This window comes from Lynx canadensis, chromosome D2, assembly GCF_007474595.2.
Source record: "Lynx canadensis isolate LIC74 chromosome D2, mLynCan4.pri.v2, whole genome shotgun sequence".
Lineage (NCBI taxonomy): Eukaryota > Metazoa > Chordata > Mammalia > Carnivora > Felidae > Lynx > Lynx canadensis.
Window position 1 is genome coordinate 47730211 of NC_044313.2, and position 142601 is coordinate 47872811.

Consider the following 142601-nt stretch of genomic DNA (forward strand, 5'->3'; position numbering starts at 1 on the left):
TAAATGAGTTCAAGCAAGTGAAGTGTTCAGGAAAGAGCTTGGCATCTGTGTCCACCAAGAGTAAGTCTCAGTAAACTCACCGTTACCACACTCTTAAACCGTGCACGGAACTGCTTGCAAACTGGTCCGTAACTTCCACTAGGTTTTACATCCAGCACAGGTTGCCCAGGACTGGCACAATGGCACTCGTAGGCAAGGCCAAATAGAAAATAAGTCCAATCTCTGAGCACATGGTGACCCAAGTGAGGCCTTAGATAATGTTTCTGGAAGCCCAGAACTCCCTGGCTTCCACTATCACCATGATTTGCAGGGCGGCAGTCCCCCTCCCCTCCAACACAGGGCATGCCCTTTGTCCTCCATCCTCAAATATGGGAGGGAGGCACCCTCACCTGTCCTCAGAGATGAGCACAGCTGCCCAGTTGGTAAAGGAGGGAACTTCCCTGGGCAGCCCACCCTCTGCAGCCCCTTCCCCCCCATGCCTTTTCTTCCTAAAGGAGCCACCCTCCAGAAGCACCAGTGGGCTTGCACTCCCGCTTTGCCTGAATAATAATGCTGCCTAGGGGGAGACCAAGTGCAAATCAATAAAGCACCACTGAGCACTGACCACCTATGTCCAGGCTGGGCTGTAAGACCCACACAGGGCCTACGGTCTCTCAGGGAGTTGTGAGCCTGGAACAGTGCCTTGCAAACAGCACCTGGCACGTCTGGCACCCCCACAGACTCTCCATCCTGCTTTATTAAATGACCTGAAAGTCACATTGATGGTCTCAAGCGGAGCAGTTCAAAGATGTGGGGATGGAGAGAGCAAGAAATTTCTCCAGCTGAAGGTGGGAACAAAGCGCGATGCCGCAGGAGAGGAGGGGGAAATCCCTCTGGTGGCCTGTCTCCCAGACCCTAGGATCATCGGACTGGGACAAAGTTTGGAGACAGCTGAGAGAGGAGATAGGAGGGTACATGGGGCCAAGAAGGAAGAGTCTGTGCTGCATTCTGAGGTTCCCAGGAGGATCTCTGGAAGGAAGGAAGGGTGCCTCTGCCAACCACTGGGCTAGTTGAATATCGAAGGGATAAAGGGGTGCTGGGTGGGCTTGTGGCCTAGACCCCAGGTTTCCCCTTCACAAATAGGGAAGGGTGGCCCAAGCACTCAGCAGACACTAACTTCCCCTTCTTTGAGGTCAAAGGGTAGTTGGAAGGCTACTTTTGAGGCTTTGGCAGGCAGCTACACCCACTCCTATCAGCCCCAGCCACCCCCATCCGGGAAGGAAGACCTCTAGGGAGCAGATCACTGGAGTGAGCACACCAGCAGAGGCTCCAGTGTAACGCCCTGCACTGGTGTCTCAGCATGACTGATACCCCCCAGACACCAGCACCCCCGGGACAGTCGCTCAGCTTGTACACACACACAGCCGCACTCATCGCCGCTGGCAGCCAGAGGCCACCTGCCAGTACTGGGGCCATCGCCTTCCCCCTGACTCCCCACAGCAGGGAGCGCTTCTAGCAGACAACTTCACACGTGTGCCGGAGGTTCCCCTCCCAACACACACACAACACACACACACACACACACACACACACACACACTTCCTACCCAGCCGCATAATCACCCCTACACACACATACACACTTTCCACCCACCCGCACCACCACCCCTCCCCAGCAGGAGGAGCGGCGCGAGACCAGCCAACTCCACGAAGCTCCAGTTAGGTCAGGAGTTCGGCTCTGCTCCCAAGCACAACCTCCAACGACGAACGCGGAGAAGCTGGGTCACCACCTACTCAACTCGGGCCGCCCCAAACCCGTGCAGGGCAGAGTGAGGCGCACCGCCCGGGTGAGCGACTCGGTACACACCACCGCGGGGCAGGGGAGGGGACGGCCCTCCCGGGTCTGCACCCATCCTCTACCCTCGGCCCGAGCCGAAGGGAGTGCCCCTCCCTGGGTTCGTTACAGGGGACAGGAGGCAGAGCCCCTAAAGGCGGCGGTCCAGCCCCCCTCTCCCAGAGCTCTGCCACCCCCGCGCGACTCCGGCGCGCACCCGTCCGGGAACGCGGACAGGGCGACGGCTATTGAAGCCCCAGCGCCAGGCTGGTCGCCCGCTGAGGCTCTCACTCCGCCCGGGGCCGGAGTTCGGCTTAGCGGGGTCCGGGCCAAGGCCTCCAGCCCCTCGCGGGCGATCTGGGCAGACAAAGCCAGCGCCCGCCCCGTGGGGCCGCCTCCGGGGACAAGGGCGAGGAAGCCGGAGGGGCCGAGCCCGAACCTGGGGATCAGTCCCAGTCCCCAGAGGGCCCTCGGGGGGAGGGAGGGGGGGATCGGCCTCAGACAATGAGCGGGGCAGGGCCGACGCTCTAGCGGGGGGGGGCTCCGCGCCTCCACTCACCCGGGCGCGGCGGCGGCGGCGGGCGGCAGGTGGCGGCGGCGGCGGCTGGCGGCAGCGGCGGCGGCGGCGGCGGCGGCAGGGGCAGCCGGCTCGGCCGGGCTCGGCCGAGGAAGTTAGAGCAAGTTCGGAGGCGCGGGGTGGGAGGGCGCGACTCGGGCCGTCCGAGCGATGGGGCGGGGCGCGGAGGGGCGGGGCCGGGGGCGCGGCGCCGGGCGGCAGCAGAGAAAAAAGCGCCGCTTCCCTGCGCGGTGCAGTGCCGCCCGCGCTCCTCGGGCCCGCCCCGGCTCCGCCCCGGCCCCCGGAGGGCCCCGCCCACAGCCCCGCCCCACCCGGCCCCCCGCTCGCCCCTCCCCCAGGCCGCCCGGCCTTTCCGCCCGCGCTGCCCGAGCGGTGGTGGGGCCTGGTCACCCGACTTCCCATTGTCCCATTTTGGGGCCACCGCGAGCGCCCCACCAAGGTGTGCTGCGTCGGCGCCCCCTGCCTTACCTCCTATTGGGCTGGCCCTGAGCTCGGGAGAAACCCGCGTGGTGGGGGCCGAGGGGAGGCAACATCTCTCAAGGGGGGTAGGGGGGTGACCGTGTAGGGGTGAGCGCAGGATTAAGAAAAATGGCCGTATTGAAATAGGCGGGGCGCCTGGCTGGCTCAGTCCGCAGAGCATGCGACTCTTGATCTTGGGGTCGTGACTTCAAGCCCCACGTTGTGCATAGAGCGTACTTAAAAGAAAGAAAGAAAATAGGAGGCGCTCCTGCTGGCTTGGGAGACTGCAGGGGGCGGGGAACTTGAAGAGAAGGGTAGTAAGTTAACATTTCGCATTTCTTTGCACACTGGGCAGCAAAGACCTGCTCCTTCTAGTCTTGGTGCTAAAATACCAAGCTTTCTTTGGACCGCTTGCTGAGATTTGTTACTAAGTTCTGTCCCGGGGAGATGGCTGAGCGCAGTCTTGAGGAAGGAGGCGGACTCCAGGGATGAATTGCAGGGGGTGGTACTAGAAAGGCTCTGCCCTCCATGGTCTCCTCCCACCTCTCTGAAATGAGGCACAGGCACGCTAGTGATTCTTAAAGTCATCCAAATGGAAGAGGGCTAGGTGGGCAACAGGAAAGTCACATCTCTCAAAACTGGGCCAGGGAACTAGGTAAACCACATTTTAATACAAGCAAATCAACAGGTTGAGTCCTATTTAAGGAGGAGATCTTGCAACGGAGACGGTTCAGTCCATTCCAGGTTTTTTTATCAAGGGGGAGACAAGCCTGCTTGTGACATCCCAGGCAGCTCAGGGACATCTTTGGGGAATCTGTCCATTCAGTCACCTTTAAGCAGATAGTGAGTGCCTAATCGAGTACCTGTGCAGGCCCTATTTTGATGCTGAGGGTACAGCAGTAAAGAGACAGCTGAGGCCTCCTGCTCCATAAAGCTTACTTTTAGTGGGAAGGACAATTGCAAGTTGAGATAAATGCTGAAACAAAAGCAAGGAGCTGGGATAGAGAATAGGAGTCACTTTGTGTCCTTGAGGAAGAGTTGTTGAAGTCAAATGAGTGAGGGGACAGCCTGGGGAAAAGCCAGGCTGACACATTCCAGGTTGAGAGCAGTATGTACTGAGGCCCTGAAAAAGGTAAACTGTGGACAAAAGTAAGCTCTGGACATGTGAAGGAACGGACAGAAAACCTCCTTCCCAGGCTTGCTATTCTGGCCATATGGTTTTCCTTCACCCCCAAGTCGGGAGGTGGGCAGGGCATGTGAGGCTGTGTCTAGGGATGGAGGCCTTTTATTAAACCATTGAAGGGTTTTATGCGGAAGACTAACACGTTCTGATTTACAGCTGCATGAAGAATACATTGGGTGGGTGGCAGGCAGAAATAAAAGCGCGGAGACAATGAGACTGTTGTGGCAGCCCAGGCCAAAGATAATGGTGGTTTGGACCGAATTGTGGCCACACTAAGATGAGTAGTTGAGAGAAGCTATTTTGGACGTGGACTCAACAGGATACGTTGGTAGGACTGATGGGGGCCGGGGGCAGGGGAGGAAAGGGAGAAACCAAAGATGACTTTTAAGTTTATGGCTGGAGTAAGCCAGTGGACAGTGTCTCATTGATTGGAGGTAGCCTGAAAGAAAGGACTACGGCTCAGGGAGAAGCATCAAGAATTCTGTTTTAGCCATGCTGGGTTTGAGATGCCGGTCAGAGATCAATTCACTGGTCAAGTCGTTCGGAGGGAGGCCTGGGCCGGAGGTGGGGTTTGGGAGGCATCATCTTAAAGTCGATAAAGGCTGTGGGATCTGAGGAAGTCACCTAGAGTGAACAGGTAGTTGCAGAAGAGAGGGTTCAAGAGGCACCCAGAAGAGTCGAAAGAGCCAGAGCAGGAAAGAAGACAAAGAGAGGCTGAGGAGGCCAGAGGAGAACCAGGAGACTGCTACAGCCCACAGACGAAGAAAGGAAAGAGTTTCTAGAACAGACTGGTCAGCTATGTTAGACGCTACCTAGAACTCAGATAAGATGAGGACAGGGAAGGATCCATTGACTCTGGCAACACAAAGGTTATTGGTAAATGTGATAAGGGGAGTGTTCATGGAATGGTGGGATGGGAGCCAAACCACTATCATGTTTGGGCAGCTTGTCTAACAGGGAACAAGAGACCCAGGAGGGGTCTCGAAACGGGTGTGGAATCACAGGAGGCTTTGGCAGAAATTGCTAGATGACCCGAAGAGCCATTCTCCCCCTGGCTACATGGCTCCCCAGAATAAAAGCAAGTTTCTCGGACTCCTTTGCAGCTAGGTATGGCCACATGACTTAGTTCCGGCCCACAGTCAGTGAGTGGAGGCATCCATATGCAACACCTGAGAACCGGCTTTAAAAGGAAGTCGTGCTCCCTCCTCAGCCCTTGTTCTTTCCTGCTCGGTGGAATATCTAAATATCCCGCTGGAGCTCAAGCAACCATGCCAGACTTTGGAGTGGAAGGCACGTGTCGAGGATGTTAGTGCAACAAGATAGAATAAATCTGGGTTCCTCATGTTTATGGAGCCACCCTACTTTCTCTGGAATACCTGCCTCTTGACTTTGTCTATCAAAGAAAGAAATTTCTGTCCTGCTTAATCCTGTGTTTCCGGATGCTTGTAGCCATGTCTGGTTTTAACTTTTATTAGAATACAGAGGGGTTTGTTGAAATGTAGAAGTTACCAGAGCACATTTACAGAGGGATAGGAGTGATCCAGGACAGAAGGCAGGCGCAAGGATTCTGAAGAAAGGGAGATGGGATGCGGGCACTGATGGAGAGGACACCCCTGATGGAGGGATACCTCCACCATTATTGAGTGGGGGCTGGAGTCAGAGATGTTTCCAGTAAAGTTGGTATTGGAAAGATAGTCATTCACACTGATGATACCTGCCGAGTTCTGGACGTGAAGGAGGCGTGAGCTTAGACCGAGGAGAAGGGGAGGGCAAAGCTACCATTATGTACCACGGACTGGTGGGGGTCCTGCCAGCCCAAGCAGCCTCCGGGAGACTGCTCTCTTGTGGACCAGTTGGTCACACTGCAGCAGGGTATGTATGAAGAGGGTGAAGGACATGTCCACAGAGCCACCGTGGCCTCCACCAACCCCCACTGGGCCTCGCTTGACAGTTACGTATGCCATTCCCAGCTGCCACGTGAGACCCACCGAGCTTTACCTGACCCATTTTTTTAGCAATATGGGTAGCTTCAGCGCATCAGGGATACTCAAAGCAGAGCAGGCCCATTTTATCGTCCTTTTTTTAAAAAATAAAAAGAAGGGGCACTTGGATGGTTCAGTCGGTTGAACGTCTGACTTCAGCTCAGGTCTTGATCTCACGGTTCATGAGTTCGAGCCCCTCATCGGACTTTCTGCTGTCAGCACAGAGCCCGCTTCGGATCCTCTGCCCCCTCTCTCTCTGCCCCTCCCCCACTTGCATTCTGCCGCTCAAAAATAAACATTTTTAAAAAGTCTTTAAAAAATAAAACAAAATAAAAAATAAAGAGATGGACAGCCCCAACTCGTAAAAGGACTGGCTGTATTGTAGCCAGTGACTTCGTTTCTAGGCCAATCCCTGCAGCTGTAATTACCAAGTATACAGCTGAATTATAGTGCAGACTGCAAGCCCGGGGTATGGATTATGGGAACAAAAACCAGTACGGGGCGAAGGGGGTGGTTAGAAAAAGAAGCTGAGAGTTTCTTCCCCTTTTCCTGGAGCTGTAGTTGGCTGTAAGTAAAATTTTCAATGGCAGAGCGTGGTCTCTATTGTCCTCTGATGTCTTCCTTACCCTTCTGTTTGGTCCAGTTCCGATTTCGGTCCCAGTGCTGCGTTTTTGCTCATCCTGGGCTCCACGCTGCCATACCTCTGTGTACGGGCCAAAGGGTGGGTAATAGGGAGGAAGGAAGGAGCTCGAATAGAAGAGGGACTTGGTGGGGCATCTGGATGGCTCAGTTGGTTAAAGGTCTGACTTTGGCTCAGGTGATGAGCCACGGTTTGTTGGTTTGAGCCCCATGTCAGGCTCTGAGCTGTCAGCCTGGAGCCTGCTTCAGATTCTGTGTCTTCCTCTCTCTCTCTCTCTGCCCCTCCCCTACGTAAGCTCACTCTCACTCTCTCTCTCTCTCAAAAATAAATAAACATTTAAACATTTTTTAAAACTTTAAAAAAAGAAGGGCTTGGTGTTTGAGCTCTCCCTATTCTCAGCCTCTTGATGTTGAGCAAAATGCATCTCCAAACCTTAGATTTCTTTTTTGTAAAGTCAAGAGAATTGTAAAACCCACCTCATGAGCTTATAGTAAGAATCAAGTGAAATAATGTTTATAAAACATCTGTCGGCTGTAAGGAACTCTGCTAGCTGAAAATGATGTGTTATTAAGGCCAGACTACTGAGAATCTTCACGTTAGCATGTTTTTGATGGAAAGAAGAAAATCCCACTCGAACTAGCTTAGGCCTAAGGAGGAGAGATTACTGGAAGGATACTCAGGTCGCTCACAGAATCAAAAACAGAACTTGAAACCAGAGTGACTCTGGAAACTGGAGGCTGATCCTGTGGGTTGTGCAGACTGGGAGCCCCTCCAACCCAGTCTGTTTCTCCTAGTGCTCAGTTTACACATCTCCGACACGACTCTACACCTAGAGGTTGGTATGAACTAATCCCAAGAAACTTTAACTAGTCCAGTTCTGGTCATATGCCCACTCCTGGACCCATCAGTGTAGTGAAGGAGGGAAGATTCCATACTTGGACCAGGTCTGGGTCAAATGCACATCCCTGTGGTCCGTGAAGCAACATCTATATGCCAAAGAAAAGATGGTGTGTGTGAGACGTACCTCACACAACGCCTGGCGGAGTTTTGTGTGGCTGGTATTCCTTAGGCCATAAGCAGTCCCCCCAGGTTTTACGCAGAATAGTAACATTGTTATATCTGAGCTTTAGGAGGGTCCCTCCGAAGGTAGGTGTTGGAAGAATGCATTGGAGAGAGCAAGATTGGAGCAAAGAACAGACAGGAAGGACACTATTACAGTGGTTCAGGAAGTTGACAATGTGGTAATGGGAAGAGGTGACCAGGTTGAAAGTACGTGCAGGAGGTAGAACTGAGGGGTGACTGGATGAGAAGATGAGAAACAGACATCGTCTTCTGGCTTCATAGATAGGCATGCTGTTCACTGAGAAGGAATCTGGGTGACCCTGCGTGTGTGTGGTGACAGGTGACGACCTGGACGTCTTCCCTTGAAGTGTCCCAGGACAGAGGCAAGAGGTCCAATTTGCTGTTTAGGGTTTAGGAGAGACATCTAAGCAGAAGCTGTAAATGTGGGCACTGTTTTGGGGTGTTTTTTGTTTTGTTTTGTTTTTAACGTTTTATTTATTTTTGAGACAGGGAGAGACAGAGCATGAATGGGGGAGGGTCAGAGAGAGAGGGAGACACAGAATCTGAAACAGGCTCCAGGTTCTGAGCAAGCACAGAGCCCGACGCGGGGCTCGAACTCACGGACAGTGAGATCGTGACCTGAGCCGAAGTCGGATGCTTAACCGACTGAGCCACCCAGGCGCCCCTTGGGGTGTTTTTTAACACTTTTTTTTTAATTGTTTATTTATTTTGAGAGAGAGAGAGAGAGAGAGAGCACACAAGCAGGAGAGGGGCAGAGAGAGAGAGAATCCCAAGCAGGCTTTGTGCCGTTAGTACAGAGCCCGATGCAGTGCTTGAACTCACGAACCACGGCTGATCTTATGACATGGGTCATGAGATCACGACCTGAGCTAAAAACCAAGAGCAAGACGCTCAACTGACTGAGCCACCCAGGCACCCCTTGGGCACTGTTTTAATTAGAGCCTGTGTTCAGCTCCTGTAACAGCAACCCAATTACATTGCTTTAACTGAGTGGGTTTTGTTGATGTTTGGTGCTGTACTTGTTGAAAAACGTAATGAAAAGTCTAAAGGGAAGCAGGGCGAGGCCGTTCAGAGTTCCACAGTGCCTTCAGGTCCCAGGTCCTCTCTGTAGGTCTGCGCTAGCTCGCCTTCCTGAGGAAGCCATCATCCGCAGCTTGTGGTCACGCGTTGGCTGTTCCAGCTCTACTCCCCACACGCATTCCAGACAGGCAGAAGTTACAGCACCTTGTTAGAAAAGCAAAACTTTCCCAGAAATCCCCACAGACCCCTGCTGATGTGATGGCTCCTTGACCGAGTCTGGTCACATGGCAAGCCTTAGCTCCAAGGGAGGCGGAGAAATGTAATTTTTAAAAATTAAGCTCCCAAGCCTGTTTGAAAGAAAGGAGAGGAGAATGGGTAGTGACAAAGCAGCACAGGGATGGTGGCTAAAACCATGGCGGTAGAGGAAATTATCCTGGGACTGGGAGATGAGAAGGGAAAAGACCAAGGCAGAATCCCCATGAACACAAACTTGGAAGAGATTAAGAGGAAGAGGACAGGGATCAAGGAGACTGAAAGAGCGGCCGGTGGGGAAAGAGCAGTGTCAGAAGGGTGGTGTGTGTATGGGGCGCCTGGGTGGCTCAGTCAGTCAAGTGCCAGACTTCAGCTCAGGTCATGATCTCACCGTCCCAGAGTCTGAGCGCCGCATCCAGCTCTGTGCCGACAGCTCAGAGCCTGGAGCCTGCTTCGGGTTCTGTGTCTCCCTCTCTCTCTGCCCCTCCCCTGCTTGCACTCTGTCTGTTTCTCTCAAAAATAAATAAACATTAAAAAAGTTAAAAAAAAAAAAAAAAAGAAGGGGTGGTGTGTGGAAGTCAAGGGAAACGAATGTTTCAGGAAGGAAGGAGGGATCCCCAGTTTCAAGTGGTTGGCCTGTCACCCAATGCCTGCTGTGTTGGTTCCAGAACAGTCTATTTTAAAGAATCTGCAAACTTCCAAGGGCCTCTTGCTTCTATTTGCATCTGCAGCCTCAGCCATGGGCCCCCTACCCTCCGATTGTGTCTCCTACAAGATTGTAGAGATTTGTGGTAGGAACTCACGTGTGAACATAAGGGTCTGACTTGTGTGGTGGAGCACACTTTAATGATTGAGGCTGAGGCCATGTTATCTGTGCTGGTGATTGGCTTTCTCACCTCGTTCATCCCATCCATAAACTGAGGGTAGGAAAGAGGGGAAGGTTGTTCAGTAGATGACCTCCCAGTGCCCTTCCAGCCCTGCCTGTGTGCCACCCATACTGTAATTACTTCAGATGGGAGAAGATAATTTTGCCAAAGAGGAAGTCCCCAGATGTGGCCAGATGAGACATCGGCGAGGCGGGGGGGGGGGGGGGGGGGGGAGACAGATCCGAGAGGTTAAGACAAGGACCCGTAAGACTGCCTTGGCTCAACCCGCAGCTCTGTCCCTGAAAGCATGGAAATAAGGGATAGACACAGAAGTGAAAGTCACCTGACGGTGTAGAAGCGTTCCTTCTGGAATAATCTCACGTGAACTGGGCTTCATGAAGGTGCACATTTATAAAACGAATGTGCAAAGTAGTCTCAGCGAGTCACTTCAGCCCGTAAGTGGTCGAACCAGAACCACTGGCTTTATGTCCAATCTTCCACCCAAGACTGTGCCCCTGGAGAGTCATAAACATGGGGATTTGGGGGGGGGGGGCTGTGCTCAGGCCCTGCCCACCCCGCTCCCCACAGAGGACAGGGAGAGAGAGGCACCCACACACACACACCTGCAGCAAAGCAGAGCATAGGTGGATGCAGCAAGCATCATGGGTGCCTCTCCTGGTCCCTCTCACAGCCCTGGTGAGCTTCTGCTGGTCCCATGGGAGACCCTTGCTGTCCCTGGGGAGTTTTGCTGGGCAGCTCCTGCTATGTGCGTACACTGCCATCTAGGGGCAGCCGGCTGAACTCAGTTTACCAAGCCACTGCTTGAGTGTGCATGTGTTGGGGGAGGAAAGGAGGGCTTTTCGGTCTGTGATGTCACCTTCCTCCCTGGAGCTTTCGTTCTCTTGGCTCTCCAATTTACCCACCCAGGAAAGACCATGTATTGCACTATTGCACACCCAACTCCTTGGAGTATCCTGATCTCCCCGCCCTGTAAGTGTCGCAGCTCTCCCCAGACTCTGTGCTAAGCTCCGCCCCCCCCCTTACCTCCCCAGGCTCTGTGAGGTCCTAGCCACTCCTGTGTCTTTAGACATCTTCTGTGCACTGGCCACACTTCATGTTTCTCATCAGTCTTGCTCTCTCTCCTGAGCTCCCACAGCAATCTAGAATGAAAATCTGATCCTGTCAGCTCTCTCCCCTAAACCATGAGAGGTTCTTTTCACTGAATGTTCTACAGAGGCTGGCCAGGTCTGGTCACTGACCAGACCACATCTCAGACCACAGGCCAACCTCACGCTCATTGACCAGCCTGCCACCTCTAGTATAATGGTGGCCACACAGGCCACCCTTCAGGATCAGGTGTTGAAATCTGAGAGCTCAGGAAGGAATTGCCCCTGGCACAAGGAAGCTGCCTCACGCGGGGATCTAGGACCCAAGGCTCTCCAAAGTCCCCTTGCCTCATTTCCGGACAACTGATGAGTGACTCCAGCCCCTGCCTCCCCATGGGGTCCATTGAGGCCTCCCTTGGAATGGCCTCACAGTTCGTTTTCTCCCGGCACCCCATCCTGCTTCCCCTCACTTTCTGCACACAAATCTCTGAATCCACTTCTGTGTCCTGTGTGCTTGGCCTCCACACATGCCATCACGTCAGCTCAGGAGATCTTCTGCCCATTCCCTTCACCTGTGTGAAGAACATGTGGGGGGGCGGGGGTGGGGGTGGGGGGAGGAGAAAACCACTCGGGCCAGTCCCCTAGCCAGGTTCTTCAGGACAGGCCTGAGGGTGTATCCACATCACCGACTCCCAGAGCATCATTCCCACTCTGACACTGCTGTCCCACCTTGTTTCCACTGCTGCAGCTGCTTCTGGCCAGCTGGTCCCCAACTTGCTCAGGGCTCCTGCCCGGCTTCTGCCCTCTGCCTCCTCTGTGAGTCTTTGGTGTTTGCCCCCACATTCGGGTGCCCCGGCGCGTTGCTGATCGCTTGGCTCAGATGCCACCACCCACAACCTTCCTTGGGCAGAACTTTTGTGCCTGGGGTAGATATGCCTGGCTGGCCCGTGAGGTCCTGACTTAGAGTCTGGGACCCACCCCAGGTCCAGTCAGTGTGCCCAGGATGGACGGTTTGTGGCACAGAGATGTGGCGAGGCGCCTCCCACGGGAGGGTAGCATGCCAGCTCTCTGAGATGCCCAGGAGAGGGCAGTGATGGGTGGCACACAGGATGTCTACTCCGTCTGCTGCTGGGAGTGCTGACTACAGATAATAAAGTAAAACAAATTTAGATCCGTGCATTAGCATTTTGTAACCAGTCTTAGTATGAGTATGCAGATCCGGTTTTTGTGACTGCTGTATCCTTACTCGTTGATATTTAAAGGCAGTTGAAACATTTATGAGACTCTGAATCGTTAGAATTAGGAAGGGTATATAATTGATTACATGCAATGTTTAAGTGTTCGGGGAAATCTATCTTGTTGAAGTGATAAAAATTCAGCGTATTAATTGTAGAGAGAATACAGGCATACCTCGGCTCGAGCTTTGCTCTGTGATGTTTTGTAGATGTCGCACTTTTTACAGACTGAAGGTTTGCATCAGCCCTGCACCGAGCAAGTCTGTCACTGCCATTTTCCGACAGCCTTTGTGCCCTCGGGTCTCTGTGTTACATTTGGTAATTCTCACAGTATTTCAGACTTTTCCATTATTATCCTATTTGTTATACGGGTCTGTGATCAGCGATCTTCGACATCCCAATGTAATTGTGTGGGGCGCCACGAAGCAAGCCCATACATGACCACGAAATCAGTTGATACATGTTGTGTGGCTTCTAACTGCTCCACTGACTGGACGTCCCCCCGTCTCTCTCCCTCTCCTCAGGTCTCCCTGTTCCCTGAGACACAACAATACTGAAATTAGGCCAATTAATAACCCTACAGTGGCCCCTACCTGTTCAAATGAAAGGAAGGGTTTGTCGATGCAACAAATTGCATTGTTGTCTTATTTTAAGAAATCGCCACAGGGGCACCTGGGTGGCTCAGTCAGTTAAGGGACTGACTTCGGCTCAGGTCATGATCTCACAGTTGGTGAGTTTGAGCCCTGCATCGGGCTCTGTCCTGAGAGTTCATAGTCTGGAGCCTGCTTCGGATTCTGTCTCTGGCTCTCTCTGCTCCTCCCCTACTCTCTCTCTCTCTCTCTCTCTCTCTCTCTCTCTTTCTCTCTCAAATATAAATAAACATTAAAAAAAAAAAAAGATTGGGGCAAAAAAAAAAAAAGAAATCGCCATCGCCCCAGGCTTCAGCAACCACCACCCTAATCAGCTGAGCCATTAACACAGAGGCGGCCCTCAACCAGCAAGATTACAACTAGCTGAAAGCTCAAATGATAATAAAGTATTTTTAAAAATAATTGTTTTAATTCTCAATAAAATGAGGATCTTTTCAATTCCATGCATTCTTTGTTTTTATGTTTATTTATTTATTTTGAGAGAGAGAGAGAGAGAGACAGTGCAAGTCGAAGAGGGACAGAGAGAGAGGAGAGAGAGAGAATCCCAAGCAGACTCCACCCTGTCAGTGCAGAGCCCAACGTGGGGCTCGAACCCACAAAGCCGTGAGATCATGACCCGAACTGAAACGAAGAGTCAGAAGCTTAACTGACTGAGCCACCCAGGCACACCATAAAGTATTTTTTGATTAAAGTACATACATTGTTTTTTTTAGACGTAATGTTATTACACCCCTAATAGACTTAAATAATAGACTATAGTGTAAATGTAACTTTTATATGGGAAACCAAAAAATTCTTTTGACTTGCTTTGTTGTGATGTTAGCTTTACTGCAGTAGTATGGAACCAAACCCACAGCATCTCCGAGCTGAGCCTACATGTGAGCATTTAGAGAAACGCTGTTGCAATTTTCCTACATTGCACATTAGACAGGTGTAGAGTTAGACATGTTTCTCTTTGTGCACAGAGCCCCTTGGGCATTAAAGAACCACTGTGGGGAGCCCCAGGGGGTGCTGGGACCCAGTCAAGGGAGCCAGACCTGCACTGTCTGTGCACCAGGGGATGGGAGGGTGTCTGTCCTGTGCTGTGCCACCTGGTCCAGCTGGGGCCAGTGGGAGGGGGTGGCCCCACGCACTTGGTGGAGGGGTTGACCGCCCCTGCAGCCCTCACCCCATGCAAGCCTGAAGTTTGCTCCAATGTTCTCTTGAGTCATGAAGGCTGAGAGGGAGATGAGAGCCAGATGAAGGCAGCTGTGACCTGTGCCTGGCAGAAGGTTCAAAAGCTCCTTGCTTCAAAGGGCAAGTGGCCCCGCCTACCCTAGAAGCTGGCTGTGTCTCTGGGCCCAGCTCCCCAACCCCTCCAGTTCAAAGGGTGCTTGTCTCCTTCTCCTTCTGTGTAAGAGCAGCTCTGGGGAAGAGCTTGGCAGCAGAATTGGCCTTCTCTCCCCCAAGCAAGCCTAGCAGCATCATAAGGAAGGCTTGATGCCAACTGGGTCTGCTGGTTCCAAAAGAGCAGCTCTCACACGTGTTTATCTGAATTTGCATTCCTCCCCAGGCCTCTGCCCATGCAAACCAATGGGCTTCCCCTGCTCCTCAAACCATACGAATTCTGTACAGTTTGACGTGGCCCGAGTTTCACACCACATCTAGAACCCTCTCTGAGTGGGTGAGGGTGAGGGTGCAAAAACTTCTGGTCACTGAGCCAGCTGTTGAGATTTACCAAGTACATAGGGTAGTGCTGTTTTGAGTACTTTGTTTAAAATGTTTACATGCATTTACATGGAACAAATCAGCGTTTAAAGGGGATATTTTCCTGCCATCTGTATCCCCAGCCACCAGTACCCTGTTCCTAGAGAAATACTCTTACCAGTTTTTCAAGTCTTTTCCTGTCAATATGTTACGGCAGACACTGCTAGTTGAACCCTCAAATCCATTACATCTTCTTTTTTTAGAGATAGAATCACCAATGTTTAACAGGGTATAAAGCCACCCATGAGAAAGGCTACATTTCCCAGCCACCCTTGTAGTTATGTGTGGCCCTAAGACCTGGCCAATGGGATGTAAGCAAAAGTGATGTGCAGGTTATATCTTTTTTTTTTTTAAGTTTTATGTATTTAAGTAATCTCTGTACCCAACATGGGGCTCGAACTCATGACCCCAAGGTCGAGATTTGCATGTTCCTCTGAATGAGCCAGCCAGGCGCCCCCTTCCAGATTATATCTTATTGGAAAGAAGTATGTTTAGCATTTGACAAAATTCAACATTCCTTCATGATAAAAACTCTCAACAAATTAGGTTTAGAAGGACTGTTCCTCAACGTAATAAAGGCCATATATGACAAGCTTACAGCTAACGTCATATTCAATGGTGTAAAGTTAAAGGCCTTTCCTCTAAGATCAGGAACAAGACAAGGATGCCACTCTCACCATTTTTTTTTTATTTATTTAAAATTTTTTTTTAACGTTTATTTATTTTTGAGACAGAGAGAGACAGAGCGTGAATGGGGGAGGGGCAGAGAGAGAGGGAGACACAGAATCGGAAGCAGGCTCCAGGCTCTGAGCCATCAGCCCAGAGCCTGACGCGGGGCTCGAACTCACGGACCGCGAGATCGTGACCTGAGCTGAAGTCGGAGGCTTAACCGACTGAGCCACCCAGGCGCCCCTGACCATTTCTATTCAGCATAGTACTGGAAGCCCTAGCCATAGCAATTAGGTAAGAAAAAGAAATAAAACACATCCAAATCAGAAAGGAAGAAGTAAAATTATCTTTGCAGATGACGTGATATAAAAAAACATGAAGACTCCACCAAAAACTACAAGGACTAATAAATGAATTTAGTAACACCGTAGATACAATATCATGCAGAAAAGGGGGAAAAAAACCACTCAGATTATCAGAATCATGAATAAAATAAGAGCCATTATTATAAACTTCTCAGACATAAAGGGATGATAATAGAAAAAAGAAAGCAATCCCATTTATAGTGGCATCAAAAAACAATAAAATATTTAAGAATAAATTTAACCAAGGAGGCAAAAGACCTGTACACTGAAAACTATAAGACACTGATGAAAGATTGAAGACACAAATAAATGGAAAGGTATCCCATGTTCTTATATTGGGAGAATAAATATTGTGAAAATGTCCATGCTACCCAAAGCGATCTACAGGTTCATCGAAATCCCTACCAAAACTCCAATGATATTTTTCACAGATATAGATAAAACTATCCTAAAACGTGTATGAAACCACAAAAGACCCTGAATAGCCAAAGCAATCCTAAGGAAAAAGAACAAAGCTGGAGGCATCACACTTCTTGATTTCAAGCTATATTACAAAGATATAGTGATCAAAATAGGATAGTACTGACATGAAAAACAGGCATATAGACAAGTATAACAGAATGGAGAGCATATGACATGCTGATCTATTTGGGAGTTTAATAGATTTTTTTTTTCCTGTCAAATTGAGGAAGTTCCCTTCTATGACTATTTACTGAGGGTTTTTATCATGAGTGGGTTTTGGATTTTGTTGAGTGCCTTTTCTCTATTGATGGGATTATGTAACTTTTTTTCTTTAACCTGTTGTGATGGATTACAGGAACTGATTTTTGAATGTTGAACCACCTTATATACCCAGGATAAATCCCACTTGTCTGTGGTGTATACTTCTTTGTATACATTGTTGGATTGAATTTGCTCATTTTTAAGCATTTTTGCATTTATGTTCATGAGAGATATTCATTTATCCTTTTCTTTTATTTATTTATTTATTTATTTATTTAACGTTTTATTTATTTTTGAGACAGAGAGAGACAGAGCATGAACGGGGGAGGGTCAGAGAGAGAGGGAGACACAGAAACTGAAACAGGCTCCAGGCTCTGAGCGGTCAGCACAGAGCCCGACGCGGGGCTCGAACTCACGGACCGCGAGACCATGACCTGAGCCAAAGTCGGCCGCTTAACCAACTGAGCCACCCAGGTGCCCCCATTTATCCTTTTCTTGTACTGTATTTACCTGGTTTTGGTATTCGGATAACGCTGGCCTCATAGAACGAGTTAGGAAGTATTCACTCTGTTTCTATCTTCTGAAAGAGATTTTAGAGTTGGTATATTTCTTCTTTAAATGTTTGGTAAAAATCACCAGTGAACCCATCTGAACCTTGTGTGTTTTAGAAGACTATTAACTATCAAATCAGTTTCTGTAATAGACATAGGCCTATTCAAATGGTCTATTTTTTTCTCGTGTGTCTCTTATGGAAATTGTTCATTTTGTGTAGGTTATCACATTTGCAGGTACAGAGTTGTTCACAGTATTCCCTTATTATCCTCTTCACGTCTGAGGGGCCAGTATTGATGTCCAGTCTTTCATTTCTGATGTTACTAATTTGTGTCCTCTCTCTTTTCTTCTTAGTTAGCCTGACTAGAAGCTTACCAGCTTTAGTGATTCACCTTGTTGGTTTAGTTGATTTTCTCTATTCATTTTCTGTTTTCAATTTCCTGATTTACACTCTAATTTTCATTTCTTTTCTTCTGCTTACTTTGGATTTAATTTGTTCTTCTTTTTCTAGTTTCCTAAAATAGAAGCTTGGATTATTGATTTTAGATCTTTCTTCTTTTCTAATATATGCATTCAATGCTAGAAATTTCCTCTAATCACTGCTTTCACTGCATCCCACTAATTTTGCTCAGTTTTGTTTTCACTTTCACTTAACTAAAAATATTTTCATATTTCTCTTGAGACTTCTTCGTTGACCCATATGTTAATTAGAAAAGCACTGTTTAATCTCCAAGCATTGTGGGATTTCCAGCTTTGTGTTGTTGATTTCTAGTTTAATTCCACTATGGTCTGAGGGCAGACATTGTATAATTTCTATTCTCTTAAATTTGTGAAGTTGTGTTTTATGCCCTTGGCTGTTTGTCTTGGTGACTGCTCTGTGTGAGCTGGGGGGAAATGTGTATTTGCTGCTGTTGGATGAAGCAGTCTATAGATGTCCATTGTATCCAGTTGATGGATCTCTGATAACTTTCCTTGCTCTGAGGTTGGCTCTGTCTGAAAGTAAACAGCTACTTTTGTTTTCTTTGGATTCATGTTAGCCTGGTATAGCTTTCTCCACCTATTTACTTTTAATGTATACATGTCTTTATATATAAAGTGGGTGTCTTGTAGGTAACATATGATTGGGTCTTGCCTTTTAATCCACTGTGACAATATCTGTTTAATTGTTTAAATTAAATTTTTGAGAGAGACAGAGACAGAGAGCGAGCTGGGGAGGGCCAGAGAGAGAGGGAGACACAGAATCAGAAGCAGGTTCCAGGCTCTGAGCTGTCAGCACAGAGCCCAACGTGGAGCTCAAACCCACAAACTGTGAGATCATGACCTGAGCCAAAGTTGGACGCCCAACCAACCGAGCCACCCAGGCGCCCCTGTGACAATATCTTTTCTTGGCGTATTTTGACCATTGTATTTAAAGTGGCTATTGATATGGTTGGATTAATATCTATTATATTTGTTGCCTTTTTTGTTATTGTTCCTATTTTTGTCTTCCACTTGTTTTTGTCTTTTGTGGTTTTAACTGAGCATTTTATGATTCCATTTTCTCTTTCTTAGTAGATGAGTTATCCTTCCTTTTTTACTTTTTTTAATGATTGTCTTAGAGTTTGAAGTATACAATTGCAACTAATACAAGTCCAGTTTCAAATAATTCTTTACTACTTCATGAGCAGCGTGAGTTCCTTATAATAACAAAATAATCCTAATTCTTCCCTCCCATCTACTACATGATTGGGGTCATTCATTTTACTTATACATGAGCATATATAACTGAATGTAATGTTACCATTTTTTTTTGAACAAACCTATCTATTAGACCAATTAAGAATAAGAAAAATGTTTTTATTTTAACTTCACTTATTCCTTTGATGTTCTTCCTTTCTTCATATAAATCTGGGTTTCTGATCTATATCATTTTCCTTCTCTCTAGAGCAGATATACTTGCGAAAAGTCCCTCAATTTATGTTTGTCTTAGAAAATCTTAATTTCTCCTTCATTTTTGAAGGATAATTCACAGGATCCAGAATTTTATGCTGGTGGTGGTTTTCTCCCCCCCAACACTTGAAAAACTATACTCCACTCTCTTGTTGCATGGTTTCTGAGGAGAAGTCAGGTGTAATTCTTATCTTTGGTCTTTGATAGGTAAGGTATTTTTCCTGTGATGTACCAAGATTTTTTTCTTTACTTTTCCCTTTCTGCAATTTTAATATGATATACCCAGGTATAGGGTTTTTATTGTTGTTGTTTTGTTGTGTGTGGTTTTTGTTTGTTTTTGTTTTCCATTTATCCTGCATGGTGTTCCCTGGGTTTCCTAGTTCTGTGGTTTGGTGCCTGACATTAATCTGGGGGAAATTCTCAGTCATTAGAGTTTCAAATATTCAGCTTGTTTCTTTCTTCTCCTTGTATTCGCATTATGCCTGTGTTATACCTCATTTTTTGTGGTCACACAGTTCGTGGATCTTCTGTTCCACTGTTTTCAGTCTCTTTTCTTTGCTTTTCAGTTTGGAAAGTTTCTCCTGAGGAATCTTCATGCTCAGAGGTTCTTTCCCCGGCTGTGTCCAGTCTCCCAGTGAGCTCATCAGAAGCAGTCTCCATTTCTATTACAATGTTTTTTCTCTCCAGTTTTCCTTTTTTATACTTTCCTAGAGTTTCTATTTCTCTGCTTCCACTGTCTGTCTGTTCTTGCATGCAGTCTACTTTATCCATTAGGGTCCTTAGCATATCAATCGTCGTCGTTTTAAATTCCCAATCTGATAATTCCAACATCCCTACCATATCTGAGTCTGATCCTCATGCTCATTTTGTCTCTTCAAACTTGGACTTTTCCCATTTAGCAGACCTTGTCATTTTTTCCTGATGGCTGGACATGATGTACTGGGTAAAAGGAATTGCTGGAACAGTCCTTTAGTAATATGGTGGTAGTAAAATTCAGTAAGTGTGTGTGTTGGCAGGGGACAGTGTTCTATAGTCCTATGATTAAGTATGATTCTTTTATTGAGCCTGTGCCTCTGGACTGTGGACTTCACACGTGCTTCTTAGCACATCCCAACCCTCCCCGACCCCTGTAGGTGGCACAGGATGGCGGCAGTGGGTCGCAGTGAGGCATTTCCCTTCTCCCACATGGCAACTTAGAGCCTGCTGGAGTTAGGTAAGGTAGTCCCTCCTTTTTGGCAGGAGATATGTTCCAAGACCCCTGGTGGATACCTGAAACCATGGGTAATACTGAACTCTATATATTCTGTGTTTTTTCCAACACATACATACTTATGATAAAGTCTAATTTATAAATTAGGCACTGTAAGAGATGAACAATAATGACTAATAACAAAATAGGATGATTATAACACCATACTGTAATAAAAATGCTATGAATGTGGTCTCTTTCTTTCAAAATATCTTACTGCACTGTACTCACCCTTCTGCTTCTGATGACGTAGGATGACAAAATACCTATGATGGGATGAAGTGAGGTCAGTGACGTAGCGTGAGGTTTTCTCTTGACTATCTGATGACATTTCAGGAGGATCATCCGCTCCTGGATTGTGGTTGACCATTGGTAAATGAAACTGCAGAAAGCAAAACCACAGATAAGGGGGACTACTGTATTTCTCTTCTCCTGTGTCAGTTAGGCTCTGATAAAACTGCATCGGGTTAGGCTCCCCAGTAGTTTGTTGGTCTTTTTTTTTTTTTTAATTTTTTTTTTAACGTTTATTTATCTTTGAGACAGAGAGAGACAGAGAATGAATGGGGGAGGGTCAGAGAGAGAGGGAGACACAGAATCTGAAACAGGCTCCAGGGTCTGAGCCATCAGCACAGAGCCTGACGCGGGGCTTGAACTCATGAACCGCGAGATCATGACCTGAGCCGAAGTTGGACGCTTAACTGACTGAGCCACCCAGGCACGCCAGTTTGTTGGTCTTTTAACTTTGCTTACAGTTGTCATGCCACCCAAGGTCTATTATTTTTTTTTAATTAAAAAAAAATATTTATTTTTGAGAGAGAGAGACAGAGTGTGAAATGGGGAAGAACAGAGAGAGGGAGACACAGAAGCCGAAGCAGGCTCTGAGATGTCAGCACAGAGCCTGACATGGGGCTCGAACTCATGAACCATGAGTTCATGACCTGAGCCGAAGTCAGATGTTCAACCGATTGAGCCACCCAGGTGCCCCAAGGTCTATTATTTTTGAGTGCCAGGCATTGTCCTAGCTGCTGAGGAAACCAGAGTGAATGAGACCAACGTTTCTCTGCTTTCCTGGAATGTGCAATTCATTGATCCGATGGAGGATGGAATAATACAGAGATCTGGGCAGTGGGTTTGGTCCTGATGATGGAGCTATAGGGCCTGTGGCTACCGAGTCTAGAATAGTCTCTACATGGTACAGTTGGAGAAACAGGCCCACAGAAGGAAGAGACCCGCCCAAGGTTTCGTGGCAAAGTAGTGGTCCAGCTCTGGAGGCTTAACTCAGAGCTCTTTTCTGTAAGAAAGCTGCCCCTGACCAGTGTTGAGTCTTGTATTACAATCTCCCAAGAACTCTGGTTTCCTCCTATAAAGTGAGGGGTAGGATCAAGAATTTAACTGATTTGATCTGTGCTAAGGAGCATTTGGAGTAGGAAGCAGAACCAGGACACCTTGCTGGATGAAGAGTGTGGGTAGAAGCATCGTGTGCTGGGGCAAAGCTCTGCAGACAGCTCTCCTACAGACACATCCAGAGAGGCCTTTCCAGGGACTTGGTCTCTCCCACTCCCATTCTAATTAGGGCTGGACCAGCCCTGAGCAAGTACTTCCAAAACGAGAAACATTTCTCATCAAAGCTTTGGTTACTTTTTTTTTTTTTTTAATTTTTTCTTAATGTTTATTTTGGAGAGAGAAAGAGAGAGAGAGAGAGAGTGTGTGTGTGTGTGTGTGTGAGTGGTGAAAAGGCAGAAAGAGAGGGAGACACGACACAGAATCCAAAGCAGGCCCCAGGCTCCCAGCTGTCAGCACACAGCCCAGCGCAGGGCTCGAACTCACAAACTGTGAGGTCATGACCTGAGCTGAAGTCAGACGCTCAACCGACTGAGCCACCCAGGCACTCCTAAACTTTTATAAAATGAAATAAAATAAAATAAAATAAAATAAAATAAATAAAATAAAATAAATAAAACAGATACTCTGTCCAAGGCTTAGGCATAAAAAAAGAAATTCCTTGTGCTTCTCAGATTTCACAATTGTTGCTCAGTTTAAGGCAGTGGTTTTCCACCTTACCACCACAGCGGAATCCCCAGGGAGCTTTAAAAAAAAAAAAAATGCCCTGGGTCCATCCCCAGAGATTCTGGTTTAACTGGCCGAGGATTGGTCCCGAGCAATAGGATTTTTTAAAGGGTAAAGCAACCAGATGGTGCTCAACCCTGACTGCACACTCTTTAATCATTCCATGTGTGTTTTCACACTTTACTACATATGTATGGAGCTCAAAACAATACTGTTGAACATGTCTTAAAAATTTATGAAAATTGCATCCTTTTGAGTGTACCATTTGGAAGCCTGGTTTTCACCCTAGCGTTGTTTTGATGCATCCCGAGTTGATTTATACCTCTGGTTCATTCACTGTAACTGTTGTAGCACATGAAAGCCTTTCCTCTACCCCATCATTTTCTGTCCCCTCTACTGCAAAATTCACATGCAGTTAGTTGTTCAGGCCCCACATCGTGGAGTCATCTTTGACTGTCTCTTCCATCCCACATCCAGGTGTTCCCGACATCCTCTGAGCTCTGCCTTCAAATATATCTGATGTGTGGCAATTTCTCACCCCTCTACGGCTACCACCTGGCTCTACCCACCATTATCTCGCCTGGATTTTTGTGAATAGCATCCCAGTCTCCCTGGTGGAACCTTGGGTCTTCTGCAACCTATTGTCTCAAAGCAGTCAGGACAATATAAATCAGATCATGTTACTCCACTTCTCAAAACCCTCCAATGGATTCCCATCTCTCTTGGTAGAATTCACAAATTCTCACCGTGACCTGCCAGAACGATATGGCGTGCATTTCTATCATCTCTCCGCCTACCTCTCCGCACTTACTCGTGTTGCTCTAGCCACACCTGCTTTCTTATTGTCCCTTGAACATAACAATCCCATCCCCACTGCTGGGCCTTTGTATGTAGTTGCTGTTTCCTCTGCCTGGAATGTCCTTCCTCCAATATTCATAAGACTGTGAAAATTAATAAAAGGAAACCTCACTAAGTAGAGTTAGCAGGCTAGAAGGAGGGGCGGACCGCTCAACATCAATTACAGGAAAAATGGTCAATTACAGACTCGCAACAGAATCCACAAGAGGAAAGAATCATCAATTTCAGTCCCCAACAGGAAAAGATGTATACTGCATCTCCTACAAGAAATTGACTACTTCTTGCAACTCAGCCAATGAGAAACATGGTCACTCTGAGCCCTTGCTTTTCTCCAAGGGATTTTACTTCAGAACAACCCCTCCTAACTTCCTCCTTCTTCTCCATAAAATAACATTCCTTTCTCTTGTTTGTTGGGCTTGCCTATGGCTTTGCCACCACTTGTGTGTCATGAGTTGCAAGTCTCTACTATTCCCGAATAAATCCATTTTTGCTGATAAAAACTTATTTTAAAGGTTAACAAGGCCTACTTTCTTACTTCTCCCAGGTGTCTGCCCAGATGTCACTTTATGAAAGAGGCCCTTCTGGCCAGCTGTCCCCAGTACTGCACCCACCCCACCACTCCTTGCGCTCATACTGAATTATGAGAACTGACTCATACTTTCAAGGAGTTTGTTGGGTTGCCCTGGACCATCATTACATAACCCAGGTATACCAGGGACAAAGCATGACCTTGAAAGGATTCCACCCCTCCCCCCCCACAAATCCAAGGATCCCTCCCACGATCATCCTTTATGGTCACTGCTTTAAATACAGACTAACCTCAAAAGAGACCCTTCTCATTTAAACCTAGAAAAAGATTTGAGGGATCAAACCAGAACAAGACAGGGGTGCCTGGGTGGCTCATTCAGTTAAACATCCGACTTCAGCTCATGTCATGATCTCACAGTTCATAAGTTTGAACCCTGCATCGGGCTCTGTGCTGACGGCTTAGACCCTGGAGCCTGCTTCGGATTCTGTGTCTCCTTCTCTCTCTCTACCTCTCCCCTGCTTCCACTCTGTCTCAAAAATAAACATTAAAAAAAAAAAAATCACACAGAACAAGACAACTTATCCTTCCCCTCCCCTCCCAAACATAAACTCACAAATATATACCTGCCTGCTTGCCCCATGGGACATAAGCAAATGAAAATGGAGGGAAGGTAGCCAGGGCTGAGGAGTGCTGTTCAGTCTGGACTTTCTGATTCAATCTACGCACTACACTCACAACCCCCTACAGCCTTTTCCTTGCAGCTCACCTTCCCTACCAGCCCCCCACCCCCCGAGCCGTCCATCATCCCAGTTATGCCTGGTTCTGGGAAAACAGGCACTGCTTTCCACGTGCCCCTCAACCCCCAGTGAAACAGTTTAATTTTAAAATAGTCATCCATGTAAAAAGAGCAGTGCTTTTGAGAAATCAGTGTATTGGGCAAGAAGACATTGAATCAGGTGAGCAAAACAGATCAGACGCCTCCCTGTCCTCCCACACCTACTACATTCACCTTTCCTCTGGTTACATCTTGGTTCAGAGACTTGATCCTCCCTGAAATGACCTCTTTATCCAAATTTCCACCTTGTGTGTGGGGGGAGCCAGAACCTCCCACATCCACGGCCAAAGAGTCCCTGATCCTTGCCACCTGAAGTCTACTTTCCCAACTCATCAGAGATTATCAAGAGCAGCCTAGTTCTGGGAAGTTCTCCTAAAGGTGTGAGTGCTGGTGTTTCAAACTTGACACTGAGCTCTTTGAGGATGGTTCTCAACCTTGACTACCATTTGGAACTGTAGCCGGATTCTCGCACAGAGAGTCATGACACCGAGGCTTTTCTTTCCAGGAAGCAACTTTATTCCTGCTGGCACCACTCAGTTGGGTTCGTACCCAAAGAACTGAGCCCCAAAGAACTGAGCCCCAAACACCACGTGGCGTAGTTTTTTTTTTATATATATTTTCGACTTTGTCTCCCATATATGGTAACACACAAACATGTAGTCTGATTAAGTGGTCTCATGTTACAAGATCGTGAGGGATGTTGTCACTTATAGCCAGGTTGCCGTGAGTTTTTGTTTTCCTTTCCTTAGGGAGGGGACCCTACCACAGAATTATCCTGTACCTTTAAGAAATATTGTTGCCTGGGGGCGCCTGGGTGGCTCAGGCTCAGGTCATGATCTCACAGCTTGTGAGTACGAGCCCCGCATCGGGCTCTATGCTGACAGCCCGGAGCCCAGAGCCCGGTGCCCGGAGCCTACTTTGGATTCTGTCTCCCATTCTCTCTCTGCCCCTCCCTTGCTCACGCTCTGTCCCCCTCCTTCAAAAATAAATAAACATTAAAAAAAACCAAAAAGAAATTATTGTTGCCTGGGTCCTAGCACAGAGATTCTGATGTAATGGACCTGGGGGGTGTGAACAGGCATCAGACTTTTTTTAAACCTCCCCAAGTGGCTTTACTGTGTATCCATATTGAGAACTATCAGCTTTCTAGCTGGGTAGATTTGGATTCTCTTGGGTAGTTTCTTGGATTCTCTTGGGTAGTTTGATTACGGACTGTCAATTCCTTTTCAAATAATGGAAAGGGAACTTGCTAATTAACGCTTGCCAAAGGCTGCTGAAGCTTCAAAGCCCAAAGCCCTGGATATTAATAACCTTTGATTTGTAGGGATTTTTAGATTCTTGCTTCTCAGAGTGTGAGCCATGGACTCAGAGAACACCAAAACCATCAGGAGCTTGTTAGAAATGCAGAAACTCCAGGGGCACCTGGGTGGCGCACTCGGTTAAGCGTCCAATTCTTGATCTCATCTCAGGTCATGATCTCATGGTTAGCGAGTTCAAGCCCCCCATCAGGCTCTGCACTGATGTGGCTGTGCCTGCTCTGGATTCTGTCTCTCCTTCTCGCTGACCCGCCCCCACTTGTGCGCTCATGCGCTCGCTCTGTCCCTCTCTCTCAAAATAAACTTTAAAAGAAAAAGAAAGAAATACAGGAACTCCAGCCTCAGCCCAGTCTTGAGAACTGTAAAACTTAGAGCACAAACGATTTTGTCCACCCGCCTCCCCCACTAGGAGACTTGAACAAACACTAGTGTAGTTTCTAGCAGCAGAAGACTGTTTCCCTGGGACAACCCAGCCCTCCCTTGAGTCCCTGCCTAGAAATGTTGAAGGCTGACAAAAGAATATACCATTTGTTTCAGCCAAACACCTGACCATAGCCCTCTGCCCTCCCTTTTCTTAAAACCTTCACTTAAAAAAATTTACAACTGTAAATCCTTTCTCTGTCGCTTTGAGATGTCTGTGCATCTTCTGAAACCCAGGAGTGTCTGTTTCAAGGACCCGAGCGTCATCTCTTTGAAACATAACCATCAACACAGATAAGGCTCCGTCTCCCAGTCTCTGTGGGAGAGCAGAAGTCTAACTTGACGATAAGCTAGCCAGTCAGCAGACACAGATAGCCTAATCACATTGACCAATCCCCACCACCCACTTTCAGTAGCTTTCCACTTCTCTGACTCTGCTCAAGCCATTGTTTGTTTCCTGCCTCGCCCCCCCCCCACTACATCCCCCTTTAAAATTCCAGTCTCGGGGTGCCTGGGTGGCTCAGTTGGTTAAGCATCTGACTGAGGCTCAGGTCACGATCTCGTGGATTGTGAGTTCGAGCCCCACGTCAGGCTCTGCACTGACAGCTCAGAGCCCAGAGCCTCCTTCAGATTCCGTGTCTACCTCTCTTTGCCCTCCCTTGCTTGTGCTCTCTCTCAAAAATAAACGTTAAAAAAATTTTTTTTTAATAATAAAATAAAATAAAATTCCAGTCTCTGCTCTACCTCTGCACAGAGCCCAGTGGAGCTCAGTCCTACATGGAGGCCTCTCCCCTACTGCAGTGGTCACTGAATAAACCCATCTTTCCTGCCTTTAGCATCCGGCTTTTCTTTGTCTTCATTCTAACAAGACTCTTTGGTGATCTCCGTGTACGTTAGAGTTGGAGAAGCATCGTTTTGCACACATCATCCCCTCAATGACTTCTAGAAACAGCCCTGAATGGCAGGCAGGAGACATGATGCCCACTGCACTAGTGAGGGGGCCAAAGGTCAGAGCTCTGCTCAGTCACCAAGGTCTAGCAGAACGGGAGCCGACTTCGTGACTCAGTCATAAAGCCGCGCCGGTTCGAGAGAAGAGCACACTGTACAGGAACACCCGGCAGCGAACAGTTGGGTGAAGGAGTAAGGTTTGTCCTCGTGCGCCCATCCCCGCTGTGTCCTTGCGGGTTCTACTCTTCTTCAGTTGCAAGAGAACTGTGTCAGAATCCCGTGTTTTCTAGACACCGGGGAATTCTCGTCTGAGTGACAAGTCTGTGGCTGGGGTCCCAGGAGCACGGCTTCTGGGGGCTGAGTCACTATGCGGACCCTGGTCAAGTACTGAAGGTGTTATCTCGAAGTCTGCAGGAGCCCAGCCATTCGCAGGCCGTGTGCACACCGTGCTGCCGCTGCTGCGTGAAGTCGGACCCAGGCACGGCCTCAGTCTCGAACCCACTAGCTACTCTGCACTCACTGCTGATGCCCTCCTACTTCCCAGCCGCATCTCCGACCCTGTCTCCATTCTTGCTCTCCTGGGTAAACACTGACTCCCCCCCTCCTGGCCGGTCTGCTCCCTGGTCCCTTCTTCTCTGGATTCCCATCCCCACCTTCCTACTCCAGGGCAGACTTGGTGCCTTGAGCAGCCACCCAGGGCAGAGCCCCCCTCCGGGCTTTTGCTGACCTCATACTTACGTAACAAAGTAATGAATTAAATTATATTTCGGGGCGCCTGGGTGGTTCAGTCAGTTGAGTGTCCAACTTCAGCTCAGGTCATGATCTCACACTCCGTGAGTTCGAGCCCCGCACCGGGCTCTGTGCTGACAGCTCGGAGCCTGGAGCCTGTTTCGGATTCTGTGTCTCCCTCTCTCTCTGCCCCTCCCCTGCTCATGCTCTCTCTCGTCTCAAAAATAAATACAAACATTAAAAATAAAATAAAATAAAATTAAATTAATTAGATTTCATCCTCTCTGGCCCTTCTCCTCTTCATTCACCAAATTAGGCTGAAAGACTATCAGTAGGAAAGCAGCTACCAATTTTAAATACCAAAGTCATTCCCCGAAGGACAGCAAAATCACTAACACGAAGGACAGAATGAATTTCTCTGGTGGTCTGCAAACCTCTTAAGAGCACCAGAACTAGAGGAGCTCCCCCCCCACCACCTTTACCCCCGTATACATGGAGAATGCTGATTTTTCATGTTCCATGTTCCACTTGGCACCAATAATTTAAATCAGCCATCATGACAGTGAATAATTTTATTGTTAGGTTTATCAGAAAGACTTGTATTACAGGCAATTTCTGATAGGTAATTTTATTAGAGCCAGAGATGATCATTTCTTCTAGAAAAACAAACCTCTGAGGTTAGAACGGAAGACAATGAAAAACATAGATTTCACTTTATAATTTACTTTTATCAAGCCACCCAGAGCACTTCAATTCTTTTATATGAGTATTACTTTAATGGCGTATAACAGGTCATTAATGGAGAACACACAAGCCCGAAGCCTTTATATCCTGAATCTTTCAGTCAATCAACTTTTCTTAGAATTTTGAAGACATGAAAATAAAAACCACTGTAAATAACAGCACTCACATGCCAGGTACATTTGTGAGGAGGGGCAGCAGTCAACAGTAAGCCTCATATTTTCCAGGTTTCAGCTGAAGTAACTCTCACTGGTTTCTTGGATTTTTATCAATCCTGTTTGGGGGCTGTTTTGCCTTATTGGGCCTAAACGGAGCACAATAGTAAAATACATTAATGATCTCTACTGAGAACATGGCATGAGTGGGTTTCTAACTCTCTAGGGACGTGAGTAGAGCCATAACACATCCCATGACACAGGTGAGTGCCCCTAGTTATCCCTGAGCTGGGCAATTTCATACAATCACTTTGTCTCTGAGGCCGAAGTCTGTGGTTGGATCTTCCTAGCAGCTTCCAGAACAGAAGCCAGGTTTACTTTGTCTCCAAATTCTTTTTCTCGGTGCTCAAGAAGAAGGCCCTGAAAAGAAACAAGAGGAAACATCAGTCCTCACTGTGAGTCACTCGTTCATGACACAGACAATGAGCGGCAGCTTGGGCGGCAGGGACTAGAGATCCAAATCAGGCCTGGCTCTGTTCTTGAAGGGTTCCATTTTGGGGGCGAAGACAGACCAGGGAAGGCTACCTCACAACGGCTGGACTGTACAAGCAGCACAGTCAGGAGTGAAGGAGGGAGTCAGGAGTGATTAAACAGAGTGGGGTGACCAGGGAAGGCTCTACAGATAGAAGTGAAGTAAACGAACATGCCGGGAAAAGAGAGTTTCCGCAGGATGAGCTTCCAGAGAAACAAAAAGCCTCAAGGTGTGGAGGTGGAGCTCTGAGGTCAGGCTTTGGCAGGGGTTGAATGAGCATCTGAAAAGGGAGACAGACCCTCTTTTCAGTTTTCCTAAGAAACCAGAGGCCGCTCCTGATACTGTGAAGCAAAATGCTCTGAGACACAGTATACCAAGGTACCCTAAAGTGGTAAAAAACATAAAACAGCGTGTTTGAGATCAGTATCGAGGAATCCTTGTTAACAAGTTCTTTGACCCATGACATCAGGGAACTCAACCAAAACAATAAATAAATAAACAAACAAATATGTTTGCTGTACCATTATTCATACAGACTTTTTAATTTTATTAAAAAAAATTTTTTAACGTTTATTTATTTTTGAGAGAAAGGGACAGAGCATGAAGGGGAGAGGGGCAGAGAGAGAGGGAGACACAGAATCTGAAGCAGGCTCCAGGCTCTGAGCTGTCAGCACAGAGCCCGACGTGAGGCTCAAACTCACAAACCGTGAGATCGTGACCCGGGCTGAAGTCGGATGCTCAACCGACTGAGCCACCCAGGCGCCCTGGTACAAACTTTTTAAAAAAACAGAAAGTCCCACCACACTGTGGTGACCACAGGGAAACAGATCGGGAAGCTCTATTTACATGTTTAATAAAGCGGTATATGCAGACACTACAAATACTGAGGAAGAATATGTGATGACGTGGAAAATGTTCATGATACACCATTAAATGAAAAAAAGAGTACCTCGTTTAGTAAGACACCATTTTCTAAACTAAACAGAATAAAAGGCCTCTCAGCTCAGCTCTGTGCTGTTCTAATGGGTTGTGCATGGTGGCTGAGCTGACAGAATGGCTCTCCTCACTTTCTGTGGGGTTTTCAAATTTGCTATGTTGAAAACACATTACTTCTTTAAAGTAAGTGTGCTTTAAAGACTATTATTCCAAAGGAAATCCCCACTGAGTGGCTGCTGGCTCAGTGGGACCGCAAAAACTCTGCCCTCAAGAAACACAGAGGTAGGGGCGCCCGGGTGGCTCAGTCAGTTAAGTGTCTGACTCTTGATCTCAGCTCAGGTCTTGATCTCAGGGTCGTGAGTTCAAGCCCCGCATTGGGCTCCGTGCTGGGCGTGAAGCCTACTTGAACAAAAAAGAAAAGGAAGAAGAAAGAAACACGGAGGCAAGTCCTGAAGCTCTGCCCGCCCAGGCCACCTTCCACCAGGAAGGAAGAAGGCAGGGCCTCGGGAAGCACCAACAAAGTCAAACAACACACCTAGCAACACAGGGAATGTGCCGGCCAGGCTTGGGGAGCCTGTGAGCACCAGATGAGTCACTGCCAGGCAAGAGAAGGCTTCCAGGTGACCTAAGCCCTGCCCTGCAGGCTGAGGGAAGGTAGAGGCAAGGAGGAGGAAAGAATCCCAGAGCGCCAGAGCTGGAAGAAGCTGAGTGACTGAGCCTCTCAGCAGGTGGCCTGAGTGCAAGGGCATCTGGAAGGGGTCTTTGGAGCCACCTCTGAAGAGAGGCTATGGGCAGGGGACCAGTGGGGTCTCTGGAGCAGGACGTATCTGAGTTCCCGAGTTCCATTTCCATTGTACCACTAAGCAGCTGTGTAGCTCTCGGCTGAGTTATTTCAGATCATTCATATTTCACTTCCTTACGTGTAGATGGGAATAAAAATACCTAACATCCCAGATTGCTTGTGAGGAAGATATGAGATCATGTACACGAGGACCCAGAACTAGGAGGCACTTGCTGGCAGCCATGATCACTAAGACACTTTAATATATTTACCAGAAAGGAAGCAAATAGGTTCATGTTAAATCAGACATCAACCCATGCTAGATTCTAATACAGACAAGCAATAGCAGTTACCAAGGTTTAAAAGAAAGAGATTAGAAGTAAAGCTTAAAAATTAAGGATTTCTATTCCCACTAGCTTTTATTCCTCCCATATTGAGAAAAATAAGAAATTATTAAAAAAACATTTTTTTAATGTTTATCTGGGGGGGGGGGGCGCGTGCAACTGGGAGAGGGACAGAGAGAGGGAGACACAGAATCTGAAGCAGGCTCCAGGCTCAGAGCCCGATGCAGGGCTCAAACTCACCAACTGTGAGGTCATGACCTGAGTCAAAGTCGGAAGTTCGACTGACTGAGCCACCCAGGTGCCCAGAAATTATTTCTTATTTTTCTTTAAGTTTATTTATTTATTTGAGAGGCACAGAGAGACAAAGAGGGAGAGAGAGAGACTCTCAAGCAGGCTCCACACCATCAGGGGAGACCCTGACGCGGGGCTCAAACTCTCAAACTGTGAGATCATGACCTGAGCCGAAACCAAGAGCTGGAGGCTAAACCAACTGAGCCACCCGGGTGCCCTGAAGGGTACGCAATTATTAATGTTAGTAGTGAGATTCACCAATGCAGACAATGCCATCTTTTTACAGATGAGGCCAAGTGTTAATGTCATGCCCAAAGTTGGCAGAGACAGGACTTGAGGTCGGGCCACCAGTCAGGGCCCTGAAGCTGCACTCACCTCACCCCACCCCTGCTCTGCATCTGGCAGGCACCTGCTGGCACTGCCTCCCAGCACAGGGGGTCACCAGAGCTCGAGGCTGCCCGTAGTCTCTGCGGAGCACCCAACCACCTGCCTCCTGGGTGCACAGGGTCCCCGTGCTGCCTCTGGATCCTCGGAGCCAGGGCCCAGAGCAGCCTGTCTGCAGAGAAGCCTGTTACGTCTCCGGGGCGGCGCTCCACAGGGAAAAGTGCTGTCGCCTCCCACATTCTGCTACTCCCCCTAATTAGGCCGGTTTCTATTCCTTCTCTTACTTTTCTCTACTGTCCATCCCCGATGGCCTGGGAAAACTGCAAGCTAATACATTCTTGACAGAATAAAAACTCTGCTTCTGTTCAAGTGCAGACGATAGAACTTGACATCAGAAAAGCCGGGTGCAGGCCCTGGCAGTGCTGATGAGCTGTGCTCCTGCGGGTGCTCACCCGCCCCTCTCAGGCCAAGTTACTTGCCTGCGAAAGTTCCGGACCATCTCAGGAAATCACTGTGATGAGTGAGGAGATTCGAGGGTGAGGTGACTCAAGAACAGATGGGTGACAAATGCTAATTCCCCTCCCTCTCCCCTCCCATGCTCCCCGGTTTTCTGGACGGAAAACCACAAGATTCCAAGTACAGGAAGTCACCACCCCCATCAGGGTCTGGTTCCCACAGACACAGACACCCACAGATCCACACGTGAACACAAGGAATTTACCTGCTTTCCTGGCCCCACCACAAAAACTCCCCCAAGGATGAAGCCTTCGCCTTCCAGGTTTCCAGAGAAGCCTCCGTTCCAGGCCCGGAAGAAGTTGTACCAGACACCCAGACGGACAAATCCCATGAACACCATCTTCCGCTTTTGGGGACCGTAGAACTTTTTCTGCAAGAGCGAGAAAGACAGAGCCCCTGTGAGCAGCCCGTATGCCTGCCGCCCCCCAGGAGAAAAGCTTCCCGACAGGACGTTCTCAAAGGCGCAAAGTCTGCTGCTTCACGTCCCCTCCCCGACCCTAACACACACGCGGCTCCTGCCTGGCTGCCCAGGGAAAGACAACCCTGCCAGGGCCAGCTTCCAGCTGTGGGGTGGACCCACACTCGACAAACTCGAGCCCGCTCTGACTCTGACCCCTTGCTAGACATGTGGAGGGCTCTTGTGTCCATAGGGTGGGAACAGTCCGACATCCTGCATGGGTGAGAGCAGAGAGGGGGGAAACACGGCTGCAGTGAATTAAGGGGCTCGTGCCGGCCCTCACCTGCACGGTGCGAGAGCCCAGCAGGGCTGCGGCGATCTCCTAGGCTTCCATGCCCAGGTCACAATTCAGGAAGGGCTCAAGTAACACCCGAGAGGACACCCGTCAAGTGTCCCATCATGCTCTGCCCAGAGGGCTGGGCGAGCCTCTCTGAGTTCAGGGCGGCCGGAAGGGAGGCCAGCCTCCAGCTCCAGGCCAGACATACCCTGGGCCGATGAACTCCCCACACCTGAGTACAAGCCCCACCAGTCCGTGTCCACAGACCCACAGCACACGGACCTTTTCGTCCAGGAAGATTTCTCCTTTGAAGTAAGGCTGGAAGTCCTTCACTTCAGTCCTGATCTGCTCCTTCACCACTGCGTACAGGGGGACTCCCAGCTCGTCCAACTTGGGCTTCAGGGAGGACAGGTCAGCAGCCTCCTGCAGAAGACAGGGAACGTCAGGGGCACAAATTCGGGTGGCTCTGCAGCCAACCGACACCCACTTCCCTACATGCCCAGAGCGTGGCTGGCACTGAATGCAGAAGAACAAAAGCAACAATGCCCAAAACAATTGCGGCCTGTGTAGCCCAGCGTAAGCCTGTCCCAGCTGGGCACGAGGCCTCCATTGTAGGGTGTTAGGTCCCCTCCTCAGCCCAAGCTTCTGGTTTTCTCCACGGTGGGAAGGAGAGGCAAGGCTCCTGTTACAGGCGTCCTAACCATGGCCTGGGGAGCAGCCGATAGCGAAGAGATTGCACCCAGACACGGTCCTCCGCTTGTAGCAGCAACAATGCTTCTCCCCCACCTCATCTCCCAGCCCCTCCCCTGCACTAGACCAAACTAGCGCAGGGGCCTGACAGAAACTCCCCTCCGTCCGGGGGAACAGATGTCTCCGTACCGTCGCTCAACGGGCTCCCCCGACTGCAACACCCTTCCTTTTTCTCCTGCTCCAATCACCACCCCCAGAAAGCCATCCCTGCACTGAAAGTTCTCCCTGGCTAGTGGAGCCTGGACTAGAGCCCCAGCTCTCTGTGGGTACCCAATCTCTCCTGCTTGCGGACTTCTTCAGAACTGAGTCTGTGTATATACCGCCAAGTTGGGCACTGTCACTTAAGTTCCTCACTGTGTCTCATAGTTAGAAACTACATCTTCCGTTTCTTGTAGCCCTCCATGCCCAGCACATGGCTGAAGACGCGGAAGGTACTAGGAACCAGGTGGAAAGATCCGACAGGGAAGGCGGATAGTGGGAGAACACAGCTGAACTGGTAAGTACAGACATCCTGATTCTCGCGAATTACATGCTGGATGAAGAAAGGAAACCACGTGCATCACGGAAAATCTTCACTGTTAACAACAAATCCTTCCCATTTGGTGTCAGAATTAAAGAACTAGCAGCCCACTTGCCTCCAATACAAATGCGGTGCCGTATGGTGGCAACTACCTTTAATCTTTTGTTTTCTAGAACACACACACACACACACACACACACAAAGATAGCTAATGAAGCAGAATTCACCATGATTTATCAAGAGCTTCAGTGAGTATTTTCTGCAAACCTTGCCCTACAGTAGAGAGGACTACAGGTCTGCTGTGGTCAAAGACCACCTGTGTGTGAGACGCAAGGGTTTACTCCTTCTTCCTGGGTCCTTTACTCCGGCGTGTCACTGCATGGAGCCAGGATGTGGAAACTCAGTCACACACCTTCCACACCTCCGCTCTGGGCCACTCAAAAGAACCCAGGCTGCCACCCACCACATGTTTTCCACAAAGTGCTCTGCCAGGCGGAGACCGGGGCACAGGCAAGCAGGTGCTAATTAGGGAGGGCACTGGCTCTTGGCATCTTTTGGGTTTAACTTGCCTTGGGAAATCAAGTCACAACAGGTCTCCATGTTGGTACCATGCTGGTATTTTGAACCAAAAGCCCTGACTTTGGGTTTCACTTCCCATGGTAGGAGGAATAATACCCTCTCAGGATGTCCACATTCTAATCTCAGGAAGCTGTAAATCTGTTTTGTGACATGGCCAGGGGGGTTAGGGCAGCAGATGGTTGCTAACCAGCTGATCTTAAAGGAGACGATCTTGTGTTTTCTGGGTGGCCCCAACCAGTCCTCAAAACGTGTTAGAGGAAAGCAGAGGTCAGTGTCACGGTGTCACAATGCGAGAAAGCCTGGTTGAGTCATCACTGGCTATAAAACGGAAGAAGGGGCCGGGAGCCAAGGAATGTAGATGGCCACTAGAAGCTGGAAAAGGAAAGGAAATGACTTCTCCCCTAGAGCCTCCAGAAGGAATGCAGCCCTGCTGACACCTTCATTTTGGCCCAAGGAGACCAATTTCAGAATTCTGACCTCTAGAACGGTGAGCTAATAGATTTGTGTTGTTTAAAGCCAGCAAGTCTGATAATTTGTTACAGCAGCAACAGAAATGGACACGCCTCACGCAGCAGCGTGACTTTGTCACAACCTCTGTCCCTTACTTTCTTCCTCTGGGAAACAAGCTGTATTTTCCAGGGATACCTGGAGGACACACTGAAGTGCCCCGAATGGGAGGAGATTCTCTGTCAGCCCAGCCACACGAGCAGGACAGAGATCGCAAGGCTGAAAGGAAAGCCTCAGGCTCGGGGAGAACAACTGGATGGAGGATGGCGACGTGGACAGGGCCACGGCCACCACGTGAGAAGCGATGCTGTCTCATTCCCAGTTCTCCCCCAGGCAGGGCTGGCCTCAGAACCTGGGTCTTCTATCACTGTGTGACCAGGACAGGTCACCAAAGCACTCTGGCCCTTGGTTTACCTACCTGTGAAGTGACAAAGCTGGGCCCTACCTCCCCACATCAAGCTTCCTCACTTACTGAGCGGGTTGACGATGGCCTCCCTTTGAAGGGCCAACCTGGAGACCACCCGCTCCGTGAGACCCAAATTTCGCCAAACTCAGGCCAACTGCACCCACACCGTCGGCATCACCGAAATCCCGCTGGGCTCCCCATCCAGTGCCACGAGCACACGGTGAGGCGGCACAGGAGCCATGGCTCTCAGCTGTCCACCGGGCACTCCACGTGGGCTTCCCAAGGAGAGGGGGATGGGCGGGTCCCTTCTAAAGGTGCGACCTTGTGCTTCCCACTGCAGGTGAGGGCTGACCTTGCCCGTACCAGTGACAGTCCAGACGCCGCATTTCAATAAGCAAGTCCTGTGCTGAGCACTGGGAACACACAACTGGACCCGGTCCCCATCCCTGATTAAATGAGAAGATGGTCCCGGACACAGATTGTCCATAAAGGCTTGAGAGAGACAAAAGAGACTCAAGTGTGTTTGCCAACCCCAAGATATGGTGAATTTTCAAATGAACACAAACAGGGAATAAGTCAAAAGAAATACCTAGAGCAAATAACAGTGCTGATCGAAGGTCAGAGTGGGCCTACTGGCCCTTGGTCCTGTCTGGGAATGTGCTGGTCCCGCTGGCTAGGGTGCTTTTCTCCGCACAGGGCCTCCGCGTACTCACCTCTCGACAGAGGAAGCAGCCTGGCCTGCGTACAGCCATAATCACCGCTCCGTTCTTTTCCCAGAGCTCCTTTGCTTTGAAAGTCCTTGGTTCTGAGGAGAAGAAAAGGCGCTTCAGCACCATCACCTCCCAGCCCGGCCCCAACCGGAGGCCAGCTCATAAATGGTACCAGCCCAGCAGATGACTTGGAAATACCAAACAGGAAACGGAGGAAATACTCACCCTTCAGAGGAAAATTAATACAGTGTAAGGGTCCTACTATACCCCCAAAAGGGCCCTCCCTCGTAAAAATCTGTTTGCACACTTGAACATTCCAGACAGGAACATTTCTGGAATACCGGCAAATTCCTTTGCTGGTATCAGTAGACGCTGTCATGATCCTTTAGGACAGACACATGACCAAAACCTGAAAGAAATCTTGCACTTTGATCGAAAAAACCCTAACTCTTTAAAAAAAAAAAAAAAAAAAAGTATTCAAAGGGATTAAGTCAACAGAAATTTCTACAAGAAAAAACTTTTTTTTTTTTTAACGAAAAAACTGTTTGACCTAAATATGTTAACTGCAGTATTATTCACAGGACAGGGCAGAAGATGACCAACGAGGAAACGCCCCAGGGCAGCATGGTTCTGCGGCTCTGGCTGGTCCGTGGTCAGACAGGGCCTGCATCTGGCCGTGTGGCCTCAGGCACGCACCAGCTCCTCCCGAAACCCCGTCTCCTCATAAGTGTGGACACTTAGCGGCTACATGGAGGCTGCAGGGGGCATCAGAAGGTGGGTAGAAAAGTGCCCACCGTCGTGTCTGCTGACAGCGTTAGTGAGGGCTCAGCAAGCAGGAGCCCCTGTTGCAGGGGCTCCGAGAAACCTCAGAGGGAACCACGTGCCTCTGGGATGTTATGTGAGGAAAAGGAGCGGGGTGGGTCTGCAGTCAGGTGAGACTGGGAAGCCTCGAGTTGAACGCAGCAAACGGGTGTCCCTCTGCAGGGCTTCTCAGCCCTCCTCCGAGGCGATCCCCCCCCCGCGACTATCTTCCTCACTTACTGAGCGGGTTGACGATGGCCTCCCTTTGAAGGGCCAACCTGGAGACCACCCGCTCCGTGAGACCCAAATTTCACCAAACTCAGGCCAACTGCACCCACACCGTCGGCATCACCGAAATCCCGCTGGGCTCCCCATCCAGTGCCACGAGCACACGGTGAGGCGGCACAGGAGCCATGGCTCTCAGCTGTCCACCGGGCACTCCACGTGGGCTTCCCAAGGAGAGGGGGATGGGTGGGTCCCTTCTAAAGGTGCGACCTTGTGCTTCCCACCCCTCCATGTACTTCCCACCCCTCCATGTACGTCTGCACCGCAGGTGAGGGCTGACCGTGCCCGTATCAGTGACAGTCCAGACGCCGCATTTCAATAAGCAAGTCCTGTGCTGAGCATCAGAACAAGGAACTGCATACACAGTGTTTTTCAAATGTGTTTGACCCAGGAACTCCTTTTTTTGTGAAGCTCCAAGAGACTACAAGAGAAAGCGAAAAACACTCTTGGTAAGAAAAAGCTAAAATGTAAAATATCATGTCCAACAAGATCACAACGGCATACTGTGTACACAGGGGAAGGGATGTGCAAAAGTAAAAATGATTACTGTGTGGGGGCAATGGGATTATCGGTAAATTTTAAAATGCTTTAGAATGCTTTAGATTTTTCCTAATGTTGTTATAGTGCCTTTTCAATTAAAAAAAAAAAAAAAAAGTGAGAGAGAGCCAGGGCCCTTTTATGAGAAAAAAATGAGGAAGCCTGCATCCCAGCACCTTGGAAAAGTACTGAGGCCAGTGGGGTCAGGGCTCACCCTTCTCCAGCGTTTTCAGGTCTATGTCCTCCAGATACTCCAGAGTCGCTCTCCGGGACTTGGGCAGAAACACGTCCGTGTTGGCCAGGAACAGTGCCAAGGCAGCCGCCCCCAGGGCCCCGGCGCCAATGGACCACATCCCCATGGTGAAGAAGCTCGGATCCTGGAGGAAAGACATTTCTGGAGATTGAGAGGAAGGAGATGTTACTGCTCTCACGTCGAGAGAGAGCTGGAACCTGCTTTCCGGACAAGCCTCCCTCGGGCAGCCAACCAGGAGGCCTGAAGCAGGGAGAGGGGTGCGGCCGTGTCAGAGTCAGGACCAGACCAGGGCTGCGGGGCACCTGCTGGCGCAAGAGCTTGCGGGATACAAGGGACACACGGAGGTCCCTGCCGCAGGGAGCTGGCTGGTGGGTCAGGCACGAGAACAGAGATAGGACAGCCCTCTAAGATGCCTCTCTGGCTGTTGCTTCTCCCAGGCCCAAGGCTGCAGCCTCCCGACTGTGTGGTGTGTCCGTGCTGGGTCCCCTGGCGGCAGCCTCCTTCCTCATTCCCCTCTGTGTCGGTGCCTGCTTTTCCCTCACAGTCTGGGAATCTGGGCTCCTATCTCCCTGGGGAGGGGCAGCCTTCTCTTCCTTGATCAAAGGATACTCAGTACACCAATCACACTGTTTTGTTATCTTATCCTTCTCCCCCTTTGGTTTGTGACTCCCTCAGAAACAGAGACCATACTATTCCTCCAGCCAGACAGTGCCCAGCAGGGCCTCACTCCTGGTAGGCAGGCGATCTCAGTGCATTTCTCTCAACGGCAAACAGCTTTATATTTCCTCCATTAAACAGATAAAACAGGCTCACGGTGAAAATAAAACAGAAATCAAAAAAGAATACATAAAACCATAGTCGGCAGCAAAGTAAATATCCCCTGAATATCTACCAGCTATGAAACGACACAGTTCAACGGAGAGGGCCACTGCTGAACACCCGTGTCCAGCCTGACGTTCTCCACCCTGTGAACAGAGCTACACGGATGTCTGCTGAAGGAAGGGGAGTGGACCGAGAGAGCGGGCGTCGTGTAAGAAAGGGCATGGCGCCAGGCGTCTGCTTCAGAGGGGCTGCCAAAAGATGTCTGCGTGGGGCACGGGGCTCTGCGACTGAAATGGGAGTTCCGCTCGGGTCCCGTAGAACCCAGCCTTGTTCCCAGCTCAGTCCCGGGTGCCTCCCTACGGCTTCCTCCGGTTGGGGAGCCCTGTGCTTCTGTGCGGGAGCCCCTGGAAGCAGCCCACCCCTTGGGTAGCAGGTACCCCAGCTGGCCTCCCTTCTCCCGACAACTGCTTAAAACACGTGTTCTCATGGTCCTCCTGCCAACCCAGGGTCTTATACTGGGGCCTTCCTCCCAAAGCGCCCCCATGATGTGTGCCGAGATCACCGGGTATAGACCGGTGGTGTGCGTGCGGCCCACCTAACCAAAGACTTGCGTCTTCCCTACAGTGCTTGGCTGGGGAGGAGATTTCTCCAAAGGACTGAGCGGAGTCCCAGAAATCCACATGCCACCGCCCAGGGGCAGGCTCTGAGGGGTCCACTGCCATGAGGTGGGGTTGGGAGTCATTTGGTGGTGATGACTGGGAAGACAGGGTAGGCCAGGCTTGTGTTAGGCCAATGTGAAAAGTTCAGATTTGAGTTAAAAAACAAAAGGGAACTTCCAGGCAGGGGGTGGGGGTGGAGGGTGGCGAGGAGGAATGACCAAATGAAAACAGCATTTCTGAAAGAGGAATTTGGAAGGGGAAAAAGAAGGGGAGGCTGGTGTGTGTGCTGGGGGAGGGGGGCTGCTGAGGCACCTCTCTCACGAGGGACAGGAGCCCAGAGAGAGGAGTTTCTTCCCGCTTCACCACTCACTGTGGCCCCCTGGCTGGAAGCACTGGCGTCACACTGCAATGCAGACCTCACCCCTTAGTTCAGAACTAAGGAGTCATCAAGCGCATTTTCATCAGACCAGGCAGTGTTCACATGCACACCAAAGTCTGAGGAGCACTGTCTCAGAGCAAAGAATTCATGGTTTTGCACTTGGTTGGCAGGAAGCCATGGAATAAAGAACAGTGACAAGGGCAGGCTGGCTTGGGAGAGCTGCGCCCTCTGGTCTCTCAGCTCACTGTGGGGGACAGAGGGGCTCACCGGTGAGCACAAGTCCATGCCTCTGCCTGGAATGTCCTCCCTCATCTGTTCTGCCCCTCAGGACTTGGACGCCTCCTCAAGAAGGCTTCCTGGATGCTCTGCCTACCCTGGCTGCCACCCGCAAGAGATGCTCGGTCCCCCTCACCTCGCCTCTGTGACACTTCCGATGTGCTCCACCCAAGATATGGACCTATGTACCTTTGACTCTGTCCCTCAGCTTGTGTCTGAAATGCCATGCCCAGCATGGTGCCTGCTTGGTACACAGCGGGCTCTCCATAATTGTGCGCTCGGATGAACTCAACGGAACCAAATGATGACGACAGCGACTTATGGAAAACCCAAGTTCTTGGGCCAAGCAGGAAAGAACCTTCCACAGGCCAGCTTCCAATTCTTTTATGAAGCAAAGTTACACATTACTCGATTATAATTCGCAGAACAATTGGGGGAATTCACGCAACAACCACAGCTCTCGCCTGCCTGCTGTAAACAGGAGACTCCCCAGAGCCTGGAACAATTTCTGCACCTTTACGTGCATCCCAAACATCCCTGGATTTCTGACATATGTGGATGACTCGGGAGCATATGGCATGGTTTCTGATCACAGATCTGATACCAGTTCTGAACAGTTCACAACCACCAGCTTACATCCCCCCTGCAAGGGACTCGCTTCAACTCTTGAAACACTTCAGTGCGCTGCAGGAAGTCCAGGGATCCTTACGTTCAGCTCTACCTCCCCCCAACACACCCCTGCTGCTCTTAGAGGCCAACGGGCTCCATCTTCCCACCCACAGCCAGTCAGCCTGTTTGCTTGCGACTGCAAGGGAACAGGACTCAATGAGACTCAACATCTATTTCCAAACATTTATTCAGCACCGACCTGTTTGATAAATGGCAATTTGGGAGGACACACAACTAAAAGATACCCAGTCCTCGAGGACACACAGGCCTAGCACGCAGACAACAGAAATTCAAGCGGCAAGGTGAGGCAGCTTGGGCAAGGTGTGAACATGAAGCGATGGGGAATGAAAGCCAGCTCCATCCGATCTGGGAAGCCAGAGAAGCACCCAGAAGGAAGTGGCTTTGGAGCTGGCGTAGGACTCGGGGCGGGGGGGCAGGATGGAAGGGCTGGGCCCCGTCTGGGCTGAATAAGCCTGGGAGAGACCAGGCAGGCTAGCGGTGGCTCTCAGTGCTCAAGGCACACCAAGAAGGCAAACTTCCATGAACCAAAGGCCCCTGACCCCCCTACCTCCAGTTCAAGAGCTGGAATACAAGATGTGGGATTCAAAACCCCCAGGAGTATGGTTTACCACCCCATCCCCACCTCAGGCCCCCACCCAGGAAGTCTGAGCAGAGAACCGTCCCTTTGAGGAGCATGGACCTCACTCTCAGGCCTTCCAGCACTAAGATGTGAGAGCAGCAGTAACTCCAGAGGGGAGTCGGGCCTCTCCACGAACATCCGCCCCCAGTGGGCCTCTGGCAGCAGGCTCTTCTGCGAGGGGGGGTGGGCGGTGGGGGTGGGGTTGTGCTGGAGGAAGGGGTGAAAATTGGCTCCCGGAAACACCTAGAGAATGTGCAGGCCCAGCCCCTCGGCCAAGCCCCCTGAGCTACAAAGCAATCCCCATCCCGGCACGTCTTGGAGCAGGTAGCACTCCAACTCTCTGCCGAGCGAGACTGACTGGGAATCCTGAACCACAGCGATTCCCACGACAAAAAGAGGGGAGGGGGCGGGGGACCTTACTCTCCAAACAGAACAAAGCATTTTCACATGGGCCTCTAAGGCCAGTGCGAGAGATGGGAAAGCCCGTAAACCAGACTTTATTTAGTGTCACTTGACACTCATGGCCTAATTCCACTCACTCAACAGTCTTATGATGCAGACATTACCCTGTTTTATGGCTGACAACACTGAATTCAGAGAAGCTCAGGACACTCTGCAGTGTCACAGAGCCGGCAGGCAGCAGTACTGGGACCTGGACCCAGACCGCTGGGTCTCTCGAGCTGCGTACGCTGCCTCCCCACACATTCATTTGTGCGTTTCTGAGGGTCAAGGGGCAGGATCCCCTTTGTCTTAAAGAGCATTAAAAAAGATGGACTTTTTTGTTTCAGTCCTCAAATGCAGCCAAACCATTAAAGGAAATTTACCACATGACAGATGTCCCTTCTCTGTCCTCCCCGTCCTACCCCCATCCATTAAGGGAAAAGTCAGTTTCCCTAAGAGGTAATAGCAAGGCTGTTTACAGAAGCCAGCCCCAACCTGCCCCAGCCCCCACCTGCCCCGGCTTCAGTACTCCTCTCCCACTGCGGGACTTATCTCGTCCAGTCCTCTCCCAAAGAAGAAGGTGAAGAGTGATAAGCCCACAGACAAACAACAGCTGTGGCAGCCCAGAGCAGCAGCTCTGGTGAGGGAAAAAGCACGGCGGTCAGGGGACAAGACCCAGCTGGGCTCCCGAGGCCAAACTGGGGCGATCCCTCCCTTGGCCCCATTTTCCTTATCCCAAAATGAGGTGGGGGGTGGTTTGCCAAGGTGGGTGCTGAGGCTCCTTATAGCACTCCAGTGCCATCATGTGGGTCTACAAAAACAGCTCACTTTGGAGTCTGCACATATCTTGGGTCTGTATCAGAACTCTATCCCCTGCTCCCCCATTTCAGCTTCTAGAGTGTTTCTTCCCTGCAGCCCAGGACTCCACAAGCCACTCCCTGCCCATGGCCCCTTCTCCCCAGCCTCCGTAGTGCAAACCTGGGAGCGGGGCACTCACCATCTGCAGCTTGCACACTCCAGGCTCCTGCCAACAAAGAGGCTGACCCAGCAGGAGCAGGCAGGAATCAGGCTGCAGGGGAGGGCCGGAGGCGGGGCTCTGGAGTCCCGCCTATGGCCCCAAGCTCGCTCACTCACACGACAGGCAGGATCAGGCCACCCAGAAACCCTGGGGCTCCTTCAGCTGTTAATACTCAATCTCCAGAAAACATCATGGAGAGCTGCCAAGGCCCCCAGCCCTTCAAATAGCTGAACAAACTTTGAGTCACTTGCAGTCATGCAGACCGTAACATTTATCAAGTGCCAGCAGACCCTCCCTACTATCCGGTGCAGACTAAGGAGGTGAAGCCCTCAACGCGGCCCATGCCTCACACTAACTGAAATCCAAGGGAGACGTCCCCTTTTCCACTCGCCCCGTTCTTCACCCTACACCCAGGCGGTCAGCCGGCACCACTGAGGCCCCTCACTAGCTATCTGTCCTCTAGGCCTCCTAGACTTCCCTTCTTGTTCCTCTGCGTAGGTGACTCCTCTAACCCCCACCTGTTCCCGAGCGACCTCACCTAACTCCCAGCGCTTCACCCCCACCCCTTGGTATTGACTTCCAGGTTCCTACTGCTGTTCCCGACTTAAAGTTTGCACTTGGGGGTTCCATAGGTCATCTCTGTTATATCACGTCCAAAACTGACATCCACTACAGTCCGTTTTTCTTCTGGAGTTCCCTAGCTCAGTGAATGACAGGCACCCAGCCGACTGCTCAAGCCAGAAGCTGAGAGCCACACTCATTCTCCCTTGTCACCCGCATCTAATCTGGCCTGTGCAACGTGTCTGACACTCATCCTCTCCTCAGCCTCTCTGTGCTCAGGACCCTGTTACCCTGTGCTGGCCTCCCTCAGTAACCACAGCACAGAACAGGCTTGGCTCGAGCTAGGTCCCCTACCGCTTCCTCTCCATGCTGCAACCAGAGTGACTGTAAAACACCTTGACCTGCTCGCATCCCTGCCTTGCTTCTGGGCTCTCACAACTACTCGGCACAGCTGACGGGACCCTTCACAGCTTAGCTGCGGTCCACCATGCTGACCACTCCCTGTGCAAGAACGATAACATGTCTTGTTAGGCCTCCAAACTGTGGCTCGTGTTGTTTCCTTTGCCCAGAATGACCCTCCCCCGCCCCGTGCCAACTATGTAAAGGCCTAGCACAAATAACACTCTGTCCCAAAGCGTCTTCCTGAATGCCCCAACAATCAACTGTTCCCTCACCTCTGACTATATAGCATGCATGCTCGTGGAGACACATACAGACCTTTGCACACTGCACAAGCAAACGGACTTAGTGTATTTTAGCTATTGGCATGTCTGTTTACACAATATGCTGGAGCAATCTGAGGGCAGGGCTGTTGTCTCATTCACTCCCACATCCCCGACATTTAACACAATTCCTGGTAATCAGTAGGTATTCAATGTCTAACGAAATTATCTGAACGCTATTTTTTTTTTTTAATTTTTTTTTCAACGTTTTTATTTATTTTTGGGACAGAGAGAGACAGAGCATGAACGGGGGAGGGGCAGAGAGAGAGGGAGACACAGAATCGGAAACAGGCTCCAGGCTCCGAGCCATCAGCCCAGAGCCTGACGCGGGGCTCAAACTCACGGACCGCGAGATCGTGACCTGGCTGAAGTCGGACGCTTAACCGACTGCGCCACCCAGGCGCCCCTGAACGCTATTTTTTAAACTCCACGTTGGAACTGATTTGGAGTCACCCAATTTCAGCTCCGTACCAGAAAGTAATTTTGGACAGGGCTGGCTTGACCTTAAATAAAACACTCAAGCCTGGGGTTTAGGTGATCTTAGGTTGGGTCATAGTTCTGCCGCTCAACGGCAAGGCGATCTGACGTAAGCTATAAAGACTCTGTGTACAGACAGAGGAAGGAACTAGCAAATCTATGAGGTTGCCCCAGTTCGGAAGTCCGAAGACGCTAAAGTAACCGCACAGTTGCAACTCCAGAGCTCTGATGTCCAGAAAGCCATGGAGGCACCTGCTGCTACCGCTCTCCTGCTGGGCGTGCACATTCTCACTCTCTGCTTCCCCAGGCCTAATTCCTGCCTGTTCAAGGAGCCGCCTCTGGGCAGGAACTGATAAAGTCTTCATAAAACAAAGTATCAGCATTGGGTGGGATAATTCATGCCTGAAACAAGTAGAGACAACATATTCTATATGGAGAGGGTACACCTGCCCAGCCCAGCCCCACCCAGGGAATCCTTCCTCCCCAGAATGAGCTGGTCTGAGATAGGCCAGAAGGAAGAAAGGGCTGCTGAGGAAGACAAAGGAAACTAATAGTGCACATGGGTCTCCTTGCCTCCAGCTCTCAGTGAACGAGGCTGGAAAGGATGCTTCATCTTCCTTCTTTGCTTTCCCGTCCCCTCTCCTTCCCTTAGAGCTCTGGTTCAGCCCCTCCTTCACTGAGCAAATGAGGAAACTAAGGCCCAGAGAAGGGGCTAGCTAGTCGGAGGTCACATGGGGGAGGGCTAGTCAGTGGCTGTGCTGGGTCTGGGTCTTCCAACTCCCAATCCATGATTATTTATCCTCCATTGGACACCCCTGTAAAGCTGGAACAGTGGAGGGTGGGGAGGGGGGTCAGGGTTCAGAAAGGCAGGGGAGCGGTAAGGTTCCTGAATCTGCTTGCTGGCCTGAAGAAGGCTGAAAGCCAAATTGCAACTGAACAGGGCCCGGGAAATCTGTGGCTAGAGAGTATACCTATCCTTCCCAGGCCCAGTGCTTTGCAAGCAGCTTATAATCCAAAGCCAAATGTTTCTATAAGGGTCACACAGCTCATTCTCAGCTGAGTGGCCACTGTGCACCTCTCCTCCCCACAGTAACAAGGTCCTGTCAATTCTGGATGACACAGGCACAGGCTTGAAAATACCAGTTTAGCAGCCTGGTGACATGGGTACCGCAGGGCCCCATGAGCAGTAGGGGATGCGCTCCCACCCACCCTTGTCATCAAGGACCACGGACCTAGCCACTTGCAGTGAGCTCTCACCTACCTGCCTCAGTCTCCAACTTCCCGCTGGGCTCCTCGGGGTGACTGTCTGCCCAGCTGTGGCCCAGGCGTCCTCACAGGTGCCAGAGTCAGGAAGTTCTGAATAGATGCTGAAGGCAGAAGAAGAGGATAAAATCAGTTACTGGGAAACTTTGAGACAAAGACAAATCCTCTAATCGGTGACTGAAGCTACAGAGGTGCCCCCAAAAGTGTGGCCATTCTGCCCCTTGCTTGCACGGCCTCCTAACTGGGCTCAGGACACTAGCTCTATCAAGTCATATGGGGGTGGCTGGAAGGGCAAGGAGGATACCACAAAAGACCCTGGGCTTTTGGACAAAAATCCTGGGTTTTCATTCTTTGAGAGGTCACCTTGTCCCTCAGCATCTCTTTCCTAAACAAGGGAACTTTTAAAGAGTTATCAGGAAGAATACACACAGACACACATATCTACACAATAAAGTAGCGCAGAATTTAACGTATTATCTTTCTCTTCTTTGCAAGGCTCAGATTCACTTGGGTCTGAGGGCAGATCATTTGAAGAACACAAAACACTGAAGGACTTCTCCAGCTGTGCTCCCCCAGCTGTGTCAGTACAGACCTGCCTCCGGGAAAAAGTTCTAGGTCTGGAGGGAAACCTGGTGTGTCTCAGGCCCCTTTGGCCTAACTGCCCACTCTACAGTGCTGTGCCCCTCCTGCAGCCTGTCTGCACTAACAGCACCAGAGAAGGCAAAGGGCACTGTCCACGTGTTACTGTCCTGTGCCAGAGGCCACTGAAATCAGAGATGAGGCTGGGTCCCTCAGCCTCTGGATAATTATTGCCACACAAGCCTCAGCAGAGCGAGACCTGGAGTGTCTCAGCTCAACATTTCACAATGAGACAAGAACTCAGCTTGCAGTTTCAAGATCCAGAATTCTAGTCCTAACCAAATTTTCTGAGAACCAATTAAGGGACACAAGCTGATAAGACAATCATCAGAAATGTCTTCTGTACCCCTAGGGAACAATGCATAAGATCTCAATGAAAGGGCATACCCTTAAACAGGCAGGGGATATGGCAAGAGCCACACCAAGAGGAACTGAAATCTAAATCAAATTCCTACAGGTTGGAGAACCTGAACAAGGCATTGTTTTCGCAACAATAAAACGGGAATGATTTCCCGAATTACCTTCTACAGGGTTGTAAGAATCCAAAGATTAAATGTCCGGATGGCGCTTTGTAAGCTATCTCACAAAGAGTGACGTACATATGATGTATAACTCTTACTCATTTCTAGATTAGTCAATCGTCGCCCCAAAAATGTTGTTTGTACATGAACGAAATGGAGGGCTTCCGATGACTGGGTATGTTCCAAGGAGTCAGGGTTTGCACTCTACATCCCCATTCTCGGGCTCCAGGACTGGGCTGGAGCAGAAGCATGCAAACTAGCATCCAAGCTGGCTCCTGGACAATGTTTTTCAAAATAAATCCTAAGCGATTCTTTTCTTTCTTTTTTTTTTTTTTAAATCATCTGCCAAGCTCAAAGGAAAATAGATTAAAATAAACAAAACTGAAGTCTAGGTAAGAGCTGCAGAAACATCATTCATAAGGAAAAAAAAAAAAAAGCCCAGAGTCCGCTGGGTCTGAACCCCAATCCAGCTTCTGGACTCCCGGGGGGTGGTCCCTCCCCAGAGCCCTTGTCAGGCTGGACCTTAACCATCTTTTCTCCATCTCCCTCACCTCCCCACCCCTGCAACAATCTCGAGACTGTCAGATCGGTGCCTTGTTGGTCTTTTCATTCCTAGACTTCAGCACAGGGATCTTAAATGTACACTTTGGACTCTTTCCAACTCTGTCAGGAGTGTGTAACCTTTAGGGGAAGGAGAGAGCAGGTGTCTCTGAGACTCCGAAGAAAACCGTGGCCCCATAAAACACACGACCCTATGAAAGCACACACCCGAAGGCAAGGGCAGAGCCGGGGTCGCTCACCTTCAGCTGTTCCGCTCCCTACCCCCGGACAGCCCCCAGGTCCTCCTCCCGCGGGGCAAGAGCGCCAGGGCAGAGTCCTTTTTTTCAGGTCTCTGTCCGAACAATTCAGGCAGGTCTGTGTCATCAGCCTTACTCCAAGCCAGGGGCTGGGAAGGGGGTGGGGGAGTCTGCCAGTCAGACCAGCGCCAGTCCTGGCCCCGGGTCTTCGGACCTCCAACACGCGGTTTTTTCCGCTGACCGCTGCAAACCGGGCCGGGCGGGAACAGCATCCGTCGCGGGAGCGAGAGGGGGTGGGGGCTGCCTCGGCCCGGCAGGTGAGGCCGCGCTCGGCCGGCTCGGCGGGAGCTTCCCGCGGACTCTGGGGCCGCCCGAGGGGCAGGCCTAATACAGCCGGTGTCTGATCCACCCGCGCGCCGCCGACCGAGCCTCGCTTCCCCGGCCCTGCCTCAGTTTCCTCACCTGAGCCGTGGCGGGGCCTGCCCCCGCGGATGTCACGTGCGCGCGTGCAGCTCGCACCACATTCCCCCGCCCACCTGCTCCCAGGCCCGACGCCTGGAGGCTGGCGGGCCAAGCCCTCCCCCGCCCAGGCGTCCGAGCGTTGGCCCCCGCGCCTGCGCTCCTCCGCGCCTGCGCCGCCTCCCTCTCCCACGTGACCAGCCCTGCTCCTCTGGGAGGAGCACGGGCTCCGCCTCTCCTACGGAGCCCCGCCCCCTGTGGGCGGAGCCCCGGCAATGCTGTGGTCCCATCTCTTAAGGCTTTGGCGCTGCCCGCCCCCACCCCTTGCGCGGAGCTCACCTTTGACCCTGTGCGGCTTTCAGGCCGCTCCTTCTCGGTCCCTTGTCACCGCGCTAGCCTAGTTCAATTCTTCGCGAGTGGTGACCCTTGACGCCCGACTCGTTAGGGGCACTGCCTGGAGCAAAGGGAGGCTCTGGACTGCCTTAGTTGGATCTGAAAGCACCTGCCCTGTAGCCGAGGACCGAGGACACCTTTCAGCTCAGCGAGTTTTTGAGCAGTTTTTTAAATGAACTTTTTGTTTCCCTTTTGGTATAGGGTTGAGCAATCTCTACGATTTACAATGCGTGTCCCTTCACGCTTTAGGACAAATTCAGCACTGCTAGCCTCTGACCCCGTGGGGCACACATTCTCTTTCACCTCACAATCCCAGCCATTGGACAGAGGATAGCGAGGGGTGGAGTGTGGCCTGCGCACTGGCTCCTGGGATGTTGCCCGGCTCCTCACGGAGTCTGAGTCACACGGTCTAGTTGGGCCCACACTTACTCATCCATTCATTCACTCATTCTTTTACTCATATATTGTGTCCACGCTGTTTTATGAAAGTGTGGTTGGGAGAACACCTTTTTAGAGACAGGAAGAACTGACTCACAATACACTTAAAATATCACCGGGACAAAGGGGTGATGGGTCACAGGGCAGTGTGCAATGGAGCCGCAAAGCAGGGCTGCCACGCCCACCTGTCAGAGGTGGCCATCTGCCTGCAGTAACCACCCCAGGTCACCTGGGAACCATCTATCGGGGTACAGAGTCCAAAGGCTTTCCTGATTTACCTCCCTGACCTCCCACTCAGTCTCCAGGTTCTTTGTAAACTTATGGGCCTATAGAGTCTATTCAAGAGGCCTCTCCTTAACCAGACTGTGAGTTCTTTTCCTCAACCATAGGACCCAGAGTCTGGCCCAGGGCCGGCACCAAGACATGCCTGGGAAGCATTTTGAAAAAGAGGATGTTTTTAGATTGGGGGTGAAAAGGATCAGTTTGCGTGATCATGCAGGCTTCTTGCAGGAGTAGGCAGGTATTTGATCTGATTTGAAGGCCCAGAAATACTTGGTATAATTTGTTACAATATGGGTAGAGTCATAAGAAGGCAGTTTACCCCCACCCCCACCCCCACCCCCAGAGGAACTCTCTCACTCCTGCCTCATTCCTCCTTACCCTATGGGGAGGGGAGGAGAAGGAGGCTCATTTTCTCCATCCTGAAATTGGATGTTTGATTAACAGGAAGGCTGCAAGAAAGAAGGGCCACTTAAACAAAACAGGAAGCCATTTCCTTTGGGTATGGGTCCCCAGAGACTGGCCATTAATGACAGAACCATTCAGGGGTCAGGGGTCACAGAATCCTGAGGTGGGAGGCTCCCTGAGGTCTCAGCTGAGATATAGTTACCAAATGCAAAAAACCATGATTGTATTTACACTTCTGTAACATTCCAAAGCTCTGAACTTCAAAAGTCGGGCTAGATCTGATAGCTAATTAACACACTCCTCACACTCCCAATTTGTTCAAGAAAGCACAGGCTGAACTCATTAAAAAGCAGTCATCAGACCAGAAGAATACGCTATGGGCAAGTAGGGACAGGAAAGAAAAACTTATAAAGCTCCAGGATTAAAAACAAAAACATGAATCTGCCAAGTTTTAAGGAGAAAAGTAACTCTAGCTTTGTAAAGACCATGAAATAACCTAGATTTTGAATTGAAGGAGGTAGAAATTAAGGTTGACTAGGAGCTTTGTGATAACTTCTGTAACTTATGTATGTTATCCTCTTGACAGGGGCTAGGAAAGTGTTTTCTCCTTCCTGATCTCATAGGCCAGGCAGAAAACATTGTTAGCAGGAGGCAGATGTGGATAAAGACTTGGGATTCTTACAGCATCACAACTACTTCTACATTCAGCTAGCTTCATCTGTTCTCTCAGCAGTGATCCATGCTTGCGGTATAACACAATTTTTAAAGTTGATTGGTCCTGCAGTGTGTCTGGGCTCAGTGAGAACAGTTTGCGAAGCAGGTAGCATTAAAGTGAAAATAAAGCAAAAATGGGTGCTTGACTTCATTGACTTTCTCAGGCCTAAATTCCCATTCTGTGAATACGTGAAAGTCTGATCAAGATCTGGAAATGTATGAACCACGTAAATGTGCACGTATCACCTACAAATATCTTTTTACTTGCCAATATCCCTGAATTCCACTCTTCCTCATTTCGAAAAAGTATCTAAAGATGCCCTACTTCCCCAGTGTGCTGCACAGCAAAGCCTTTAGGATCTTCTACATGAAGTCCTCAAGAGACATAACCAATGGCTTAACAGGTGAATTGGTGACTGACCAGGGGCTGAATGGTGGGATCATTCCATTCCCAGGTTGGGGAAGTAAGACTGCCTCACACATCATCATTCGGTCTATCCTTTGACATTTAATGAGACTTCATTTGGCTAGGCAACTTTAGTTTGCAAGAAACAGAAAACTCAGGGGTGCCTGGGTGGCTCAATCGGTTAAGCATCTGATTTTGGCTCAGGTCATGATCTCACAGTTCATGAGTTCGAGCCCCATTTTGGGCTCTGTGCTGACAGCTTGGAGCCTGGAGCTTGCGTCACGTTCTGTGTCTCCCTCTCTCTCTGCCCCTACCCGGCTCTCTCTCTCTGTCTCCCCCACCTCAAAAGTAAATAAACATTAAAAAAAAAAAAAAAGAAAATCCAACTCAAACTGACTTGAGGTGATCTTGGGTTCCATAATGACACCAATGATCCAGGTTCTTTTGCTTCTCTGCTTTGTTATCCATGTGTTGGCTTCATGTTAAGGCTGGTTCCTCTTGTGGTCATAGGATGCCCACAAGATCCAGTATGGAGAGAGGGCAGTTAGACCCAGGAGTGAACAAAGCCCAGAGCCTCACTCTGGTTGGCCAATCACTGTGGCCAGGGTACTCCTGCACTCTGATTGGTCTAAGTCTGGGTTAGTTTCTATCTCGTAAATGATTGTGGGCACACTTAACAGGGAAAATAGAAGTGAAATAAAGGTATTAAGGTGTTCCTAAGACAGCATCATATACAAAGTCTTACTCTTCTCTATCATTTTTGGACTCAGAATCACTGATGTTTGCGTTTGTCCCACAATATTATCATTTGGCTGTTAGGAACACTGGTGATGGGACGTTTCTAAAAGAGTGCTCCACTACTGTCTCCTGCTCAAAGTCGGCAAGAAGTTTTGATTAATAGATGTTTGACATCTTAATGATAGTCTTTCAAAACACATGAATTGATGACACCACCTCTCATTGCTTTGGAATTTATCTATTTCAAAAGATTTGGCAAATTTTCCATTGCATTACAATCCTTTTGCACGTATCTTGGTAGCAAAACATAACAGATTTTTACTTGTGTGTGTGGGGGTGGGGGTGGGGACAGCTTTCTTTCTTAGTTTTATAAACCTCTTCATTGTTGCTTTGCAAGAAAATCGGAAATGAAGTCGTTTCTCTGATGACAAATTTCCTTTACTAATATCGAATTTATGTTCTACTGCTGTTCATATGAATTTCTGCATTCACAATAACTTTTTCATTTCAGTGCCAAATCATAATGTAATCTTTTAGAAGATTTTTATACAGCAATTAAATTCAACTCATGGGGCATAAACAATGCGCATTTGTAACTGAATGCAACTTTGCTAATACACAATTCAAATTTTGTAAGGAAACATAAGTGTCTGAGAGCAGTTATGAAAGATAGAAAGAACAATGAGGCAAAATTTGCCTTACCAAATATCAAAATATACCATAAAGTCACTGTAATTCAAATTAATATGGTTTTGTCTAAAAACTCTGCTTTATCTATAGTTATAGCCAATTTCTCAATCCTGGTATGAATTTCCTTCTCCCTTTTTTTGCTGGAATTTAAAAATTGGTAGAACCAGATAGTAACAAGGGGATTTAGGGTAGGGAGGCTGAGATTTGTCGCATGGGCAGCCAATCAAGTTCACATGATTGAGTCCCAACAAAGAGTCTGAACACCAACACCGGGGGGGAGCTGCTTCCGTTGCCAATACTCTGCGTATATTGTCACCCATCACCCAGTAACACTGTTCATGACTCCACAGTGGGCATCTGGAAGGTCCGAGTCTGATACTTTCTTAAACTCTGCCCTCTGAATCTCTTTCTTAGGCTAATTTTACTGTGTATCCTTTCCCGGTTAAAGACTATAACCATGAACGTAAAAGCTTCCAATGAGTTCTGTGAGTTCCTCTAGTGAATTGCCAAACCCAAGTGTGGTCTCAGGGGCTCTGAACTTGCAGTTGGTGTCAGAAGTCAAGGTCACTTGTGGATTTGCTCTCTCAAACTCACCGTCCTTGATAGGTTTGGGGGCATCTGGGTTATGCTGGCAGTCAAGAACTTTTCTATTGATTCTGTTTATTAAATTATATTTTTCTGAAACATTGCTCATTTCAACTAAGTGTTTTTTAAGTTTATTTATGTTGAGAGAGAGAGAGAGAGAGAGCGAGAAAGAGTGAGAGCAGGGGAGGGGCAGAGAAAGAGGGAGAATCTCAAGCAGGCTCCACCATGTCAGCACAGAGCCCACATGGGGCTCGAACTCACAAACCCGTGAGATCATGACCTGAGCCAAAATCAGGAGTCGGACGTTCAACCGACTGAGTCACCCAGGCACCCCATCAACTAAGTTTTTTTTTTTTAATTTTTAAAATGTTTATTCATTTTTGAGAGACAGAGCACGAGGGAAGGGCATGAGAGAGGGAGACACAGGATCTGAAGCAGGCTCCAGGCTCCGAGCTGTCAGCACAGAGCCCGATGCGGGCGGGGCTCAAACCCACAAACCACGAGATCATGACCTGAGTCGAAGTCAGACATTTAACTGACTGAGCCACCCAGGCGCCCCAACTAAATTTTAAGATATGCTTATTTAAAGTTTTCCCTAATAATTTTCTGAAAACTCTGCCTTGTATAGTTACATCCCGTTTCTCAATCCTGGTATCAGTTTTCTTATCACTTTTTTTTTTCTTGAATTCAAAAATTATTTTCAGCTTTAGTAAAATACAAATTTTTATCAAGCTATAGTGGAGGTAAACCGAGTTTTGAGTGTTCAATTTGAAGAGTTGTGACAAACATATACAGTCATGTACCATCAGCAAGCACCTCAGTCATCATAAAGAACATTTCTATCTCCCCCTATAGTTCTCTTATGTCCCTTGGTAGCCAATCCCCTTCCCCAGATCCACTTATCCGCTTTCTACACTTCAGTTTTGCTTTTTGTGGAATCTCATATAAATGGAATCAGGCAGTATGTAGTATTTTGCATGTGGGTTCTTTCACTTAGAAAAATGTTTCTGAGATTCAGCTATGTTGCAGTGTGCCTCAGTACGTTGTTCTTTTTTGTCACTAAGAAGTATTCCGTTGCACAGATAGGCCAACATTTATTTATCTCTTCACCAGTTGATGGATGTATTTGGGTTGTTTCAAGGGTTTTTGGCAGTTGTGAATAAAGCTGTTGTGAACATTTGTGTACAACCTTTGCTTGGACGTATGCTGTCATTTCTCTTAGATTGATATGTAGGAATGGTCAAATGCTAAATGTATGCTCGACTTTATAAGACACTCTCAAACCGTGTTCCAAAGTGGCTCTACAATTCTCATTCCCGCCAGAAACATGTAAGAGTTCCGTCTGCTTCACACCCTCCCCAATATTTGGTATTGTCAGTTGTCTGTGGGTTCCTCCACTGACAGTACACTTGACTTTAGACTCTTAAAGCCACTCTCAGTGCTTTAGTGCATAGGGTCCAATCTCTATGAAAATCCTGCAGGAATCCAGAGACTGAGAGAACTTAGAGCCTCCATCATGTTGGGTGTCTCTAATCCCATCTGTTCTGTTAGTCTTAGAAATTTCAACATCCCTATGCATCGGGCTTCTCCAGCCTTTCGTACTGGCTTGTATCTTCTTCCCAAGGTGGTACTCCAGTAGGTGAGTATGGTCCCCTCGGTTGTCTGGAAACGGAAAACTTTTACTCCTCACTCTCTGTTCCCAAGATCCTACGTCCTCAAATTCCCTGTCTAGGGTGAACAGGAAGGAATCACTGACATCAGAGAAGGGTTTCTATCCGTGTCTCTATCCCTGTGAGAAGGATCGTGCAGATAATATTTGAGCTGGGTATTGAAGGCCCAGCCGGGCCTACCTCTCATTTAATTATTAGTTATTATTTTATTTTATTTTATTTTATTTTATTTTATTAAAAAATTTTTTTTCTTAACGCTTATTTACTTTTGAGACAGAGAGAGACAAAGCATGAACAGGGGAGGGTCAGAGAGAGAGGGAGACACAGAATCTGAAGCAGGCTCCAGGCTCTGAGCTGTCAGCACAGAGCCCGACGCGGGGCTCGAACTCACGGACCGGACCACGAGATCATGACCTGAGCTGAAGTCAGACGCTCAACCGACTGAGCCACCCAGGCGCCCCTAATTATTAGTTATTATTTTTAAAATCATCTCTACTTTCACTGTGGATGGGGAGGCACTCAGAGATCCCAGGCACAGAGAGACCGACCTATCTAGGGAGACAGGTGGCTCCATTCATTGGGGGGCTTCCCAAGACAGTCTCGGTTTCATTATAAAAATGTTCAGAGGGAAGAGCATCCCAGAGAGAGTCTAGGTTTGCCTAACACAGTCCAGATTTGTGTCTCTTTTCGTAGTGTCCTCTTCAGTATAGTATGTGTCTCAGACAGAAGAACTGTGTTTGGGACGAACAAAAGGCATTGTGTCCCAAACCACAGGTAACCCTCTTTGGACAATAAAATGGTGCCACTAGCCAGTCAGTCCTTCTGAGAGAAAATGAAAGTCTCCTCCCTGCCTCCAGTTACCTGGCCGTACGGACTCTTGCTACTCTCTCAAAGTATCAAGAGCATCCTCTCACTGGCACACTGTCAGGACACCCAGGGACCTATTTGGATGCTGTTTCCGCATCCCAGGGATGTTGGTGAGCTTCCAGTCAGTGGCAGGAATGACCATGGCTACTGCCTGAAGGAGCAAGGCAGTGGGCATTCGCCACACTCACCTCAGCCTCGCCCATGGAAACATCAGCTCAAAGCTTTTGCCTCGCACTGGTAATTCAGCGCCTCCTGTCTGCAGATTGCCATCACAGTGGTGCCTGTGTCACCCTTGAGGCAATACCTATTCTCCGTCCTTGGCCCTAGGCACTCAGGCCCCCAGAGAAAGCCTTGGCTGCTCTCTGGTCAGACGCTTGGGCACCCGGGGGGCCAGGAACGGGACTGGCTCTGCACAGGGCTCCTGACAGGGGTCCCTGCGGGTACCGTGGCCCTGTTCCGGAGTGCCCACACTTCATTAAGAGGACTTCACATGTCTTAACCTCACGTGCCGTGTGTTATTCAACCATACTTCCATTCTTACATGTTTCCAAATGTGAGGAGATCTTTGCACCCATGCTGTTCCCCCAGCCTAGACTGCCCTTCCTCGTGGTTTTCTGCTGCAATATTTCTCTTCATCCTTCAATGCCCGCTCAAGTATTATCTGCACGATCCTTCTCACAGTCTGCCGGAGTTAGTTCCGCTCTTCTGGGCTCCCATGCTTGGTTCCTTCTTCTGCTAGCACAGTCCCCCCCCCCCCCCACCGACTCTGCCTGCCTTCCCCACTGGACCAGCATACGCTGATTATGGAAATGAACTCCGCAAGGAGAGGTTCAGTGGGTCAGCCGAGTTTCACTACAGTTTTCTCTAAAGAGGATTCTGTGATTAGTGATTGAAGTTACTTCTGCACCACTGCCAGCAGGCACACCTTTGCTAAAAAATTAATCATCTAACAAACACCCACCACCCCACTGAGTCACGGTGCTGGAGGGGCAGCTTCCAATATTTAGGAACATTCCTGCAAGCCTGATCCTTGGCCAGACCTTTCAACCAGGCTGCTCAGGAGAGAGAAGCAAACTTTTCTTTCAAAGGAAAATGTGTGGATTCGAAATGTTTTTCCCTGGGGGTACAGTATACATGACTGAATTTGAAGGATGTTTTTTCTGGCATAAAATCTTCCATATTTTCCAACAAGTCAATGCATGGCTCATCCAACAAGTGATTTATATTAATAGATACCCATGATCTGCTGAAAGGGTTTCCTGGATAATGTGACTGAAGTTCATATAATTATGCGACAGAATGCCAGGACTCTCTCTGCAAGGCCCACATTTAGCACTGTTCTCGTTCCTTCCAGTGACCCAGCTTTAGGAATTTGTCGAATGTCAAAATATTAGTTTTGAGTGTCCAAATATCCCAAAATAAACATCGCTCTGCGTATCTGAAGTGTTAATTTCCATTTGTTTACTCTTCAAGAGGCTCCGTGTTTTTTGTTTTTGTTCTTTGGGTTTGTTTTTGTTTGTTTGTTTGTTTTGTTTTTTTTTTTTATTTTTTTAAATTTTTTTTTTCAACGTTTTTATTTATTTTTGGGACAGAGAGAGACAGAGCATGAACGGGGGAGGGGCAGAGAGAGAGGGAGACACAGAATCGGAAACAGGCTCCAGGCTCCGAGCCATCAGCCCAGAGCCTGACGCGGGGCTCGAACTCACGGACCGCGAGATCGTGACCTGGCTGAAGTCGGACGCTTAACCGACTGCGCCACCCAGGCGCCCCTTGTTTTGTTTTTTAAATAAAGCAGTCATAAAACACGCAACCAAACTCATTGCATCTTAAACCTGTGAGTCAAGCAGGGTCTCAGAAAAGATATTTGCACAGCCACATTTATAGGAGCATTATTCGCAATAGCTTAGAGGAAGGAGCAACCCAATGTCCACCGACGAGTGACCGGGTAAACAAAATGTGGTATACATACATACACGGGAATGTTACTTGGTCTTAAAATGGAAGGGAATCCGGTCACAGGCTACAACATACGGATGAACCTTGGGGACCCTGTGCTAAGTGAAATAAGGCAGTCACAAGGTCATATTGTACGATCCCACTTATATGAGGTATGCAAAGCAGTCAAACTCCTAGAAACCAAAAGTAAAATGGTGGTTACCAGTGGGGCAGGGGAGGGGCAGACATGGGGAGTTGTTTAATGGGTATGGAGTTTCGTTTCTGCAAGATGAAAAAGTTCTGGAGATCAGTTGTACAATGGTGTGAGTATACTTGATGTACTGAACTATAAACTTCAAGATGGTTAAGGTGGTAACATGTTTTGCAATTTTTTTTTTTTTTACCACAATAAAAAATGGAACGACAACAACAACAAATCAATCTCTGAAGGCTCTTCAGGATCACCTGGTCTGTCCTACTGTTTTACAGATGGCACACACATTTGCCCAAGCTCTTCATCCATTTGTTCAAGGTGACCTGACTCACAGCCGGCTACTTCCTGTGCTCTAGCAGCCTGCTTTTCCAGCAGGTCTGTTGAGTTTCCTTCCTCCTCCATTGGGGAAAGGAGGAACCCAAAGCCCTGGGGTGCTCCCAGGGTAGTGAGGAGAGGGCCTGTGAGGCCCTAAATTCTCATCAGTACCACCCTATCTTTTCTCGTATCATCAGCCTCCCAGTGGCCCATTTTTCCTGGGCCTAAGTATACATAACTATGGAAACCAGTCAAATGCCCCTTTGGGTCCTGAAGATGACACAGCCCAGAGTGTTGCCAAAGAATGGCAGAGGGAGCACGCCCAGTACCTGGGAAGCCTTTTCCCGTGCCCTGGATCTGGAGTCACAAGCCCAGCAGTCACCACCCTATCTCAAATCAGAGATTTTCTGGCCTTGCATCCTGGTTGTTCGTTGGCTTGAGTCTGCATGCACCTTCCTACTCAGGCTTAAGGAGACCACCAGAACCTTCCAGACCTCCAAAATGGTCTCACCACAGAGATTTAGCGTCAATGAACACGATACTCTGCTAGGTATTCGAGGCCATCTCTGACCTGACCTTAATGTACTTTTCCAGTCATATCTCACTGAAAACTAACATTGCATAATGACTTTCGCTAGAAATTGGGGTCAGGGTCGCATTCCAGTTTTAATAGCCTTTCTCTCCGAAACCGTAGTCACTTATCTCCCTGAAACTGTCTTAACGAAGAACGGAGATGATAGTATCTAGTGTGTAAAATTATGACGAGATAAGGCGTTCCAAACCTTCGCCCAGACTCCTGCACAATGTCAGCAGTGCTGGAAGCACCTGGAACTGGAGCCCTTGTCGGTGGCACAGGGTTCCTCTGCTCCGGCACAATTGGCTCATTTACCAGATCCAGACACGGTCTGTGCATTCCAACCTCTGCCTCTGTCTTCCTTTGCTCTTCGTTTCTAGAACTTCTTCCCCGGATCCCACCAAGGCCCAGGTCAATGTCACCCCCTTCTTGAATCCTTCCCTGACCTTCCCAGCAGGAAAGTACCTGTACTGGTGGTTGGCTTGTGTAGCTCTGGGCTATAATTAGCCATAAGGAAACTGGGTTGCCCTGTGTTACAGGGTCTTGCTAAATGTGTCACCAGGGGTGGTGGAATGCAGGAGGCTCCAGGACCTGAGATAAGTGCTTCATCTTTCTCCAGGCACTTTGGAAAGTTCTCTGAGCAAACGCCACAGTTCCCCTCTTCCCAGGGAGGTACCTTTGTGACTCAGTTTGTCAGCTACAGCAAGCCTTAGAGAAGAAAGAGCCTTATCTGGGGGATGTTGCATGGACCTTTCTAGCGGGCTGCAGGCTGTGTTCTCATTTATCCAATAAATGGCACCCTGGGTGGTGGGCTTGGCTTCCCGTCTGCACCACCTTGGGTACATGGGCCTGACCTCTGCCCCTCCATCCCCTGCCTGTGTTTACATCCAAAAGTCTCGGTTAATTTCCCTTTCCTACCTCCTCGGCAACTTCTCTTGCTTTGGATTCTCTCGAGACTTGCGGTTCCTCTCCTGATACGTGTTTCCAATCAGCTTTGAGTAATTATTATTTGCTGTATGATTTGCTCCGTGACTGGATTAGAAGTTCCCTGGAGACAAGGATTATGTTGGACCAATTTCTCTATGTGTGCAGAGCCAAGCATGGTACGGACTTGTGCCTGGTATTGGATGGTTTTGTGTTATCTGTTACCACAGTGGCGACAGTAACTACCAATCGTCGTACGCTCATGACCTGTCTGGCCAGCTGCCGCATTTTACATACACCGTCTCAGGAATCCTCACCTCGGCTCTGTCAAGAAAGCTTTACGGGGGTGCCTGGGGGGCTCAGTCAGTTAAGAGTTCGACTCTTGATTTTTGGCTCAGGTCTTTGTCTCAACGGTTTCCAGATCGGTCCCCTGGTGGGGGGCTTGCGCTGATAGCTCAGAGCCTGCTTGGGATTCTCTCTCCCTCTTTCCTCCCCCCCCCCCCCCCCCCGCTTGCATGCTTACTCTCTCTTTCTCAAAATAAATAAACTTCAGGAAAAACAAAAGAAGGCATTACTATCCTCTTTATTTTAAAAGGGTTTTTTTTTTTTTTTACATGTCTATTTATTTTTTGAGAGAGAGAGAGAGACAGAGCATGAGCAGGGGAGAGGCAGAAAGAGACAGACAGAGAATCTGAAGCAGGCTCCAGGCTCTGAGCTGTCAGCACGGAGCCCGGAATGGGGCTTGAACTCGCGAACCGTGAGATTGTGACCTGAGCCGAGGTCAGATCTTAACCAACTGAGCCACCCAGGTGCCCCAAGCATTACTATCATCTTAGAGAGGTTAAGTGATCTGGTTAAGGTCACAGTGCAAGGAAAACATAGAGATAAGGTTATAACTCCTCTGGAATTCATGGATAGGTGCATGGATGGCCAAATTAAACACACTTGCAGACACATCATGTCTTTTGCAAAATTTCCATCTCATGCCTGAAACCAGCCACGCAGCCTGAGGATAACTGGCCTCTGCCAGACGACCTGGCCTAGCATCCTGACGTGGTCTGCCTGTGTGGGGTTTGCCATGGGTCCAGATCCAGGCTGGGGCTGCTAATTTCATAAGCTACTGCCCTGTACAAGACGATCTGCACAGTGGCTTCGGTGCCTTCTCCAGCTTCATCTTCATGGTTGGCCTCGGTTTACTCTGTAAACTCCAGGAGAGCAAGGGCTTTCCCTCCTAGGACAGTGCCTGCACCTGGGAGGTGTTCAATATATAGCCACTCTTATTTACAAGTTGCCCCTTCTATAGTAAGGTCTACTCATAATTTCTTTTTTTTTTTTTTTTTTAATTTTTTTTTCAATGTTTATTTATTTTTGGGACAGAGAGAGACAGAGCATGAACGGGGGAGGGGCAGAGAGAGAGGGAGACACAGAATCGGAAACAGGCTCCAGGCTCTGAGCCATCAGCCCAGAGCCTGACGCGGGGCTCGAACTCCCGGACCGCGAGATCGTGACCTGGCTGAAGTCGGACGCTTAACCGACTGCGCCACCCAGGCGCCCCTACTCATAATTTCTTAAAAACATTTTGTTAATGTTTGTTTATTCTTAAGAGAGAGAGAGAGAGAAAGCGTGAGCAGGGGAGGAGCAGAGAGAGAGGGAGACACAGAACTGAAGCAGACTCCAGGCTCTGAGCTGTCAGCACAGAGCCCAATGCGGGGCTCAAACTCATGAACTGAGAGACCATGACCTGAGCTGAAGTCGGACACTTAACTGACTGAGCCGCCCAGGTGCCCCTCTACTTATAATTTATTTTTTTATTTTTTTTAGCGTTTATTTATTTTTGAGAGAGAGAGAGGGGGCACAAGTGGGGGGGGGGTGCGCAGAGGAAAAGGGACACACAGAATCCGAAGCAGGTTCCAGGCTCTGAGCTGTCAGCACAGAGCCCCACGTGGGGCTCGAACCCACAAACCATGAGATCGTGACCTGAGCAGAAGTCGGACGCACTTAACCGACTGAGACATCCAGGGGCGCCTACTTAATAATTTCTTAATGAGAAATACAGAGGCTAAAGCAGGGACATTTTACACAAAATTAAGTGGTAAAGAAACCTCCATGGAAATAAATACAAAAAGGAAACCGGTCTGCAGTCCATCAAAGATCTGTTCATCTAGGCCTGGTGCTTTGTATAAGCAGCCACGTGGGCCAGCTCAGAATCCCCGCCGAAAGACCTTTCAGACGAAAGTTTGTGAAGTGCTTCTGACACCACATGGCTGTGGGAGGAAACACAGGCCGGGGCTTTTGTCAGCACAAAGGGGAGAATGGTGAGGGCGTGGCAGTGACAGTAATATCACCACTACGGGTTTATTCATTTATTATTTATTTATTTATTTATGATTTGTCTTTAGATTTTATTTTTGTAATGTTTATTAATTTTTTAGAGAAAGCTCACATCAGCAGGGGAGGGGCAGAGAGAGAGAGAGAGGGAGAGAGAGAGAGGGAGAGAGAGAGAGACAGTGCATCTGAAGCGGGCTCTGTGCGGACAGCAGTGAGCCAGAGGGGGAGATCGAACTCACAGAACCCTGAGATCATGACCTGAGCCAACGTCAGAAGCTCAACCACCCAGGCGCCCCACAACTACAGGTCTAAAATTACCTGAGTTTAGCATAACAACAACAACAGTAAGGGCAACAGCAGCTGATATATTATGCAGGAGTTCTTATGCGCCAGGTACACTACTCTGTGTGCTATATGTGAATTAACTCGTTTCAGTGTCACTGGGGCCAGTGGAAGCCAGAGGTGGATGTTCGCAGGTCGAATAACCAGAGACTGACTTCTTGACAATGAGACCTCTGAAGGGACTATGACTCGTAGGAAAGAGAAGCTTTAGTTAATGGTGGTTACATTAGTGACCATAACAGTAGCCATGGGCAATGGATAATGGCCACTGCAAAGGCCGTTATAATAATTCAAATCTGAAGGGCAGCGTTATGACAAGAGAACAGTTTCAGGGGGTCCTGCCTGTATTTCAGTGGAGTAATGGTTCACTCCTGATTACGTTCAGAGGAATAGGTAACCAGCTAAACTGAAGAATGGGGTAATCTCCGTCCATAGAGACGGACGTTCCCCAAAGTTGCAGGTTGAGAAGCTGAAACAGAGAGGAGGAAGGCCTGCTGAGCCTCTGACACATACCGACAGGTTCACAAGACCACGGGGGAGGACACCAAACAGTGTGACATTGGATGGATTCAGTCTCCCCAGGAGAGAGATGTGACACCACAAGGAGCAGGCACATGAAAATGTCAATAACCAGAGAGGTCAGTTCTCCACCCAGAGAAAGGACTGGTAGAGAAAGTGGCCAGAAAAATTACTGTCCCATTCTGGAGGTTGGTGCAGAAGAATCCTGTGGCAACACAAAGACTGGCGAATGGAGCATCCCATCAAACAGTCACGGAGAAGGCCAAGGTTATAAATGCATGTTTCAGGGATGCCTGGGTGGCTCAGTCAGTTAAGTGTCCGACTTCCGCTCAGGTCATGATCTTGCAGTTTGTGAGTTCAAGCCCCACACCGGGTTCTGTGCTGACAGCTCAGAGCTTGGAGCCTGTTTGGGATTCTCTAAATCTCTGGCCTCCCCCAGCCTCTCCCCCTGCTCTCTCTCTCACTCTCTCTCTGTCTCCGTCTCTCTCTCACACACACTCACTCTCTCTCAAAAATAAAATAAAAACATTCAAAAAAAATAATGTATATTTCAGACCTCTAAAAGTAAAGAAATTGAACTGCTTAGATTCATACGGATAAATTTTACTTTTTTAAAAAAATAAATTTTATTTTCCCAGTGGAAATATTGCTTTATTTCTTTTTAATTTTATAAAGCATTCATAAAGAAGTTTAAGTGATACAGAAAAGTACTCAAAACATAAAAATTCAGCAGCGATCCTATCGCTCAAATGAGCGTCTTTCTATATAGTTCTCCCTGCACAGACACATAAACATATGCCCTGAGATAATACATTTGCTATGTCATGACATATGTTTCTACATGATTGCTTTTAATGGCTGAATTAGAGTCATAGCGGAATGTTTTCGTGATGAATTCGGTAATGCGACTTGTTCTTTCTATCTACCTATTTGAAATACACAAGATATTAAACACCAAATCAAAGCCCTCTTTTTGTGATCCTCTCTTAAAATTGTCAGACTATGTTTCTATGTGTTCTCTTTTGTTCTGTGAAGTTATTCAGGAAATGTTCCTATCTTTGTTTTACGAAAAAGTTGCATGCTAAGCATAGTGGAACCTGGGACACAATACCGCGTTCTGCCAGTTACCTAAAACAAAACCCGTAGAGGGGAAAGGTGGGCAGGCAGGGCTTGGAAAAGTTCCCTAAACCTGGAGCCCCTCCCCTGCACCTCTGTCCCGTCCCCATCCTCTGATACTGCCCCCTGGTGGTGCAGATGGGCAGTCAAACTTGTGCCTGGCAACGTCTAGTCTGTCTTTTCCTCCTTTTTCCCTTCACTTGGGTACTAGAAGGACACTAATCAGACAGGAGCAAGACATACTAAAGAGAGAGAAGCTTTATTTGTAGTTATGTAGATTCTGAGCCATATTTCATGAGTTTTGGAATAAGGTAGAAGAACCCGATCCTTTTATAGCATCTTTTCAAACCCCACATCTTTCTCTCCCCCCACCCCAGCTCTGTCTCTCTCACGCTCACACACACACACACACACACACACACACACACACACCATATGAGCATTTAACCATGCTACCTCATTCCCCCTATTGGTGGGCATTCTCATTGCTTTAGGTTTTTCATTATTATAAACACATTTTGCTGTACAACTTTGTACCTACATCTTTACACATCTTGATACATTAACAAGCTCTTTCTCATGCCTCACTTCCTTTGTAGGAGCAGAGGGACTGCCGGAGGCATAAAGTGGCAAGAAGTTCTTTTCTCTACTGCTACCAGAACTCCCCAAAGGCTCAGAGCTCTGCCTTGGGATTCTGGTGAAGTTTCAGCCCTTGGAGGTGGCCATGGAGGTGGAAGGGAGGAATGGTTGGTGGCAGGTTCCTTCAAACCATTCTTTAGGGAGCAGAGGGAGCAAATTCACTGAGCAGGAGAGATACTACATGGCAGCGTACGTGTGCTGACGTGACATATCACTAGGGATGACAAAAATAATCTAGGGAAGGGTCTGAACTGATTAGTGGAATAAGCGAGACCATTAAAATATGGGTAATCACTTTTAATTAGTAGTTTTTAGAGGCCATATTGAGCTGGAGAAACGTGGCCCATAGGTACTATTTATTGAGCACTTATGTATGTTGCCTCATGGAAACCCCAAAAGGACTTTACATGGGAAAGCTTACAAGCATCCTAATTCCAGGGGAGTCAGGCATCTGGGGCACAGAGAGATTAAGTAACTTGTTCACGGCCATGTAGCTAGTAAATGCATGCCAGGGCTTGGATTTATACCCAAGTCTTGCTGAACCCAAAATTCTGACCCTTGATCATTATGTTATGCTTCTTTCCATTAAAAAAAAAATTCCTTGAGGAGAAAATCAAGTAGAAATGGACCGATCTCATTACCAATTCTCTATTTGTTGTTGTTGTTGTTGTTTCCAATCTTCATTGAGATAAGGGACTATACGCCGCTCATTTCCTTATTAGGTACCCATATAGTTATTACTTTTTCCTTAAAAAAATTTTTTTTTACCTTTTATTTAATTTTGAGAGACAGAGAGAGAGAGAGAGCACGAGCTGGGGAGGGGCAGAGAGAGACACACACAGGGAATCTGAAGCAGGCTCCAGGCTCTGAGCTGTCAGCACAGGGCCCGACACGGGGCTCGAACCCACAAACCATGAGATCATAACCTGAGCCAAAGTTGGAAGCTTAACCCACTGAGCTACCCAGGCAGGTGCCCAGTCATTTACTTTTTCTTCTGGAGTTTCTGAAGTATTTGATGCACCTTTAGACTTGATATTTTGTTACATTTTTTGTTGATAATCTAGGGAGAAACAGTTTCTTAGATGATTTCACCATCATTCTTCATGTCTAAGGAGTATCACTTAACCACAGTGGAAAAGTGATGGTTGCCTATAAAATAACCGCTTTTGAGAAGGAATTTGAATCAGAGTGGGGGGGGATATGACGAGCAGTCCAGTTTTCATGAACAGCCTCCAGGGAACGTAGCTCTCGTGATGGAACCTCCTGGTGAAGTGTGGCTGGATTTTTCTATCTCTTCTCGCTGATGTCTGTTACCTCCAACACCCACCTCTCCCGAGAGGCAATTTGGTAACATCCCCTCTCAGCTCCCGACTTGTTTCCGAAGGCAGAAACATTTTGGGAACTTCATCCCTTTTTAGAGGGAAGTCTTTGTGAATCATTCTTTCAGTACTGCCTCCTGATTGACCTTGTTCTTTGACGCTGACTTTCATTTTTGTTGGCTGAGAGGTATCGTCTTGGTTGATCTTAGTCTGGAGTTGTCTCTTGTGAAAACCTTTTTTTAAAAGTTTTTATTTAAATTCCAGTTAGTTAACATATAGTATAATATTCGTTTTGGATGTACAATATAGTGACTCAACACGGCCGTGCAACACCCTGCACTCATCATGACCAGCGCGCTCCTTAATCCCCATCACCTCTTTCACCCTCCCACCCCCCCCCCACCTCTCCTCTGGTAACCATCAGTTTGTTCTCCATAGGTGAGGGTGTTTCTTGGTTTGCCTCTTTTTTCTCTCTTTGCCCATTTGTGTTGTTTCTTAAACTCCACATATGAGTGAAATCATATGGTATTTGTCTTTCTCCATCCATGTCCTAGCATGGGATGCTCCATCCATGTCCTAGCAAACAGCAAGACTTCATTCTTTCTTTATGGCTGAGTAATGTTCCACTGTGGGTATACACCACATTTTCTTTATCCATTCACCAGTCGCTGGACCCTTGGACCGTTGCCATAATTTGGCTGTTGTAGATCTTGTGAGAACTTTCACAAAGACTATTTTTGAAGTACTAAAGGTAAGCGGATTAACCTTGAAGTGGCGAAAGTTCTTCATGCCTTCATGGCTCTCTAGAAAAGGGTCATAGAAAACTGAAGGAAGAGCTCCCTCTACAGCTTTAGCTTGGGTAACACTCTACAGAGTTTGCACTTCAAGATGACATCTGTGGGAATATGTGGTCTGGACTTCCTTTACCTTGGTTACCTGATTTTCCTGAAAAAAGATTAATTGAGATCATGGAACTTTTTTTTTTATGTTTATTTATTTACTTTGAGAGAGACAGGGAGGGGCAGAGAGAGAGAAGGAGAGAGTGAGAGAGTATCCCAAGCAGGCTCTGCACTGTTAGCAAAGAGCCTGATGTGGGGCTCAAACTCACAAACTACAAGATCATGACCTGAGCCCAAATCAAGAGTTGGATGCCGAGCTGACTGAGCCACCAAGCACCCGTCATGAAATTTTCGTAGGAGAGGCAATTTGCTGAGCACTTTCTCCTGAAGGGTTTCAGGCAGACAGCATTGTGAGCTCAGTGTCAGCTCAGACTTACTTCAAACTATTCCCTATTCCTAAGACATTTGATCCTGGCTATCTTTCTCTAAAGATTTTTTTCCTTTGGTTAATGTTTTCCAGGGAACTTCGCTGAGTTGGAGCCTCTCCATAGATTTTCTGACAGCATATGCTGGGGAGAATTGTCCTGGCTCAAAATATTCATTACTTGTTCCTCTTCTAAAGAATTACTTGAAAGATTTTTATCCTGACTAATCTTATACTTGAAACTTTTAATCTCCAGATGGCATTATTTGACCAGACTTATCTACTAATATTTGTGGTGACATTTCTGAAGAACTTGTTCTTTATTTAGGATTGTTTATTTAGTAGTTTGACCCATGACGATGGTAATTCTTTTGATATTTTGTTCCAAAGGGATATAGAGATGAATAGTAACGTGTCTGAATTCATGTCAGGATATTGTGCTACAGAACCTGTAAACCTGTTACTCCTGAAGAGTAAGCCCAAGACACTTTGCCCTTATACATTGGTTTAATTCCTCCTGATGTCCAGATTTGCTTAGTTTTATCATTTCTCAGTGATTCAACAAACCATCTTTCAAGCAAGCCTCTTTTGAGGTTTTGTTCTAAACATCTTGATCGTTGGGTGTTATTTTTCTGTATGAACTTTCTGAATATCTTCTTTTCTGGACAATCCTATGCCATTTTCTCTGTAATTACGTCCTGAATGGGACACTGGGAATGCTTCTTCCAGACCAGAATTTGGGGGAGGGAAGTGGATTTTTTTCTGGATTTTTATTAATTGGATTCAGCTGCTCCTGAATAGACTTGTAAGAGATCATGTCTTTGTCACGGTCTTTTCTACATGATTGCCTCCCTGAAGAAGCTGCTTGGGGAACTGGGTCTCAATCACATTTGCCCTCTGATGAGATGCCCACTGATGTCACTTGAAGGATGTGCCCCAATCATCTCTTTTTAAATTTTTTAAATTTTTTTAAAGTAATTTTTTTTTTAATTTTTTTTCAACGTTTATTTATTTTTGGGACAGAGAGAGACAGAGCATGAATGGGGGAGGGGCAGAGAGAGGGAGACACAGAATCGGAAGCAGGCTCCAGGCTCTGAGCCATCAGCCCAGAGCCCGACGTGGGGCTCAAACTCACGGACCGCGAGATCGTGACCTGGCTGAAGTCGGACGCTTAACCGACTGCGCCACCCAGGCACCCCAATTAAATTTTTTTAATTTTTAAAAATGTTTTTATTTATTTTTGAGACAGAGTGCGAGTAGGGGAGGGGACGAGAGACAGGGCGAGAGAGGACTCAAAGTGGGCTCTGTGCTGACAGCAGCAAGCCCGATGCGGGGCTCGAATCCACGAACCATGAGATCGTGACTTGAGCTGAAGTCAGACACTCAGCCAACTGAGCCACCCAGGTGCCCTCAATCATCTCTTTTTTTAAAAAATATGAACTACACACACACACACACACACACACACACTCCCTCCCTCTCTCTCTCTCTCTCTCTCTCTCTCTCTCTCTCCTTTTTTATTTTAAGTAGGCTCCACATCCAATATGGGGCTTGAACTCATTATCCGAGATCAAGGGTCACATGCTGTACCCACTGAGTCAGCCAGGTGCCTCCCCCCACCTAAACACTCCTTTTTGAAGAGGCTTGTCTTGAATATCTTTATCCAAGGATCTCAGGCCTCCAAGGGTCCCTCCTGGGCTACTTATTTGGTGGCTAATTTTATTCAAGGAATCTCTTTATTCAGCAACTGATTTTTGAGGAGTCTCATAAACACTGATTTTATGCACTGATTGTGACAGTGATGAATATTGAGGAATTTTTCCCTGGCTAACTTTTCTCATAAAGTTGCTTTCTTTTGGTCATTATTCATGAAGTTTTTTCCCTTGGTCAGGCTCATGTGTATCACCATCTCCCCTGGTGATAATTCTTGCAAAGTCTCTTCTCAGCTATTTGCATCCGTGTAGTTTCAAATGATCTGAAGATATTTTATTCTGGCCCATTATGGTTCTGGAATATGTCCCCAGCGGTGACTTTTTCAGAGAGGGGTGGGGAACAATTGTGGTCTGGCTGAAAATAGCCATGGGTTTTACCATTAGGGGCCATGATTTGTCATCAGTTTCTCCCTTCTTGGCATTATATGTGGATTTTTCTTTTCTGGTGCCCCTTATGGAGCAAATTTTGTGCCAACAACCCTTATCTCTGAACTGTACTCTCTTTGATTGTTCCAATTCACTTTGCCTAAACTTATCTGCAAGTGTGGTATTTCCGGACAATGATATCTTTGGATCCTGTTTTATTCCTGAAAGTTGCCTTTTTGGACAATGGCAACCAAAGAATTGTTTTCTTTTCCAACCATTTCTTTGGAAGGGGGTATCTTTTGGCCATGATTCTAGAGAAGACTCAAGAAACCCCATCTGGTGCCAGAATGACTTTTGACCATGGCATCCAAAGGTCTACTTTCTGCGAACACTAACTGAGATTCTCTTCTTTCGGTGACATTTGGACTTGCCTATTGCTGAAAGGCCTCAGAAGTTTCTTCTTGACAAACAGAACTCAAACATGAAAGCAGAAAGACCTGAAGGACTTTCCCTCTACTCATATGACTCAGCTGTAAGCTATCCCTGAGGAGCTGTTGGCTCAAGTATTAAACTGTCTTCATACAAATCATAAATTTTAATCCTATTATGAAAATCACTCACCAGTGTTTCTTTGTTGACAAGCATCTTCTTCTAGCTACATTGTTAGTTAAAACTTATATTAACTTATATTAATACTTATATTTTCATTTTCATGTTCCAACCATATCTAGTTGCGACATCATAGCTTTTGTGTTTGTTCTCCAAAAGTCATTCTTCTCATTCTCTTTCCAAAGAGAGAAGAGGGGTGTTTATTTCCCCCATAGGATATTATTCCACCTTTTGAAAAATATTTACAATCTATGGAAAAATATAAGAATGATATCACTAAGTACGAGTTACTCAAAAGAATGTTTTCACTGGACGATGTTACTCTATCATTGGGAAAAGCTTTAACTTATGGACCTTATCACTTTCTTGGTTATACGTGGCTTTAAAGGATCTAACCTGGATTTTTGAAGTATCCTGTTTGGGATTGCAAATGCTTAGAGCGTTGGTTAATTTTGGGTGATAATCAAGACAATAAAATATACATGAGTGAGCTTAAATGCTTCTGGATAACGATCATTTGAAAGCTTTTTGAAGGTTTCATTTCATCCACGAGGTAAGAAAAAGACTGTAATTGACTTGGAGCAAAATGTCCACGGACAGGGGATTAAACTTCCTTTATCAGTAGGTGTGAGGCAGCACAGCCTGGCAGTCAAGTGTGTGAGCTCCTGATAGACAGACCCGAATGCCACCTCCTGGCTGTCTGACCTTGAGTCAACCACTAATCTCTGAGCCTTAGTTGTTTCCTCAGCCATAACATGGAGATTATTAAAGTGCCCAACTCGGGGAGGGGGTTGCTGAGAGCGTTGAATGAGATAATGTAATCAAGCCCTTAGCATAGGGCCTGGCACATATTAAATATCCAGCATAAGTCAGATAGTATTCTTGAGAACCAAGATAATGCTTTTTAAAGTATGTTTCTTTCTTTAAACACAAGTGAAGGAATAAACTTAAGGGTTAAGTGGAAATTCGCATATTTCCTTTAGAAAGTATAGAAAGTCTGAGTGAGATCATATGGCATTTGTCTTTCTCTATTTTTGCTTAACATTTTCTTCTGGCTCCATCCATGTTGCAAGTGGCCAGATCTCATTCTTTTTTTTATAGCTGAATAATATTCCATTGCATATATCTATACCCCATCTTCTTTACCCATTCATCTCCTCATATATGGAATTTAAGAAACAAAACAGATGAGCAAAGGGAAAATATAGGAGAGAAAGAGAGAGAGAGAGAGAGAGAGAGAGAGAGAGAGAAACCAAGAAACAGACTCTTAACTATAGAGAACAAACTGATGGTTACCAGAGGGGAGGTGGGCAGAGGTTTGGGTTAAATAGGTGGGGATTAAGGAGGGCACTTGTGATGGTGAGCACAGGGTGATGTATGGAATTGTTGAATCACTATCACACTGTATGTGAGCCACACTAGAATTAAAATAAAAACTTAAACTTTAAAAAAAAAAAAAAAGCAAGAATAGAAAGTCTGACTGAATACGTATCCTTTGGGGGAAGAAGTACTCCATCCTAAACATTTACTCTTTGAAAATGGTTCTGATTTAAAAAAAAAATTTTTAATGTTTATTTATTTTTGAAAGAGAGAGACAGAGTGTGAGTGGGGGAGGAGCAGAGAGAGAGGGACACAGAATCCAAAGCAGCGTCCAGGCACAGAGCCCAACACGGGGCTCAAACCCACAAACCCTAAGATCATGACCTGAGCCAAAGTCGGATGCTTAACCAACTGAGCCACCCAGGCTCCCTGGGAATAGTTCTGATTTCAAAGTCACTTCAAAATCAAACATTACGGGGTGCTTGGGTGGTTTAGTCAGTTAAGCAACTGACTTGGGCTCAGGTCATGATCTCGCAGTTCGAGAGTTCGAGCCCCGTGTCAGGCTCGCTGTTGTCAGCACAGAGCCCACTTCGGATCCTCTGTCTCTCTCTCTCTCTGCCCTTCCCCCACTTGTGTGCCCTCCCCCCCCCAATCTCAAAAATAAATAAACATAAAAAAAATTTTTTTTAATCAAGCGTTGTTTTGGAGCAAATTTACTCAGCCCCTTAATTTCTTAATTTCTCCCTAAGCAAATAAAAGCTGGGGTCCATTCTAGACTTCTTCCCACTCACTGTGGATACCTCCTCCCCAGCATCTCTCAAATCCAGCCCTTTTCCTGCACCCTGAGCCCCTCCAGCAGTTCCTCCACACAAACCCTGCTGACGCTCTAGTGAGTACTCACTCCTGCCCCTGTGTCTTTGCACGTGCCCTTCTCCCAATCTCCATGTCTTTCGCCTACTGTCATTTCTGCCACCATCTCTCCGTGCACTGGGCTTACTGTGGTCATTGAACGCCTCCTCTGCCTGAATTAATGCTGCTGCCGGCCATAGCTGCCCTAAGAGGGCGACAGGACAGGTGAAGAGAGGTGCCAACCACAAGAACTAGGAGGCAAGGAAGGCACGGCTGCCTCTCTTCAGGTTAGTCTTCAGTTGCTCCCTAAAAGCAAAGCCAGCTTGGTCAGAGGTGGGATGCATAATGTCACCTTAATGAGAGAGGCGAGAAAAACCATACACCCAGTGAAGGCATCGAGCTTCCTCTAGAGAATGTGTCCACCAGAGAGAGGCAGCACAAGCATTGGCAGTGACCTCCAGGCACTGCCCTGGGGAGACGGAAGGGACTTGGCCATTTTATTTTGCCACTCAGTCCCTGGGCAAAACAAGCTTTTGGTAAAGCCTGTGAGACTCTGGTCACCCATCTTGACTTTGTCCTGGGCTGTGGACTAGGGCCATCTCTGTTGGGAGAGGGATAAGTCAGGTTGCAAGCCCGTTCCCTTAACCAGTTGATTTCCAAGGCTGCTTTTTTTTTTTTTTTTTTAATGCCATGTTTATTTATTTTTGAGACAGAGAGATAGTGAGGAAGCAGCAGAGAAAGACAGAGAGAGAATCCCAAAGAGGATCCATGTTGTCAGCACAGAGCCTGACACAGGACTCAAACCTGTGAACCATGAGATCATGACCTGAGCCAAGATCAAGAGTTAGACACTTAACCGACTGAGCCACTGAGGGGCCGCTCTGAGGCTACTCTTCTGAGGGCGGTGTTGATGAGTGAGGTCAGGCCCTCACTCTGGAACCAAACCGTGGGGAGTTTGAACACTGGCTCTCCCACTTCTAGCCACATGGACTCAGGCAGGCTAACTGTCTCTGTGCTTCCGTTTCTTTGTTGGTAAAATGGGGATAATAATGGTGTGTATTTGCAAAACACGTATCTGATTAGGGGTCACTATCTGGAATATCTCTACAGAACTCTACTGTTTTTCACATATCAGATGGACAGAAAATGAAACTAAAATAACCAGCTCAGTGTGGCAAGAGTATGAAGAAATGGCCACTTTGAAAAAAAATGTTTTTAATGTTTATTTATTTTTGGGAAAGAAAGACAGACAGAGCATGAGTAGTGGAGGGGCAGAGAGAGGGGGACACAGAACCTGAAGCAGGCTCCAGGCTCCGAGCTGCCAGCACAGAGCCCGACACGGGCCTCGAACTCATGACCTGCAAGATCATGCATGACCTGAGCCAAACAAAGTCAGCCCCTTAACAGACCAAGTACCCAGGTGCCCCAAGAAATGGCCACTTTGAAATGGGAGTGTATGTTAGTCTAGCTTTCTAGGTGGCAATTAGGCAAAACTGATTGCAATTCAACATAAAAGATAACGTTTTCTTTTTAAAATAAATAAAAACTTGGGGCACCTGGGTGGCGCAGTCGGTTAAGCGTCCGACTTCAGCCAGGTCACGATCTCGCGGTCCGTGAGTTCGAGCCCCGCGTCGGGCTCTGGGCTGATGGCTCAGAGCCTGGAGCCTGTTTCCGATTCTGTGTCTCCCTCTCTCTCTGCCCCTCCCCCGTTCATGCTCTGTCTCTCTCTGTCCCCAAAATAAATAAACGTTAAAAAAAAAAAAATTATAGTCATTTACTTAAATAAAAACAAAAACTTAAAAAAAAATTAAAAAAAAATAAAATAAATAAAAACCAAAGTACATTATTGGGATAATTTAGGATGTTTGAAAATGGAGCGTAGGTGAGAAGTGTATCAACTATTAAAAAATTAAACGGTTTATTTTGAGATACTTACAGATGTGCATGCAGTTGTATGAAATAATATAGAGATCCATGGATTCTTTACCTAGTTTCCCCAAATAGTAACATCTTGCAAAACTGTTGAGCCATGATATTGACACTGATACAACCAACCAATCAGATTCAAGATTTCTCCAGTTGACTTGTACTTGCCTGTAGGTGCGTTTAATTCCAAGCAATTTTTTTTTTTTCAGATGTGCAGGTTTGCGGATCTACTACCGCAATCAAAATACAAAACAGCTCCATCGGCACAAAAACCCCTCTTGTTGTTTTTTATAACGACATCATCCCTCCCAAACCCCTGCCCTAAGCCATGGCAACTGCTAATCTAGCCTCCACCTTTGTGGGGTTATTTATAAATGAAACCATAGAGTCTGCTGCCTTTTGGGATTAGACATAATTTCCTACAAGCTTTTGTGCTCGGCATGATTTCTCTTCAGATTCGTCCAAGTTGTTCGGGTATCACTCGTTCGCTCCTTTTTAATTTTTTTTTTTTAAGGTTTATTTTTGAGAGAGACAGAGACAGAATGAGAGCGGGTTGGGGCAGAGAGAGAGGGAGGCACAGAATCCGAAGCAGGCTCCAGGCTCTGAGCTGTCAGCACAGAACCCGACGCGGGGCTTCAACCCACGAACCTCGAGATCATGACTTGAGCCGAAGCCGGACACTGAACCGACTGAGCCACCCAGGCGCCCCAGTTCATTCCTTTTTATTGCTGAGTAGTATTCTGAGATACGGATGGACTACAGTTTAACTGTTGACCCATTGAAAAACATCTGGGTTATTTCCAGGTTTTGTCTACTGTGAATAAAGCTTTTATAAACATTCACATACAGGTTTCTCTATGAATGTAAGTTTTTGTTCCTCTGGGACAAGTGTCCAAGAGTACAAATCCTGGCTTATGTAGCAACTGCATGTTGAGTTCTATTAGAGATTGCTACACTGTCTTCCAGAGTAATTGTACCACGTTACATTTCCAGGAGCAAAGTATGAGTGAGTTGGGTTTTCCTCATCCTCACTAGTATTCAGTGTTGTCACTATTTTTTAACTCTAGGTATCCTGACAAACGTGAGGTGGTGCATCATTGATTTTTTTAAGTTTATTTATTTATTTTTGAGAGAGAGAGAGAGAGAGAGAGAGAGAGCGCGCGCGCGCAAGTGGGGGAGGGGCAGAGAGAGAGGGAGACAGAATCTGAAGCAGGCTCCAGGCTCTGTCAGCACGAAGCCCGATGAGGGGCTCGAATTCACTAACCGTGAGATCATGACCTGAGCCAAAGTTGGACGCTTAACTGACAGAGCCACCCAGGCGCCCCCAAGTATCTTTCAGTTTAGCAATCTATAAATCTACCAGCAGAGATGTTCTAAGATATGTGTATGGGAAAGTTCATTGTAACAACTTTCTGGTAACAAAATGACAACAACAAAAAAAGCCAAACTTGGAAACAGTGCAAAAAAAGATTAGTAGGGATTGATTACACTTTCATGGGCCAGGAACGTGATCACATACTGGGGCTAAATAACGGTCAAAGGCAAAAGTATGGAATCCCTTAAAGCAGACAAAAGTTACAACTCACCTCACATGGGTTGTGATGTCCAAGGGACAACCACTCCCAGGCAGAGGACTTCACCTTCCCACTGGGGAGCTGCAGATACCATCCCATCCACCGAGGATTCCACTGCGTCCTCTACAAAGCTCTCTTTGCTTCTGTGTGTGGGTTTTTGGATCCTCTGGCTTTTTCCCAGCTACTCTGGAAAGTGTGGCTGCATATCTACCCACCAGGTGCAAATTTGAAGTAATGACCTCACCACCTGCTTTACTCAAAGACTGAGTGGGTCAAGGCCACTCCCAAGTTTCCCAGGTCTGCCCTCTGTGATAAAGTCTGACTCCACTTTTTGGCGTCTGACTGCCGACAGCTTTTAGGTTTCAACTCTTCCCCTTCCCCACTGTGCCCCACATCTGGGCAAACTGATAAACTCAGGTGCTCCCAACTTTGGCACAGCGGGAGTTTCAAGCCACGCAAGCCTCTCCCTGAGGGCGGAACTCCTACATGGGTCCACCCCTAACTACACTATAAACCTCAAGCCAGTCTCCCCTTGTTATCTCAAGCCGTTTTCAAGCTTCTTCCCCAAAAGCCTCATCGTGGAAGTGGGCACACCGAGCTCTACTGTCGTTGGAGCTGTTTTAAAATACCTGTTGTCAGTGACATGGGTATGCTCTAGGACATGTGTAAACACTCGGGGACCTGACTGCAAAATTCATCTAAAGTCAAGACACGGGGCTCCTGCATGGCGCAGTTGGTTAAGTGTCCAACTTTGGCTCAGGTCATGATCTCACGGCTCGTTTGTTCATGCCCTGCATCGGGCTCTGTGCTGACAGCTCAGAGCCTGGAGCCTGCTTTGGATTCTGTGCTCCCTCTCTCTCTGCCCCTCCCCTGCTCGTACTCTCTTTCTCTCAAAAATAAAATAAACATTAAAAAAAAAATTTAAAAAAAAAAATTTTTTTTTCAACGTTTTTTTATTTATTTTGGGACAGAGAGAGACAGAGCATGAACGGGGAGGGGCAGAGAGAAAGGGAGACACAGAATCAGAAACAGGCTCCAGGCTCCGAGCCATCAGCCCAGAGCCTGACGCGGGGCTAGAACTCACGGACCGCGAGATCGTGACCTGGCTGAAGTCGGACGCTTAACCGACTGCGCCACCCAGGCACCCCACATTAAAAAAATTTTAAGTCAAGACACGAACACATGATGAAATGGATGTTTTTACTGTCTAATCTAAAAAAAAAAAAAAAAAAAAAAAAAAGATAAATCAAGAGAAAAAAGTCTTCTGGTTACTTATTTGAAATCCTCATGAGTTTATGTTACCCTATCAGTAGTTGAAATGTTTACATGATTGGGGGTTTTCATGGCTATCAGAACAGAACTTTGGCTGGAGAGTCCCTGCAGACACCCCCCTCCACAGTCCCTCAAATTTTGGTTTAATTCACACAGTTACCATCTTCAGTCAGAGCCCTAGCTGGCCCCTTTCTGAGCTTGTAGCTTTGAGAGAAGCATCATGAGAATCAGCCACCTTTCGATAACTTAAGGAGATTTGGAGCCAGGAGGCATTCTGGGAGCAATTTTATGCCGAAAAGCCTAGGAATTTATTTCTTGTGGAGTTTCAACACTGCAGTCAGCCTGGCCAGATGTCTCTCAAGAAGGAATCTATTGAGGCATTCCGGGAACCATATTGGAAGTACCTGGCAAAGATTCTTGCCTCAAGCCATCCTTCTCAACGGGTTTTGTGTTCTCTTGTATGAATACAGTCTTCATTGTGGAGCTAGCTACAGATACCAGTGGCTAAACAAAACAAAAAAGGAAAAGAGTTCATTAGCAGAGATTAAAACACACTCAATATGCCAAGAACACAACACTGCCATTTTCACGCCCAAGACTAATAACAAAATTAAACAGATCTGCTCTCACAAAGTATAAAACAAATCAGATAGGATCAGGGTGATTCACCAATAATTTTACTGCCTGCCAGAACAAAACTCAACACCATTTAAAGGAAAACTACATAATCTAGGCTCCCTACTAAGTATCATCTACAATGTTCAGCACATAAGTAATAATTACTAGACATACATATCATAATCTAGGGAAAAAGTATGTAATAGAAAGAGCCCTTAAAATGACAAAGGGCTTAAAACACTTATCACAAATATTGTCAAGATTGAAAAAATAAATTCAGTCTCAGTGACCTATGACACAGTATCAAACAGTCTGGCATCTATGTGACTGCAGTCCCATGAGATCGAAAAGACCCTTCCAACTTCAAAGTGTTATGCGTCTACACAGCAAATCTATGTTTTTTTGTTTTTTGTCTTTAAAGACAGAAAACATGGGGTGGGGAGAGGAGCAGAGGGAGGGAGAGAAAGAATCTTTTTTTTTTTTTTAATGTTTATTTATTTTGAGAGAGAGAGGGGCACGAGCAGGGGAGGGGCAGAGAGAGAGGGAAAAAGGATTCCAAGCAGCGCACAGCCCGACACCGGGCTCCATCCCGCAAACCCTGAGATCATGACCTGAGCCGAAATCAAGAATCAGGCTCAACCGACTGAGCCACCCAGGCGCCCTGCAAATCGATGTATTGATTCCATAAAAATGTAATTATAAAACATTTGTATGGCCACATCTCTATATACAAAGGGATTGTTTTCCAACATAGAAACAGAATTATGGTTTAGTTACTTAAAACTACCTCAGCTTAATAAAGAGAAATACAAGGGCAACTTTTGCTAGCTTTCCTTTAGGCCTGACTCAAATACTACCTTCTCTTGCCACCTCTTCTTGATGGCTATAATTGGCTAAGATCTCTACCACACGCAGTGCTGTCTGTACTCCTCTTTTTTTTTTTTTCAACGTTAATTTATTTTTGGGACAGAGAGAGACAGAGCATGAACGGGGGAGGGGCAGAGAGAGAGGGAGACACAGAATCGGAAACAGGCTCCAGGCTCCGAGCCATCAGCCCAGAGCCCGACGCGGGGCTCGAACTCACGGACCACGAGATCGTGACCTGGCTGAAGTCGGACGCTTAACCGACTGCGCCACCCAGGCGCCCCTGTACTCCTCTTTTTGACGCATCGAGTGGACCAGGAATATTCAATCTGGGGCACTCAAAGGCTTTCTAAGGTATATGCAAGCGATCATGGTTGTAAGATAGTAAGGTAAGTTTAGCAAAGCTTTGAGTACGTGCACAAAAGCCCATCGGCAGGCCTGCTGAAATCTTATTCCACTCCTCCTGGGCCTAGTTAAGACCAGATTTCAGAGTACTAGTGACTCAAAATCTGAAAATGACCAGTAGCCAGGAATAGTCTGCCATTTGCCTTGAGCCGGTGAGAAACAAGAACTTAGAATTTCATCTTATTTGAGGTATCTTCACTTCTTTGCCCTCTCTACCCAGCTCCTTCAATTCATACTCTGAGAGCAACTTGCTTGTGGATGATGTGGCTCTTCAAGGGAAGCGTTGTTTCCCGATCATCGCTGGGTCTCTCTACTTCCTTCTAACAAAGGGCATCACTTTCCATGATCACGATTTGCACACGCATTCTTCCTTGAAACTGAAAACCTGGCACTTAGTCCTGGCATCATGCTGGCTCCCCCGCCCATCTTCCCTCACAATCGCCTTTGTCTCACACTTGGCAAAAGAACAGCATACCTTTTACTCTTCTAAATCTTGCAAAGGAATATTGCTACAGGGTGTCATAGCTCCTGCACGCAACACAATGGGATGATTCAAAATATTCATGTGAGCAAAGTTTTCTTTAATACAGGCATCCTAAAACCAGGGTGGAGTTTTGGAAGTCTTTCCCTGCCTTATATATTCATATTTCTATTAACAGGGAAGCGTGATGTTAGAAAAGGATGAGGGGGGTGGTAAGGGGATGACAGCTTCGGCTTCACAACCTCCCTACTACCATCTCCCAGCAACTGCTCAAAGAATGAAATGTTCCCCGGGGCATCTGGGTGGCTCAGTCAGTCAAGTGTCAGCTCTTGACTTGGGCTCAGATCATGATCTCGCAGTTTGTGAGTTTGAGCCCCATATGGGGCTCTGTGCTGACTGCACGCAAAGCCTGCTTGGGGATTCTCTCTCTCTCTCTTTCTCTGCTCTTCCCCACTCGTGTGCTCTGTTCTCTGTCAAAATAAATAAATAAGCTTTAAAAAGGTAAAAAAAGAAAAAGAAAAAGAATGAAATGTTCCTGAGTGAGAGTTCCTTTGGACTATTGACAAACAGGAGTATGAACCTACCTTTCTTTTGATTTGATTTACCTTTAAAACATCCAGACTTAAAAAAATAAACCTATTAATGATGAGGAGAGCTGAGCATATTAGCCTAAGTGTACGTAAGCTAAATAGTTTCATGTCTCTTCATCAAAGGTGGCTTTGGAAACCAGCAAAAGCTAGTGGGTTGTACAAAACTGCACTAAAGATTTTAACACACAGGATACGGTGAGAGGTGGAAAGACGTCAGATATCAAGCCCAGTAAGTCAATTTCCTATCCAGCTATCATGCACTTTGAAGAAAGCGCAAAACAGGCACAAGATGTTTTTCAGAAGATTATGGCAAAAATCTCGGGAGATAAAAGATAAGCTTGGCAGACTAATGAACATACAGCTGTTTTCAGCTACAAGAAGGTAACAATTTATGACCAGTATTAAAGCATCACAGAGAAGGCATCTGTGGTTTGATACATAAATAGGTAGTTCAGAGCAAATAAAATACTTAAGTAAACAGTATATAATGAATACAATAATGTACTTGAAGTATATACTGATAACCATATTTGGTTTCTGGAATGCTGAATAATACTTGAAAAGGGTTCAAAGGATCTTGTGAGGAAACATATTTGTTCTAAGTGAGAGCAGATTTGTTTTTAAATCTGATTTTTTAAAACCAGTAACATCTAAGGTATTTCCTGAAATCTAAAATGGAATTGCCTTTAAACATTTTCTTTTTTCGTTGACAAGGATTGCCAATAAGACGGGTTTATATATAAACATATGAATAAGGAGGGAAAGGTAGGCTTACAGGAGCCGTGATGCACTTTGCACTGGGGCCTAGAGGACTTACAGATTTCCAGATATCCATCACTGGGATGCATACACCCTCACTGCTGAGTTCCTTCTCCCTACCTGGTGACACTTATCATACTTCTGTTGAATCTGACACTCTTCTTGCTTCAGCATTTCTGTCATCTCGGTTTCTTTGAGGCTATTATCATATTCTTCCTTCAGCCGGATCTTCTCTCGGCTATCCTGGGGTGATACGAGAGCTGAATCAGGTCAGTCCCTGGGAAGCCTGTACGAATAGGCCTGCCCTCGCTGGGATAGACCACAGACTCGGGTCCTGTAGGCCTCTGAAACTTGCTCCTGTAACTAGCTTTTGCCTGCTGGTACCTCCAAATCTACCAATTCCACAACTCCTCTGAGTTGGATTCCTTCTTCAGCCCCCAGATGCCCCAGACTTCAAGAATATCTGGGCCTAAGCGATCTCCCAGGTTGAATAAACCAAGAAACCTTTTGGGCCAGCTCTGGAATCCTGCTTTGGATTTCAAATTTCTGTGAGGAAGCTGAGAAGCCGTCCCCAAGACGACTCAGTGCACACACACACCTCTTCTTTTGCTCTAGAGGCATTCCTGTAATGATAAAGCCAGTGAGCCAGGTACTCTATGGGGTCACTGGGCCGAACCTTCGCCACCTCTGCCAGTGCCTGGCCCAGGCAGGTTCCAAAGCACCTCTTCAGGTAGTCCGTTTCCATCCTTGTGGGCCTGGGAAACATCAAAGCAGAGTCACGCTACTTTGTGAATTTGATCTGATTTTAAAGATAGACACGTTCTAATCAATTCGGATTCATTTCAGGATAACTCTGAGATTCTTTGGGACGCCACCCCTCCCAAAAGAGCCAATAAATACATATTTGCCTATCGTTCTTATATTCAAATGGACTTTTTTAAAAGCTCTCCAGGTGTCTTAAGTCAGATAATAATAGATCCTGGGGGTCATCAGGCCCGAGAGGAGCTTGCTTTATTGGTGATTAGGGGAGGCTAAGGTCTCCATTTACCCCCACGTCTCTACCCTTGAGTAGGGAGGAAATAACTGAGCAGGCAGGAGGCCCCAAGAGCGGCTCTAAGGACCCAGCAAGCTGTGCTATTGTGAGCTTGGAAGCTACAGTCATCTGTGACACAGATAAGACAGACTTATTTATTTCATAAGGGACCACTGAGAAGCCCTGGGGAGGAGAGGAAGGGAAAATGGCAGGTGCCACAGCTACCTATAGTCAGGGCCCTGCCAGCACTTAATACAATATTCTGCTGTCTAGTGCTCAAGCAAGAAACTGCATGAGCTTGAGTTAATGCCCCGGTATTTGCTATTAGTCAGATTTCAAGAGCTGGGGGCCATGTAGGCTGAGTCAGATCATAAGTTAGGGATGGCAGTGTAGTGTAGCAGTCTGAACACAGGCTTCGGGAACAGACAGACCAAGTTCCGGTCCTGGTGCCGCTATTTATTAGCTGTGTGATCTTCAACAATTCACCCGGTCTCTCTGAGCCTCAATTTTCTCATCTGTAGAACAGAATAATAAACGTATGTGCCTCATAATTGTGGGGATTAAAAGAGATAATAAATACATGTAAAGCACTTAGCTTGGCACACAGGAAGTGTTTAATAAATAGTAGCTATTACAGTGGAAGACTATAACACAAAAGTAGATAGACTGACACCTGGCCTATTTCGGACCAACTCTGTATTTCTGAAGTTTACATATCTTATGTCCCAAAGAGCAAATAATAAAGTGAATAATATTTTTATCTTATTTTTTTAATGTTTTATTTATTTTTGAGAGAGAGAGAGAGAGACAGAGTACGAGCAGGGGAGGGGCAGAGAGAGGGAAACACAGAATCTGAAGCAGGCTCCAGGCTCTGAGCTGGCAGCACAGAGCCCGATGTAGGGCTTGAACTCGTGAACCACGAGACATGACCTGAGCCAAAGTTGGATGCTTAACCAACTGAGACACCCAGGTGCCCTGAGATAGGGCAAGTTCTAAAAGTAGAATGTCAACGAATAAACATAGAAGGAATAATGGAGTATTTAAATTCTTTTTTTTCAACGTTTATTTATTTTTGGGACAGAGAGAGACAGAGCATGAACGGGGGAGGCGCAGAGAGAGAGGGAGATACAGAATCGGAAGCAGGCTCCAGACTCTGAGCCATCAGCCCAGAGCCCGACGCGGGGCTCGAACTCACGGACCGCGAGATCGTGACCTGGCTGAAGTCGGACGCTTAACCGACTGCGCCACCCAGGTGCCCCTAATGGAGTATTTAAAAATCAACATTTTGGGGGCACCTGGGTGACTCGGTCGGTTAAGCGTCCAACTTCGCCTCAGGTCATGATCTCATGGTTTGTGGGGTCGAACCCTGAGTCGGGTTCTGTGTTGACAGCTCAGAGCCTGGAGCCTGCTTCGGATTCTGTGTCTCCCTCTCTCTCTGCCCCTCCTCCACTTGCACTCTGTCTCTCAAAAATGAATAAACGTTAAAAAAAAATCAACATTTTGTACCCATCACAGTATAACTTCATCAAGCCGAAACATCAGTGAGTGCTAAAACTCAGTGAATATTTGATAAACAGAATATTCATATAGTCTCAAAGTTTCTCCTCACAATTTGTATTCCAAAAGGAAATACAAGAACTTTACAGTGACGGGACCTGCCCAATACAACTTTAATCAAGCGATCTAAGTAAACATCACTAGTAAAGGGATAAAGTGACATCATGTGTCTCCTGATGTGATGCACTTCTTAGTGGGATAAAATACATTTCTGTGGATCCTGCCCAAAATGCAAACCTCAAATCTAACTGAGGAAATAACAAACAAAGCCAAGTTGAGAGACAGTCTGCAACTGGCCTTTACTCTTATAAATGTCAAGATCTTGAAAGACAAAGAAAAGAGGAGGGACCATTCCAGAGCAAAGAGGCCTACACAGACCTAACAACTGCACCGAACACATGATTCTGGATTGAATCTGAACCAAAAAAAAAAAAAAAGAAAAAAGAAAAAAAAGAATTTCATAATTCTTTTGAATTATGTTGTTGGGGAAACTAGATAGGAATTGGAACGTTGCATAATAGAAGTGTAGCAAGGTTAAATTTCCCGGTTTTGGCCATTGAGATATGAGTAAGAAAATGCGCTTTTTCTTAGGAACTACACAGTGTAGTAGGTCTGAATAATGGCTCCCCAAAGTGCCTAAGTCCTAATACCAGAACCTATGGAGGAGGTTACCTTCTGTGGCAAAAGGGGCTTTGCGGGTGTGATGAAGTTAAAGATTTTGATTTGGGAAGACGATACCGGATTATCCAGATAGGCACACTGTAATCCCAAGGGTCTTTATAACAGGAACACGCTAAGGTCAGACAGGGAACAAGGTGTGATGGCAGAAGTTGAGGGCAAAAATGTGACGTCATTCAGGAGCCAAGGAGTGTGGGTAGCCTGTGAAGCTGGAAAAGGCAAGGAAACGGATCCTCCCCTGGGGCTGCAGAAGGAGCCAGCCCTGCGGACGTGTGGGTTTTAGCCCTCTTAAGACTCATGTTGGATTCTGGCTTCAAAAACTCTAAGAGAATAAATGTGTGTTTAAAGCTACTAAGTTTGGGATAACAGTGGAAGGTGGGGGTGGGGGTACGAGGTGTTCTACTTCTGTTAATGTGCGGCCCACCTGAACCAATGCACCTGGATAAGCTGTCTTCTACACCCCTTTTACTCAAAGTTCGGTCCGTGATCTGCAGGACTGCGTCACCTGGAGGCTTGTCGAAACGCAGATTCTCAGGTCCCACCCCCTACCTCCATATTCAGAGTCTGCATTTTAACAAAATCCCCAGGTGGTTCTGTTACAGCCCTACTTGGCTTTCACCACTGGAGAGCTGCCAGAATCACCAACTCTGCATTCCGGGACCAGTCTCTCCGCAGGAAAGGAGGGGCAAACCCTTTCCGGAGTGAGCATCTGCTGGACACTGCACCTTTTCAACAACGGTCTCAATGAAATAGGAGACCTGACAGTTACAAGGCCTTGCTGCAAAGGCAGTAGAGCCAGAAAAACAGAACCACCGTGTGAGGCCTCGGGAGGGAGAGGCCAGAGGGACGCCTTTCGCAGGCCTCTGTCCACAAACTCAGGGCACACTTACCAAGGGGGAGGGGGCTCTTTTCCCCAGAGCTCCTCTGACGGTCTGCTTACACTGCTCCTCCTTGCTCACGGCCTTGCAACTCAGTCGGCATAGAGATGGTCTTTGTTGACACTCTTCCCAGTGCTAAGCACACAGTAGGTGCTCAGGAAATATTTCTTGACTTAATCAGTGAGGGCCCTGGCGCATGCTAGCTCAGGCAAGAGCCCAAGCTCCCGTCCATCTGTCAGTGCCCAGTCTGGTACTTACTGCCTCAACCAACGTTTGGTGAGGCTTCCCCTGCCCAGCACTGCCCAACATAAATTAAAACAGAACCTGGGAGACGCTAGCAGAGCGCTGTGCCCAAACCACTAGGCCTGGGAAGACTGCAATGGCTCCGCAATGGCGTAGGTCGGAAGGCTTCCCGGAGGTGGGAGCGCCTGAGCTGGTTCTGATAGGAACCAAGCAGGGGTCACCGGCACTCGCAAAGGTGCGAAGCTGTGAAAATATCGGGGCCGTCGAACTACCGCGATTGTCTCCTCTGGCTGGGGGCTGTAGGGGTTTCCCGCCCTTGGGGGACAGGTCTCTCCCAGGGAGCGCGGGCCCGTCCGCCGCTCCACTCCTCCTCTCGGCCTCCCGCTCCTCCCAGCCTGCAGGTTGCAAAGTCTAGGCTCACCTACGGCGGCGATGCCCCCTCTGCGTGGCGCCCCCGCCACACCCCGCGCGCGCCTTCTGCGCCCCAGTCTCGCGCACGCTCCTCTCCGCCGCGAGCTCGCTCCCCCGCTCACCAGCCCACTGGCGCCCGGACTCACCCATCCCGGGAGCCCCCACTCACTGCCGCGCGTGCCCCGCGCCCCGCGCCCCGCGCCGGGGTCCCTTCCCCGCGGCAGCGCGCCTTCTCGCGTCCCGAGGCGCGCACTCGTTGCCTAGCGACGGGAGATGCCTAGCGACTTTGAGCGCGCGGGCGCCGCCCAGACCTGTTGCTGGCGCTTGGCTGGGGTCCCGCACGCGCGGTGGTTCGGGCCGTTGGACCTTGTGAGTGGCGTGGGGCTCAGGCGACGCCTGGGCTCCCCGAGCAGAGCGAGGTTAGTGCAGCGCCTGGGAGCGGCCGCCGTTGCTACCGCCTCCTCCTCCGCCTCTTACTTTCCCTTCCCTCCCCCTCAACCCCGCTGGCGGCACTGCGCCGCCGGGTGGAGAGGACTGGAAACTCTACCCGGGCCCCTCCTTTCTCACTAGACCGGCCGGCTTTCTCCTAAGCATGGGCAAAAGGACTTCTTTGTACTTCTTGTGACAACTTCTACGGGCTTGAGGTAGCTGTTTCTGTGGGAAAGAGCTTTCTTCTATTGCGCCGATGCGCCCGTTGGTGTATATGATAAGTAACGTTCCTTGCAAGAACCTGTGTATGGGTATTGTCATTTCATGGACAGGAAACCTGCCAAGCGAGGTAGCAGATGTTACCTGGGTTCTGCTAAGCCACGCCCATAGATCCGAGACTGACCCTCCATTGGGAGCCGCTCTTAGGCCAGAGGTTTCTTCCTTGGGGACATGGTCCCTTTCCCATGTATTTTCAGGAATCTGTTGCCTGTTTTGTGTTACTCCACTTCAGATGACATTGACCTGTCAATGTAGTTATTTTTGTCCTTAGAGTATATCCCACGGAAGAAGCACAGTGAAGATACCGTGTCTCAAACTGTCTGTAATACTGTCATTCTCTCTGTATGGTTAAGACACCCATGCCAGCTCGATAGGGAATTAGGCTCATTTGTGCCAGTTTTTAGAGTTTAAGTTTTTATGGCTGCACTTATGTACGCATATACACATTCCTTTCTCCACTGCTGTTGTTAATGCAAAACATACTATATACAGTTTTTGCACCTTGCTTTTTTTTTTTCTCCCAGTGTGCTGGAGGTCACTCCCTATTTTAGAGACCTTCCTCGTGTCTTTTATATGCACAGTAATTCATTGTGTTGCTGTATTTCGTCAGTCCCTTAATGAAGAAGTTTTGGATACAGTTGCAGTTTGACTATTCTAAATAACGGTGCAAAATAACTATGTGTATGTATCATCACTCCATATTTTTGCAAGATAGGATCCCCAGAAGTGAGACTGATAGTTCAAAGGGTAAATATCTGTTTAATTCTCTAGATATTGCTAAATTCCTCTCCATGGGGACTATACCATTTTGTACGCTCACCACCATCAAATGAGAGAGAAGAGGTGGGGCTTATGGATGAACCTCAGGCGGTTGTTGTTTCTGAAATTTTAGGCGGAATGTTAGGTGCATCTGTCCAGGGACAGGACCAGACATGCTGGCATTCTCTGCTCTATAATTGCTCATGTCTGACATATAGGCACACAGTATATATTTGTTGAACAACGATTATATCTCATTAGATTCTCAGAAGAGACTGGACGCCGTGAGGGTAATTTGAGGGTGATTAGTTTTTTCAAAGCACCTGAGATGCAGTTGTTGCTACATTTCTTTCCTTCCCTTGTTTCTTCCTTCCTTCCTTCCTTCCTTCCTTCCTTCCTTCCTTCCTTCCTCCTTCATTCCTTCGCTCTCTTTCTCTCTCTCTCTTCTCTCTTTTAAATCTGGTCTAAGATTGGGGCACCTGGGTGGCTCAGTCGGTTATGCATCTGACTTCGGCTCAGGTCATGATCTCACGGTTCGTGGGTTCTGTATGCATCGGGCTCTGTACTTATAGCTCAGAGCCTGGAGCCTGCTTCCAATTCGGTGTCTCCCTCTCTCCCTCCCCTGCTCATGCTCTGTCTCTCTCTCAAAAAAAAATTAAATCTGGTCTAAGATTATTCCTGTCCATCTTCATAACTGAATAGACTGGGACATTATCGGGAGAATGGAGAAACTCGTTCACTTGCTCCATGGGGAACCAGCATGTCTGCCCTGTGATTAAAACACACTCCTTGAGGAGCTGGAGGAGTTTGTCTTCTAGAGGGAGGACGGACATACACGTACACAGATGATTCTCAGGTTGTATGACAGGTGCTGTGTGAGTTGCTTGGAGAAGGAAGAATTTCTTTACGGTGCTTGGGAAGGCTCAGGGAATGAGAGATGACCTACATCTTGCTGGTGAGGAGAGACATTTCCCAGCCTGGGAGATGGTGAGGAATCATTATGCACAACAGTCCTGGAGACTGAAGTGTGCAAGGTGTGACTGGCAGCATGGCAGAATGTTCAGTATAGTCAGAGCCCAGGATGTGCTGGTGGCAGAGGAGATGTCTGGAGGTGAGCGGGCGAAGAAATTGGGGCCAAAGCATGAGGAGCCTCTTATGCTATCCTTTGAAGGTTGAATTCTTTTTATTCTTTGTCCTTAGAGATTCATGGACTTCTGTGGTCTCTTGAGGTGGAGTATTGTGATGTTTTCTAAAACGGACCCCCATGGCTTGGGAGGAACATCTTAGTCGTGAAGGTAATGGCTCTGGAATGAAGATTTGGGTATGAATCCCATCTCCACCATATGGACTTACACTCCTTGTGTCTGGGCTTCCTCATCCACACAGTGGGGATAGATAATACCGATTTTTTACCCATGTTGTGAGGATTAAGTGACACATGCATTGCTTGGCGTATGGTCAGCTCCCAACGACAGTAACCCTTTTTCTTTTTTTGTCGTTGTTTTGTTGTTGTTGTTGTTTAGTTTCTGTATCATTTCTTTCTGCTTTAATCTTTATTATTTCCTTCCTTTTGCTGGTTGGGGGTTTTGTGTGTTGCTCTTCTCCGACTCCTGGACTCGAAAGCCCTTCAGGATTTTGAAAGCGCATCTTAGTGTTAGTTATAGTGACATCTGTGGAGGCTTTCTGGAAACTGTGAGAAGTTTCCCCAGAGCCAGCTTTTTTGTGTCATCCCTGACCGGCGGGGGGGGGGGGGGGGGGGGCGCCCACGACTGGTGACAGGATGTAATGCTTTGTTGGCCTCGCCGGACTCTACTTTTATTGTGCCTTACTGAACATTTCCTGCATTAATGCAAAAACATTTACCTTTTAGAGGTTAGGGGTGAGAAATGGAGTCGACATATCTTCAAACGTGCCTCGGGACGTGTCTAACTCAAGGTCTTGCACAAGTGGCGAGAATTCGCCCAGTGGATCCAGTAGAATATTTAGCATTGTGGATTTACAAATACAAGGAAAATGTGAGCGTGGAGCAGCTGGTAAGTGGGGACCTTCTCGCAGAAAATTAGAAGAGTGAGGGAGGCCCCAGTCGGTTGAGCGTCCCACTAGGTCACGATCTCATGATTCCTGAGATCTAGCCCTGCGTCCGGTGGGCTCTGAGCTGACAGTGTGGAGCCTGCTTGGGATTCTCTCTCTCCCTCTCTCTCTCTGCCCCTCTCCTGCTCCTGCTCACATGCACACTTGCATGTGCTGTCTCTCAAAATAAATAAATAAGCATTAAAAAACAGTAGAAGAGTCCAATAATTGGTCCGATTTGCTTTTTTAAAAAGTTCAAGTGTTCTTTCTTTCTGTTTATAAAAATAGCATGTTTATTATAGAACAACTTGGACAATATCAAAAACATAAAAAAATACCCAGAGAAGACCTCTTTCTTCTAGTCTTTTTTCTATACGTTTTCTATACATTTGTAGTTTTTCTTTTTACATAATCGTGAACATACCCACGGTATAATTTTAATTTTATGCTCTTTGTTCAAATAAAACACACATTTCCCCAAATTGTTACACATTTTCCACACGGGTGAAGTAAAATTTGCTTACCCTTTCCCCATTGTTGGTGATTAACATGCTTTCAAGATTGTTTTCACAAATTGTTTTATCTCCACTTAGTCACTTGATATTATTTTTGAACACTGCTAGAGACAGAAGGAAATGGCCAGCCTGGAGCGTGAGAGAGAACTGGCTTTGATAGAGCAGGAAATGATGGAGAGGCTCAAAGCAGAGGAGCTCCTGATCCAGCAGGTGAGACAAGCGTGGGGGTTCAGGGGTGACTGGAATTAGTGGGGTCAGCCTCAGTGTGGTGCGACCCAAATGGCGAAAAACTCCCCATCGCTAGTCAGTTAGGAATGGCTTTCTTCTGTCTTCATGTTTCTGTGTTTCTGTATCTACGCCTTCTTTGCTAGAGAAGCAGCAGCAGCTGGGGTAGGAGGAAACCCAGGGAGTGTGTTCTCATGGAAGCCAAGGGGAGAGAGCGTCTCAGTGAGACCCGAGGAGTCAGTTGCTGGTTGAGCGAGAGCAAGACTGTGAAGTGCTCGTTCAAGGCCACTGGTGACCTTGATAGGAGCAGTGTGTTGGGGAGGGGGGAGGATAATGGGGGAGACAGTGAGCGGAGGTAATGCTTTCAAGGGGATTTTCAAGGAGGGAGGTTGGGTTTTTTTTTAGGAGCAGCGGGGAAAGGAGTGGTTGACGTTAAGAAATGGGGAGAGGATTGGGGCGCCTGGGTGGCGCAGTCGGTTAAGCGTCCGACTTCGGCCAGGTCACGATCTCGCGGTCCGTGAGTTCGAGCCCCGCGTCGGGCTCTGGGCTGATGGCTCAGAGCCTGGAGCCTGTTTCTGATGCTGTGTCTCCCTCTCTCTCTGCCCCTCGCCCGTTCATGCTCTGTCTCTCTCTGTCCCAAAAATATATACACGTTGAAAAAAAAAAAAATTAAAAAAAAAAAAAAAAGAAATGGGGAGAGGATAGTCTGGGTACACGTGGGTGTATAGGTTTTGTGGCACAAAGTTGAAAGCAGTTTCTGAATGACTCTTCTTTATGAAGTAGAGACCATGATCATCATCCAAGAATGGGGCGATGAAGTGGGAGGTGTGGGAAGAGCGGTGAGGGTTTGAAATGGTGGCTTTGGAGGATGTTAGAGTTGACCAGGAAACTTAGCATTGCTTGGTGGCATGGAGTACCCTGTTAGAGTTAGAGACCAGGCGTTTATAATGTTGCCAGTTGGTTTGGTTTTATGATTATGGGTTTTCTCCACTTAGGCCAGATATTTGAGTGAAGATGTGGAAGGGGCAGACCCCTTGACTGAAGTAGGTTTGGGGCAATGGGATTAGGGAGCTGAAGATGTTGGTAAGAGAACGGTTTAAGGGATGAGTCCTGGAGTGTAAACAAGAGAGGGAAAGTTCCAGAGTGGCTTCTGGACCGATTTAATTTATGAAGAGACTCTGAACTAAACTTAGGTTATCCCTACCATTCTACCACGTAGTACTTAACTCTAGAGTCTCGAGTCACAGCTACACATTTGCGAAAGGGAAAGAAGCCCGTGATTTGGGTGTGTGGATAAGAAGGAGAGTATAGACATGGCAAATAGTTTCTCTGCCTAAACTCTCATACCTGATACTTGGGTAGAACATTCTAGGCACCTTAGACAGATATGGCTATTGAAAACTTTACTGCTTCTGAATCTTCTCTTTATCTAATCATTTGGCTAATTCCTATCAGGAGGTGGCAAAGCATTGAGTTGGATGTCAAACGATCATCCAAATGGGTGAGTGTCTGCTGTAGTTGCCCCAACTTTCGAGAAGCTGCCCTTGTTCTTCAGCTTCTACAACCAGTGTCTACCCCCTTCTATCAGAATAAGGAGAACCTCTCAGCAGTTCTCCTTCCCCAAGGCAGTTACATCACAAATGTAGAGGCACTTAACGTTCTTTGACTCATCCACTTTGTCTTACTTAGATCCAAGTTGGCAATACTAGAAATCAAGCACTCCTCTCGCGGTATCCTGTTGACCAGTGTGAAGTGATCCGCTGTGCATTAAACCCTGAGCATTGTATGGGGAATGGAAGATAACAGTAATAGTCTCCAGAAGATTTTATGACCAGTTAAAGAAATAGCTTGGTGGGCAGAAATAGATGAGACGAGGAAAAGGGGCACCTGGGTCGGGAGGAGGGAGCACCAGAGAAGAGCTTGGGAGAGAGTGAGACCGAGACGCAAAGAAACATAGAGGCACTCGGAGTCCATTGGATCAAGTGAGCTTGGGCTTCGGGACTCTGGTCACTTCCCTGCTCCCACAGTTAGTGCTACTGATTTTTCAGCACTCTCCAGTAAACCCCGGGCCCTTGTGAACTGGGAAGTATTTTTACTGCCATTTTCTACTTAAGAGCTTACTGAGGAGGTATAAAAGCTGGTCTGTCTGTTTGTTTGTTTTGTTTTTTGAATACCTTTTCTAATGGTTTCACTCATGTGTGAAGAAGGGAATTAGGTTTTGAAATTTTCCCGAAAATGTTACACTGGTTCTGATGACCAATGTGGTTGGTATTTGCCAAGTACATTTTGCATTGTTGTTGAGAGATTAGTTATCTCACTTCCTCTGCGAATATCTGCAAGTGGATTGAGTGATGTGTTCTTGCACTTTGGCTACCTACCCATCACTTTTATCCTAGTGTGCATGATACAAAATTACCAAGAAATTCCCTTCAACGACCTTTTGTAAATAAATATTAACTCCTGTTTATTATCTCTTTATTTGTCAAAATGTATTACTTTTAAAAGATGTGTTTTAAAAGCATAGCTTTAAAGTGCTCTTGGGGCGCCTGGGTGGCTCAGTCGGTTAAGCGTCCGACTTGGGCTCAAGTCATGATCTCGCGGTCCATGAGTTCGAGCCCCGCGTCGGGCTCTGTACTGACAGCTCAGGGCCTGGAACCTGTTTCCGATTCTGTGTCTCCCTCTCTCTCTGACCCTCTCCCGTTCATGCTCTGTCTCTGTCTCAAAAATAAATAAATGTTTAAAAAAATTTTTAAATGCTCTTAATGGGATATGTATGTATTATGGAGTATTATGTAGACATAGCAAGAGAGAACAAATTTCCACAAATGTTGTGTCAATGAAATAAAATTAAAAAAAAATAAAATTGACTGCAAAATATAACTTTTTTTTTTGGAATCCGGCTTACTACTTGGAAGACTTAAATTATTTTTTAAAGATAATATTTCGGGGCGCCTGGGTGGCGCAGTCGGTTAAGCGTCCGACTTCAACCAGGTCACGATCTCGCGGTCCGTGAGTTCGAGCCCCGCGTCGGGCTCTGGGCTGATGGCTCAGAGCCTGGAGCCTGTTTCCGATTCTGTGTCTCCCTCTCTCTCTGCCCCTCCCCCGTTCATGCTCTGTCTCTCTCTGTCCCAAAAATAAATAAATGTTAAAAAAAAAAAAAAAAAGATAATATTTCACTTAGTTGGAGTTCAGAGTTAATGTTCCTTGTCATCAAAATTGATTGAAAGTATTTATCTGTGAATGCTGATCTGTAATGAGATTTTAGTATTCCATCTTTGAAAATAGCTTAGAGATGCTTCCTGCCAAATACTGATTATCAGTCCATGTGCATATAATTTTGACCATATTTATCTCCTGGAATGCATTTGTAGAATTCTGTTAGATTTTTATCTTGTTTTGCCTTTTGGCATGTCATTACCTTGTAGATTAATCACTTCCAATCGAAGGTTGGTAAAAGCTTCTCAATCACACAGTTAAATGGATTTGGGGATATGGAAATTTAATTTGCACTTAAATCAAGGCCAAAAAAAAAACCCAACAAAACTCTGGATCTATAGTTTGAGATTGGGAAATATACCTGCTGCAGATTTGTGTGGGGATGGGGGTCTAGTTTCTTGTTTTAGATTTTGCCTGCATGGGAAGTGAATGAGGCAGCTTGACATGGTGATTCAAACATTAGGTGTTGTTGAAATGTCTGTCCTGCAGGGCTAAATTTTTACATATTAGTGCTGTTTCACCTTGTGTGTTTAGTTTGAATCGATTTAAAAACATTATTAGGTCTGTAGCAAAAGCTTATTTCCAAAGCCATTTACGGTTTGATAATAGTGACTGAACATGATTCTTCTCATTCAGAAAAATTTCAATCTTGGTCCTGAGCCCCAAAATTCACACTAAACTGTTACCGTGTTTTCATTTCATGATACATGGCCAGTATAGAAAATTCAAATTTCGGCTTCACGGTGAAGCCGTGGAACTGCTGTGTGGTAGGGCAAGCCTAGATTTATTCAGTTTCCGTTCCTGACACAAATTCACAGAACTGATGATGGGCACGCTCGTAAGGGTGAAGGAAAGGTGCTGCTGGTCCCGCTGGCTCAAGAGCACGTGACGCTTCCTGCAGAGCACCTGCTGGTGGGCAATACGGCCACGACTCATAGGCTCTCCACGCTGTGTTTTCACAAGCTTGGTAAACGTGTCCAACTAAGCCTCTTTCCGTTCACCATTGGTTGTAACACATCTTAGCAGGTTTCGTTGCTGGTTGTACTGAGTTAATGTTTCTCGACTTCTTTGAAAATATTCTTGCCTGTAGTTGTCCCATGAAGACTGTTCATAGAGGCTGATCTTTCAGTCACTTCAGACTCAGCCCTGGGGCGCCTGGGTGGCTCAGTTGGCTGAGCGTCTTACTCTTGGTTCCAGCTCGGGTCGTGATCCCAGGGTCGTGGGATCAAGCCCGAGTCAGGCTCTGCGCTGAGCATGGAGCCTGCTGAAGATTCTCTCTCTCCCTCTCCCCTGTCTCTCTCTCCAAAAAACAAAACAAAACAAAAACCCTCAGCCTTGATTCCAGTAAACAGTAACCCCTGAGCAGGGTTGGGAACATTAGTCTACCCATCAGGAGCCAAGGAAAATCGCTCAAAATAATTCGACTTGTTTTAATTGCCTGTTGATGTTGCTCCCAAAGCCATCAACTCTTTGAGCAATTGTTTCACCAAAATCTCAATGTAAGTCCCCCCCCCCCCACCCTCTGCCCCCAGGACACTGAAATCAAACGCATCATTAAATCATCATTGGTAAGTGAGCGTCTTTGCTTCGCTAACAAAGGAACCACTTGGGAACTTGCTTCCATTGCAGTCTCATTTCTATTTTTAATTTTTGTGAAGAAATCCTGTGATGAAGTAATTCTGCTTAAATTTTCTAATACTTCTGACCTTTGTTTTCATGTGGGCTGAGAATATTGTGATGACACGTGCTTAGTCTGGTAGTATTGCATTTTTTTTTTTTTTTTTTTTTACAAAATGTGCCCTTTTATTTTACTTTTTAAAATTTACATCCAAATTAGTTAGCATATAGTGCAACAATGACTTCAGGAGTAGATTCCTTAGTGCCCCTTACCCATTTAGCCCATCCCCCCTCCCACACACCTTCCAGTAACCCTCTGTTTGTTCTCCATATTTATGAGTCTCTTATGCTTTGTCCCCTCCCTGCTTTTATATTATTTTTGCTTCCCTTCCCTTATGTTCATCTGTTCTGTCTCTTAAAGTCCTCATATGAGTGAAGTCATATGATATTTGTCTTTCTCTGACTAATTTCACTTAGCATGATACCCTCCAGTTCCATCCACATAGTCGCAGATGGCAAGATTTCATTCTTTTTGATTGCCGAGTAGTACTCCATTCTATAGATATACCACATCTTCTTTATCCATTCATTCATTGATGGACATTTGGGCTCCTTCCGTACTTTGGCTATTGTTGATAGTGCTGCTATAAACATGGGGGTGCACATGTCCCTTCGAAACAGCACACCTGTATCCCTTGGATAAATGCCTAGTAGTGCAATTGCTGGGTCGTAGGGTAGTTCTATTTTTAGTTTTTTGAGGAACCTCCATACTGTTTTCCAGAGTGGCTGCACCAGCTTGCATTCCGAGTATTGCATTCTTTTAATAAAGTATCATTGCTTCGTAAACACCATACTTTGCCATTTAATTTGATAATAAAATAATCCACTCTCCACTGTATCTTCAGAGAGCAACATTCCAAATCCACATCTTTTCTTGTTTTGACATGATGGGTGTGCACTGTTTTAAAAAATGTCATGGTGTGGTGATACCATGCCACTCCAAGAACTGTTGAGATAAAATGGCATGACTGTGATTTGTAGTGTGCTGAGCAGAGCAGAAAATGATGAGAGTACCACCTATGGTCCCTGTTGCAACTACCCAACCGCCGTTCTGCAAAACCAGTCACAGACATAAGTAAGCAAATGAACCTGGCAGTGTTTCAACAAAACTTTTGTTTATAGGCACCGAAACTTGAATTTTCTGTAATTTCCATGTGTTGCGAAATATTATTCTTTCAGTATTTTTCAGCCATTTAAAACTGTAAAACCTTTCTTAGCTCATGGACTGTACAATACAGGACTGGGTTCAGATGTGGCCCACAGAATTTAGTTTGCTGACCCCTATTCTAGTGTGGCGTGTCTGTTGAGTTGGAACCAAATATGCTGTTGATTATCTGTGGTTTCAGATAATATACTTAAGGTTTTCTCATCCACTCTTCTGTAACCAAGGTTTGGCTGTTTGAAGACGTATCTATGGATGAAGAGATTTTATCTGAAAAAAAGTACGACAATCTCATTTGTTGCTCTAAGAAGAACAGAGAAAATAACATGATTTTGTGCAGATTGTTCTTTTCTGCAAATTAGCAATTAAGGAAGCTTCCTTTTTTATGTTAGACTTCAGGAAATATTTGTAAAAGCTAAAGTATTAGGCGGCTGTGATCATTTATTCTCGTAAGCGTCTGAAATTTACGTAGGTATAAACTTAATTATCCTGGGACATTTCAGAGTGATTAGAGTTAATTCCTGGCAATTGATCTGACTTTAACATGACTTATTTATTTCTGAATATTCAGCAACAGCTGGCATTCCAGCTGGAGTTGGAAATGCAAGAAAAAGAGAGACAAAGAGTAGAAGAACTACACAGAGCTCAAGAACAATTAGAGAAGGTAATTTGAAGTTTTATACCTGCCTGCTTTATTTAAAACCTCTTAGAACCCTCAAACTGTTTCTTCCAGCTGTTATAACGTGGGATTCATAGACGTGCTACACATTAGCTGTGTGACTGACACAAGTCTTATAACCTGTTAGTCTCCTTTTGCCTTTTTGAAAAATAAGAATAACAAGATATCACTAGCACTATCTTACTGGTTTGTCACGAGGATCAGCCAAGACCGTATATGTGAAACTGCTTTGTGAGCAGTAGAGTTCTTTCTTGGGGATGTTAGCAACATTTTAGTCAAGGCACAGTTGTCCTTGACTATGGTAGCTGATGTTGAAGGTTAAGTTCTTTGTAACGTTGAAGGTGTTCTGATCTCTGAGACGGTCGCATATTTCTTCCTCGTGTTAGATGTGTTATCAACAATATTTTTACGTTTCAAAATATTTTTATATGGCTGTTTCATGTCTTTCATTCAATTACGCAGGGACTTATGCTAAAAAATCTGTTTCGGGGCGCCTGGGTGGCTCAGTTGGTTGGGCATCTGACTTCAGCTCAGGTCATGATCTCACAGTTCGTGAGTTCCAGCCCTGCGTTGGGCTCTGTGCTTACAGCTCGGAGCCTGGAGCCTGCTTGGGATTCTGTGTCTCCCTCTCTCTCTGCCCCTCCCCTGCTCACGCTCTGTCTCTGTCTCAAAAATAAATAAAAACATTAAAAAAATAATTAAAAAAAAAAGTCTGTTTCCATTGACTGTCTGTATAATGTCAGACCTCTAGTTTGGCCAATGTTCCCTGGGATCCAAAATGTGTGTGTCACATAGACCAAACTTCTGAAGGACTGAGTTATACCTTTCAACTGGCTATTTTATATTCTATGTTTATAACCAGCCTCGATTTATTCCACAATTAAAATGAAAAATAGAAGTAGGTTTCATTGAATATGTCTATTCATGGCTTAGATGAGAGCATCATTATTTAGAGCACTTTTTTGAAAGGTGGAAGAATGGATTGAAATCAAAAATGAGATTCTTAAAAAGATAAATTAAGGGGCACCTGGTGGCTTAGTCAGTTAAGTGTCAGGCACTTGATCTCAGCTCTCAGGGCTGTGAGTTCAAGCTCCTCATTGGGCTATGTGTTGGGCATGGAGCCTACTTAAAAAAATAAAATACTAAGATAAAACACAAACAAAAAAGATAAATTCAAAACCCTATACATAGTCTGAAAACACACGTAGTTAACAAAAACACAGATGCTGATGTTATCTCAGTCTGAATGTTGGAGGGCACGTGGATATACATGCATGTGCACACACACACATAAATACATGGGGACGTTGGGGCGCCTGGGTGGCTCAGTCAGTTGAGCGGCCGACTTCAGCTCAGGTCATGATCTCGCGGTCTGTGAGTTCAAGCCCCGCATCGGGCTCTGTGCTGACAGCTCAGAGCCCTGGAGCCTGTTTCCTCTCCCCCGTTCATGCTCTGTCTCTCTCTGTCTCAAAAATAAATAAACGTTAAAAAAAAAATTTTAAATACATGGGGTCGTATATCCCCTTTCTCTCTGGTGAGGATTCAGTGATGTCAAATGGAAGGAAAGTTTTTGTTTTGTCACTTGTCACCCTGACTAATAATTTGGCTTTCGGTTTGATGTCTCAGATCATTTCATTTTTTAAAGAGTCGTGTTCAGGGGCGCCTGGGTGGCGCAGTCGGTTGAGCGTCCGACTTCAGCCAGGTCACGATCTCGCGGTCCGTGAGTTCGAGCCCCGCGTCGGGCTCTGGGCTGATGGCCCGGAGCCTGGAGCCTGTTTCCGGTTCTGTGTCTCCCTCTCTCTCTCTGCCCCTCCCCCATTCATGCTCTGTCTCTCTCTGTCCCAAAAATAAATAAACGTTGAAAAAAAAATTAAAAAAAAAAAATAAAGAGTCGTGTTCAATTATAAATAAAACATGGTTTTCTATTAGTGCCAAGTGTTAAATGAGACTGTGAGCTGCAGTTTTGTACTAAATGTATTCAGGTCACCCTTTTAAAAGTGATGACATGTTTGCTGTTAAACTGATCATAGCACTATGTAAAAATAAACCTTCTTGAACATTAAACATGGAATCAAAATGGAAAGTATATTCAAATATTTTTCTTCATTTTTATATATTGTAGGAGATGGGAATGAATATAGAAAACATACCTACAAGTGAAGATAGTTCACATTCAGAGGTGAGAAGGAAACATTATTGTGTCACGTGAAATGAATGAGTGTCCTGGGGGGCAAAGCTTAACTTTGATGCATTAGGAGCTAAACTTTGATGCATTAGGAGCTAAACTTTTTAATAAGGAAATTATTAAACTTGATAGTCCAAGTATGTGTTCTAGTAACCACAGTTCACAAGTACAGTGTTCTTTAGAGCAAAATCTCAAAATGGATAAAAATTGGACTTTTGGTTTGCGTTTGTATTTTTTATTTTTTTTAAATCTAATTTATTGTCAAATTGGCTAACATACAGTGTGTGCAGTGTGCTCTTGGTTTTGGGGGTAGATTCCCATGATTTATGTCTTATGTACAACACCCAGTGCTCATCCCAACAAGTGCCCTCCTCAACGCCCATCACCCATTTTTAAAAACCAGAATGTCGTGAGATATTTATTGACCATATGTTTACTTCCAATGATACATGTTAGTTTTCTGTATTAAGTTAAATTTCTTAAATTTAAGTAAGTTTTAGCATTTATCTCTAGAATTCTCTCTCCATTAACAGGTGTTGGTTCATTCCATTAATTAATGACACTGAATTTGGATGTTGTAGTTCAGAAATCTCCTACCAAAATCAAAGAAAATTAACGTATTCGTTTTGAACTCATCTAATATTAGAAATGAATTTTAATGATTGTAGGATATAACACCAGACTCAGGCAAAACGCTAGCTGAAATTAGCGATCGATACGGGGCACCTAACCTGAGCAGAGTGGAAGAACTTGATGAGCCAATGCTATCTGATGTAAGTATCCTTAAGAAAGTGTTTTGTGAAAAACAGATTTGTTTGTTTGCTTTGTTTTACTCTGGGAAAGCCTAGTGCCTATGAGGCCTGGGTTGGATGGCAAATGGGCCCTTACTGTCATAGAAAGAAACCAGTTCCCCGAGTGCTGACCATATTCCCAATCGGCCTTCTGCCCTTTTGTGGACCTGTGCTGCTGGCCACCAGGGGCAGGCTGGGTGCAGGTCTGGCTCCTTGCAAATGTGTCAGCACTGATGGGAAAGTAGCTGGAAGCTGGAGCTGAGGTCATGGTGTGCCATATGCAGAGGGTGATGTATATATATTTTGGAGTTAGGCTTTGAAAATCTCAAAATCTCTTCAAGACACATATTTAAAATCATCTGGTGAAATACATAATCTTTAAGTTAAATGTTGGGGGCCAGCTTATTGTTTCTCAGGAGCAAACACTAGAACGAAATAAATATCCTAATGAAAGTGCGTGCTTTTACAGTATATAAGTACCCATGCTTGTTTAATAAACACATGGTGTTTTCTAGGTACCAGGCATTGTGCCTGATGTTGTTGTGAATAAAACAGTTTTTTTTTTTCTTTTTTTTACCTTGTCTAGGGGGGAAATAGGTGATTGGATAAGCAATTGATAGTCATTGTTAGAGGGAACAAGTGGTTTATTGCCCAGAGCAGTAGGCTTTGACAATGAACAAGGGAGCTATTCATCTAAGCCAGACCTGCGCGTATAGACCAGGACTGTCCTGGCAGAGGATGTATTTAGTGACCTAACCATGCGCACTGACAAAATGGGACAGCCAGCCCAGCGGAGGAGCCCTGTCAGGGAAGGCTTCCTGAAGGAAGTTGGTGACTGATTGCTGGGGGTGCGAGGGGGAGGATGCGAGAGTACAAGACAGCTAGAGACCTGACAGGGGAGAGTTGGGGGTGTGAGGCAGGGAGGAGGAGAGACCACGCAGGGGAGGAAACAGGAAGCAGGCTGTGAAAGGCCTGGTAATTTGTGCCCAGATGCCGTAGATTTTATCCTAAAGGCAATGGAGGCTGATATTATCAGCCCTGCATTTTAGAAAAGCTCTCTGGCAGCAGCATGGAGGGGAGGATGGAGAGAGAGAGGTGAGGACACCCATTAGGAGGCTAATGCAGTAATCGAGAGAGAGATGGCATTGGTGGCCTATTCACAAGGGGGAACTGGAAGGGCTTGGTGCTAATCAGTTAGTAGAGATGTTCCATTACATGTCTGCTGTGTTTTGGGACCACGCAGGGAGGTAGTGAAGACAAATGCACAGAACAGATGGGGCTCCTGCCCTCGGGGTGGGGGGGGGGGGCGCGGCGTGGGCCAAGGGCACCTAAGAGGACAGACCCAGCCTGGATGAGTCTTCCTGAGGAAAGGAAACTTAAGGGGTTAGTCTGAGCTCAGCCCAGCAGACAGGGAGAGCAAGACACTCCCACAGAATGGAATGGCCCAGCTCAGACGCTGGCTGGGTTGTGCGGAGCTTGGAGATGGTGCAACTCCAAGCTGGAGGAGTGGCTAATGGCCACATTACACTGTGCTCTGTATGGCAAGTGCTGTGGGACTCACTGAAAGGGTTTATGTGAGGACTGGAGCTGTGGCTTTAGAGGGGAGAGAGAGGATTTGAGTGGGCACGCGTGGAAAAGAGAGACCACTTAGGAGGTTTTATAATTATCCAGATGCAAGATGACCAGGGCTAGGATCAGGGTGTAGACAGCAGAGATGGGAGGAACCCAGTGGATTTGATATTGGCTGGGAGGATAAGGGACAGAAGAAAGTCAAGGTGATGCCCAGGTTTCTGCCATGGGCAACCAACCGGACTCAGAGCTTAGCCATTTGTTGAGGTGAGGAACGTAAGAAGAGGAAGTAGGTTTTGTGAAAATGATGGCTTCCGTTGTGGACATGCTGAGTCTCAGGTGACCCTGAGATATGTAGATGTAAGTGGCCAAAGACCAGTTGACGTGCGGTACAGGTTCAGAGGACAAGAGAGATGTCCAGGCAGGAGATAGGAACGTAGCAGTCATCGGCATATGAGCTAGGTGAAGCTAGGAGAGGGAGTCGGGTACCTAGGAGAATGTGCAGGACGGGGCTCAGGCACATCCATTACACATTCCATCATTTAAGGGGTGGACACAGGAGGAGGACCCCTACAAGAATGATAGGGATAACAGTGAGAAAGGGGGGAGGGGAGCAAGAGAAGGAGAAGAAAGGATGGGTTGATAAACACTGTGCTTGAGAACACCGTTGTTAACATGCTGAGTTTGGATCTTACTTGAACTAATTCGAAAACTATCGAAAAGGTTCATTTACATAGTCACATAGAATTGACCCCAACTCTGATTTCTTTGGCTTGTACCTTTTCACAATTCTGATTGTATTAAAGTATATTTACTTTTTATTCTGCTTTTAGGTTGCATTAAACATTGATCAAGATTTGTAAGATCGGGGCGCCTGGGTGGCGCAGTCGGTTAAGCGTCCGACTTCAGCCAGGTCACGATCTCGCGGTCCGTGAGTTCGAGCCCCGCGTCAGGCTCTGGGCTGATGGCTCGGAGCCTGGAGCCTGTTTCCGATTCTGTGTCTCCCTCTCTCTCTGCCCCTCCCCCGTTCATGCTCTGTCTCTCTCTGTCCCAAAAATAAATAAACGTTGAAAAAAAAAATTAAAAAAAAAGATTTGTAAGATCAACCAACCCAAGAGCAATACAGTTTTCTGCTTGTTTCAAGTTTCAAAACATGAGGTTCCCAGCTGTATTTTTTTCCTCCAAATCTGAACCCTGCTTTTTTTTTTTTTTTTTTCCTCTAAAGACAGTTTTATAAATGGGCTTTCAAGGGTAGCCTTAACAGGTTGTTTTGGATTCTCCGATGCAACTGGTTGTTTGTAGGATTCCTCAGAGAGCAAGAGAGAGAGTTTGCCTAAGCAACCTGAAGGCGCAAATGGGAGATGAGCTGAAAAGACTGTGTGCGTGTGCGTGTGCGTGTGCGTGTGTGTGCGCGCGCGCGCGCGCGCGCGCACGCAAGAACAAGATTGCCCGAGGTGAAGGTTACGGTCTGTGAAGAGTGAAAGGGGCTGCCACTGTGCAGGACTTGGGAGTGTTCGACATGCCTTAGATCTGAGCTCCCCCCTGGAAGTGGACTGTGAGGATTTCTCCAGTTTGATCGGCAGTGATACTTTGTAGGACCATTAATCCACGCTTACTGATAGGGCTGGATGGGGAAGGATGCCAAGTTCTGGGGTACCAAGACCCAGCATTTCTTCTGGATCAACCAGTGTGGGCAGACATCCTGGTGATACTGTTGGAGAGACGCTCTCGCTGGACACAGGCCATGCAGGGGGCTTCCTTGGGTGGGCACTGGGTGGTCCATGGGCCCTGACTGCTCTCCTGCTCCCTTGGAAGTTTCACACCCAACCTTGAACTTTAGGGAGAACTTTGCTTCTTTTTAAAAATTCTTCCAAATCTAAGTCTTTATTCTGAATCCTTTCTGTTATTTAAGGAAGGGTATAGGCATGGAAACATAAATGCCAGGAAGAGGATTCTTAAATAAAATTTTAGGGGCTCCCTGGTGGCTCAGTAAGTTAAGCATCTGACTTCAGCTCAGGTCATGATCTCATGGTTTGTGAGTCCAAGCCCCAGTGTCGGACTCTGTGCAGACAGCTCAGAGCCTGGAGCCTGCTTCAGGCTCTCTCTGCCTGCCCCCCCCCCCCCCGCACTCTGTCTCTCTCTCTCAAATATAAATAAACATTAAAACAATTATATAAAAAATAAATTAATTAAAAATTTAAAAGATCTGCTTTTGGTCATCATATATCTTTCCTGAGGCAACGAGAACAGAACAGCCTAGTTGCTTAAATGGGAAGAGAGAAAGGGGGAAAAATAATGGGGAAAGTACTGGTTTCATTAAAAAGAAATGTTATCTTGTCGTATCAGTTCTGTATATTCTTTAGAAAGAAGTCCCAGGTACCCTGGAGAGATGGTTTCCGGGTCAGTTGGGCCACCAGGCACTGTGTCCCCAGCATGGATGACCTGTCTCAGTCTGCCAGGCAGGTGTCTAAGGCAGCAAGAGAGCACATGTCCCCCTGCCCCCCAGCCTGGGCCTGTGAGGGCACCCTCGTGGAGGGCTGGGGGTGGAAGGGCGGGCTCAGGGGGCCCTTGGCCTCAGCGCAGCCCAGGCAGTCTGGTGCTGGGGCTTGACAGCAAGAGTCTGTGAGTGCCGGCTAGTCGTGGGGTGAATCACTGTGGCTCTGGGACACAGGGTAGCCCTCTTGGAAGCATCCCCAGCTAGATCTGAGCATAAGAGGGAGGAGGTAGAACGGGGTGAAAAAGGAGATGACGCTTTTTCGCTCAACCTTCTTCTACGCCGAGTAATTTTGGATGAGATGTGAATTCTATCTTCTTGGGTGTTGGATATTTTTATCCCTGTAAATATTTGTGAGCTTTGTTTCTGGATGCCGTTAAGGTACTCGGGAATAATTTGATCCTTTCTGGTCTTGCTTTCAAGAAGCTTTGTTAGGTGGGACCAGAGAAGAATTGAGTCTAGGGCAAGTTTTGTCCCACCATTAAGGCCACACACTCCAGGGACACTGCCCCATGTTGAGTGAATTATGAGAACTGTCACTTTGGCTGTGGAAAGAGACACTATCTTCATTGTATTTTTAGACCACTTTACTGAGGTATGGTTGACAGAAAGGTAACTTATTCCCAGCTCTCTTTGAGAGAGCTCGTGTGCCCTCCAGTCATCTGAGAGTTTCTTTCCTTGGCTTCTTATCACTTCTTCCTCCCCATGCATTTATTGCTCAGCTGAAGACTCAGGGGGACCCTCTGGAGGTACCCCTGGACTCCGGGCTCTGAGACCACTGGGCTTCACCCACAAGGCAGAGCGCTGATGCGGTTGCAGGGAACACTGTTCCCCGTTCCTCAGAGGTCTTTGTCCTCTGTTGCCTCAGGTTTACTGTCCCAACAGCTGTTGTTTCGCACCAAACGGTGCTGGTTTTTCGTCGTTTCACAGGTGAGGGCAAGGAAGGCCTGTCTCTGTCGGTCCACCTTCGCCTGAAACCAGAGTTCAGATGCCACAGACGTTTTCTCATGAAAATCCCTGTTCCTTTGCTTCTTCAACTTGCCTAATTTGGCGAAATTTAATGTGGTTACTTTCTGAGAAGAATTTAGGGGGTTTGGGAAGTATCGAATGACTTGTGTCTCTTAACCTGCTTGGAACCAGGCCGAAAGGGCCAAGCGGGAATCAAGGAATCAACTTTACAGATGCTAAAAGGCCACCAGAGAGTGCCGGACATCAGGCCAAAGCTGAGTATCCTGTTCCTCCTGGCTAGTTGGAAGAGAAGCCGCTGGAGAATGATAGTTCTCTCTGTGTCAGCTGAAGAGCCCGCCTGATCCGCTTCTCACGTGGAGGACCGAAGCACGGTGGGGCTGTGGCCGGTCCTGATCCCCGAGGCCTTCAGGAGCGAGAGCTCGAGAGGCCAGGTTGAGCGTGGGGCCTTTACCCAGACCCATTCACCCATCTCCTGAAAGAAGGAAGGGAAGAGGGTGCAGAAATTGCCTGGCTCCCTGTTCTGCCACACGCTTCTCTCCTGGGAAATGACACTTCTCAGTATTATTTTGCCTGACGTAAGCGACCAAAAACCCTGACTTGGAAACAGGTTGACACCCTTGATGCAAGTGGCTTAATGGATCAAATGATCTCTTGTCTCCCACGAGAAGTCCAGAGAATGGGCAGGCCGCAGACGCGATGGGTCAGGGCTCCGGCACCCTCTCTCTTGGCTCCGCCTTTCTGGTCTCCACCGGTCTCATCCTTGGGCTCTTCCCAGTGTGGCTGCCGTCAGTAATTCCAGGTGCTATATTCAGCCATGACAGCATCTCATTGGAAGAAGAGGGGAGAGTCCTCCTGGTGTTTTTATTTATATTCCTAGAAACTCTCCGGCAGACTTGCCTTTCTGTCTCACTGATTATGATTGCATTCTACATTTACTCTCTCCAATTTCATTCACAAGGAAGATAAGGAATCATTACACCGTCGTCTTACTGATTCATTGGTTTATAGATTCATTTATTTTCAATCTATGTCAAAGGGTCACAAGTAGTCACCAGGGTGGCATAAGTGTGGCCCCTAGAGAACCAAATCTAAGTGCCATCTCTGCAGTTAACATGAACCTGAGAATGAGCGCCTCTAAAATTTTGCTATGGGGAACTCTGATTGCCTTGCCCTCCTCCTGGCCCTGCCATTTACTATGGGGAATAAGAATAGGGCATGACCTTTGCCCTACAGCACTTTTGGGTCAAGTACAGCTTGTGTGCACATATAATAGGAACTAAGTACCTGGTGCAAATAGAAGCTGAGAATTTAGGGGAATGAGATGGGAGCAAGCTTCATGAAAGCGAGAACATTTCCAAAGGAACCTTAAAGAAGAGGTAAGTTTTCAGTGGGTGAAATTCATGGAAATGAGAAGGAAACTGGGCCAAAGACAGATGGGCAGGAACCTGACCGGGGAGGGTCTGAACACCAGCCTCCAAAGTCTGCACTTGACAGCAGGGAGGGATGTGTGGGAAGACCCAGGATGGCCTTTGAGGACTTTCCACAGTTTCCTTTCAGGATGTGGAAGTGAAATTCGGATCGTGTGGCTAAGGGCACGGATTTTGGTAAGGAAAGGAAAAAGACTGAGGTGATCTTCTGGAGAAGTTTGGTGACGAAGAGAGAGCGACTGGAGAATGTAGCAGGATTGAGCAGGGATGCTCTCCTTGGAAATGAGGCTTTGCTTGTACTCTGGCAATAGGAAACAGGAAAGTTGGTGAGCCCAGAAGTAGAGACTGAAGGTGTGGCTCAGGAGGGTTGGAGCAGGGATCCAGGAGTACTAAGTGTGGGTCAAAACTGGCAAGAGGGAGGAGAGCACTTCTGAAATTATGTTTTCCCCCCAGGAGGGGGAAAATGTAGACAGAGACATTTTAAGTGAAGGGGATGAATATTTGAGGGTAGTGGAACAGCGCACACAGTCTAGGATTCTCTACTTCTGATCCTTTTGGTAAAGAAGGAGAGAAGGGCAGAGGCTGGTCAGGTACATGAGTGAGGATGCATTTAAAACATGTGCTGGGGGGCGCCTGGGTGGCGCAGTCAGTTAAGCGTCCGACTTCAGCCAGGTCGCGATCTCGCGGTCCGTGAGTTCGAGCCCCGCGTCAGGCTCTGGGCTCATGGCTCAGAGCCTGGAGCCTGTTTCCGATTCTGTGTCTCCCTCTCTCTCTGCCCCTCCCCCGTTCATGCTCTGTCTCTCTCTCTCCCAAAAATAAATAAACGTTGAAAAAAAATTTTTTAAAAAATAAATAAATAAATAAAACGTGCTGGGGGGTGCACCTGGGTGGCTCAGTCGGTTAAGCATCCAACTTCGGCTCAGGTCATGATCTCGCGGTCCGTGGGTTCGAGCCCTGCGTCAGGCTCTGTGCTGACAGCTCAGAGCCTGGAGCCTGTTTCAGATTCTGTGTCTCCCTCTTTCTCTGACCCTCCCCTGTTCATGCTCTCTCTCTGTCTCAAAAATAAATGTTAAAAAAATTAAAAAAAAAACAACAAACCTGTGCTGGGGACAATCGACAATAGCCAAATTGTGGAAAGAGCCCAAATGTCCATCAACTGATGAATGGATAAAGATGTGGTGTGTGTGTGTATATATATAAAGGAATATTACTCAGCTATCAAAAAGAGCGACATCTTGCCATTTGCAACAACATGGATGGAACTAGAGTGTATTTAATGCTAAGCAAAATAAGTCAGAAATATAAATATCGTATAATTTCATTCATATGGGGAATTAAGAAACAAAGCAGATGAACATAGGGGAAGGGAAGCAAAAATAAGATAAAAACAGAGAGGGAGACAAACCATAAGAGACTTAAACTGGGGGTTGCTGGTGGGGTGTTCGTTGGAGAGATGGGCTAAATGGATGATGGGCATTGAGGAGGGCACTTGGGGGATGAGCACTGGATGTTATATGTAAGTGATGAATCACTACATTGTATTCCTGAAATCATTATAGCCCTGTATGTTAACTAACTTGGATTTCAATTTAAGTAAAAAGGAAGAAAGAGAAATGAATAAACAGCATGAAGTGAGGAAGTGGGTACAGATTTATGAAAAAGATTCTCTAATGCGCATTAAAATCATTTGGATGGAGTGGTGAAGCTATTAAAATATAAACATTTCTGGGTCTCAGTCTTAGAAGTTCTAACTTAGTTTCAGCAAAAACCAGAAATGTGCATTTTAAAGAGCATCCCAGTTTTAATAAAGGCTGGACTATATTTAAAAAATTGGCAATGAAAAAGAGGAAAGGTAATGGGGGAGAAGCCTTTTGGCTGGGGGGTGGGGGGCAAACACCTTGTAATTTTAAACTTGTTTCTCCTAGAAAGCTTCTTCCCTGTGGCAATAACGTGGCACCCAGCCAATACAAAGACCAGCCTACTTAATAGTTGTGCTTTTCATTGTAAATTGTATAATTGCCTTTTGGTATCATTGCCTTTTGGGCATCTTGACCTAATGTATCCTAGGGCCTGATGACCCTTGGATAACTGAACAGTTGATATTTTAGCCTTTAATGAGTATCTATTGTTTAATGCTTAAAAAAAATAAATTAAAAAATAAATAAATAAAACATCTGCCGGGGGAATGGACCACAGAATTAATGTTGGACAACTCTTTGGGCCCAATGGAAGTTCATTCAGTCAAAAAACACTTGATAGGGGCACCTGGGTGGCTCAGTCAGCTAAGCGTCTGACTTTGGCTCAACTCATGATCTCGCGGTCCGTGTGTTCAAGCCCTGTATCGGCCTCTGTGCCGAGAGCTCAGAGCCTGGAGCCTGCTTTGGATTCTGTGTCTCCCAATCTCTCTCTGCCCCTCCGCCCCTCTCAAAAATAAATAAACATTAAAAAAAATAAATAAAAAAGCACTTAATAGATGCTTACTCTCTGCCTCAGTTTCCGCATCTGGATAATAAGTAATAGTGCCTGCCTCTTAGTATTGCTCTGAAGATGAAGTGACTCAATTCATGTGAAGTTTTCATAGGGGTGCCTAGCCCTTAGTAAGCACTCAACAGGTAGTGAAGTTGTTGCTGCTGCTGTCTTACCTGCCAGGTACTGTGCTAGGTAAGTGGAGTCTGCATTAGAGCTCTTCAGTCCTATTCCCCAGTGCCCCATAACAAACTCAAGGGTAGAACAGCATCCATGGGTAATGGAGGCACGCTAGAATTGGGGATTGGCAGACTGTCACAAGACCGGCGGGATCTGAAGTCAAGTGCGAGCAGCAGTGGAGTGTGTGGCTACCATGTTCACCGTTAGCTGGGTGTCGGCACTTGGCTCTAGGCCAGGAGGTAAGTGGCATTGTTCAAAGCAGATTCCCAGCCAGGGAAAGGTGGTGATGGGGGGCGGCGGTGCTCAAGGTAGGCGAGGAGACAAGAAGGGGCATAACTCATGGGAGGCGTCTTGCAAGAGTTTGGCCCAGCCAAGCAGTCAGTGTTTAGGAAGGCTGTGGCCCTTACAAAGAACTTGACCATAAATTAGGAACAGGGTCAATGCCCATTGTCCAGCTTTGATCCCAACTGGAAGGACTGGGGCAAGACAGAAGGGGGCTTGTGACTGGGTGGGAAGGCTTGAAATTGGTGGAGAGGGGAGAGGACTAACAGGGAGCACTTCTTAATGCCGGAGGCTCTATCAGGAGTTCGTGGGACTGTGGGTATGAGCTTGTGTTTGAATGTGTGGAGGAATGAAGTTTCAGAAAGTAACTACGCAGAGTTGTTCACTAATGAGCCTTGGAGCTGGCCTTGCTGCCCCATGCGGTTTGACAGAACAACTGAATGTGTGTGGGATACTAAGAGCGTTAGAAAATAGCCTTGTCTAAAATAGAGTTGACTCTAGTTTCTTAGTAGCTTTTTCCCTTCCTCATTTCTTCAGCACGATAGGTAGCTTTGTTACTAACCAAGTGCCCAATCTAGAAGGTGGGAGTCATCCTTGACCCTCCGTGCTTCTTATACTTCGAGCCCAATACAGGGAGCCTGATACCGACTCCTTTTTCTCTCATGTTCCACAGCCACAGGTGACCGGTTTCTTAGCCAAAATATAAGAGATCAGCTTGTATAACACATTGTTCAGATTGTTCACATTGGTCCTGTGCCAGCTACCTCCAGATTAAAGATTGTAAGGGCTTATCCCAATTGCAATCAATGGCCATTCACCCTTTATCTAATTCTTCTCATTTCCACAGATCCCTCTGAGCTGGCTTCCCTCTGAGGACTGTGCTAGTTTCTGAGTGAAAGGCCTGAGAAAATTAAAACTTAAAAGCTTCAGTTACGGGAAACTGAAACCTAACCAAGCTTAACCAGCTTGTTCCGCTTCTGTACAATTGCTTGGCGCGCCCGTGTATTTCTGATCAATCATAGTTGCCTGGCACAACCGTATATTCTTGATCAACCATTGTTACTTGGCACATCCGTGTATTTCTGATCAATCATTATTGCTTGGCACATCCGTGTATTCCTGATTTTCCCATGACTTGTTTGTACTTGTCTATAAAAGGGGTGTAAAAACCTCTCTCAGGACCTCTCGGCGTCACCGGCAATGAGGGCGCAGAGGTCCAGGTTCGAACCTGCAATAAATGACCCTTGCTGCTTAGCTTTGACTCTGGATTCTGGTGGTTTGTTTTTGGGGGTCTCTTAGACTCTGGGCGTTTCATTTGGTGCGTTGGCCGGGAAGGCCCCCCCCCCAAACCCACCAGACCCCAAGTCAACGGGTCATTTCTGAGACCGATCGGTGAGTGAGCCGGCTCTGTCTGTGTCTGTGTCTGTATCTGTGTCTGTATCTGTGTCTGTGTCTGTGTCAGTTGTCTGTCCGTTTCTGGCTCTCCCGCGCGGGATCTGTATCAGTGACTGACCTAGCCCTGGCGGACGCGCTATAGGGAAGTCAGTCGGGACCAGTAGGAGACGTCCTCTGGCTCCCATCTGGGGCACTATTCTGGCCCATCAGAACTTTTTGTTCGGGTTACGGACACCCGTTCTGTATCTGGTCTCTTCTCCAAGGCACTTTCTGTTTGCCGCCGCGCTTGCGATTTAACTTGTCTCTTCTCCCCTGCAGGTATATCCAACTCGCTTCCGGAACAGAAACTAACTTGGCCCATTTATTTTTTCCTATACAGGTTATGGGACAGAACCAGAGTACACCTCTCTCCCTTCTTCTAGCTAATTTCAAGGATGTCCGGGCTGGAAGAGGGGAGAGAGGCCATAACCTAAGCCTGGACATCCGCCGGTCGAGACTCTTCACTTTCTGCTGGTCTGGGTGGCCCACTTTCGGGGTGGGCTGGCCTACTGAGGGCACTTTTTGTTTGCCTATAGCTGCCAGGGTCAGGGCCACCCAGACCAGGTTCCCTACATCCCCGTCTGGAAAGATCTTGTTGAAAACCCTCCACCCTATCTTCCCCCTCCCCTTGCACCCCAGGCCCTTCCGCAGCGGCCGCCCCACCTGTTGCCCCGCTGGTTGCCCCTCAAGGGGAACCAGGGGGGGGGGCGGGAAGCGGCAGCTGTGCCAGAACCAGGGAGGCTACAGGCAGCAGCCGTGCCTAGCCCTGTTAAAAATAAAACCAACCGTGAAGGGCCAGCCGGCCAAACTCGCGGGCGCACCCAGTGTGAGCCAAGCTCTCGCCTCCCCCACTCCACTGTAGCCTTACCCCTGCGGGAAATAGGACCCCCCGATGAAACGGGCAATCCCCGACTCCAGTATTGGTCCTTCTCCACCAGTGACCTATATAATTAAAAAACCCAAAATGCTCGGTTTTCTGATAACCCTAGAGATCTTATAGCCCTCCTAGAGAGCATAATGTTCACCCACCAGCCTACCTGGGATGACTGCCAACAGCTTTTGCGAATCCTGTTCACCACGGAAGAAAGGGAGAGAATTCAACTTGAAGCGCGGAAGCTGGTCCCGGAGGAAGATGGTCGACCCACTGTTAACCCTGACCTCATTAATGCAGCGTTTCCCCTGACTCGGCCTGATTGGGACTACAACTCGGCAGAAGGTAGGGGACGACTGCTCATTTATCGCCAGACTCTAATGGCGGGTCTCCGGGCTGCAGCACGCAAGCCCACCAATTTGGCCAAGGTGTACTCGGCAATACAAGGTAAGACAGAGAGCCCTGCCAACTTTTTAAAAAGATTAATGGAAGCCTTTAGGCAGTACACTCCCATGGACCCTGAGGCCCCTGAAAATCTGTCTTTTGTAAACCAGGCTGCCCCTGACATCAAAAAGAAACTCCAAAAATTAGAGGATTTAGAAGGAAAACAGATCCAAGATTTACTCCGCATTGCTCAGCGGGTATATAATAATCGGGACGCTCCAGAGGATAAGCAGAAAACTCGCCCCCCAGGCGCCCCCTAGACAAAGACCAATGCGCCTACTGTAAAGAAAAAGGACATTGGATTCGTGACTGTCCCAAAAAGAAGCAACTGCGCTCGGGGTCAGAGCCATGGCAAACCAAAGCGGCCCCCATCCTATTTACCCAGAACTCAGGAATTCCTGGGGTCTGCGGGATTCTGCTGGTTGTGGATCCCAGGTTTTGCTGAAATGGCCAAACCCCTTTACGCAGTCTCTAAAAACCAACCATCATTTGAATGGTCTGCGGAAGCTGAGCAGGCATTCCAACAGATAAAGAGAGCTCTCCTATCGGCCCCAGCTCTAGGACTGCCCGATATCTCTAAGCCCTTCCACTTATATGTGGATGAGCATAAAGGCATAGCCAAGACAGTGCTAACCCAGCATCCAGGTCCGTGGCCCAGACCAGTGGCCTATCTCTCAAAGAAAAAAAAAAAAAAAAACTGGACCCTGTAGCCGCAGGATGGCCCCCTTGTCTCCGGATAATAGCGGCTACAGCCCTAATGGTTAAAGACGTCGATAAGCTGTCCCTGGGTCAAGAGTTACATGTCACCACACCCCACGCCATCGAAGGAGTACTCAAGCAGCCCCCCGATAGGTGGATGAGCAATGCTCGGATGGTCCACTATCAGGGACTCCTGTTAAATCCCTTGCGGACCACATACACCCCTCCCCGAACTCTAAACCCGACCTCGCTGCTACCTGACCTTGACCTGGACTCCCCGCTCCATGACGGTGCCGACATCCTAGTGCAGATCCATGGAACAAGGAAAGATCTACAGGACCGGCCATTACCTGATGCTGAGGTCACCTGGTTTACTGACGGAAGCAGCTTCGTCCATCAAGGACAGAGGTATGCGGTATGCGGGGGCAGCAGTGACATCTGAGACTGAAGTGATATGGGCAGAGGCTCTGCCCATAGAGACTTATGCCCAAAGGGCAGAACTAATTGCATTGACCCAAGCATTAAGAATGGGGCGGGACCGCAAAGTGACTGTATATACAGACAGCCGGTATGCCTTTGCCACGGCCCATATACATGGGGCAATATACCGTGAGAGGGGACTACTCACTGCTAAAGGCAAAGACATCAGAAATAAAGATAAAATTCTGGCCCTATTGGCCGCTATTTGGGCCCCTAAAAAACTGACTAACCTCGCTGACCAGACTGCATGCCAGGTAGCACAAAACCCCATTCAAGTACTCCCTGCGCAGCTACCAGACCCAGGGCCCCGAGATTTACCCCCATAGCCTGAATACTCAGAAGATGATCTTATCTGGATGCGCGAGTTCCCCATGACCCAAGTTACAGACGGATGGTGGAGGGACTCCAGAGACCGCCTTATCCTTCCCGAAAAATTGGGCCACGCAATCCTGACAAAAATACTCCAGAACGTGCACCCACACGCCACAGCCCAAGGCCACTGAAAAAGAGGAACCATACCAGGAGCCCACTGGGAAGTGGACTTCACCGAGGTAAAGCCCGGCAAATACGGCTATAAATACTTAGTGTTCGTAGACACTTTTTCAGGATGGACTGAAGCCTTTCCAACCAAGAAGAAAACGGCGCAGATAGTAGCCAAAAAGATCCTAGAAAAAATCCTGCTCAGGTATGGTTTTCCAGTCATGATAGGGTCAGACAATGGACATGCATTTATCTCTAAGGTAAGTCAGGGATTGGCTTCCGTACTTGGGGCAGATTAGAAATTACATTGTGCCTACTGGCCCCAAAGCTCAGGACAAGTAAAAAAATAAATAAATAAAACATTAAAAGAGACCCTTACTAAATTGACTATGGAGACTGGCGCTAATTGGGTAGAGTTACTCCCCTACGCTCTGTACAGGGTTCGCAACTCCCCATACAAGTTGGGACTTACACCCTATGAAATCATGTTTGGCCGACCCACACCTATCATACCTACCTCATCATACCTACCTCATTCAATTAGACCAAGATAACAGCCTCTTGTCTTTTCTCAGGGCTCTACAGCGGGTTCATGAGGCCGTGTGGCCTAAACTAAAAGAACTGTATGAGACAGAGCTCCCACCCACTCCTCATCAGTATCATCCAAGAGACTGGGTCCTCGTCAAGCGACACAGACAAGAAAACCTCGAACCCAGGTGGAAAGGACCTTACCAAATCATCCTGACGACTCCCACTGCCATCAAGGTAGATAACCTCCCCACCTGGATTCACCACACCCACGTAAAACCTGTCGACCTGCTGTCTGACTTCGTGGGACACACTGATAAAAATATTACTTGGACTGTAAACCGGAGTAAGAAAAACCCCCTCAAACTAACCTTGCGCCGTGCCTCCCCCAAACATGTTCAAGATAGCAACCCTTGTCCTACTAGCCCTCAACCTTAAACTCCTAGAGGGAGGACTAAATGCCCCCGTTGACAAACAGAAATTGTATGAAGCTCTGTATGGGAGGCCCTGTGATTGCAGAGGTGGCATAGTTAAAACCCTTACCCTGCCACATGGTAAAAGACTAGTAGCTGGCTCTGTAGGAAGGGGTGGTCTCACTATCAGCGAAGATACACTCAAACCCAAGACTGTGGGACCACAATTGCTCACTTAACCCAGACCTATGACATCACAGGACCCCAAAAACAGCAGTGGTTATGTGTTGACAAACCTAAGCCCCTGCACCCCACAGCAGAATGCCCTTGCTCTACTTTCCAGGAGTCGATGCATAGCTCTTGTTATGACTCCTATCAGCAATGTATAGGGCCAGACAACTCCACCACCTACTTTACAGCTATCCTACAGAGTAACAGGGCAGCAAAAGCTAGTGATAATAATATGCAACTTCAAGCCGGCTGCCGTGGCTCAGTTGGAGCCGCTGTCTGCTGGAACCCCCATGCCCATCCCTAGTTTAAACTTTGCAACTGGCAGATCCAAATGAGCTGTGGTTGTTATCCCCCTCCTGACAAGCCTAGGAATTACAGGTGCATTAACTATCGGGACAGCAGGATTAGGAGTCTCCATACACTCCTATCTTTGACTCTCTCGGCAACTAATTAATGATGTCGAGGCCTTGTCAGGGACAATCCAGGATCTGCAGGATCAGCTAGATTCCCTAGCAGAAGTGGGGTTACAAAATAAAAGAGGGTTAGATCTGCTAACCGCAGAACAAGGCAGCATCTGCTTAGCCCTACAAGAAAAATGTTGCTTTTATGCCAATAAATCAGGAATAGTTCAGACCAAAATTAAATAGCTCCAAGAGGATCTCGCACACCGAACAAAATAATAAACTTTATCAGGGACAGACTAAACACCATTCAGGTTATGGTCTTTAGACCACAGTATCAGCTCCTAGACATAGAAAGCGAGCTTGATTAGGTAACACTGTAGGACCCAAGATTGGGTCCTCAGGTACTTGAGAAAGGGGGGAATGAAAGGCCTGAGAAAATTAAAACTTAAAAGCTTCAGTTACGGGAAACTGAAACCTAACCAAGCTTAACCAGCTTGTTCCGCTTCTGTACAATTGCTTGGCGCGCCCGTGTATTTCTGATCAATCATAGTTGCCTGGCACAACCGTATATTCTTGATCAACCATTGTTACTTGGCACATCCGTGTATTTCTGATCAATCATTATTGCTTGGCACATCCGTGTATTCCTGATTTTCCCATGACTTGTTTGTACTTGTCTATAAAAGGGGTGTAAAAACCTCTCTCAGGACCTCTCGGCGTCACCGGCAACGAGGGCGCAGAGGTCCAGGTTCGAACCTGCAATAAATGACCCTTGCTGCTTAGCTTTGACTCTGGATTCTGGTGGTTTGTTTTTGGGGGTCTCTTAGACTCTGGGCGTTTCATGAGAACACAAACCAGTGTGAGAGGCGGTCAGTACCATTGAAATGCACTCTTCCAGATGGCGGGCAAAGGCACAAGCAAGCAGATAAATCAGGACACAAGCTCCAAAGGGCCAGTTTGGTAGGTAGTGCCACTAACTTTTTACATGGAGAGACGCCACCTAGAGCTGCATGGAAGTGAAAGACTCAGAGCAAACGACACCCACACAAGAACAAAGGTGCAGAATTGATGGTGGGTGGGCAGGAGGAACATGTGAGCAGAGCAGTGAAGATGGGAATACCCTCAGGAAGCTTGAAGAATAGTAGGTCTGGGCAGGGGTCTGGGGGAGGGAGGTTGAGCAACGTCAGGTCTGGACCAGGTTGTGAAGCACATTACATCCCAAGCTAAGAAGTTTAAACCGTGTCTGCTGACAACGGGAGTGGAAATGAGATCTGCACGTGGACAAACTTCACTGGGAATGAGGGATGAGGATGTGGCCCTCTGTCACAGGGAGAAGTTTTAAGAGGTTTTAAAGCATGGTATTTAGGCTGCTGTTGTCCTAGTCTAGGCCTGAGGTAATGAGGGTCTGAGCCTGGGTCGTGGCAGTGGAAATCTACTCCGTGAACGTTTGTCTTGGGTTGACCACGCACGCGCCAAGAACTGAACTAGGTTCTTATGGGGAACATGGATGTGAGCGATTGATGGTCCCGCCTCCCGTCCCTCGCAGGGAGAGAGTGAGTGATGGGTCTGACACATTCCAGAGGTGGACTTGGAAGCTGATTGAATGGACGTGGAGGGCACAGGAAAAACCTGGATCTGGAACCTCGACAGGGCCATTGAGGGCTCAGGGAGATGAGGTGGGGGCACTGGTGTGAGGTAGGGATGGACACCTTGCCAGCTGGGTGTGTAGCTCGGAGCTCCTCTCTGCTGCTCTCACTGACCCAGGGAGTGGGGTGGCAGGGCGGGGTGGGGAGACACCGGAAGTGACATAATTGATGTTTTTTTAGGAGACCAGAGTCTGAGCCCCATGACTAATGTATACAAGACAATACCATATTCCAAAGTGTCATTAAAGATACACAGGGGCGCCTGGGTGGCTCAGTCGGTTAAGCGTCCGACTTTGGCTCAGGCCATGATCTCACGGTTGGTGAGTTTGAGCCCCGTGTTGGGCTCTGTGCTGACAGCTCAAGAGTCTGGAGCCTGCTTCGGATTCTGTGTCTCCCTTTCTCTCTGTTGCTCGCTTGCTCGCTCTCTCTCAAAAATAAAGATTAAAAAAATTTTTTTTAATATTCAAATGTGGTCCACTAAGAACACAAATCAAAACAAACAGCACAAGCTTTAAAAATTTTGTGAAAGGTTAATTAAACCAAGAATTCAGGTATCTGTGGTATGTTGAATCAAGTTTGTTTCTAAACGTGTATTAGATTGTAACCTTCTGCTGCCACTAGGTGTCACAAAGATTCAGTTTTTAAAAGCTCTACCTCTTGAGGCTGAGGCTTTATAAGATTTCTTTTTGTACAGAGATAAGGTTTTCCAGTATTCACAAATATAATGAACTTCAATCTTAAAATCAGTATGATGAAATACTTAGAATATGCACAAGAGCACACACATTAATATAAGCCATATGTTTTACCCCAACTCAGGTTTAACAAATTTTAACCCTTTACCCTATTTGACAGCTTAAAAAAAAAAAATCTTACAGTTGATGTTCTGTTTGTACTCCTGTATCCCATCCCTCTCGTATCTTGCCCACAGATAACCACTATCATAATAAAATCAGCAGGCGTACTTCCAGACATACATCCCTGATGTCTTCATACAAGGGTTTGTGTATTTCTCAAAAGACAATGTAGATTTTTGGGTGAGATTTTAACTTAGTGTTATGTGGTGTCCTGCTATAGGTGTCATTCTGCAACTTGTTTTTTCTCGTTCAGCATTATATTTTCAAGATTTATCCCTGCTGATTCATGTAGATCTCATTAATTTTAACTGCTCTATAATGTCCCATAGTACCTACTCTTCTATTGGCCACTGTTTACACTGTTTTAAATGCTTCATTTTTTATACGTTCATCCTTGTACACATCTCTTTGTGCAAATGTGTACATTTGAGGAAACCTGGATTGCCTTCACAGTGTCCCTTAACTTTCAATGACACTCTGTCCCAGTAAAGCCAAGATCTGTCAGACCACCTTTGTAGACAATGTATCCAGAACCATGACCCCAGTATTCTAGCAATGTCCTGTTGAAACATGTGGGAGCTGAGGTGTGAGTTTCTCTGGGGCAGCGGTTCTGAACTTGGGCATGGGCCGCAATGTGCTGGAGGGCTTGCTTCTTAAAATGCACCTCCAGGAAGGAAGGCAGTCTTGGGCTGGGACTAGAGAATTCCAGTTCTTTCTTTCTTTCCTTCTTTCTTTCTTTCTTCTTTCTTTCTTCCTTCCTTCCTTCCTTCCTTCCTTCCTTTCTTTCTTTCTATCTGTTTTTTTGTTATTTTATTATTTTATTTTTTAATTTTAATTTTATTTTTTAAATTTACATCCAAATTAGTTAGCATATAATGCAACACTGATTTCAGGAGTAGATTCCTTAGTGCCCCTTACCCATTTAGCCCATCCCTCCTCCCACAACCCCTCCAGTAACCCTCAGTTTGTCCTCCATATTTATGCGTCTCTTCTGTTTTGTCCCCCTCCCTGTTTTTATATTATTTTTTTCCGTTCCCTTATGTGCATCTGTTTTTTTCTCTTAAAGTCCTCATATGAGCGAAGTCATATGATTTTTGTCTTTCTCTGACTAATTTCACTTAGCATAATACCCTCCAGTTCCATCCACGTAGTTGTAAATGGCAAGATTTCATTCTTTTTGATTGCTGAGTAATACTCCATTGTAGATATATGCCACATCTTCTTTATCCATCCATCCATTGGTGGACATTTGGGCTCTTTCCGTACTTTGGCTATTGTGGATAGTGCTGCTATAAACACGGGGGTGCATGTGTCCCTTCAACACAGCACACCTGTATCCCTTGGATAAATGCTTAGTAGTGCAATTGCTGGGTTGTAGGGTAGTTCTATTTTTAGTTTTTTGAGGAACCTCCATACTGTTGTCCAGAGTGGCTGCACCAGCTTGCGTTCCCATAGAGAATTCCATTTCTAACCAGCTCCCCAGCAGTGCTGTTGCCAGCAATCATACATTGGAAAACACGCGCTGACATAGCCACGGCCAGCCTGTGCTCTGCCCGGCGCCCACTTTCCAGCCACTAGACAAAGCTAGATTGCTTTCCAAAGGGGTCACGCGGGTTTCCTAGGTCCTCCTATTGGCAGGGCACGGGCGTTCCTAGTGTGCCATTTCCTTTCCAGTAGTGGGTAATGTCACACAGGATATTTTTGCCCATCACAGATGTCTAATGCGGTGGCTTCTTGGAGGGTTAATTTGCATTTCCCCTGATTAGTAGCGAAGTTACAAATCTTTTTGTGTGCCTTGGACAATGGGTTTGCTCTTCTGGGAATTGTGTGTTTGTATTATTTGCTTACATTTGCTATCGATTTGCTTGTCTCCTTTCTTATTGACTTTCTTTGTCCATTATATGTGTTGGGAAATCTCCCAGGTGGTGGGTTGTCTTTTAACTTGGTTTATGGTGTTTATTGTTGGGCAAAAATGTTAAGTTTTGTTTCAGTTAAATGTACCCTTTTTTTCCCCATTTACACCTTGTGCTTTTTAAAACTATCTTAACAAATTCATGAAACGTTATTAGTTGTCAGTCTGATTTAAGGATTATCTTTATAACAATGATTTCACGTATTTTAGAGTTCTCAACTTAATTGCTTTCAAGTATAGTCAATAATCAAACTGACAATTTAAACATCAGGTAAAGCATGGGGTCCCTGGCTGGTCCAGTCAGTGGAGCGTGTGACTCAGTCTCAGGATTGTGTGTTGGAGCCCCACGTCAGGTGTGTGGAGATTAGCTAAAAATAAAATATTTAAAAAAAACCCCAGGGGGCTCCTGGGTGGCTTAGTCGGTTAAAAGCCCAACTTTGGCTCCAGGTTATGATCTCGGGGTTTGTGGGTTTGAGCCCTGCTCTGCTGACAGCTCAGAGCCTGGAGCCTGCTTTGGTTTCTGTCTCCCTCTCTCTGCCCCTCCCCAACTCATGCCTCTGTCTCTGTCTCTGTCTCTGTCTGTCTCTCTCTCTCAAAAGTAAACCAACATTTGGGGTGCCTGGGTGGCTCAGTCGGTTAAGCGCCCGGTTATGATCTCACGGTTTGTGGGTTCGAGCCCTGGGTCGGGCTCTGTGCTGACAGTTTAGAGCCTGGAGACTGCTTCGGATTCTGTGTCTCCCTCTCTCTGCCCCTCCCCTGCTCACGCTCTGTCTCTCTCTGTCTCTCAAAAATAAATAAAGATGTTCTAAAAAATTAAAAAAACCAAACATTTAAAAAATCAGGTAAAGCATAATTAATCAGTTAGAATAATAAAAACAATTCTAGTTCATTGCTTGTACATCAGCGATAATGCCGGAATGATTTTTTAAGTGCCAAAAATGAATCTATTGCAGTCTAAACATCACAACCTATTTTTCCCCCCAGTTAATATTTTTGGCCTTTTAATTGAATGATTAACACTTTCTTCAAGGGCACAGGAAGAAGAGCTTTTGGTCAGAAGTCTCCAAAGTCTAAGTTAGTGCAGGAGAAGTAAAAGGGGGAAAGGTACACAGGGAATGACTTCCAGCGTAGCTAGGCTGATGGTGGTCCGCAGATGCGATTTTATGAGTCACGAGAAATGCTAACCCGTTTCAGGTTATCTCCCTGTGCTCACCCCGGCTGGGACAACACCAGCTAGACATTTATTTGCATCAACACTATTTTGGAATTCAGTTAACTGTGACGTTATGGTTTATTTGTTCAAGAGGAAGAGACAGCACTTACCATGTGCCCTGCGTGGTATGCAAAAAAATGCTTTGCATTACCTCTAATCCCTTTGTAAGGTAGATATTATCCCCATTTTACAGAAGCAGAAATGGAAGTTCAGAGAGCTATTTTAGCTTCTGAGATTCTCCAAGCTGATCATTGAGAGAGCTGATACGCAAACACAGATTTTTCTGGCTTTAAAATTTTCTTGTTACCACTGTGTTCTCTCAGGAACATTTCTCCAGAGTCTACTCTTTGTAGGTATTATTAGTTACTCATATTTTAGTGTAAAGTAGCCTAAGCTGTTTTGATAAACCATAAAACTAGTTGAAATGGATGTACGAGGGGAACAGCTGAGCAGGTGGGCTGGTGCTGGAGGGTTTGAACTTGGCCTTAACACCTTCTGAGAGCCTAAAGAACTGGTACCTGCAGACGGCACAGGGGGAGGGGGTGGGCGACCAGACAAGAGGAAGTTGTTTGCCCTTTTTCCTAGGGTGGTGCTTCCAAATTTTAGTTTCCCACAAGTTACTGGGGACTTTTGTTAAAGTATAGATTCTAATTCTCAAGTCTAGGGTGGACCCCCAATTCCCGGGTCTAGGGTGGACCCCCAGACTCTGCATTTCTTTTTTTTTAAATTTTTTTTAACGTTTATTTATTTTTGAGACAGAGAGAGACAGAGCATGAACGGGGGAGGGTCAGAGAGAGAGGGAGACACAGAATCCGAAACAGGGTCCAGGCTCTGAGCGGTCAGCACAGAGCCTGACTCGGGGCTCGAGCTCCCGGACCACGAGATCATGACCTGAGCCGAAGTCGGCCGCTTAACTGACTGAGCCACCCAGGCGCCCCCCAGATTCTGCATTTCTAACAAGCAGGCAGGTGAGGCTGAGGCTGCTAGTTAGGGGACCACACTGAATACCAAGGGCCCGGCTCGTACTTGGCCGTGTATGGTGGAGAATGTGCTGGACAGGGGACGAGGGGGAGGGAAAAGTGTTTAGACCCTTGGGTGGCTGGAGGAGTTTGAGGACAGAGCAGCTGTGCAGCAGTTCTAAGGAAGGTGGCTCCCATCTAAGAATGGGAGGGTCTGTTTGGCCCCTGGGTGGTGGGGGTGGGTGGGTGGTGGGCACACTGCTGGCAGTGCCTTTGGCTCACGCTGTAGATTCCGAGCACAGGCAAAAAAGTGAGCAGCGTCACTTTCTCCTTTATGGCATCTGACGATTCACTGGGCGCAGAGCTGCAGGAGACAATCCCTCATGGCTCCAGAGCCAGCGGAAGCAGATCGCGCCGAACCGTGGAATTAGGGATGTGTTTGCCTCACCCTCTAAGGACCCTTTGGGTATAGTTCTGGAGCACTCAATAGCAAGGTTTCTGCAAATGAAGCTAGGAAAAGCTTCTTCTAAGCTCTGGTAGCAGGAAGCAGCAGATAAATAAGTAACCACAATTGTTGGTAATTTTTGTTATTTTGAATTAGGAAAACATTGAAGCAGATTTAATAGGCATCTTAGTGTGGGAAAAGGAGAGGATCCTTGGGAGAGCCAAGTTTGAGTGTGATGTCACTTAGCACTTATGACCCGAAATAAATCACTGAATCTCTCTGGGCCTCAGCTTCCTCCTCGGTTAAATGGGGACAGTACCCTGCCTGAGTCATCGTGAGAGCTGAATGACATTTGTAGAGGAGTGCTTTGTAAATGGCGAGATTGTCTATACGTGTTTATCAACATGGAAAATTGGTATCGGAGACAGAGTAGGGATGGAAGGCAGCCCCTACATAGGTTTTTATTTAATGTTTAAAAATCTTTTTTTATTTTTTAATAGAGAGTACAAGCAGGGGAGAGGCAGAGAGAGGAAGACAGAGGATCCAACATGGGCTCTGTGCTGACTGACAGCAGTGAGCCTGATGCGGGCCTCAAACTAACGAATCAGGAGATCATGACCTCAGCCAAAGTCAGACGTTCACCCGACTGAGCCACCCAGGTGCCCCCATGTAGGCTCCCACCCCCAAATGAGACAATGTTATAGACACTTCCAAACGTGAAACACTTCTGGTTAAATTTTATTTTTGAATGGGAGGGTCTGTTTGGCCCAAATGACCTACATAATTATTTTAGTTTCTTATTTCACTTAAAATATTTAGACCCCACTAACATCATTCGTGTGAAAATACTTTTCTAGGGCCAATAAGGGAAGGCAAAATATCAATAGGAAACTAAAGCCAGCTTATTTTATGACTCTAGTTTTCTTTCTCTACGATTTTTGCCTCTAAAATGTTCTGCCTCCAGTTTACTTGTTTGGGACAGAGATTTGTTTAGTGAAGAAATTGTATTCTGGGGAAAAGACAACCTGACTTCTGTCTCTACCATACCCTTTGTCTGTATTGTGAAACCTCAGGTCCGTGATTTAACCCCACTAAGTAAAGTGTGGACTGACGTCACATGGCTCTCTGTCAATCCCAAATCCCAGATTTCCTGCCTGTGCTGTTGAATTGATGACGATGTGGAATTGATGTGAATTTAACAAAGTCGATTGAGACCACCTTCAGTTTTTAAAATAAAACGGATTCACACGGACTGGCTAAGGCCATTACGATTTCATTTCACAGTGGAAAGTGTGTGCATACATGTAGTCTTTAGGGGGGCTGACAAATGTCAAAGTGCATCCTAACCATGGTCTAAGTTTAGAGTTGAGGGGTGATGGATTCCTTGAAGCCCTATACGCTATGTTTGACATTCATGTTGTTGGCTACGAGTTGCCTCATGTATTTGATTCAGTATCTTTCTACTTTAAAAATACTAAAAGTCGAAAGAAGGGAAGATGGCGGCGTAGGAGGACGCTGGGCTCACCGCGCGTCCTGCTGATCACTTAGATTCCACCTACACCTGCCTAAATAACCCAGAAAACCGCCAGAGGATTAGCAGAACGGAGTCACCGGACCCAAGTGCAGACGAGAGGCCCACGGAAGAGGGTAGGAAGGGCGGCGAGGCGGTGCGCGCTCCACGGACTGGCTGGAGGGAGCCGGGGCGGAGGGGCGGCTCGCCAGCCAAGCAGAGTCTCTGAGTCTGGCTTGCAAAAGCGGAGGGGCCTGACAGACTGTGTTCCGACAGCAAGCGCGACTTAGCGTCTGGGAGGTCATAAGTTAACAGCTCTGCTCGGACAGCGGGAAGGCTGGAGGACAAAGGGAGGGAGAGCTGCGGAGCCCCCCCCGGACGACAGAGCTCAGTTTGGTGGGGAACAAAGGCGCTCGCCAGCGCCATCTCCCCCGCCCATCCCCCCGCCAAAATCCCAAAGGGAACCGGTTCCGGCCAGGGAAATTGCTCGCTCCGCGCAAACACCCAACTCTGTGCTTCTGCGGAGCCAAACCTCCGGCAGCGGATCTGACTCCCTCCGGCTGCCACAGGGCCCCTCCTGAAGTGGATCACCTAAGGAGAAGCGAGCTAAGCCTGCCCCCCCTGCCGCCGTGCACCTTGCCTACCCACCCCAGCTAATACGCCAGATCCCCAGCATCACAAGCCTGGCAGTGTGCAAGTAGCCCAGACGGGCCACGCCACCCCCACAGTGAATCCCGCCCCTAGGAGAGGGGAAGAGAAGGCACACACCAGTCTGACTGTGGCCCCAGCGGTGGGCTGGGGGCAGACATCAGGACTGACTGCGGCCCCGCCCACCAACTCCAGTTATACACCACAGCACAGGGGAAGTGCCCTGCAGGTCCTCACCACACCAGGGACTATCCAAAATGACCAAGCGGAAGAATTCCCCTCAGAAGAATCTCCAGGAAATAACAACAGCTAATGAGCTGATCAAAAAGGATTTAAATAATATAACAGAAAGTGAATTTAGAATAATAGTCATAAAATTAATCGCTGGGCTGGAAAACAGTATACAGGACAGCAGAGAATCTCTTGCTACAGAGATCAAGGGACTAAGGAACAGTCACGAGGAGCTGAAAAACGCTTTAAAGGAAATGCAAAACAAAATGGAAACCACCACAGCTCGGATGGAAGAGGCAGAGGAGAGAATAGGTGAACTAGAAGATAAAGTTATGGAAAAAGAGGAAGCTGAGAAAAAGAGAGATAAAAAAATCCAAGAGTATGAGGGGAAAATTAGAGAACTAAGTGATACACTAAAAAGAAATAATATACGCATAATTGGTATCCCAGAGGAGGAAGAGAGAGGGAAAGGTGCTGAAGGGGTACTTGAAGAAATAATAACTGAGAACTTCCCTGAACTGGGGAAGGAAAAAGGCATTGAAATCCAAGAGGCACAGAGAACTCCCTTCAGACGTAACTTGAATCGATCTTCTGCACGACATATCATAGTGAAACTGGCAAAATACAAGGATAAAGAGAAAATTCTGAAAGCAGCAAGGGGTAAACGTGCCCTCACATATAAAGGGAGACCTATAAGACTCGTGATTGATCTCTCTTTTGAAACTTGGCAGGCCAGAAAGAATTGGCACGAGATTTTCAGTGTGCTAGACAGAAAAAATATGCAGCCGAGAATCCTTTATCCGCAAGTCTGTCATTTAGAATAGAAGGAGAGATAAAGGTCTTCCCAAACAAACAAAAACTGAAGGAATTTGTCACCACTAAACCAGCCCTACAAGAGATCCTAAGGGGGACCCTGTGAGACAAAGTACCAGAGACATCACTACAAGCATAAAACATACAGACATCACAATGCCTCTAAACCCTTATCTTTCTATAATAACACTGAATGTAAATGGATTAAATACGCCAACCAAAAGACATAGGGTATCAGAATGGATAAAAAAACAAGACCCATCTATTTGCTGTCTACAAGAGACTCATTTTAGACCTGAGGACACCTTTAGATTCAGAGTGAGGGGATGGAGAACTATTTATCATGCTACTGGAAGCCAAAAGAAAGCTGGAGTAGCCATACTTATATCAGACAAACTAGACTTTAAATTAAAGGCTGTAACAAGAGATGAAGAAGGACATTATATAATAGTTACAGGGTCTATCCATCAGGAAGAGCTAACAATTATAAATGTCTATGCGCCGAATACCGGAGCCCCCAAATATATAAAACAATTACTCATAAACAGAAGCAACCTTATTGATAAGAATGTGGTAATTGCTGGGGACTTTAACACCCCACTTACAGAAATGGATAGATCATCTAGACACACGGTCAATAAAGAAACAAGGGCCCTGAATGAGACACTGGATCAGATGGACTTGACAGATATATTTAGAACTCTGCATCCCAAAGCAACAGAATATACTTTCTTCTCGAGTGCACATGGAACATTCTCCAAGATAGATCACATACTGGGTCACAAAACAGCCCTTCATAAGTTTACAAGAATTGAAATTATACCATGCATACTTTCAGACCACAATGCTATGAAGCTTGAAATCAACCACAGGAAAAAGTCTGGAAAACCTCCAAAAGCATGGAGGTTAAAGAACACCCTACTAACGAATGAGTGGGTCAACCAGGCAATTAGAGAAGAAATCAAAAAATATATGGAAACAAACGAAAATGAAAATAGAACAATCCAAACGCTTTGGGACGCAGCGAAGGCAGTCCTGAGAGGAAAATACATTGCAATCCAGGCCTATCTCAAGAAACAAGAAAAATCCCAAATACAAAATCTAACAGCACACCTAAAGGAAATAGAAGCAGAACAGCAAAGGCAGCCTAAACCCAGCAGAAGAAGAGAAATAATAAAGATCAGAGCAGAAATAAACAATATAGAATCTAAAAAAACTGTAGAGCAGATCAACGAAACCAAGAGTTGGTTTTTTGAAAAAATAAACAAAATTGACAAACCGCTAGCCAGGCTTCTCAAAAAGAAAAGGGAGATGACCCAAATAGATAAAATCATGAATGAAAATGGAATTATTACAACCAATCCCTCAGAGATACAAACAATTATCAGGGAATACTATGAAAAATTATATGCCAACAAATTGGACAACCTGGAAGAAATGGACAAATTCCTGAACACCCACACTCTTCCAAAACTCAATCAGGAGGAAATAGAAAGCTTGAACAGATCCATAACCAGCGAAGAAATTGAATCGGTTATCAAAAATCTCCCAACAAATAAGAGTCCAGGACCAGATGGCTTCCCAGGGGAGTTCTACCAGACGTTTAAAGCAGAGATAATACCTATCCTTCTCAAGCTATTCCAAGAAATAGAAAGGGAAGGAAAACTTCCAGACTCATTCTATGAAGCCAGTATTACTTTGATTCCTAAACCAGACAGAGACCCAGTAAAAAAAGAGAACTACAGGCCAATATCCCTGATGAATATGGATGCAAAAATTCTCAATAAGATACTAGCAAATCGAATTCAACAGCATATAAAAAGAATTATTCACCATGATCAAGTGGGATTCATTCCTGGGATGCAGGGCTGGTTCAACATTCGCAAATCAATCAACGTGATACATTACATTAACAAAAAAAAAGGGAAGAACCATATGATCCTGTCAATCGATGCAGAAAAGGCCTTTGACAAAATCCAGCACCCTTTCTTAATAAAAACCCTTGAGAAAGTCGGGATAGAAGGAACATACTTAAAGATCATAAAAGCCATTTATGAAAAGCCCACAGCTAACATCATCCTCAACGGGGAAAAACTGAGAGCTTTTTCCCTGAGATCAGGAACACGACAGGGATGCCCACTCTCACCGCTGTTGTTTAACATAGTGCTGGAAGTTCTAGCATCAGCAATCAGACAACAAAAGGAAATCAAAGGCATCAAAATTGGCAAAGATGAAGTCAAGCTTTCGCTTTTTGCAGATGACATGATATTATACATGGAAAATCCGATAGACTCCACCAAAAGTCTGCTAGAACTGATACATGAATTCAGCAAAGTTGCAGGATACAAAATCAATGTACAGAAATCAGTTGCATTCTTATACACTAACAACGAAGCAACAGAAAGACAAATAAAGAAACTGATCCCATTCACAATTGCACCAAGAAGCATAAAATACCTAGGAATAAATCTAACCAAAGATGTAAAAGATCTGTATGCTGAAAACTATAGAAAACTTATGAAGGTAATTGAAGAAGATTTAAAGAAATGGAAAGACATTCCCTGCTCATGGATTGGAAAAATAAATATTGTCAAAATGTCAATACTACCCAAAGCTATCTACACATTCAATGCAATCCCAATCAAAATTGCACCAGCATTCTTCTCGAAACTAGAACAAGCAATCCTAAAATTCATATGGAACCACAAAAGGCCCCGAATAGCCAAAGGAATTCTGAAGAAGAAGACCAAAGCAAGAGGCATCACAATCCCAGACTTTAGCCTCTACTACAAAGCTGTCATCATCAAGACAGCATGGTATTGGCACAAAAACAGACACACAGACCAATGGAATAGAATAGAAACCCCAGAACTAGACCCACAAACGTATGGCCAACTCATCTTTGACAAAGCAGGAAAGAACATCCAATGGAAAAAAGACAGCCTCTTTAACAAATGGTGCTGGGAGAACTGGACAGCAACATGCAGAAGGTTGAAACTAGACCACTTTCTCACACCATTTACAAAAATAAACTCAAAATGGATAAAGGACCTAAATGTGAGAAAGGAAACCATCAAAACCTTAGAGGAGAAAGCAGGAAAAGACCTCTCTGACCTCAGCCGTAGCAATCTCTTACTCGACACATCCCCAAAGGCAAGGGAATTAAAAGCAAAAGTGAATTACTGGGACCTTATGAAGATAAAAAGCTTCTGCACAGCAAAGGAAACAACCAACAAAACTAAAAGGCAACCAACGGAATGGGAAAAGATATTTGCAAATGACATATCGGACAAAGGGCTAGTATCTAAAATCTATAAAGAGCTCACCAAACTCCACACCCGAAAAACAAATAACCCAGTGAAGAAATGGGCAGAAAACATGAATAGACACTTCTCTAAAGAAGACATCCAGACGGCCAACAGGCACATGAAAAGATGTTCAGCGTCGCTCCTTATCAGAGAAATACAAATCAAAACCACACTCAGGTATCACCTCACGCCAGTCAGAGTGGCCAAAATGAACAAATCAGGAGACTATAGATGCTGGAGAGGATGTGGAGAAACGGGAACCCTCTTGCACTGTTGGTGGGAATGCAAATTGGTGCAGCCGCTCTGGAAAGCAGTGTGGAGGTTCCTCAGAAAATTAAAAATAGACCTACCCTGTGACCCAGCAATAGCACTGCTAGGAATTTATCCAAGGGATACAGGAGTACTGATGCATAGGGGCACTTGTACCCCAATGTTTATAGCAGCACTGTCAACAATAGCCAAATTATGGAAAGAGCCTAAATGTCCATCAACTGATGAATGGATAAAGAAATTGTGGTTTATATACACAATGGAATACTACGTGGCAATGAGAAAAAATGAAATATGGCCTTTTGTAGCAACGTGGATGGAACTGGAGAGTGTGATGCTAAGTGAAATAAGCCATACAGAGAAAGACAGATACCATATGGTTTCACTCTTATGTGGATCCTGAGAAACTTAACAGGAACCCATGGGGGAGGGGAAGGAAAAAAAAAAAAAAGAGGTTAGAGTGGGAGAGAGCCAAAGCATAAGAGACTGTTAAAAACTGAGAACAAACTGAGGGTTGATGGGGGGTGGGAGGGAGAGGAGGGTGGGTGATGGGTATTGAGGAGGGCACCTTTTGGGATGGGCACTGGGTGTTGTATGGAAACCAATTTGTCAATAAATTTCATATATATATATAAAAAAATACTAAAAGTCATTGTACAGCAAAGCTCTTACCAGCCAAGTAGAGGATTCCGTAGTACTCACAGGTAGTGATTTCCCACCTAAGGACAACTGGGTTTGTGCCCACCGGGGTTATCCTGTGTTGGGAGACCAACTGGTCAATCACACGCTGCCCTCCCATCCCACCCAACTTCCTGCTTTGTCCTCTGAAATTACTGGCTAATTTGAAACACACCCGTGTTGGCTCCATTTTTACTTCAGTTGGATATTTACCTTGGTGAGTGTGTTTGCTTATGTAAAATAAGTCCTGTTAGTGATGACAACCGTCAGAATATTGCATATGTAACAGAGAATCCCGTATGTATAGAAACCCTTACAGAAATCGCTGTATTTATCAGGGTATGGGATCCTTTTCATGTTTCTATATCTATAGGAATGTTTACTTTAAACTTCTTGGATGCTCATTGAATCCATCCTGACCTGTTGAGCAAGACGTTTACTTGGAAGAAGGCCTGGGGGTGCACGTAAAAGGCAGCACTAGTATTTGCTGGGTGGGGGACCAGAGTTCTCCCGAGGGCGCTGGCACCCACTCAGTTAGACTCAGCGTCTAACACACCCTGGGAATACACAGTGTTTGTGTTCCTTGTCGTCATTACTCTACCCTGGCATCTCGAGTATTCACCCGGGGCCAGAAATGTAGACGTCACCTGGGAGTCCTCCCACTGCTCTCTTCCTACATCCAGTGAGGTCTCAGGTCCCGCCTCCACCTTCTGACTGTGTCATGTACTCCGGGACTCCAGGGTGGATCTAATCTAGTCCGGTCTCCACACGACAGCAGTACCTTGCAAAATGGTTTCGGTAAAAGTCTACATCTGATCACATGCCCCATCTGTGCACATCATTTGCTTTTGAAACTCTTCCTTGGCTTCCCTTTGCCGTTAGCAAAATGTCTAAACTCCTTGCAGGACCCTCCGAGCCCTTCATGATCTGGCCTTGGCCACCACCTCCAGTCTTCCCTCTTGCCGTCCTTCCACCCAGGCTCCATGCCCCAACCTCACTAACAACTTAAAGTGTCATGAAGCGGGCCCCTGGGTGGCTCAGTCGATTAAGTGTCTGACTTCAGCTCAGGTCACGATCTCACTGTTCGTGGGTTCAAGCCCTGCGTCAGGCTCTGTGCTATCCGCTCAGAGCCCAGAGCCTGCTTCAGATTCTGTGTCTCCTTCTCTCTCTACCCTTCCCCTGCTTGCGCTCTGTCTCTCTTTCAAAAAACATAAACATTATAAAAAAATTAAAGGGTCATGAAGGCTTCATGCCCTTGCTAGCTCGTGGGCCTCGGTAAATGTTCTTTCGGTTGCCTGGAATATTTTCTCCCCATTTCGCCTGGCATATTTGTTTTTGTCAACACTGCAGAGGGCCTTCCCTATTCTCGGCCTACAGTAGGTGTTTAATTCGTGTCCAGAGAATGAATGAGTGGAATGTGAGGATGGGAGGGTGGGTGGATGTGTGGAGCCCTGTGTGAGTGGGGCACAGCCTGTCCTACCTGTGCAGCTACCGCTGAGATAGCACCCAGCAGGGCACAGTGCTTTCTAGTCACATCTCTCTCCCGGCACTGCTCTGCCTTCCGGGGAGCCGACAGGTAACCTGGCTCTGTGGCATAAGCCTAGAGTCAGGGTAGATATTCTTGCTCCCGCCAGGAAGCCGGGTCTCCTGCTAGGGATTGGCCTTATTTGGCTCCAGAGCCAAGCCTTTTGCCCCTCCTTGGATACCCAGCTCCTTGGTTGTCGAATTGCCAGACTGTATAGTCTTCAGCTCAGGTTTTTAACTTCTCAAAGATTGTTCTTCTATAATGATTCGAGAAGATAATTTTTAACTTTGAAAGTAGAGACTTCTTCCTTCAACCCCTTAATGTTGTTTGTTTCATTTTCCACTGCACTGTAAGCTCCTTGATGGCAAGAAGCCTGGTGGGTTTTGTTTGCTGTTTGTATTTCCAGAGACTAGAGCAGTGCCTGGGACATGGTAGGTGCTCAGTCCATAGTTCAGTGAGTTACATGAATGAATACAGGAAAGAATGAGCCAAGGCAAATATTTCTTTTTTTAAAAGAAAAAATTTAGGGGTGCCTGGGTGGCTCAGCCGGTTGAGTGTCCGACTTCAACTAAGGTCATGATCTCATGGCTTGTGGGTTCGAGCCTCGTGTTGGGATCTGTGTTGACAGCTCAGAGCCTGGAGCCTGCTTTGGATTCTGTGTCTCCCTCTCTCTCTGCCCCTCCCCTGCTCACTCTCTCTCTCTCTCAAAATAAACATTAAAAAATTTTTTTTTCAAATAAAAGAAAAAATTTAGAACAGTTTTAAATTTGCAGAATTATTACAATGATAGCACAGAGTTTCTCTATACCCTGGACCCAGTTTCCCTTATTATTAACATCTTACGTTAGTATGGTATAACTATAGTCATGGGATCCTTTTCCTGAGCTCTATCTCTCTGTGGGCTTCCCACCTTTTTCCCACTCTGGGCCTCCCCTTTTTGGTCCTTTGTCCAGAGGCTGGGTTTCAGTTACTCTCCTCTGCTGCGCACCTTCCACGACCATGCCTGCATCCGTGGCCAAGTGGCGGGAGACGCATGGAGAAGAGCGGTAGGGATCGTCACCACTTTCTTGAGAATCACAGCTCCTCTGATGAGAGAATTCCCCCTCCCTCAGAATTTTAGTTGCTTGCAGACCCCCACTGCCAATTTTGTCACCAAGGAATTGTCTGGGAGCTGGCGCTCAAGAGAATAGAAGAAAGAAAAAGAAATACAGAGGATTTCCCTCCACTCCCTGCGGTCAGAGAAAGGGAGCCTCTCCTGCAACTTTCTTTGTGTGGTCAGATGCCCACTTCTGGGGCGGCATGCCCTTGGATCCAGGATATGGGAGGACAACAGTGGGACCCTCACTGCCTTTTCAGTGTCCCTTTGCATTTTTGGTCACCCCCCGACTTACGACTGTTTACTTTTCAGAGTCTGCAAATGGTTACTCCATGCATTCCGTCCAGGTTTTATGGCTGCATTCAGTGGCAGAGTCGAGGTGGAATATGTTGTGCTTATTCTATCCCACGTGGAACTGGAACTCTAAATGTTTCATTAACTTTAAAATTTTTATCTAAATAATACACACGGGGCCTATCCCTATATAAACATATGAATCTGTTTCCTTCAAGAGGAAAATACACCATGTTAATTATGCTTACCAACCTATGAATGGAAGGACCATAGTATTTTTTTCTTCCATTTTCCAAATTTTTCCACAGTTACCATAGATTACACCAGCATTAGACCCAATAAATGTTGTTTTTTAAAAGAAGCCCAATACAATTGAATGTTGTAGTTAGAAGCCCTCAGCACCAGTTAACACAAAACATTTTACTTTCATATTTATTTTAGAAACCAGCCTCAGAAAGCCCAGAGGTTTCGGGATGTTTAATTGCTTTCCCATTTGGATAACATTTTCCTTATGCAGGTATCCTACAGAGCTTTGTAGTAAGTTTTGAAGTTGGAAAATATGAGTCCTGCAACTTTATTTTTCCTTTTCAAGATTGTTCTGGCTATTTGAGATCCTTTATAATTCCGTATTAATTTTAGGATAAACTTCTACATATTTGGAAAAGAGGCCACTGAGATCTTCATAGAGATTGCACTGAATCTGTAGATCACTTTCAGTGATATGTAATTTTAACAATATTGTCTTCTAATCCATGAATATGGAATATCTTTTCATTTACTTTGGTTTTATTCATTTCAGCAGTATTTTGTGGGGTCCAGTGTACAAGTCTTGAACCTCCTTAGTTAATTTTTTCCTAAGTATTTTATTCTTTCTGATACTCTTATAAATGGAATTTTCTTAATATCCTTCTCAAATTGTTCATTGATAGTGTATGGACATCAACTTATTTTTTTGTGTGTTAATTATGTACCCTGAAACTTTGCTGGATTAGTTTATAAGCTCTAATTGTTTATTTTGTGTGGATTCCTTAGGATTTTCTTTATATAAGATGATGTTATCTGCAAATAAATAGTTTTACTTCTTCCTTTTGAATTTCAGTGCTTTTTTTTTTTCTTTTCTTGCGGATTTGCTCTGGCTAGAACTTCCAGTACAGTATTAAATAAGAGTCATGAAAGTAGGCCTACTTGTTTTGTTCCTGATCTTAGGGGGAAAGCTTTCCATTATTTACCATCGAGTATGATGTTAACTGTACATTTTTCATAAATGTCCTTTGTCATGTTGAGCAAGTTTCCTTCTAGCCCAAATTTGTTGAATATTTTTACCATATAAGAGAATCAGATTTTTCAAATGCTTTTTCTGCATCAAATGAGAGGTGTGTTTTTCCCCCTTCATTTTATCACTATGGCATATTACATTGATTTTCTTATTTTTAACCAGCCTTGCATTCTTGGGATAAATCCTCTTTGGTCATGATGCATAATCCTTTTAATATATTCCTGAAATTTGTTTGCCAGCATTTCATGGAGGATTATTTCATCTATATTCAGAAGGGATATGGGTCTATAGTTTTCTTCTGATATCTTTGTCTGACTTTGGTATCATTATAATGTTGGCCAAGTAGAATGAATTAGGAAATGTTGCCTCCTCTTATTTTTTGGAAGAGTTTGATAAGACTGGTGTTAATTCTTCTTTAATTAAGTGTTTGGGAGAATGAACTGGTGAAGCCATCTGGTCCTGAGCTTTTTGTTAGAACGTATTTTAATTGCTGATTCAATCTCTTGACCTGTTATAGTTACATTTAGATTTTCTATTGCCACTTGAGTCAGTTGTAGTTCGTGTTCTTCTAGAAATTCATTCCATCTAGGTTATCTAGATGGATATTGGCATGCAGCTGTTCATAATATAATCCTTTTTACTTCTGTAAGGTCTGTAGTAATGCCATCACCTCTATTTCTGGTTTTAATAATTTAATCTTCTTTCTTAATTCCCTGGTATCCATGGTAGCTTAAAAGAAAATCCTGTACTTTCCCCATGTATCTCTTTTCCAACCTCTTTCTTTCCAGGCTTTTTGGTCTTTTTATTACTTGTCCATGTATTATCCATTGCCTCAGTCGGTTGTGGCCAACACTTTTGCCTTGAAATGCTTTCTGCAGATGACAGCTGGGAAGCTGCCCCTCACTTGGGAATGTTCTGGGTTGGAACAAAACAAAAGCCAGCCCTTATACCAGTCCTTTAGGGAGCTGCTAGACAGGTAAAAAGGCAAACAAACAGAAAACACAACCTCAGTTATTTGAGAATAAGGTTTGTTTTGCTCCCTTTGTACTAGCAACCTGCATTGGGGGTATGGGTTACCATCTTCATGGATACCATCAATCTGGGGAGTGAGGGACAAGGTGGGAAATTTAAAATATAACAGCATTCTCTTAACTACAGTGTGACAATACAAAGTATCACAGTAAGTGTGACAGCCTCTTTCTTTAGTAAGCTTCCTATAAATTCTTGACTGGATTCCAGAATTTTGCAAAAGTTGATTCAAACAGTTTTTTCCCCCACGTTATTAGTTGATCTTTGTGGCAGGATGGAAGCTTTGGGTTCTCTTCTCCACCATTTTCAGTGATATCACTTCCTGCTTTTCCTTTTTGAATCCTTTATTGAACCTTTACCTATTCCTAAAAAGTAAATGTTACAAACCTTGTTTTATTTTTATTAAAAGGGATATTGTATATTCTCTTTTGGCCCCTGCTTCACTGAATATTATTTCAATTCACCCATATTTTTGCAGGTGACATCGTGGTTAATGTTTTGACAGCTGAGTGGTATCCTAGCATAGGAGTATTTCTGGGAGATTGTCTAGCTCTTCTTGTGTAAATATTTTGTTTGCACAGCTTAACTGAGGTGAGGTAGTGTACGAGACTGCTCATTTTTTCTAGGTACCAATTGGCAGGCTGCTTTAAGGCACCTACTATGTGTAGCATGGTACCACCACTGAAGGGTATGTTGGTACGGGAGGGTGGGCCCAGCTGGTGCCTAACTCAAGTGTGAGATGTCAACAATGGGCGTAGAGGTGACTGTTTGTGGACATGAAAATGGAAGGGGAGAATTCTAAAAACACCACTGAGAAAGAATCGTTGGCAAGCTTTGTGGGAAATTGGATACAGATGATAAAGGATCGGAAATTGAAATAAGCTGTCAGGATCACAAGTCTCACTCAGAAGCTGGGGTGTATGTGTTTGGGGGAAGGGATGATTCCAGTTAGAAAAGCAACAGGGTTTTGAACAATGACAATGCATAGCAAGATTCACATTATATGAATATCTGAGCATTTGTTCCTCTTTAGTTTACTCCTGGATCCAGGCAGGAGTTTTACCTCTTCTCTCTGATCTTGGAATCCTTTTCCTCTATAATCTAGCTTTCATTCCTGTCAGATAGAAACTCCCGTTCTCTTGCCTCTCTGCATGGCTACTTCCTGCCCTGAACCCCAGCTCCTGGCTTTCCCGGCCCTCCCCTTCCCTGCCCAGTTACCCCACACCCCCCCCCCAGGTAAAGTTGGGGCAATGCCCCGCTGCACCAGCTCTAACCCACACTGTGGCTTCTTGGCTGGTAAAGCCCCCAGGTCCTTACTGCCTCCCTGCTGCCTTGGGGTCCAGCTCAAATTCTGCTTTTCCATGAAACCTTTCTACATTTCTTTCTTCCTTTTCAGAAGAGCTGTTGTATACGGAGTGCATATGTGGATTTTTTTACTGAACCAAAGTCATATGGTGTTGAAATTAGCTAAAATTAAAAAAAATATATACAGTCCGAATCTATTATCTCTCTTTGGTAAATAAGTTATTCACGTTCCGGATGATGTATGTGGGAAGACTTTGTGTTTAAATTAATGAGGGCAAACGTAGTAAATCCTTTGAAAATATCCCATGTGGTTATTATGTCATTGATGTTTAAGGGAGTTTCTCACCAAGGTTCAGAAATGTTTGCACTTGGGTGGTTCAGTCGGTTAAGTGTCCGAGTCTTGATTTTGGCTCAGGTCATGATCGCACAGTTCGTGGGATCGAGCCCTGCATCAGGCTCCGCACTGTGGCGTAGCCATCAGGCATGACAGTGTAGGAGCTGGCCAAAGGCACTATCAGACCAGGTGCTCTCCACTAGTTACCTGGGGGTCGGGTGCCCTCCAAGCCCCTTCATGAAACTGGTCAGTGTGGCTTACACAAACTGCTCATTGGAAACACAGCCGTTTGCTTGGTATTTTATATTCATTTGGTATTTTATATTCATTTGGTATTTTATATTTTAGTATCAGGGGTAAATCTGACCAAAACGTTATTTGTTTTCAAAGCCAAGTTTCTTCACAGGCTTGTCAGCAAAGCTTCAGAGTTGAAGGTTGCTGCATAGAGGTGAAATCAACTGTGGGCCTTTGACACCTTGAATTGGACTTAGGTAATCAGTGGGGGTGGGGGGACATTAGGACAACTCATGCGTAAGAGAGAACGGGACAGCCTGTGCGCCAGGGAGGTTTTAATTTGAGTTTATGATGGCAAATTAGGGATACAAAGTCCCCATAGATTCGGTTTTCTAAGTATTAGATCTTGGCCAAGGTCTGCCAGTTCTCTCTAAAGGGAGCAGATTGAAACCACTATTTTAACTCTTGGTTCAAGTGATATTTCTTTTAGTACATTTAGTACAAAATCAGGTAACATTTAGTACAAAAGGGATATCTTTCGACTGATTCAGCACTATTAGGGCCTTGCATTTTATCTTTTTACATAAGAAGATCATATATTGGGTCGCCTGGGTGGCTCAGTCAGTTAAGCGTCCGACTTTGGCTCAGGTCATGATCTCACGGTTTGTGGGTTTGAGCCCCACGTTGGGCTGTGTGCTGACGATTCAGAGCCTAAAGCCTGCTTCGGATTCTGTATCTCTGTCTCTCTCTCTCTGCCCCTCCCCCATTCACCTTCTGTCTCTGTCTCTCTCAAAATAATAAATAAACATTAAAATTTAAAAAAAAAGAAGAGCACGTATTACGTACATGGAAGGTGCTTAAGGAATATTTTATCGAAGTCTTATCGTGCACCAGCTCTGTGCTCAATACTCATCCTACCGCAATGGCCACATCTGTTTCTCACAATGATGCTTACTTAACCTGCTTTACAGATGAGGGAGGTTAGGAAGCCTGTCCCACGGTGGACAGTGGGTTAGAGGTCACACAGGACTCCAGCCCTGAAGCCCACACTCTCATCCACGGTGTTCTGTGTGCTGCTTGTTAACTAACCTCTGTCTGCTGAAAGAATATAAGGTGGCCTAGATTTCGTGGGGATGTCATACGAGACTCACACATAAGATGGGGACTGAACTCCGTGCTTCCAGATCCTTCCCTCACTCTGAATTTGTGTCCAGGCTACAGAAGCCTCCTGCATATGTTTCTGGAAACACCACTTCTCTGTGTAGGACATGCCCCTCCACTCCATGCTTTGAGCCATTCTGGAACTCAGAGGGCAGTTGGGCTTTGCTCTCTGACTTACTGCCAGCTCTAGGACTCTGTTGAGTATTTGCTACTTAAACCCCATCTTGCTCTTAAAGCAGAGTTAGAACGTAATGGCTATACTTCTAGCTGCTAGGCTAACCTAGGTCTACGGTTCACATTAAACATTAGCTCATATTGCCTCCAGGTTTGAAACCAGTGTACCCAGAAGAAATTTACAAAGGGACAGCGATGTTGAAATATTTTAAGTGCAAACAGGAGGACGCCTGTGTGCTGACAAGGACAAGGCTATGTTGTCTAAAGTCCTTGTTTGATCCTCATGTTTCCATCCCTTCCCGGTGGCTTTTTCTCTTCGAACCTTCAGCAGTCTTGTGCCTGAGCGGTCCAGCTCGCTGTTTGTTAAATGATGAAATATGTGTATGTAAAACCTCTTACTTTATCCCGTGAGGAGGTCACTTTAATATAGTTTAAATTCCCTGGATAGTTGGTGCTGCTGCTACTGACCAGGTGGCAAAACTCAAAGTTTAGAGCACCAGGAAGAGAACTGTAATGCTCACATCCTAAGTAGAGAGGGGATTTGGGGCCACCGCATCCTACCTTTTGCTTCCCACGGTCCAATATTTTTGATGCATGAGCTTTTGGCTGCTTACATTTTATTGCTTTCTAGTGGGAACTGGTTCCTCCACCCATTCTCACTGTCTGTGATCTCAGTTCCCCACTCTTCCTGCAGCCTGAGGTCTGAGAGTGGGAGAGAAGGAAGAGAGAGGCGCTGTCAGGTAGAGCATGAACTGGCTACAGATGTAACCAGTTCACTTCTTTTCTTGGTCAAAGCAAAAAAAAAACAAAACAAAACAAAAAAACAAGTGCGGGCATCATGTGATCAAGAATGTTGATCAAGTGCACAGGACTGAATAGGTCGAAGTTTAACGTATCTTATGGAAGCTGGACTCGGATAATTTCCCTGTAACGAATCCATCTCTCAAAAGTCTTTTTCCAAAAGCAAAAAACAAAATATAAAAAAGCATTGTCTTCTGTAACCTGTCCAGATACTTTTTAATGTGACCGCCGGTGTCTTAGAGAAGCTGACAGCTTAGGTGCTTTCTATCAGCAGAGAAATGTGGGCTTGAAAACTTTTCCCCTAAACGAACGTGTTGTGTAACGTCCACGCTGACTCAGAATACAGGTGCGTGCTCTTGCTCTGAGAAGGTAGAAGAAGGGGGAGAGCCCAGCCCAGACAAGGTGTGGGGGAGGAAAGGCAGCACCCAGTGGCAAAGGCCACCCTGGGCCGCAGCCTTAGCCGAAACCGCATCTCTGGGAAAGGGCTCCTTGCTGCCTGTTTGGATCCCTGAGTCACCACAGACCCCCACCCTCCAACGTGGGATGTTAACCTCGGCCCAATATGGAGATTAGCTGCAGAGCTGAAGCAGAGTCCCAAAGGAGCTTCGGTTCTGCAGAATCTGTACAGCCTTCTTCACCGTGCACTGACCAGACGTTGGGGCTCGGGAAATCCGAGCTGAGGACCGGAATTCCTCAAGGTAAGAAGACACCCCTCCCCCCCCCCCCCAGGAAATGGACTCCTCCAATTTTCTCACATGATTATTCAGGCCCTTTCACTTTTCCATATATAGGAGTCACTCAGGAGCGAGCCGTGACCAGCCGGAGAGAGTGACACGTCGGTACTCAGGCCCGCCCTCCTCACCATCCTCACCTTCCCCACCTTCCCCTCACGTGCACACAGGCAGTTCCCCAGAAGCGAGCCCTGTAGCTCTGCCAAAGACAAGCCTGTTGGGTTCCCGGGGGAGGAAAAAAAAAAAAAAGGCAACCACACAAAACCACTTCAGGCAAAGTCAACAGCGTTGAAATCGTTACCTTGAAGAAACCCAGTGGAGAAGTGTGCAAAGATGAATGGCCCGGTGGACGGCTTGTGTGACCACTCTCTAAGTGAAGAAGGAGCCTTCATGTTCACCTCGGAGTCTGTAGGAGAGGGACACCCGGGTAAGTAGGTGGCTGTGGACCGAGGACAGCCTGTGCTGGGGGAGCCATTTTCCCCGGGGCCTTAAAACCAATCCGTGTTCGTTACCGTGAGGGGTCTCTGGAGGCACCATAGGAGGCGTCTTTTAATTCTAGTGATTTACTAATTTACTAGTTTTGGAAAACAGTCACTGATTAGGAAATGAGAAGTTGTCAGTTAATGAAGACAAGGGTTCATGCTGCCACCCACAGCCAGCATCTCTGCACGATGAGGCCGCTACAGGGAACACGCGTTGGGTTGACTAAACATATTACACGTCTAACATGTATCGGATGTCAGCTTTATATATTGGGGGGCAAGACAAAGCTTTATCGTTGAGCGACTTAAATCAACAGAGAATGTTCCAGTGTTCCCTCCAACAGGACTGTGGTCGCTAAGTGTTGCACGTAAAGCGTGTATAGTCTAGGAACGAACAGCACATTCCAGTAGTCGCTGAGACAGATCTCCAGATCCTGAAAGCCTCAGGTATATTATCTATGAGAAGTACAGATGACCTCCTGAAGAGGAAGAACATTCGAGTATTTTCTGGTGCTGTGGGGAAATGGGAGAGGCTCGTGTGCGAACGTGAGGACCATGATCAGAGCCTCAGGCTGTAGGTCAGTGGTTCTCAGACATCAGGGAGCATCAGCATCACCCAGTAGGCTTGTTAAGGCAGAGTGCCGGACCCCACCCCCAGACTTTTCTGATTTCGTACATCTTGGGTGAGGCTCAAGGTTTGCATTTTTACTAAGTTCTCAGGAGATGCTTTTGCTGCTGCTGCTGCGGGAACCACACTTTGTGAACCACTGCTCAAGAAGAATCTTGGGGGCTGGGCACACTGACTTATTCTCTATGCACTTTTTCAAAATTCATCTGAGAAGTTAAAGTTTTGGTAACTTATCACCAAGGCTACCTTCTTTTCATCTGCCTCATCCATGTTATTTCAGAGCTTGTAACTCAGCTGCAGACATCTCCTTCCATATGCTTTAGCTGGTGGTTCTCAACTGGGGGCGGTTTTGCCCCCTTCCCCCAATAACATTTTGTAATGTCTGAAAACATTTTTGGTTGTCTGTCATAACTCTGCTGTGAGGGGTTGGGGGTGCCACTGGCATTTAGTGGATAGAGGCCACGTGTGCTTCTAAACATCCTGAATGCACAAGACCATCCCCCCTGCAGCAAAGAATTTTCTGGCCCCCAATGTCAGTAACAGTTTCTTACCACTGTTAAGAAACCTTGGTTTAAACTCAGTTTTGTATGTGACTTAGCTCAGTTTGAAACAAATAGCCCCTTTCATTGTGTGTAACTTTATAAAGTCTCCGGGTGCTTGGGCACGCAGTGGCCAGAGGTCCCATAGTACACACCGCGGTGTGCTCAGTGGACAGAAGAAAAATTCTAGCCAATCAAATGGCCGTGTTGTCTATTTAATGATAGGTCTGTCTGACTCTCCTTTCGGTTGCCACAATCAATTAACTGTCCACGTAAGTCAGCTTCCTCTAAGCTTGAGGACTTGTTGCTTGTCATTCCAGTGCTGAATTCTTCCACCAGCAGGATAAAATGAATGCTTTTTCAGCTTCCAAGAAAACCACCTATGAGCTATCTTACAGCCACTGAGTGATACTAATAGAAATTTTGAAAGCCTAAAGAAACAGTTCAGAAAGAGCCTCCTTACACGTTATTTCAGTCTGCGGAGCTGTCTCAACACCCTTGCTCATCTCGGCTTTATCCCTAATACCCCTTATCCCAGTCCCCCGTGTGGACTGGGGACATGTGACCTGCGTCCTTGAAACAAGCAGAGTCATCCGTGGTCAGCATGTGAGTAACCCTAGGAGTCCTGATGGAGATATTTTAGTAGCAGGCTTTCATTGGTAGGGGTGTGCAGAGGCCGTGGCATCAGACAAACCTGGATTTACAGCAGGGCTCTGCCACTGGAGTGGGGTGCCTAGAAAGCCCGGAAGTTTAGTGGCGGTTTCTCAAGGAAAGATTAGAGAATTCACCTTTAATGGCAGATTAACATTTTAAGTTACATTGACGTGAATGTTTTAAATGATGCGCTTAGGACAGCAGAGCGCTTGATTCTGGATCTGGATTCTTCATCTAAAAACCAAAAAACAAAAACAGAATAGGAGGACACAAGGAAACTTTTGGAGGTGACAGATATGTTTCTTACCTTGTTTATGGTGATGATAACGTAAGAGTACTCACATGTCCAAACTCCTCAAATTATATACTTTAATTTTATGCAGATAAGTTTTGTACACCAATTATACCTCAATAAAACTGGGTATAAATAAAACTTAAATAAAACTTATTTATAAATAAAACTTAATTTATTAAGAGCCAACTCTGGGTGGCTCAGTTGGTTGAGTGTCTAACTTTGGCTCAGGTCATGATCTCATGGTTTGTGGGTTCGAGCCCCGTGCACTCTGTCAGTGCAGAGCCTGCTTGGGATTCTCTCTCTCCCTCTCTCTCTCTCTCTCTCAGCCCCTAGCTTGCTCTCTCTCTCAAAAATAAGTAAATAAACATTAAAAAAAAGTCAACTCTGCGGGTATTTTGAACTTTAAATCAGATGTAATATGTATAAATAGGTGTCGCTTTTATTTCTGAATCTGTGAACATTGACTGTT

The 142601-nt window shown here is 46.7% G+C and overlaps 4 protein-coding genes and 1 long non-coding RNA gene across 10 annotated transcripts in view; 3 read left to right on the forward strand and 2 right to left on the reverse strand.

Moving 5' to 3' along the window:
• Window positions 1-28354: 28354 nt before the first annotated feature.
• On the reverse strand, window positions 28355-76168 carry PRXL2A (peroxiredoxin like 2A). 6 transcript variants are annotated; one of them, XM_030334571.2, is made up of 7 exons: window positions 75950-76168; window positions 46488-46593; window positions 38524-38703; window positions 36690-36781; window positions 33497-33637; window positions 32686-32850; window positions 28355-29116 (listed from the first exon to the last, which is right to left on the reverse strand). In XM_030334571.2, the coding sequence occupies exons 3-7, from the start codon at window positions 38699-38701 to the stop codon at window positions 29003-29005; spliced, it is 690 nt and encodes a 229-aa protein (XP_030190431.1). In that variant the 5' UTR covers window positions 38702-38703; window positions 46488-46593; window positions 75950-76168; the 3' UTR covers window positions 28355-29002. The 6 variants fall into 6 exon arrangements, with proteins under 6 accessions (XP_030190431.1, XP_030190434.1, XP_030190432.1 ...); XM_030334574.1 differs by having other exon boundaries at window positions 38524-38686; window positions 75950-76087; XM_030334572.2 differs by lacking the exon at window positions 75950-76168 and adding an exon at window positions 48909-49033.
• Window positions 76169-77118: 950 nt separating this feature from the next.
• DYDC2 (DPY30 domain containing 2) lies at window positions 77119-86320 on the reverse strand. The gene is made up of 5 exons (XM_030334223.1): window positions 86294-86320; window positions 85873-85986; window positions 85085-85207; window positions 81047-81169; window positions 77119-77713 (listed from the first exon to the last, which is right to left on the reverse strand). Exons 1-5 carry the CDS (start codon window positions 86318-86320, stop codon window positions 77579-77581), a joined length of 522 nt encoding a protein of 173 aa, XP_030190083.1. The 3' UTR covers window positions 77119-77578.
• A 2086-nt stretch (window positions 86321-88406) lies between these two features.
• DYDC1 (DPY30 domain containing 1) lies at window positions 88407-102182 on the forward strand. Its single transcript, XM_032595187.1, has 7 exons — window positions 88407-88488; window positions 89064-89226; window positions 89887-89988; window positions 96630-96722; window positions 98860-98916; window positions 99591-99695; window positions 102116-102182. Exons 2-7 carry the CDS (start codon window positions 89080-89082, stop codon window positions 102143-102145), a joined length of 534 nt encoding a protein of 177 aa, XP_032451078.1. The 5' UTR covers window positions 88407-88488; window positions 89064-89079; the 3' UTR covers window positions 102146-102182.
• Window positions 102183-111037: 8855 nt separating this feature from the next.
• LOC115527144 lies at window positions 111038-113634 on the forward strand. The gene is made up of 2 exons (XR_003972848.1): window positions 111038-111852; window positions 112859-113634. It is a non-coding gene; the product is annotated as an uncharacterized LOC115527144 (long non-coding RNA).
• A 25633-nt stretch (window positions 113635-139267) lies between these two features.
• Window positions 139268-142601, forward strand: part of MAT1A (methionine adenosyltransferase 1A) — a 16380-nt gene continuing 13046 nt past the window's right edge. The window contains 2 exon segments of the mRNA XM_030334999.1: window positions 139268-139501; window positions 139595-139961. Coding sequence (XP_030190859.1) covers window positions 139868-139961 — 94 coding nt within the window. The 5' untranslated portion in view covers window positions 139268-139501; window positions 139595-139867.

Coding starts and splice junctions, on each gene's coding strand:
- PRXL2A (XM_030334571.2), bottom strand. CDS start 38,701: ATGTCTTTCCTCCAGGATCCGAGCTTCTTCACCATGGGGATGTGGTCC. Junction 32,851..33,496: donor AAATCTTCCTGGACGAAAAG/GTCCGTGTGCTG, acceptor TCGCTCTTGCAG/AAAAAGTTCTACGGTCCCCA. Junction 29,117..32,685: donor TGGTGGGGCCAGGAAAGCAG/GTAAATTCCTTG, acceptor GTTTCTTTTCAG/GGCCTTCTTCTTGAGCACCG.
- DYDC2 (XM_030334223.1), bottom strand. CDS start 86,320: ATGCTTAGGAGAAAGCCGGCCGGTCTA. Junction 85,987..86,293: donor GGAGAAAGCCGGCCGGTCTA/GTGAGAAAGGAG, acceptor TCCCGTCGCTAG/GCAACGAGTGCGCGCCTCGG. Junction 85,208..85,872: donor AGTGGGGGCTCCCGGGATGG/GTGAGTCCGGGC, acceptor CTGTGTGCTTAG/CACTGGGAAGAGTGTCAACA.
- DYDC1 (XM_032595187.1), top strand. CDS start 89,080: ATGGAGTCGACATATCTTCAAACGTGCCTCGGGACGTGTCTAACTCAA. Junction 89,227..89,886: donor ATGTGAGCGTGGAGCAGCTG/GTAAGTGGGGAC, acceptor GAACACTGCTAG/AGACAGAAGGAAATGGCCAG. Junction 98,917..99,590: donor AAGATAGTTCACATTCAGAG/GTGAGAAGGAAA, acceptor TAATGATTGTAG/GATATAACACCAGACTCAGG.